The sequence below is a fragment of the Martes martes genome (assembly GCF_963455335.1).
Source record: "Martes martes genome assembly, chromosome: 18".
In the NCBI taxonomy this organism is placed as follows: Eukaryota; Metazoa; Chordata; class Mammalia; order Carnivora; family Mustelidae; genus Martes; species Martes martes.
Window position 1 is genome coordinate 22,258,388 of NC_137906.1, and position 141,736 is coordinate 22,400,123.

The 141,736-nt window shown below is 48.5% G+C and overlaps 2 protein-coding genes across 8 annotated transcripts in view; both read left to right on the plus strand.

The window, feature by feature from the left end:
- The first annotated feature begins 863 nt into the window (after positions 1–863).
- XPO6 (exportin 6) lies at positions 864–102,220 on the plus strand. Of its 3 annotated transcripts, none has more exons than XM_080829978.1 (24): positions 864–996; positions 31,535–31,625; positions 35,495–35,607; positions 36,359–36,556; positions 42,344–42,503; positions 44,367–44,444; positions 51,994–52,447; positions 55,744–55,870; positions 62,296–62,405; positions 71,017–71,125; positions 73,234–73,326; positions 74,463–74,532; positions 80,884–81,043; positions 84,586–84,678; positions 87,354–87,498; positions 88,859–89,005; positions 89,903–90,092; positions 94,389–94,544; positions 95,526–95,640; positions 95,817–95,988; positions 97,610–97,771; positions 98,533–98,631; positions 98,795–99,025; positions 101,516–102,220. In XM_080829978.1, the coding sequence occupies exons 1-24, from the start codon at positions 994–996 to the stop codon at positions 101,615–101,617; spliced, it is 3,378 nt and encodes a 1,125-aa protein (XP_080686104.1). In that variant the 5' UTR covers positions 864–993; the 3' UTR covers positions 101,618–102,220. The 3 variants fall into 3 exon arrangements, with proteins under 3 accessions (XP_080686104.1, XP_080686105.1, XP_080686106.1); XM_080829979.1 differs by having other exon boundaries at positions 73,237–73,326; positions 101,516–102,219; XM_080829980.1 differs by lacking the exons at positions 864–996; positions 31,535–31,625; positions 35,495–35,607; positions 36,359–36,556 and having other exon boundaries at positions 42,375–42,503; positions 44,367–44,449; positions 101,516–102,219.
- Positions 102,221–126,925: 24,705 nt separating this feature from the next.
- Positions 126,926–141,736, plus strand: part of GSG1L (GSG1 like) — a gene marked incomplete at both ends in the record, with an annotated part of 199,312 nt that continues 184,501 nt past the window's right edge. For all 5 annotated transcript variants that reach the window (XM_080830384.1, XM_080830385.1, XM_080830383.1 and 2 more), the window contains one exon: positions 126,926–127,268. In XM_080830384.1, the coding sequence (XP_080686510.1) occupies positions 126,926–127,268 (343 nt within the window). The remainder of the gene's footprint in view (positions 127,269–141,736) is intronic.

Sequence of the window (141,736 nt, forward strand, 5' to 3'; positions counted from 1 at the left end):
CGCCTGGGCCATAGCAGGGCTAAAGTGTGCGTGAACTGAAGGACTGTAGGCTCCACGAGGGCAGAGGCTGTGGGCCACGGACTTCCCGGCCCGGAGCCTGGCGCGTAGAAGACGCTCCCTAAAGACCTGCGGAATGAATGGGCTACCGAAGCGAAAGGGAAACCGCCCCTTTACTAAGATGGCAGACCCGGGCCCTTTACCAACATGGCCGCCGGCCCGCGTGGATGGGCGGCAGGGCGGGGCGGGGCCGGGAGGGGGCGGGGCCAGGAGGGAGCCGTCAGGTGCGGCCCCGCCCCGCCCCTCCATCCCCCCCTCCCCGCTCGATTCCGGATTGGTCCGGTTCCAGCGCCGCAGCCCGGCGGCCGCGCCGTGGGGCCGCGCCGGGCGCTCGCCACTTCCGGCGCGTTGGGGCTGTTGGTCGGGGGCGGCCGCGCGGCGCGAGCGGGTGGCTCCGGGGCGGGCGCGCGCAGGGATGCTCCGGGGGGCGGTGGCGACGGCCGTGTGGGCTGAGGCGGCGAGGACAGCGCGGGCCCCCGGGCCTCTTCCCTGAGCCGGCCGCCCGGGCTGCGCCGCCGAGGCCCCTTCAGCCTCCGCCCCTTCAGCCTCCGGGCCGGGCCCGCAGCCGCTTCTGAACGCGGAGGCCGGGAGCCCCTGCCTGGGCCTGGAGCCTCCCCTCGGGGGTCGGGCCCGGGCGGGGGGCCCCCCGAGCCGCTGCCCTCCTCACCGGCTTCCGAGCCCCATTTCCTGCTTTTTCAGTTTCCTTGGGGAGGGGCGGGTGGTTCTAGATGAATTGTTCAGGGGGTCTCCGATGAGGCGGGCCGGGGGGCTGCGCTCTTTTTAGAGGGTCCCCGCGGGGCCCGGGTGGGGCAGCGGTTGTCTTTGCATGGGCGGGGGACTTCCCGAGCCTGCCGGGACCATGACCTGAACTGTGCGAGCGGGACGTGTCCGAAGCTCGAGAGCCAGCTCACCTGAGCCGCCCCTCCCCCGGCCAGCATGGTAAGTGGGGTCCGAGCCCCTTTCCCTCCCCAGCGCCGGGTCTGAGGGGTGGAAGCGGGCCCCGGGACTGCTGAGCCATCGCTTCTCCCCGGGGCGGGGAGAGGCGCGTGCCGAGCCCAGCAGTGACACATGCGTGCAGGCTTTGCAGCCCGGGCTCGGCGCTCCCATCCCCCCAGGGACGTCTCAGGACTGGGAGGGACCTGGAAGCGCAGCAGGCACTACCCTGGCATCTGGGGTTTGCCTCCCTTATAATGTAGCCTATTTGACTGGAGCTATCGTGTATTTTGAGGGCTTACTATGTGCCTGGGCCTGTGCTGAGTAATTGACATGTGTTACTTGATGAGTTCAGTAGCTCTCTCCTGAAATGGGGAGACTGAGGCACTGAGCAACTAGTTACTTAGCTCAAGGTCACTCTTAAGTGACAGTGGCACAATTTGAACTTGGCCCTTTGACTTCAGAGCTTCTGTTAGCTGTAACACACAGGGTTGGATGGCGTTTTGCAGTGGGTTTATATAGAAGGAAACAGGGTTTGTGATTTGCAGAGGTAGCCTATCCAGGTAATAGCAAAGTCAGAATGGGGGTGTTCTTTTGACACCCAGCATGCTGTTGTTTCTGCTTCTGGCCCGGGCCTTTTTCCCTGGTAGTCCCTGGAAAGCTCTTCATTCTTCCAGATCCAGCTCAGAAGCCACCTCTTCTGAAGATCCTTTCCACGTTTTTCAGACCCAGAGACACTCTCAGCACTCCCTTCGATTTGTGTACTCACTGTCCTGTTATAATCGTTCCTGAGCCTTATCTCTCCACAGCAGTGGATTCAGTGCCCTCCAAGATGAAATTGTCTGAACCTTTATCTGCCCCGACTCCTGGTACATAGTAAGCCGGTGGGGGAGCGCTTGAGTGCTCAGGCTGTGTTTGAGCACCTCCAGTGAAGGAAGTGTTAAGGTTGTCCATTTTACTCCTGTTAGGGACTTAGTAGAGAAAGGGACATAATGACATCTGTGATGTAGATATTCAGGCCAGTGGGACTTTTTAAAACATTCAAGGGCCTGTGGGTGTTGTGTTGGGTTCTGGGCATAGAAAGAAGACCTCAGTCATGGCCCTTGTCTTCACGGGGCTTACAACCAGTGGGGTAAAATACACCATGAATGCTGAGCAGCCCTGTGTAGTAGATACTGTATGTAGTGTAGTGGCAGATAGGTTAAGCTCTCTGAGGCCCAGTTTTCTCATCTGTAAAATATGATGGTAGGAATTCCTTAATGAATAATCCGGAGGTATGAGATAGAACACTGAGTGAGCGATGAAGGTTGTGCTCAGTATTCCTTTCTTCATTGATTCTTTCAGTTAATTTTCTGGTTTTTCTTTTTAAGTTGTAAAATACATAGAACATAAAAAGTACCATTTTAACCATTTTTATGCTTTACAGTTCAGTAAGCATTAAGTACAGCTGACCCTTGAACAACGTGGGGGTCATGGCCGCTGCCCCCCATGATGTGGAAAGTCATCTATAATTTTGACTCCCCCAAAACTTTTATTGTTAGTCTCCTGTTGACCAGAAGCCTTACTGATAACGTTACCTGTCGATTAATATTTATTTTGTATGTTATATGTATTCTATACTGTATTTTTAACAAAGTAAGCTAGAGGAAATAATATCACTAAAAAATCACAGGAGAAAATGCATTCACAGTGCTGTGCTGTTTTTATTGGGAAAAAAAAAAATCCATGTGTAAGTGGCCCGTGTAGTTCAAAGCCATGTTGTTCAAGGGTCACACTGTACTTTTACATTGTGGTGAATGTACATCCCCACATCCCCAGAACTTTTTTCATCTTGTAAAACTGAAGCTGTACCCATGGAGCAGTAACTTCATTCCCTTGTTCCTCATCCCCTGCGACCACGCTCTGTTTTCTGTCTCTGGGAATTTCACTACTCTAGGTATCTCACAGAAGCGGAATCATACAGTATTGGGTCTTTTGTGACTGGCTTCACTCAGCATGATGTCCGGGAAGTTCACCCATGTTGTGGCATGTGTCAGATTTCCTTCATTTTAAACACTAAATAATGTTCTGTTGTGAGTACATACCACATTTATCCATTCACCTGTTGATGGACACCTGGGTTCCTTCCACCTTTTTGGCTGTTTTGAGTGATGCTGCCTAGAACAGGGGTGTAGAAATCTTTCCTTGAATTTTAAGTTGCCACTGGACACCAGGCTCTAGGGAATGTCTAGACAGGCAGACAAGCTCCTCCCTTCAGGGAGCTTGCCAGGAATGGTGGTTTAGGACCCCTGGGCAGAATCTTGCCAGCTCTTGACTAAGCTAGCCAGGCATCCTTGCATTCAGAATTCATTTTAATTGGCAATCAGAACATTGTGAAAATGGCCACTTCTGAGCAATTGTTGTAAAGTAGTTGACTTCATGATTACAATGTACATTTTTTCCTGGGGCTAAGTTTTGAGTCAAGGTTTTTGTAAGCTAGACCTCACATACTTAAGCAGGCAAGGGGTGGCCACAGTGGCTGTGACCAGATTAGGACCTTCTAATCACATCCTCTCTTCATCACTGACACCGGGGGTTCATATCCTGTAGGTATCCAAGGGTCAGGGGTGTGGGTGGGGCAGGCCTTGTCACCAGAATTCGAGGAAATCGTTGCCTGGTGTGTGTCTTACAGGAGGAGGAGCTTTTTCCCCTGGGATCACATCTCTTGCTTTATTCCAGGAACTTTTTTGCCTTTTTATTTCTTACTTAACATTTTTACTTTTAGGAGTAATAGTTGACACATGTTTGAGCCTCTCCCCCCGCTTTTTTTTTTTTTTTAAGATTTTATTTATTTACTTGACAGATCACAAGTAGGCAGAGAGGCAGGCAGAGAGAGAGAGAGGACGAAGCAGGCTCCCCACTGAGCAGAGAGCTCGATGCGGGACTTGATCCCAGGACCCTGGGATCGTGACCTGAGCCGAAGGCAGAGGCTTTAACCCACTGAGCCAACGAGGCGCCCCAACCCCCACTTTTTTTAAAAAGAGATTTTATTCATTTACTTGAGAGACATTCGTGTAAGAGCGCCTGTACAAGCAGGGTGGAGGGGTGAAGGGAGAGGGAGAAGCAGACTCCCCACTGAGCGGGGAGCCCGGTGCAGGGTTCTATCCCAGGACCCCCGAGAACCTGACCTGAGCCGAAGGCAGACGTTACCAACTGAGCCAGCCAGGCGCCCCTGTTTGAGCCTTTTTCATGTCTTTGTAAAACTTCAATCCTGATGAGATGAAAATAGTATAATACGATAAGAACACCATTTATTACGTATCTGCTGTAAGCTAGCTATCATTTTTCTTGTAGTCAGTCAGTCTGGTGTGGTTAATGAGACCACCCTGCTAGGTTACATTCTTGCCAGTTTTACCAGAGGGGCTGAGGACAAAGGAACTGTAGGATACCTGGGTGGAGCCGGCATCTGGACCAAGGCACTCTACTGCAAAGCCTGCGCTTTTTGGCAGGACAGATCTTCCTCCATTTACAGTGGGGTTATGTCCCGATAAACCCCTTGTAAGCTGAAAATACTGTACTGTCAGTCAAAATGCATTTACTACACCTGACCTGCCGAACATCAGAGCTTGGCCTCGCCTCCCTTCGATGTGTTTAGAACATGTAAGCATACAAGGGATGGCTTGTTGGGCAGAACCATCTAACACAAAGCCTGTTTTATATTAGAGTGTTGAATATCTCATGTCACTTATTGAATATGGTACTGAAGGCGAAGGACAGAATGGTTGTGGCTGTATCGGTTGTTGACCCTGGTGATCGTAGGCTGACTGCGAGCTGCAGCCAGCTGCCATTGCCCAGCATCTCGAGAGAATTTTGTACTGCATGTCACTGGCCCAGGGATAGATCCAAAGTCAAAATTCCAAGTATGGTTTCTACTGATTGTGAATTGCATTTGCAGCCTCCTAAAGTCGAACCATTTGTAACTTGGGGCCTGTCCGTCCGCACATGCGCGGGTCTCACACGGAAGATCATGGAAGATCATTGGAACGCCATCCGGATATATTTTGTTTGGTTCTGAGGTAGATGGTGATGGGGGCTGGTTAAGTGTCTGACTTAGGCTAGAGTCCTGATCTCAGGGTCCTGGGACTGAGCACTGCGTCTGGCTCCCTCCTCAGTGGGGAGTCTGCTTGTCCCTTTCCCTCTGCTCCTCCCCGCTGCTCGTTCTCTCTCTCAGCTAAATAAATAAAAATCGTAAGAACAAAAAAATTTGTAGTGTAGTCCAGAATTACTGTGACAACTATACTGTAAGTACATTTGATTAAGTCATTGGGTTTTGTTGAATTCCCATGAGTTCCTAAGTGATACAATATCTTAGAGGTTCCCACTACTTCTCTGAAAAGTTGTTACCTAATACCGAGTGAGTTGTTGGTTATTATGGAAATTGTGTGCAAAACCGAGTTCTTGCTTAAATTAGTGTTTCTCTAGTTGCTTAGAAAATTGCTTTAGTTACAAAGACTTAAGTTTGAATGTCCCCTTCCGTGGCATTCCCGTAACGAGTGGTGAGTGGTCCCTATAATGGAGGCAAAATCAGACTTTAGATTCGGCCACTCAGGTAGCGTGTCATCCACTTGCTCATCAGTGTTGTTCCATGGTCCCCCCATGCGCGGGAGGTATGAAGAAGCCGTGGTGGTGTGGGGAGATGCTAGGGAAAGGGTCCGCGGTCTTCCGAGGTTCTGTAGGCAGTTGCGTAATTAGAGCTAGGTTGGGAGGCAGGTTCGGTAATCAAGAAATGACTTTAATAGCTTTTGAGAAAATTAGACGTGACCTGGTTCAAATGATGGAATTACTTTACTGGTAAAGTAAATGAAAACACAGTCTGTAATGTACAGAGCTTTTTAATGCCTCAGTTTATTCATTCGTGAAATAATTGATTGATTTCCTATGTCAAGCTTATAATCTTAGGTACTCTGGATACAATATAATAATACAATAGTTAATAGTTATAGCGTTTAGAGTATGCCCTATATTTTACATACGTTAACTCCTTGACTCTTCCAGACAATGCCAGGAGGTAGAGGCTATTTTTATTTCTCATTTAATGGATGAGAATATCCAGGGCCCTTCCACACTGCAGCTGAGTGATGAAGTTGGGGTTCAAACCCAGGCAGTCTGGCTCAAGAGTCAGAGCACAGTGAGAGCTTTTCATTGTTACACTTTGACCCCAAGGGGGTTAGTAGCTCCTGGCCTCCAGGAGTCATTTTCGTGAGGCAGATGGGACTGTATTCCAGCCATTGCAAGAGGCCGTGGTGACGGTGAGAGTGGAAGAATGCGTGGGTACAAAGGTTGCCCATCTGAGGGGGACTCGCTGAGGAGAGGTGCCAGGGAAGCTCTCCCAGGAGGCATATTTGAGTCTTGAAGGGTTAGGAAAAGTTTGCAGGTAGTTGCACAGATCAGGTATGCACTGGTAAGATAACAAAATCGCAGGTGGCAAGGGAAAGTGAAGGAATTAACGTTTGTTGAGTGCTGAGGACTTTCTCAGGGGCTGGGTACTTGCAGGATCCAAACATGGCATGTCTTCTCATGGTAAATACCTTTCTTTACTCCTCCTACCCAGGTCAGCTATTGCCCCATTTCTTTGTTCCCCTTTGCAGTAGAACTCCAGGGGAGAGCGCTCCCTGACTGCGGCCTTCCATTCTCTCTAGCTTGCAGTCAAGGTCCCTCCCTCTGCGGGCGCTACAGCGGTAGTTCTCAGGTCCTCCCTGGAGCCTCTGCTCCCACTCCTTCACACCCTGCTTTACTTCTGTTTGTAGCATTGACCTTGCTTATTTATTTATTTCTAGTAAGCTTGATGTTCAGCGTGGGGCTTGAACCCATGACCTTGAGATCTAGAATTGCGTGCTCTACTGAATGAGCCAGCCAGGCGCCCTGTGTAACATTTACCATTTTATTTATTTTTTAAAAATATTTATTTGACAGAAAGAAATAGAGAGGGAACACAAGCAGGGGGAGTGGGAGAGAGAGAAGCAGTCTTCCCACAGAACAGGGAGCCCGATGCAGAGCTCGATCCCAGGCCTGGGATCATGACCTGAGCTGAAGGCAGACACTTAACAACTGAGCCACCCAGGCGCCCCATCTATTTTTATTTTTTAAAATTTATTATTAAATTACTTATCAAATTATTTATTTATTTATTTATTTATTAAGATTTTATTTACTTATTTGACAGACAGAGAACACAAGTAGGCAGAGAGGTAGGCAGAGAGAGAGGAGGAAGCAGGCTCCCCACTGAGCAGAGAACCCCATTTGGGGCTCCATCCCAGGACCCTGGGACCATGACCTGAGCCAAAGGCAGAGGCTTTAACTGACTGAACCACCCAGGCACCCCTATTTATTTTATTATTATTATTGTTTTAAATTTTTTTTTAAGATTTTATTTATTTGACAGAGATCACAAGTAGGCAGAGAGGCAGACACAGAGAGAGAGAGAGAGAGAGAGAGAGGGAAGCAGGCTCCCCGCTGAGCAGAGAGCCCGATGCGGGGCTCAATCCCAGGACCCTGAGATCATGACCCGAGCCGAAGGTAGCGGCTTAACCCACTGAGCCACCCAGGCGCCCCTATTTATTTTATTTTTAAAAAATATTTTATTTATTCACTTAAGAAAGCAGAGGCAGAGGGAGAAGCAGACTCCCCGCTGAGCTGCGAGCCCAATGTGGGGCTCCATCCCAGGGATCATGACCTGAGCCGTGCAGGCCCCCTCACAACAGACTCTGACCAGGCCATTTGGTTAGAAAGAATTTCTCAAAACGCAATACCCCAGAACCAACTGTGAAATTTTAAAAACCCAGTCACAAATTAGTTGCTGCAATTAGGGCCCTATGGCCAGATTTTCACGTGATTTGTCCGGTGCTGGCAGTGTCGCCGGGGCTGCCCATGTCTCACTGGACTAAGGCTACGTGGTGGTCCGGCAGGCCTCCGCCGTTCCTTGAAGAGGCAGCTTCGCCCTGTAGGACTTCTTTTTCGAGTACCCAGGTCATCACATCTTCACCCTGCACGCTGCCCTTCAGGCCTGGTTGCCAGCCCCACAGGCCCGCAGGCTCCTGCCACCCTCCTAAAATTTATTATTATTTTTTAAAGATTTTATTTATTTATTTGACAGAGAGAGAGCGCGAGAGGGAACACAAGCAGGGGGAGTGAGAGAGTGAGAAGTAGGCCTCCCGCCGAGCAGGGAGCCCGATGTGAGGCTTGATCCCAGGACCCTGGGATCATGGCTTGAGCCACAGGCAGCTGCCTAACAACTGAGCCACTCAGGTGCCCTGCATTTACCATTTTTAAACATTTTATAAACATTTTTAAACATTTTAACGTTATTTATGAGTTTTTTTTGTTACCTCCTCCTGCTAAAATATTGACTCCCTAGAGCTTGGGATCTTCACTTTGTTCATTGATGTGTCCCAAGAGCCTGGAACGGTTTCTGGCATGGGAGACAGTTACATTGGGGTGGGAATGCCAAGGAGGTCTTGAGTGCTCACGGGGCCTTTAGAGCATGGGAGTCAGTGAGGCTCCCTGTGATGAACAGAACTTGCAGAGACAGGGTATTTCAGAAGAGGAGGCTGTAACTAACTGTGTAGTGTTCAAACCATTGGATAGACTGGTTTGGCTGTGGTGGTTTTTGTCAAGTAGTAGTTGGAGAGAAGTTCCATAGAGGCGGTTTATGGCTAGATCATGGAGGGCTTTCGATACTACTCTCAGGAGTTTGGCTTTGTGTTTTCCGTGAAGGAGAAGGAATCCATCTGCCGTGCAGGGTTAGATCAGTGTGGGAAACCGGATATGATACCTTGCATGTCTGGATGTGACAAAGGTCGGTTCTTGGGTGTGGAATTAGGGTGAGGAGGACTTGGACAAGAGAGTTTTCACTGCTTGAAAAACTGATTCTAGCATCAAGGGATAAAGGAAAGGGAAAGGTCAAGCTGAGTTTGGCGGCCTCTAACCGGGTGGCTGGGGATAGTGGGGGTTTTACTTAATGGGTGATTTGGATTTGGTGGGAATGGAGATGACAGGTAAAGAAACTGACAAGAAGATGACAGGAGACTTGGCTCTGTGGGGAGATGGGCAGCTCCTGCTGTGTTGAGATGCAGGTGGTTGGCGTTGGGCAGGACAAGGGTCTCGACGATGTTACGAAAGTGGATTGTCGGTAAATGTGTCCAAGTCAAGGAAGATGTGACAGTACAGGCTGGGGTGAAGAGGGAGGGGGCTCCTGAGCTTGTAGCTGTTGCTCTCGGCCTGCACTTTTTACAGCCCATTGTATACTGACCTTCTGTCTTCACTTTTCCAGATCACCTCTAACTTCTGTGTGCTGAAGCCAATATAAAGGGCCTCTTTTCAGTCCTTATGCTGACTTTTCCTTTTGGCCCGTGGCAACCACTGGACTTTTTCTTGGCTCCCATGATATTACTGCCTTGGTTCAGTCTCCCTTGGTCTTTCTCATGGCTTCAGTTAGGACCTGTGTGTCCCGGAGAACTCAGCCTTACTCTCCTGCCATTGGTATCCACCTGTGTCCTGCAGTCATCAGATTAAACATGTCTAAAACCAAATCCATCATCTTTCCCTCAGGTTAGTGCCTGCCCCCCCCCCCCCCCCCCCGCCCATGCCCCAGTTCTGTTGATGACTTTATTCACGGACACTCAAGTGGTAAACCTGAGTCATCTTTAACTTCCTCTTCACTTTTAGTCCCCTTCTTGTAGACCTGTGGATGCTCTCCTGACTTGTGTTCTGACCCCAGCCTTTCTTTCCATTCCGTCCACTTTGGTCAGGCCACGTCTCTTTTTTTTTTTTCACTCGGAGTGTCTTGACAGCTTCCAGGTTCTCGCCCAGCAGTTCATCGTCTGTATTCCTGCCCGAGCCACCTTGTGGAGCTCAGATGGGAGCCTGCACTTTGACCCCAGATCATTCAGAGCAGAGGGCCCCCTTTGTTAGAGACCGAGTTTGTTTGTTTTGTTGTTGTTGTTCTGAGAGAGAATTGAATGAGAGGGAGGGAGGGAGGGTAGGGAGGAGGGGCAGAGGGAGAAGCAGAGAGAGAATCCTAAGCCCAGCGGGAAGATGGGCTTTATCTCCTGACCTGAGCTGAAATCAGGAGTCGGATGCTTAACCTACTGAGCTGCCCAGACTCCCCAAAGACCAAGTTTTTATCACTGCAGCATGATGGAAAGCACTTGGGCCTTGGATTTTTCAGTTTTACTTTTAGTCCTCTCATTACGGATTGAAGATGATTTATTAAATGCTTAAGGTGATTGATTTGGATGTCTTTGAAACACTTCCCAGATTGTACCTGTTCTCTAGCCACAACAAACCACCTGTCATTGCCAGAACACTGAGTACACTTCATACTTCTCTTTGCTCAGTGCTGTTCCCTCTGCTCTGCTGTCCTTTTCTGTTTTGCAGGTGAGACCTTCCCTACCATTTCAAGGTCACCCTAAACACCGTCTCTTTGAGGCCTTCCAGCTAGTAGTTTAACAGTTACCATCTTTTATTAGAGTTAGGTTTTTTCCTTTGGCTTTTATTATTTTGATGTATTTGTTATTGCTATATAGAAATTATAAGACTACATTCTTCTAGTAAGTGTCAAACAGTTCAGAAGTTTGAAGAGCACAGTATAAGACTCTTCAAATCCTCTGGTCGCTCTTTAGTCCCACTCCAAGCCTGCGGGTGGGGAGGATTAGTTCTTTGTCTTTAGGAGTCCATATCAGGGTGAGTCTTCGGCCTCTGCATTTCCAGTACCTCTTAAGCATTCTGCACCGAGTGAGGCAGTCAAAAGAGGCAGGGTTGAAAAAAAAAATCCTGGAAGGTCAAGGTGGGCCCTAGACTTTAGTAAATGACAATGGCAGTATTTGGAGAGTGTGGTAAGATTGAAATAGAGTATGAATATAGTGAGCACTGTCTTTTTCCAAAACCCATGCAGGCCAGCAAGCTCTGATAAGGGCATTTTTCTTCTGGGCAAGTAGACAGGATGGGGAGGGGTGGGGGGGGAATGAGGGTGGTGGTGATGGTGGTGGTTTATGGGGCTGGGGGCACTGGACAGGCAAACAGGGAAAGTTGTTACAAGAAATGCTGTGTAGATGTGTACTTAGGGGGAGGCTCCAGACAGTAATTGCTTCTGGGAGAACTGCTGGGGCACAGTTGGGGTGTGGTGTGGTGAGGGAAGGGGTTGTGGATACTGAGGAAACTCCCAGTGTAGAGAGAAGTGAGGGAGGTGCAGGAGGCTGATGGGAAAGGAAGGAAGCTGGGGGTCAGAGGGAGCAGAAGGTCTGCGTGTTTCATAATTACACTCAGCGCTAGTCATTGTTGAGGGGCCCTCGTGTACACTGTGCATGGTACCTCATTCAGTTTAATGGCAGCCCGGCAAGATAGGTCTTACCTGTCCCCATTGTACTTTTGGGAAGATGAGGACACTGAAGGTCAGGGAGGGCAATGTAAGTAACTTGACCAAAATTACACAGCAAGTTGGTAGAGATGGGATTCAGACTCAAGGTTCTAACTCCACAGCCCATGTTTTTTCTGTATGAGTAGGTTTCTCCTTAAGCCAGTGCACATTTACACAGGCATATTCACTTGAAATAGCCCAACTGGGTGTACTGTCCCAGGAAAAATAGTACATCTAGTCCTCTAACCGTAAAACCTGTAAAACTGCCTTCCTAACAGAAAGGGCAGGATGGTAGAAGTTTGCTGATAACAGAGAAGCTAGGTGTCTGCATATCTTCTAATGCGATAGGAATAGGAAAAGCATGATGGTTGAGGGCACGGTGGTAGCTGGACCACATTACAGGACGTCAGCAGTGAGGAGGGTGGCTTGACTTTCTGCAGTTGAGTTCAGCGAAGCCCATTAGGTCTAGCAGGTGCAGTAGCTCAGGTACCTCACAGAGCCTGTGGCTGTTTTATACAAACATCATGGTGAAAAAGATCTCTGGTCTCAGACTCCCTGGAAAGGTAAAGATATTTTGTGAGCTGAATGCAGCTGGGGGAAAAAAAAATCATTGGTTTCTAAATTGGCTTGTAAGCAGACCTGGGAAGATGCCTTTATTTATTTAGAAAAGAGTAATAACTGGATAATTTTTACAAAAACGACATGTGCTTATTAAAAACAAAGTAGTATTAAAAGGTGCCAAGAACGTTGGCAAAAAAAGAAGTTACCCCAAATCCTACCAGCCTGAACTACGATTAACCTTACATAAACATCCATATGTTTTTGTATGTATGTATCTATCTGGATAAATGAGATGGAGTCCTAAAATATGTACTTTCATTTAAAAAGTGATCATTCTAATTTTTGGGATCATGTTCGTTTTAAAGTGAATGAAAAATCAATTTACTATTACTTGCCTTTTTTAACAAAGTGTATACTTTTTGAAATACTTAAATACAGAAAGTTGCAAAAGGAGTATTATGAGTCCCCAGTGGTGACATCTTTAATAGCTGTGTCCAGTGTCAAAACCAGGAAATTGACGTTGGTCCGTGTCAGTTATTGACTCTAGACCCCATTTAGTTTTCATCTGTTTTAACCTACAGTCACTTGTATTATGATTCTGTGCAGTTTAGTCCATGTGTTGATTTGTGTAACTACCACCTCAGTCAAGGTACAGAGCAGTCCCATCAGCACAGAACTCCCTCAAGCCTAATGCTCTTTGTGTTCTAGCCCCACACCCTCTCTCCTAGCATCCACTTGTTTCTCTGTGTATAGTTTTGGCATTTTATGAATGGTGTATAACTGGAGTCAGTATGTAACCTTTTGAGATGGACTCTTTTTACTAAGCATAGTGCCTTTGAGGTCTCTTGAATTTAATAGCAAAAAAAGAAAACAAGTGAAACGAAGAAAGGAATTGTCAAATTTCAAATGAATCTTTGCTTCAGTAATCATTAGCTCTTGATAAATCCCCGTAGCTTAAGGAAAAAGATTATGAAAGTTATTAAGAAGATGGCATCATTTTTATTTTATTTACTTATTTTTAAGTAAGTTTTATGGCCAATGTGAGGCTTGAACTCATGACCCCAAGATCAAGAGTTGTGTTTTCTACTGACTGAATCAGCCCAGTGCTCCAAGAAGATGGCATCATTTTTAATAAATATATTCCATGTTTCAGTTCTAGGCAGTATCAGTGAACTTAATAACAGGAAAAATAAGAACATTTGGACTCCTTCTATTTCCCTCTTCTCATTCTTGGTTGTTATTTTACTTTGTCAGGGTCTTTAGAGCATTTATAGTATGTTCCATGACCATAACCAGTATTTAGTCTTTGTTTTATATTTTATTTTATTTTTTTTAAGATTTTATTTATTTACTTGACAGAGAGAGATCACAAGTAGGCAGAGAGGTGGACAGAGAGAGAGGGGGAAGCAGGCTCCCTGCTGAGCAGAGAACCTGTTGCCGGGCTTGATCCTAGGACCCTGGGATCATGACCTGAATTGAAGGCAGAGGCTGTAACCCACTGAGCCACCCAGGCTCCCCTTTGTTTTATATTTTAAAGGATTCAGTGTTCCCCATTGGTTCTTTTAACTGGGGTTCATATCTGAAGTCTTTAATTCATCTTCCTGCTGACTAGATTTTATTATCACTTATTTGGTGAATCAGGAATGCCTGCTTTTATGCTTGAAGGACATCTTGGCTAGGTATAAAATTCTGGGTTTGCATTCTCTCTTGCAGATCCTTGGACATTGTTCCACCATTTGGGATTGAGCATTTTGTTGACCCTTTTAATCTATTCAACATTGATTAGCTGATAATTTTGGGGGAAGATTTTATTTATTTATTTGTTTGTTTGTTTGTTTGTTGGTCAGAGAAAGGAGAGGGAGCACAAGCGGGGCGAACAGCAGGCAGAGGGAGAAGTAGGCCTCCTGCTGAGCAAGGAGCCCATTGCAGGGCTTGATCACAAAGGCAGATGCTTAACTGACTGCTCCACCCAGGCATCCCTAATAATGTTTTTCAGAAGAGTTTATGGTTGCTATATTCCTTGAGTTATTTCATGTTTGAGTATGCCTATCTGTTGTTCTCCATAAATGGTAATCCTCAGGGTTTGTGTATTCTTTTCGTAAGCATTTTGTTGATATTTCTCCATTGTTTTCTGCCATCAAATGGTGTTGTGTAGAAAGCATTGTTAGGGGTGCCTGGGTGGCTCAGTGGGTTAAGCGTCTGCCTTCGGCTCAGGTCATGATCTCAGCGTCCTGGGATCGAGCCCCGCATCAGGCTCTCTGCTCTGCAGGGAGCCTGCTTCCCCCCCCCCCCCCCCACCGCCCGCCTGCCTTTCTGCCTACTTGTGATCTCTGTCAAATAAATAAATAAAATCTTAAAAAAAAAAAAAAAAAGAAAAGCATTGTTAGCCTAATTCATATAGTCCCTTTACCCCAGTTAGAGATAGCTTGCCTTTTATATATGGTTGTTAGAAGAAATCTATGTTGCTGAAGTTCAGTAACTCAGTTAGGATATCTTTTAGTGTGGATTTTTTTATTTAGAGATTTATTTATATTTTATTTTATTTTAAACTTTTTTTTTTAAAGGTTTTATTTATTTACTTGGCAGGGAGAGATATCACAAGTACATAGAGAGGCAGGCAGAGGGAGGGGGAAAGCAGGCTTCCTGCTGAGCGGGGAGTCTGATGTGGGGCTCGATCCCAGGACCCTGGGATCATGACCTGAGCTGAAGGCAATGCTTTACCATCTGAGCCACCCAGGAGCCCCAAAAGATTTATTTATATTTTAGAGAGAGAGTGCAAGCAGGGGCAGAGGGAGAGAGAGAGAATCTCAAGCAGACACCCCACTGAGTGTGGAGCTTGACTTGGGGCTTAATCCCATGATCACGAGATCATGACCTGAACTGAAATCAAGAGTTGGATGCTCAACCGACTGAGTCACCTGGGCACCCCAAGTGTGGATTCTTTTTTTGTCATTTTGCCCTAGAACTTGGTATGCCTGCCTTAAGGTATTTAGCTAATTCCCTGATGTTGGCTCTTTTAGATTTCTAGTGTTTGCTGCTAATACTGTAGTAGACATGTTGAATATATCTTTATCCACTTTGTGAAATTGTAGGATAAATTTCTAGAAGAATTGTGGGGCAAACAGTAAGTGTATTTAAAAATTCTGATAGATAGTGCTAGTCCTGTGAAAAGATACCAGTTTCTATTCTCATTGATGCAGTAACTTCCTGTTTCCCTGCCTTCTGGCCGACCATTACAACTTTTTTTAATGTGAAGAGTGAAAATGGCACAACAGGCACATCATATGCAAGCCTTTCTTTAGCTGTCAGTGAAGTGGAACATCTTCTGATCTTTTATTGCCATATGTATTTTTCCCATGTCTATTGACCATTCCTGGTCTTCCGATCTTTGTACATTTTTCTTTTGGGTCAGCCAGCAATTTTTTTTTGTAATGTAATTTGGCTGAATTTTAGAATTGATAAGTTATGTTTGGAATGGCTTGCACATTTGGTTGGTGAATCTTATGCTGCTGATTTTATTCAGAATAAGAACACTAACATTTCCTGTATACTAAAATTTGGACTTGACTAATGTGTTTGTTTTAGTGATGGGACTGTATAACCTTACCATTTTCTAAACTTTTTTCCTGATGATCCATGTGGTTAAGGCTTACATTCTTCCCCACTTGGCTTTGTGTTTGTCATAACATACCATAAAAACAGTTTTAATTGTAAGAAAACGATTCCATTGCCAGAAAGCTGCGGAGCTCACCTTGGTGAAGTGATTTTTTGGTAATCGTCTGTTAACTGGGTTTATGAACCAGAATGTTATTTTAGAATGCTAAAGGATATATGAAGTAATTTCATAAGGGAGTTTACCAGTCATGCATAGTGTGTCTCTGATTTTATTTTCTCCTGAAACTCCCCTGATGGCTGAGAGCGCCTCCACCTGGTTAAAGGAAGGCACCTGTCCTGGGATATAGGTCAGAGCACCTCTGTAAATCTGACATTTCTTGAAACTCTTGGGTTGTACCTTAAACATTTATTGTTTAAAAATCATTATACTTTCTTCCTCTCTTCCGTCCTCCCTACCTGCCCTCCCCAATCTTCAGAAGTGAAATTAAAGACCCAAGCACATATGTTATCTTTGAGGAACACCAGGTGGCCTTCATCTCATTTTACTGTGGGGGTGACCAGTCCATGTTTCCAGACCTTTGTGGACAGACCTACTTGGCTGAGAAGTGCTGAAAAATCCCATCCTGGTGTAATCTTAAAGGAGAGTTCTTATGAAGAGAAGATACTTGAAGGCTTTCAAAGACCTCGAAGAAATATCAGAAAAGATTTTGAGAAAAAGAATACCTTGATAATGAACAGCTCGAAAGTGAAAGGACTTTGAGTGGACCACTTTTATCCGCACATACTCCTTGACATTTACCCCTTGTGGTTTTGGTGATTGCCAGTGACCTTCAAAGCCTTTGATAAATCATTTGTTATTTTAAAAAGGTATTTCTTGCAGTGTCTAGAACAAGTCACTTGGCTAGTGAGTGGGTCCAGCTGACCTCCTAGCTCAGGGCAACCTGGGGGTTTTTTACTCTTCTGGGTTGTGACTTGGGAGTTACAGGAGTCTTCATTACTTTATAGAAGATAATCCCCAAAGAAATTCAACTATTGGAACTGGTGATACAGATGAAAAGATGAGGAAGTTAAAGTTCTTAGTGAGGAAGTAGAAGTCCTGGATAAATTCAAGAATAGAATGTTAAGTTTGGTGTCTTGGATTCACCATGCACTAGGTGTAGAAGGAAAGGAGAGCAGTTCCTAATACTGGAGAAGTGCTGGGCTACTGCAAATATTGCTGATGATGGAGGGAAAGTTGAAAAGACTTTTTAACTTGTGAGGCTCCTGGGTGGCTCACTCAGTAGAGCGTCGGAGTCTTGGTTTTGGCTCAGGTCATGATCTTGTGGTTGTGGGATTAAGCCCTGCGTTGGGCTCTGCGCTCATGTGTAGTCTGCTTCAGGTTCCTTCTCTCTCCCTCTGTCCCTCCCCACTCATGTGCACACTCTCTCAAATGAATATCTTAAAAAAAAGAAAAAGGAAAGACTTGTGGTATGAAGTCTGTGTATGGATATGTGTGTGATTTTTTTTTTTTTTAAGATTTTGTTTATTAGAAAAAGAGCAGGAACAGTAGGGGAGAGGGAAATGTAGGAGAGGGAGAAGCAGACTCCCCACTGAGCAGGCAGCCCAGTGTGGGGCTGGATCCCAGGACTCTGAGATCATGACCTGAGCTGAAGGCAAGACACTTATCCCACTGAGCCACCCAGGCGTCCCTATGTGTGTGATTTGTAATTTGGTAATTCTTTTACCAAAATGGAAAGTTAGGAGGTGGAGGAAGCACTGTTGGTGGGTTTGAGGGCTTTCTTGTAATAGCGTTGCAAAATAATTGGGAAGAAGTCTGCTCTACAGTTCATGTGAGGATGGAAAGGGTCAAGAGAAGTTCTAGAATTTTTTAACTTCTGGAATTTTATAACTCTGGATGAGGAGGTACATGTCAGCAGATGATTACCGTGCTAGGGGATAAGTGCAGAAATAGAGCCTTGTAAGGGGTACAACTATATTAAAAAAAAAAAAAAAAAAGCCTGGCCAAATTGGAGAGCTGTATCAAGGAAGGCTTCCCAAAGGAGTTAACACCTGGGTTGGGTTTTAGAGCAGAAACGGGAAGTCATGAGGCAAAGATTTTGGGGCTTGAGGTGGAGAAGCAGAAGGGCCACTTTAGGGCAGATGGAGCCACAGATGTACATGGAAGAATGAATGGTCAATTCTTGAAAGCGAAAGCTTTGAAATGCTGCAGAGCGAGCTGTCTACCAGGCAGCCCCGAGGATTTCTGTGAAGGCATACGTTCCAGAAAAGGCTTTTATTTAATTCATGACAAAAGGAGCCCTGTGCTTTTATCCAGCCCAGGAAATTATTCATCTATATTCCACATTCTCTTTTGAGAGAGAGAGTAGTGATCTTCCAAGAATTTATTTATTTAACTTAAACATCTTATTTTGAAGTACTTTTAGACCTGCAGAGGAGTTGCGCAAATAGCACAGGGGGTTCCTGCTTCCTCTTCTCCCATGGGGATTTAGTTTTAAAAAAAGTAGTCAAGCCTTCCGAGACTTGTGACCAGTGAGTTAGCTGAGTTTCTGTGGCTATTTTGTTCTCGTACCGTTTGGTGACTGAAGTAGGTGCTGACGCTGTCACGGTCTTCTCTGCCACCTCTTGATTTTGCATAGTTATTTTTTCCCCTTATGGGAAAAAGTATTTTGAACTCTGTAGGTTATTGTTAAAAGTACAAAACAGACAGGAGCTCACTGTCCTCTGATTCAACTTCTTGCATTTTGTTTCCTTCTAGTCTTTTTTCCTGTTTACTTTTTAAATATGGCTGAGATCACACTGTAAATGCACTTTTTTCCTCCTGTTTTTTCCATGTAACATTATAGTATAAGTGGTTTTCCAGATCATCAAATACTTCATAAATATTTACAGTGGCTGTGTAATATTGCATTGCATGGATTCTTGGGCAGTTGGGTTGTTCCATTTTTTTTGCCATTGTAAATAATAATGTGATTAATGTTTTCGCAAAGAGCTTTTTCTGTATTTCAGAAAATTGCCTTAGGCTAGATTCCCAGAAGGACCCGAGGGTATGAAGATTTTTTTTTTTTTTTTAAAGATTTTATTTATTTATTTGTCAGAGAGAGAGGGAGAGAGAGCGAACGAGCACAGGCAGGCAGAGTGGCAGGTAGAGGCAGAGGGAGAGGGAGAAGCAGGCTCCCTGCTGAGCAAGGAGCCCGATGCGGGACTCGATCCCAGGACGCTGGGATCATGACCTGAGCCGAAGGCAGCTGCTTAACCAACTGAGCCACCCAGGCGTCCCGGTATGAAGATTTTTTAATAAACCTTTTATTTTAAAATAGTTTTAGATTTAGTATGAACATTTTTAAGGTACATCGTCAGATATTTTCTGGAAAGTTTATACCAGTTTATCCTTGCCACCAGCTGTAGATAATACAACCCTCAGCACTGGATAGTCTTAAGAAAATTGTTGCAAACTTAATAGGTTAAAAAAAATGGCTTTATTCCATAATATCTTTTTGGGGGTGGGGTAGGAAGAGTTATCACCAACTTAGATTTTATTTTTGTCTTTTTTTTTTTTTTTTGCTATCTGCATCCTCCCTGTTTTTGTCTCTTTGTAGGATTTATAGGTCACACTTGTAGGTTTATTTTATGTTTACTTAACTATTTACTTAAGCATCCTTTATACTTTAATGTATTAGAAATGGTGCCTTAACATATTTTTTTTCCCCACAGTGAAGGGTTTTTTTGTGTGTGTATTGTAAAATAAATATGAAATTTACCATTTTCAAATGTACAGTTCAGTAACAGTAGAGAGTGTACATTCACAGTGGTGCGCCTGTGTCCTCATTCCTGGCTTGGCACGCATTCGAGGCGTGGTCATCTGTACTCGGGGTGGGAACAGTACTGGAGCGCATTCCCCTGAGTGCTTTCTTCCCCTTCTCTATTCTTTCCTTCCCATAGGAAGGATGTAGCTCCTGATTTATTCATGAGGGTTGCATTGGGAAGAGCCCAACACCGCTGGCCCGTGTCTTCCAGGTGTGAGGTCTCTGTGTCAGAACTTTGCCTGGCTCTGTCCTTGGACTTCTCTCCCCTGCTTATCTTCAAAAGAAGCTGTCACCTGCCGTGTCCTGCCTTCCTATTGTTGCTAGGCCTGACCGGGCAGTTCAGGATGGGAAGGAGGAGGCATTGCAGCTTGGCCAGTCGTGAAGAGGACATTGGACTTTGATCTGCACTTGGTTGCTTGTGACTATGTAGCAGCTGGCTAGAACCTGGAAGGGAGAAAGGAAGTGATTATGCTCCTTCAAAACCCAACAGTCTGAAATGGCCTGCCGTTTTTTGCCAAAATGAAATAAATGTTATTTTAACTGGTATGTAAAATGCCAGTGCTGTCTGGGAATAATTCAGGATGGAGGTGGCATGGGTTTTTACAAACTTGCCCTTAAACAATTGCAGGTAGTAAGAGCAGCTGATGTGAAACCCTTTATGTATGAGCTGTAGCGTTGATTGGGGCTTTAGATTGGCAGCGTGTGTTTATCGTGCTCTGTCAGCTTCATACTCATTCATTCCCTGATTTCATGCCCTGCAAGGTAACGCCAGCTCACTTATCATCCCCATAGCCCTAGAACCCTGTGTCCTCCTTTAAGGGGTAGAGGAGCTGCTGCTGGGAGAGAGGGCTCTAGTGGCCGTGCTCAGGGCCTTCACTTCACCAGTAGCTGGTCGACTTTGGGCAGGATACTCTCTCTGAGCTTCGTTTTCCTTCTCTGAAAATGAGGTTGGACTTGCTGTTCTCTGCGGTTTGTGTTTCTCTCTTAAGATTCAGTGGTTCTGTTTTAGGATTTCTTGATAGCATGCCTTGTGTTAATGTGCTCGGTATCGCTTGCGTTTAATTGACTAGGCGTGCAGATATAAATATTCATCCTCCTGGGAGAAGTACCTGGGAAAACGCAGCAGATGGAATTGTGAAGAGAGAGCCTATTTGGGGCTCTGTTACTCACTTCTGTTAGACAGTTTCTTGCACAATAACTATTCTTATCATTTGCTTTTTCGGCTGTGTAATTAAAGCCTTCCACTGTAATCTAAATAAATAAGCATGTAACTTACATGTATTTGAGCTCCTAGTGGGATATGCTTGTTGCACAGCCAGCAGATGCAAAATTTTTCATGCCTAGGCTATGTACTATCTTACTCTTTAGAACACAGCGTGTGATAGTAAACCTGGCATCTGAGAGAACCGTCAGTCTCCTCTTGCCTGTTGGATCCTTGCTTCTCACTTTCCCTTTCCTCTTTACCCAGGCAGCTTGGAGCAGTGAGGAGCAAAGTCAGAGGTACCAATCTAACAGAAGTTTTAAAAAACTTCTTATTTTTTATTTTTACTTTTTTATTAACATGTACTGTATTATTTGTTTCAGGGGTACAGGTCTGTGATTCATCAGTCCTAATGCAATTCACAGCACTCACCATAGCACATACCCTCCCCAGTGTCCCATCAGCCAGCTACCCCATCCTTCCCACCCCCCTCCCCTCCAGCAACCCTCAGTTTGTTTCCCGAGATTAAGAGTCTCTTATGGTTTGTCTCTCTTCTCTGGTTTGTCTTGTTTTTTTTTTTTCCCCTCCCTTCCCCTGTGATCCTCTGCCTTGTTTCTCAAATTCCTCATATCAGTGAGATGATGTGATTGTCTTCCTCTGATTGAGTTTTTTGCTTAGTGTAATGTCCTCTAGTTCTATCCATGTCATTGCAGATGGCAAGATTTCATTTTTTTTGATGGCTACATTTAAAAAACTTTTTATTTGGAAATAATTTCAAGCTGACAGAGACTGCAAGGAATGAGTAGTACCGAGAACACTCTCATGCCCTTGACCCAGACTCCACTATTGCTAACATTTTGCCCTGTTTGCCCTATTACTTATGCCTTTTCTATGTATGTATATATGCACATATGTGTGTGTGTATGTATATGTATGCACGTGTAGTGGTTTTTTTCTGAACTCTTGGAGAGGAAGTCACCTCCGTCCTGGCCATTGACCCCGTGTAGTGTATTTTCTCACAGGGTGTTCTCTTACAAAGCCACAGTGCAGTAATCAACATCGGTTAATGTTAACATTGATTCAGGACTTTGATCTGATCTACTGTCCATATCCAGTGTTGTCCTTTGGCCCAGTTCTGGCCTTCATAGCATGTTTTCCCCTTAAGCACAGGATCTAGCCTTAGAGTGTAGCATTTACTTGTCATGATGCTGTAATCTTTAGATTTGTTCTAAATTTTTGAAACTGGTGCTCCTGTCCAGTGGTAGCTAATTGGTTCTTCTTGTTTTATGTATTGTCCCATATAGTACATGGATAGGTTTTCCCAGCATCAAACATACTGTCCTCTGTGTACAAGATGTTTCCTCTAATTAGTCCCTTGGGGGGGGGGCAGAAAAAGTTGCTTCGATTTTATCACCACCACAGGGGACCAGTTGCACCTTCTGGCCCAGATGCCTGGCAGTTATCCTGTTTCTACCTCCTGGTCCCCAGAAACAGACCCCTTTTGTTCATGGAAGGGTCTGACCCAAACCCAAGAAATACTTGGAGATATTTTTTTTACCATTGGTCAGCTTGATGCAGAAAAGTGCCTTTTAATGGTTAGAATTCTGTTCAGATGTGGCTAAAGTCCGTATTTTAATCAGATATTGATCTGATCATCCTGCATCAGTATCTGTGTGATGATTCTGTATAAAGTTATATCCGTGATTACTCCCAAAGGGCACATATTTTCAGGGTTACGCTGTAGGCAAGACAGTACGCAGCCCTTGTGAGGCAAATGCATAACTTAAGTAGTTAGTTCCAGACATCTGTTCACAGACTCATGGTAGGTGCATCGCCTCGGACCTGCTTTCCGGGAACATAGAGTGTCTCCCTTTCTTTCCTGCAGTAGAAAACATTTTTTTCCCGTAACTCCTGTACATAATTTTTGGAGTTAATTACTTCCCTGTACATCTGGAGCCCTGGATGACCCCTCTGTTTAGCCTTGCCTCTACTTCTCTATCACACTGACCAAGGGATACCTGGACAACGGGCGTGGCTTGACAGAGCCTTGTGTGAGCAAGGCACTGGGCTCACCGGGTTTCAGGGCCTGCCCTTCTGAGCGCTGGACTTCCAAGGTCTAATTGGTTTCGACACAGTTTGTTTTTAGAGAGGTTAAGTGAGACTTCTACTTAATCACGATGTGTGGTTTCTTTCTTTCTTTCTTTTTTAAAGGTTAGTATCTGCCCTTTCAGACACACAGAGCAGAGACAGGAAAGTGGGAAAAGACTGGTAAACGTTGCCCTCCTGACTGAGGCTTCCTCTCCAGGCTCTCCTGTCTTAGCATTCTGAGCCGGGTGACATCAGAGGGGCCAGGTAGATGTCACACTGATTCCCATCATGCCTTCTTTTAAGCTTTGTATTTCATCTCATATTCGTAGGCAGGCCTGAGGGTCGGAGGGACTTCTTTGCTCATCTGTTTTCTTTGCCATGAAGAGAGTAGGGGAGAAAGAATGGAGAGTTTGAACACCCACGATAATCCTGTTAGGTTCCCGGAAGTTTATAAGAGATTGAATGTCTCTGCCAATGGCATCTGTCGTAGCACATCAGGCATGCTTCGCACACTTCGCAGCCTTGCTCAGCGGCTAGTACAGAATCGCTTTTCTCAGATACCTTCTTTACACACAGGCAGGTGGAGTAGTAACATCGTTCTGGATAGGCCACGGGAATGTTGAATGGGGCTCTGGGATGCTAGTCCTCATTTTTTTAGGTTTGGTGTCGAGGAGGCCATGAACCTAAATATAGGAGGCTCATCTGATTCACCTCTAGGATATGTGAGATGTGGCTCCTGGAAAAGGTGCCCAAAAGCTTGATAAAAGCTTCTTTGAAAAAGAGTCATTTTTTCCCCCAGCATCGATTTTGTAAAAAGGTTATGCTTTATTTATTAATTTTTACTTCTTTAAAGTAGGCTCCATGCCCAGCATCGAGCCCAGCAATGTGAGGCTTGAATGTAGGACCCTGAGATCAAGACCTGAGCTGAAATCAAGAGTCAGATGCTTAACTGACTGAGCCCCCTAGGTGCCCCAAAGGTTATGCTTTAGAGGGGGTGTTATAGAGGCAATTGGATAAAACACAACAAATCTAAGCCAGCGTTTGAGAAACCTGTTACATAGGTGCCTTAAGGGACCATTCATCCACCTTCAGTCTCAGTGTTTTTTAAGATAAACTGTTAGCAGTCTCCTGTTTTGTTTTGTTTTGTTTTTAATGTTTATTGAGTGCTTGTGAGCAAAGGTCACTGTGTCAGAGGCCCTAAAGGGGGAAATTTAAATAGTCACATGTATCTTAAATCTGGAGGGATCACCAGTATTCCTGAGAAACTGAAAGTGATACTGTCTTCTTGTTCCTTTTTCTCTCCTGAATTCGGCCTAAAATGTCTGAGCAGCAGTCCATGCTGAATGTGGTAGAAAGTGCAGATGTGTTAGGCAGAATCTCTTTCCAGGCACTTCATGTTCTGGTTAAGGAGAGAGGCCCAGTACTGATGAAGTGTTAACTTACAGATGGGGCTTTTGGCCCTTTCTTTCTTCCTGGCACTGTGTTCACTGTGTGCTTTATACAGTTTACTTAATCCCTAGAATGATCCCATGTGTTGGGTTCTCTTATCCCCAGTTGGGCACAAAAGGGAAAAAACCCTGACAGATTAAATAACTAGGCCGAGGTTGAGGTGCATTTGGGAAACCAAAACCGAGGAGCCCAAGCCTAGAGCCTGTGCTATTCCGTCACGGCATGCGGAACTGACCAGAGAACAGCGCCATGGGCAAAACTGCAGTACTGGTTACATGACAGAAATTCAGGATACAAAGAAGGAAGCTGTGCTGTAAACTTCTGTTCTGTGAAAAATTTCATGATGGTAGAACTGTGAATTGCAGACCCAGCAGCAAATGCAGGATGGGAATCGTCATTTGCGTAGGAGACCATGAGGGTTCAGACTGGAGTGATGGCTGCTTGTGGTGAGTGATGGTGAATCAGGCATGCTTTCCTTCTCCATTCATCCTAGTAAACTTCTCTGCATTGTTTAAAACCCCAGATACGTTATCTCCTGCGAAGCTCTCCTTCTGTCCCTCAGACAGAGTTAATTCCCTTTGGGTTCCTGAACCTAGCCATACCTCTGTCACTGCTAGATGATGTAAACCATTGTATTCTCCTGTTTTGTATAGGCCTCCCTGTCTCTCCCCAGGCTTCCTCCAGTTCCTTGAAGTCAGGGACGGTCTTACCTTTACATCTCTGGGGCTTAACGCAGAGTCAGTTAGTGAGCATTGAGCTGATTTGTCGAATGAATGGCTGTCCAGATTCAAAGGCTCTTTAAAGCTAGATTTACAATAATTGGGGACAAAGAATCAGTGTTGAGAAGAATTTATCTGGTGTGAAGCACAGATTGGATTGGAATTGGGGAAGCTGACATCAAGGCGACCAAGCTAAGAGAAATTATAGTAACCCTGACAGGAGGGGATTAGGGCCTGGGAGAAGTTGTGGTGAGGGAAAAGGTGCAAATCTAAAAGACAGTGGAAAGCAGGAACGAGTCAGCCTGATGACCTTAGTTGCCGGCATAGATGATATAAGAAAGAGTCAAAAAAGATTTCAGATTACGTGATCCTTCCCCTTTCAGGTTTTCCTTGTAATTTATTAGGTGATTACCGGTGTTGGTTGACTTCATTGCTCCTTAATAAATGAGTCTGTAGTATATCCGTCTCTGAGCTGCTGAACTGTGAGCAGTGGTATAAAAGGAGCAGATGCAGTCAGAGCAGGCACAGCTGAAAGCTCCTCCACTTCCCAGATTTTAACTCTTTCTGGAACAAAAAACTTTGGTTTATTTTAGATACTCACATAGCTCTCCGAGAGTATCTTCTGACCCAGGTTTATTTTCGATTCCTGCCCCAGGGTTTTAATTTGCTGCTGCTGCGGTAAGCCAGGGAACTCTTGGGGAAGCACATACAGGTTTTTGGGATTGTAATCCTTTGTGTTTCGCCCTCAACAGCTCTGAAAACAAGTAGGTGAGGCCTCCCACTCACATGTGACCTGCAGGCCCCCAGTTGCTCTCAGTAGTTGTGTTCGTAGAAGAAAAAACACAACTTCTAAATTCGGCATCTGAAAATACCAACCTGAACGCTGAAAATAAGTATGACATGAGTTTTTTATTTTTATTTATTTTTAAAGATTTTTTAAATTTATTTGACAGACAGAGATCACAAGTAGGCAGAGAGGCAGGCAGAGAGAGAGAGGAGGAAGCAGGCTCCCCGCTGAGCAGAGAGCCCGATTCGGGGCTCGATCCCAGGACCCTGAGATCATGACCTGAGCCAAAGGCAGAGGCTTTAACCCACTGAGCCACCCAGGCGCCCCGACATTCGTTTTTTAAATGGTGCGTGTGTATTTACAGAGAAGTAATGTAAAGATCATGCTTGTGTGCCTAACACTGAGATCAAGGAGACAATGGTACCAGCATCTCGGAATCCCTCTTCCCCAGAGGTAACCACTATTGTGATTATAACACACCACAGGTGCATCGCGCTTGCTTTTACAATTAGCATGCAGTGGATAATGAAGGATGTGTTTTGGCTTGTTCCTCAACGTTGTGTTTGTGGGGTTCATCCATGTTGTTGCACGTAGCAATATTTATCCATTCTTGTTGTCTTACAATGTTCTTCTGGTGAATAAACTATTTATCCGTTCCACTGGTGATGGTCATTTGGGTTCTTTTGACTTTTTTGGATATTATGAATAATGGTGCTGTGTACATTTGTGTACCTTGTTTTTAATATATGTGTGAAGATTTCTGCTGGGGGTTATCAAGGAGTAGAATTGCAGGATCATAAGGTTTGCATGTGTTCAGCTGCCATTGGTTTTCTTTTTTCAAATTATTTATTCTAAATTCCAGTGTACTTAGCATATGGTGTTATATTGGCTTCGGGTTTACAATATAGTGATTCAACACTTCATACGTCACCCTGTGCTCATGACAGGTGCACTCCTTAATCCCCATCTCCTGTTTTACCCATCCCTTCATCCACCTGCCCTCTGGTAACCATGATTGTTTTCTGTAATTAAGGGTCTATTTCTTGGTTTGTCTCTTTTTCTCCCCTTTGCTCATTTTTGTTTGTTTCTTAATTCCACATATGAGTGAAATCATATGGTATTTGTCTTTCTCTCTCCAAGTTATGTCACTTAGCATTCTACTCTCTAGCTCTATCCATGTCGTTGCAAATGGCAAGATTCCATTCTTTTTTATGGCTGAATAATATTCTATTGTATATATATACCACATCTTCTTTATCCATTCATCTATCGATGGATGCTTGGGCTGTTTCCATAATTTGGCTATTGTAAATAATGCTGCTGTAAACATAGGGGTGCATGTATTCCTTTGAATCAGTGTTTTTATATGGGTTAATGCCCAGTAGTGTGATTACTGGAGATGGGTAGCTCTATTTTTAACTTCTTGAGGAACCTCCATACTGTTTTCCAAAGTGACTGCACCAGTTTGCATTCTGACCCAACAGTGAATGAGGGTTCCTTTTTCTCTGCATCCTCACCAACACATGTCATTCTTGTGTTGTTGGTTTTAGCCATTCTGACAGGTGTGAGGTGATATCTCATTGTAGTTTTGATTTGCATTTCCTGGTGATGAGTGATGATGAGCTTCTTTTCATGCGTCTCTTGGCCCTCTGGATGTCTTTGGAGAAATGACTGTTCATGTCTTCTGCCCATTTTTAAATTGCATTGTTTGCTTTTTGGGTGTCGAGTTGTATCAGTTCTTTATATGTTGTGGACACTAACCCTTTATCAGGTATGTCATTTGCAAATATCTTCTGTTCAGCCAAATGGTTTTCTGAAGTGGTTAACCCAGTGCACACTCCTACCAGCTGTACTCTATGCATGTTCCCGCTGTTCAACATCCTTACCAACACTTGTTATTGTCCTTTAAATTTAGCCATTTTGGTGAATGGGTAACACTGTTGTGTTTTTAATTTGCATTTTCCTGACAGCTGATGAGGTTGAGCACTTATGTTCTGTATAGGCTTTTGAATACCTTCTTACAATGAACTATTTGCCTGTCCAAAAAAAATGAGTCATTTGTTTTTCGTCTAAGTCCTCTGTTAGTTATTTATATTGGAAATCTCTTTCCCTGCTTTGTGGGTTTCTTTTGAACTCTCTTCATTGTGCCATTTGATGAATGTTCTGATTAGTTAATCTTTTCCTTTCCTTTATGTTTAGTGCATTTATGTGTCTTATTTAAGAAGTTTTTCCCTACCCCAACGTCATGAAGATGTTCTATATTATTTTCTAGAAGCTTTATTATTTTATCTCTCACGTTTTATACCTGTATTCCAACTGGAATTTTTCTCATGTGAATATATCTTACTTGGTTTTAATTTAATCTTCTCTTTCCTTTGTTCTTCAAGATCTGGATCTCCTATCCCAAGCACAAGCTGGAAAGCATTCGGGTGTATTTGAACCCTGAATGTGCTTCATAAATTAGTGCAGTGCTTGAATAGTCTTTGGGAATTGGAACCTTCTCTTCCTACCACATCATGGCACTTGGTTTTTGTTTTATGTTTTTGTCCCTTTATTGCTAGGAAGTTTAGTCTGCTGGAATATTACCACTTCCTTACTTGCTTTTAATTCTTAAACCCACAGCAATCTGGATTTTGGCTTTGCCACCTGTTTGAAACATCTGGCAAAGGTTCCAGTAGCTTTCTTGCCAGTTGGGGTGACTTTTCCAATATCCTGTGGCCATTTGCAGGTCTTGAGCCTATCTTTTATGTTTTAACATCTCTGTTCTAATTGTATGACATTGGCAAGGCTTCTTCAGCCTTTTTTTGGTCTCCTGTAAATTTACCTAGTTTCATTTTTGAAATCCAGTTGGAAAAGCCTCACTAGATATGTTTGGACAAAGCCTGTAAAGCCCGAGGACATGAATCTCCAGTTTCAAAGTAGGCCTGACCACTTCTCTCTCTCTCTCTTTTTTTGTTTTTTTGTTTTGGTCTGTTTTCATTTGGTATTTAAGACCAAATACAAATGATAGCAGCCATAAATGAAATAGATAATTCTTCAGAGTTTACATAGCAGCTTTACACGGGTCACTGTGAGGTAGGTATTAGTACTTACTACAGTATAGGGGTGATTGAAAATGCGAGCAGCCTGCTGTTTGTTCTTGTTGGGAAATACCTGGTGATACTACTGGGTTAGGTTTTAGAGTTTCTGTTTTCATGTGACCATCGTTTGGTGGACGGCATCCAGTCTGATCCTTCTGGATGTTTAAATCTTTTCTGCTGGAATGCTTCTCGTGTTTGAGCTGGAGAGGGGTAGATGGGACTGGGATGGAGTTAGAATTGCATTTTTTGGAGAGATTTCCCCGAACTTGCCCCAGTAGCATTTAATACATGGCTGGGAATTGTCGAGTTCACAAACTTCTGCCTCAAGAACCAGTACAAAATAGACCTTGACGGTTGAGTGCCTGAATGTGATGAGCTCAGGTGTTTACTAAGCTCAGCTCTGAAATGTTTCACTACAAGAAAAAGTTGTGGAGCAGGTGGGATTTGAAAATGTCTTGAGTTTTCAGGGACCCATTTTGGCTCCAGAAGACCAACTGACTTATTTTAACTAAATAACTGACTTAAGTTCAACAGATATCTTTTAATTTATGTTAATTTTAATTTTAATTTTTTGCCAGTAAGTTGCTTGTGAGATTTTCCTTTGATTCTTTCAGATCTTTCCAGAAACTTTTTTAAAAATAGTAAATCCTTTTTTCAAATGAAATGGGTCTCTCAAGTCGATTTATGAAACAGACCAAGGCACTCTTTTACTTACAGCAGTTCATTTTAGGAATTTGAATTTTCAACATTTACTGAGAAAGCAGGGACAGTGAGGATGTTTTGATCAACACAAAAACTTGAAACAAGTGAAAAAGATTTCAGGCTTCTTTTGGCCTAACACTTCAGTTATTTCACCATTTGAAAAAAATGTGTAGGTTTTTTTTTTAATGTGGGCTCCAAGCCCAACATGGGACTTGAACTCACGACTCCGAGATCAAGATCCCCCGAGATCAGCTGTACCAGCTGAACCAGCCAGGTGCCCCAAAATGTGTTGTTAAAATTAACCTGCGATCCAAGGATATTATTCAGTTGAGCTGATACATTGGTTTGAAAAAAGAGTAAGATTCGAGGGCTAATCTTTTTTTTCTTTTTTTTTTAAGATTTTATTTATTTATTTGACAGACAGAGATCACAAGTAGGCAGAGAGGCAGGCAGAGAGAGAAAGAGAGAGGGGGAAGCAGGCTCCGTGCTGAGCAGAGAACCTGATGCGGGGCTCGATCCCAGGCCCTGAGATCATGACCTGAGCCAAAGGCAGAGGCTTTAACCCACTGAGCCACCCACGTTCAAGGGCTAATCTTGATCATAAATACAAAATTCAGATAACTTTGAAGAGCTAAAACTATTATAGTAATTCATCACTCAGCATGTCATTGCGAGTTGTCATGGCACAGCCGTTCGTATGTGACCGCAGCATGGGAGGGACAGCCGTGTCTGGCACTGTTTGAATGGGGTCCCCGTGTGTTCTGTGGTGTGCGTGCTCTGCCAGTTGATGTCTGGGCTGGTGCAAGCCTGACCCCGCCTCTGTAATTAGTACCAGTCCTAAGAGACGATTTACCCACAGAGGTGGCCCAGTTCCTCAATGTCTTCAAAAGTCAGTTACCAAGTGGAGGCCTCCGGTAATATTACAGTTTGATATATACATTTGAGTGTGGACACGTTTTAAAATACAGTTTTCGGGGCGCCTGGGTGGCTCATTGGGTTAAAGCCTCTGCCTTTGGCTCAGGTCATGATCTCAGGGTCCTGGGATTGAGCCCCACATCGGGCTCTCTGCTCAGCAGGGAGCCTGCTTCCCTCTCTCTGTCTCTCTGCCTGCCTCTCTGCCTACTTGTGATCTCTGTCTGTCAAATAAATAAATAAAATCTTTTAAAATACAGTTTTCATAGTCTGCTCTCACTGCCGGGGGGGGGGGCAGTCAATGGAGAGGGTGTGGAGAAGGGAGGAGGGGGAAGGTGGGGAGACTGGAATTAAGAGATAATTAAGAAATTAGAACCGCCCTTGGTTCTTGATCATCTCTGGGTAGATGATGCCAGTGAGAATTCAGAAATGGTCTAGGAGCGCTCACCTTTCTGCAGATGGGTGAGTGGAATTTTGACTCCAACTCTCTGCTTCAGAGGATGTCACCTGCATGAGTGGGAGAAGAGTAAGAGGGTTGGGGGCTCCACATGGAGGAGGGAGAGGATGGGCATCAGGGTCGAGAGCCCCTCCTCTCCTTCTCCACCCGAGTGGCTCTGCTGAGAGTCTGGCTGTCAGTGGGTCCATGGTTGGGACATGCTCATTTTGAGTTCCCGCTCAGCTTGCCTCTTAGCTGTCCTACCCTTAGTCTCTGGTGGCTGCTCATTTGAAATCAAGACTTGTCAGAACATGTGCCCCTGGAGGTGCCTTCAGAACCCCTACGGATCCGTGCAGCAGCTTGAGTGCAGTTCTTCTCAGTCCAAATATGGCCAGTTATTTAGACGTGGGATAAATGCATCATCGACAGGCGGCCTCTAGGGAGCCCTGACCTTCTCCCCTAGTCTCTTCACTCCATCTGTTCAGTCAGGGCTGGGGGCTGTTAATTTGCTTTTAATATATTTCTGGAACGATATTTTGAGTTATTTTTGCCCTTTTTCCTTAGCATAAATACTTGAAAATCAATTGTACAGTAGCATGAATTTATAGGGTATACTCAAAATTTGGGTTTTGAGCCAGCTGGGAAATTCCCTTCAGTTTTTCTGAATCCCATGCATTTGAAGAATGTTGAGCCAAGATGTTTGAGGAAGTAAATTTATGAATGTGACCTGGAGGGAAGCGAGGAGAGTAGGAGACACAGTTACTGATCTTTTTCTTTTCTTTCAAATTCCATTGTTAGGCATCTGAAGAAGCCTCCCTCAGGGCACTGGAAAGTCTGATGACAGAATTTTTCCACGATTGTACAACCAATGAAAGAAAACGTGAGATAGGTAAGTGAAGTGTTGAGTCGACAAGAGTCACTTGAGAGGAAAAGGCCCTAGTGAGGAGGAAGGAGTTTGCGGCCTGCACTGATCAAGCCTGCTTGTTTCCCCTGGAATTCTTACTCTTTTTGCTCTCATTTTGCTGGTCGGTGGCATCTGCAAATCTAGCTGTGCAAGGGCTTTGGTCCACGGGGCCCACTGTCATCCAGAGTGATTGCTTTTCTTCCCTTTGGCCAAGTGTGGAAAAACCCTCCCGCTGCTTTGTTCTTAATTTCAGCAATGTTGAACTTATATAAAAGAAGCCTGCGACTATTAATTAAAAAAAAAAAAACAAAAAACCTCATGAAAGTGTCAAAATGACATGATTTTGGTGTGTGGAAGTCTCATCCAGACCTTACCTAGTGCCCACAGATCCTTTAACCGGTATTTCCTTTGGGGGCTTCTTGCATCTTTTTCCTTATCTCTGCCATTGTCTCTCCCATTCTATAGGTTTTGATGAATAAAGGCTTCAAACAGCACAGAGATGTAGATATAGTTACCTTAGGTCTTCTGGGAACCTCAGTGCTTTGTAGAATTTCCTTTTGAATTTCATATTCATTTATGTGAACAATATTCATTAAAGCATACTGTAAACTACAATGTGTATTCAAGAGTCCGATCTCTGCCTCGGAGACATGTTGCACTGTATTCCTGGAGTAATCTTTTTATTTCCCTCTGAGTCCACACTTAACCGCTGAACTTCAAAACGAGAAATGTTTCTTCTCTATCCCAACCTAAAGGCTTTTACCCTCAGATGTCTGACTGCTCTGTATGGACCTCATGTTCATTGCCTCTGGAGAGGGCTTTTTCTGTCTCTAGGACTCTTTGGTCCAGAGTTTGACTGGAGTCTGGGTTTCCAGGTGGCCAGACCTTGGCCTGTCGTCCATTTTCTCTTGCATTTTTCAAACACATCAGCTCCTGGTAGCTATAAATTTCGTACTCTTTTTTTTTAAATTTTTAAACTTGGCCGTCTCTTTTAGGCCTGCCCTGTGCATGTCTTTTCTGAGGGAGTATACTGTAGAGAACTAGAATATTTGTAAATAGAGGGATGCTGATGGAAGCTGAACCCAATAGATAATCAGGCATTTGGCCTAGAAGATCCACTCTGTTTGCTTCCCTAGACTCTCTCAGTACTCAGTTGGGCTGACCCTACTGCCTCCAGAGTGATCTATCTTCTCGCTAGTTTTATGCTACCAGAGTACCTTATACTTACAGTAAAAATACCACTGGTGATTTTTACCAAAGCGGTGAAGGATCTGCCCCTTACATCAGTCTGCTATATCCCAACACTAATATCTTTGAAGTCCTATTTTTAGCTTATTGAGATGCTTTTGGTTTTTCTCTTAATTTTTTGGTTTGCAAAGCAGCTATTGCTCACTTTCAGTGTTCATGAATTAAAAGTGAAACCTCTGAACTAAAATCGTATTCTCATCTGATTTAAAATAGCATTAAATAACCAGATACTACAGATGTCTAATTTAAATGCAGGCTAACGGGGATCCCTGGGTACTTGGCTCTATATGGTGGGTGTGCCTCAGTTCAGTTCTCTTTGTATGTAGTCTTTGGGGCTTTGTCTGAGTGTGTGGGCTGGAACCACTGGCTTCTTTTTTGATATCTTGGGTAAACTGAAGGCTTTCGTGGTGAGGTGGGAGAAAGGAAGGAGGCCTTTTATTACAGGGGCTCTACCCACCCTCCACCAAAGGCATGTTGTTAGTGCTCTAGAGATACAGCTGTTTGCAGGGAAACTCGGGGGATAGTCCGGTCGTTTTCACAGTGGACCAGGAAGCCGGAGCCTCCAAGAGGAGCGGTGATCACCTGGAATGAGACTTCGTGAACGAGCGGCAAAGTCTCTAGCCCAGAGTTCCTCATTTCTAGCCAGAGTCATTCTCTCTGGTTCGACTCCTGCTCTGGGAGTCTTACAGACTTTTACTTAGTTGAAAGAGTAGGCCATCGGCTTCCTTGTGTGGGATTTTCAGTGAGGCTGTAGAGTACTAGCAGGGCAGTGATTTTAGGGTTAGAATGGGCAGCTGTACTTCCTGCTTTTCCAGGCGCTTCCTAGAATCTGTTGGGGTTGACGGTTTGTTTTTTTTTTTGCTTTTTTTTTTTTTTGCAAGATTTTATTTATTTATTTGACAGACAGAGATCACAAGTAGGCAGAGAAGCAGGCACAGAGAGAGGAGAAAGCAGGCTCCCTGTTGAGCAGAGAGCCCAATGCGGAGCTTGATCCCAGGACCCTGGGATCATGACCTGAGCTGAAGGCAGAGGCTTTAACCCACTACGCCACCCAGGCGCCCTGGGGTTGTTGATGTTTTATCTTTTATTCTTTTACAAAGTTTTAAAAAATTTTTTAAATTAATTACTTTTTTATCCTCTTTATGTTTATTTTGATTTTTAAAATTTTTACCCCTTTTGTGTTGTATTCCATGACCAGAGCAGCAGGTCAAGGTGACTAAGGGGTAGTGTGTCCAGTGACGTGGTGACAGACTCTTGGTGCTTGCAATCTTGGGGTTCTGGCTGATGCTGTCAGCCGTCTAAGGAGGAGGAAATCATTTCTAACTGATTTGATGTGGACTGGGCTGCTCCTGGCAGCTTCCAAGCCCATGATTGCTACTGTGATTTACAGACTCTTTTTGGTGTGGTATTTTAAAATAAGACCAAATGAAGACCAAATAAAGAGAATTACCCATCTTTAATTCTCTTGCATTTTTCCTTGCCCTATACTAATAAGGTTATCCTTAATATTTTCTTGTCCTGCTTCCCTAGCCATCATTTTGTGTTTGTGTGAACAGTGTGAGTCCTAAAGAAATACATATAGCCGGTACTCCAGAGGAAATAAGTTAATAATTAGCCATCATTCATAAGGTGAAATGATTTTTTTTTGAAGTGGTATTTTATAACTGACCATACTTAGATTAAGTAAGAACTTTTTGTTTTTGAGGAGGTCGGGGCAGAGGGAGAGGGAGAGACAGAATCTTAAACAGGCTCCACTCCCAGCGCAGAGCCTGACATGGAGTTCCATCTCACAACCCTGAGATCATGATCTGAGCCAAAATCAAGAGCTGGATGCTTAACTGCCTGAGCCTCTCAGGCACCCCAGGTTAAGTAAGAACTTAAACAGTGAAAGTTTCTCTGCCTAAACAAGTGCCCGTAGGGTATTAGACTGTAGATGGCCAAACACATCATCCATGCTCGTGGTCACGTTAGAGTCAGAAAAATGTATGGTCTGTCCTTTCTACCTCGAATACATGGCTGGATTTTTCTAGTGGTTTTGATATGGAGAAATATGTGTTTAAAAACTAATGAGAGGGCACCTGGGTGGCTCAGTGGGTTAAAGCCTCTGCCTTCGGCTCAGGTCATGATCCCAGGTTCCTGGGATGGAGCCCCGCATCGGGCTCTCTGCTCGGCAGGGAGCCTGCTTCCCCCCACCCCCCACCCCCTGCCTGCCTCTCTGCCTACTTGTGATTTCTGTCTGTCAAATAAAAAAACAAAACAAAACTTAAAAAAAAACCTTAAAAAACACACACACACACACACACAAAAAACTAATGAGACAGGGGCGTCTGGGTGGCCCAGTGGGTTAAAGCCTCTGCCCTCGGCTCAGGTCATGATCCCAGGGTCCTGGGATTAAGCCCCACATTGGGCTCTCTGCTCAGCAGGGAGCCTGCTTCCTCCTCTCTCTCTGCCTGCATCTCTGCCTACTTGTGATCTCTGTCTGTCAAATAAATAAATAAAATCTTAAAAAAAAATCTTAAAAAAAAAAACAGCTGATGAGACAGCTTAGCCTTGTGTTGATTTCGTGTCCCTCATAGCCTTCTTTTGTTGCTATTTAACTTTTCTAGAGGAGCTTCTCGATAACTTTGCCCAGCAAATAGGAGCCTGGAGACTCTGCCTGTACTTCCTCTCCAGCACCAGGAATGACTATGTCATGATGTATAGTTTAACGGTGTTTGAGGTAAGTTGTCAAACGACTTTTGACTGTTTGGAAAAGTATTTTGTGGTCACAGTGCCAGGTTGTTGACATTGGACTTTAGCTTCAGTGTGCAGTTGGCTGGGAAAGAATAGTAGCTCAGCTCAGGGGCTTCCTCCCACACACGGCCTCTGTCAGGATATCTACTGTCCTGGGGCACCTTTCCATCTTCCAACCCTGGGTTGGTAGGTAGGTTGTTTGTGTTAACATGCAACCTTTCCTTCCATGTTGTCATTTAAAAGAGAAAGATAATGAAAGAAAAACACTTCAGGAGGAGAGATGGTACCCATAATACCATTATCCCAACCACGAACATTTTCATTTATTTCAACTGTCTTCCAGTTTTAGTCTTTCTGTGCACATTTTTTTAAACCAAGTTATAATCATATTGCTCATGCCACTAAGTGGTTATACCATTATTCACCAAGCCATTCTCCTGTTTTTGAATATTAGACTTGTTTTTGTCATTTTTGGTGGCCATTAGAGACCATGTATAATAGAAAGTTTTGCATGTGGAGCCCTTTGTTTCTGTGAAATTATTTAGCACATCTTTCCAGGAATGAGAGTGTTGTATTACAGGATTTAAATGTTCCTGGTACTCTTATCGCCAGTTTGCCCTAAACCTTTGTTTAAAAGCAGGGTTTTTTGTTTGAGATGATGTAGCTAACCATTGGATGAAAACCAGTTACTTTTGTGTAGAGATCGTTAACTTCAAAGATGTGTATTTGTGTTTCAGAATCTGATCAATAAAATGTGGCTTGGGGTCCCATCTCAAGATAAGATGGAAATCCGTAGCTGCCTGCCCAAACTCCTTTTGGCTCACCACAAAACCTTACCTTACTTTATCCGGAACAAGCTCTGCAAAGTTATTGTTGATATTGGCCGTCAAGATTGGCCCATGTTCTACCATGACTTTTTTACGAACATTTTACAGGTAAGGATAGACCTAAGGAAACCTCATCTCATAAACTGTTTGATTGTAGAGGTGGTTATTTCCTTCTCTTGAAGATGAGTTTTAAGATCAGCATTTTGGAACCTTGGTAGAGAGTTCTTTGTAGGATTCACGAACTCATTCGCTTAACTTTGCATTCTTGAGACATGTTGTACCTTTGTGCAGTGGCAAAAGAGGGGGGAGAACCCAATCCCTTTGTTAACTTCTTGTGAGATTTTGTTCAGCAAAATTTGAAAACCTGTTAGGTACTGCTCCAGGTGTGGGGGTACAGGGGTGAGCAATAGTTTTAATTTGGTGGGGGGCTAGCTGTGCAAGCAGTAATTATCCAGCACTGTGGCTAATGACGGTGTGGAGGTGTGTGTGGAGTGCAGTGATGGCAGAGCATTTGGCCTTTAGGAACTGACGTGTTTTCAGCGTCGGTGGGTGAGGTGTGAGGCGGTGGGGTGCTGGAGTAAGTGGCCAGGTTGATGGGCTGGAGCCAGGCCAGGAAGGCCTTGCTTTTGCAGGGGCCTTCAGTTTGTAATTCATAGCCCTTCCTTGGGAGCTCATGAAAGGTGTGTAGAGGGGAGAACACACAGCCACATTTTTGTGCTGGAAAGACAGCTCTGGAACTGTAGGGGTCTAGATTGCAGAGGGGCAAGGCTGGAGCCCTGAGTGTGAGTGAGACAGGGAGGATCTGGCCCTGAGGCCTTTCTGGAGGGTGGAGATGGGGCACTTAGGAGACCCAGTCAAGAGGCTTTGGTCAGTGCGGGGTGGTAGGGGTGAGGGAAGGGAGGTTTCTGGCTCAGGTAGCCAATTTTCCAGGTCAGGGGCAAAGGGAGAGGAAATGGAGTTGGGTAGCAGATGGGGAGTTCAGTTTGGCAGAAAACGCATTCAAGGTTTGTATGTTCTTCTGTGGATATCTAGTGAGACTTTGAGAACTGAGGAGCCGGGGCTCAGGAAAGAGGTCTGGCCATAGGTCAGGATTTGGAAGTCATCAGAGTAAGGGTGGGACCTAAAAGCCAGGCAGAAGATGCTGTTGTTCATTTGAATCCTGACTGAAGTTGGAAACAGTTTCATGTTATTGAGATAGTTGTGGGTATGCAGGAAATGGGTATTAGGTACAGTTTATAGGAATAAAATTCTCTGAAAATCAGTGTCTCAGTGACTATAGATAGGTTCAGCACATTTTCTAACATTCTGTCTGCTCTCTCTGCAAGGCATATGAGTGATGGGACAGCTAAGAAAAAATACAGCATTCTTATTCCTTCTCTCAGATTGCCTCAAAGTGGCATAAAAATTCTTCATTCAAAAAAATTATTTTTTGGTTCTGTATAGTGATCCATTTATCTGGAGATTTTTTGGGTTCATACTGCAAAGGAGATTCATTGATTCAGTAAGGTATTTGTTGAATACCAGCCATGTGCTAAATATCTGGTGGGGATAAAGTAATGAAACAAAAACAGTGTCCCTGCCTTCGTGGAACTTAGACCAGTGGGCAGGCATCCATAAACAATAAATAAGCTTATAGGTAGTTATAAGTAAGATGAAGAAAATTAAATCCAGAGTAAGGAGGAAGAGAGAATGCTAGGGGGTGTCATGTAGCTGGGATGATGATAGAAAGCTTTTTTGAGGAGCAGCCATTTGAGCAGAAACCTAGGTGGAAGCGATGGAGTGAGCCATGTGGGTATCTGGGGGAACAGCATTTGCGGCAGAGGGAATAGCAGTTGCAAAGACCCTGAGGAATGGCAAGGAGGCTAGCGAAGCTAGAGTGGTAGGACCTAAGGTGAGGGCTCGCTCTGATACACTTCCCTTTACTCCAGGATGAGGACAGTTGTGGTGACTCTCCATCACCCTCCTAGAGTGGGAGTGCATTCCTAGGTGGGCTAGTGGCATGTCTCCTGAGAAGAAGCAGTGGAATGTGAGCTGGAGATGCGTGGTCCTAGCAGCAGCTGGTGGGGAGGAGCCGTGTTTCCACCCACCTGGGGTCACTTCCTTTGATGGAGAATAGACATTTCCTGTCTGCCCTTGAAGTATAATTACTGGTAACAAATGACAATTTGGAAGAGCCTTTTTAGGTGAAGTGCTCATGGAGTTTAAAAGGGCTAGTTTTCTTCCTCTGTTCACCACTTCCCTCTTTCCACCCTTCATGCTTACCTCATGCAGCCTTTGTGACTTTGAAACACTCCATAGTGGAAAGAGCACTGGAGAGAGCATGTGTGTTTGGGGTCTGTGTCCATTTTTGTCACAAATCATCTTTGATTTTAGCAACTTCTGCCCCTTTGGGAGCCTCTGTTTCCTCCTTTGTGAAACAAGAGGATTGGACAAAGTGATCTCTAAAATCCTTTTTGTCATATTATTCCCTCCTCATTTATCCATGAGAACTGGTCAGCAACATAAAAGCCATGTCAAGAATAATGGTGCTCAGTTTCTGACATTAAAAAAAAAAAAAAAAGAATTTATTTATTTATTTTTGTATTTATTTGAGAGAGAGAGAGAGAGAGGGCAAGCAGGAGCCAGGGGGAATGGGCAAAGGGACAGGCAGACTCCTGACTGAGCAGGAAGCCTGATGCAGGCTCTATCCCAGGCCCTTGAGATCATGACCAGAGCTGAAGGCAGACACTTAACTGACCCCGCCACCCAGACACCTCCAGGTGATGACGTTTCTGATGATGATGATAAAGAAAACTTTTCTTTAGGTAGTGGCAAACAAAAGCAAACCAGTTCTGGAGTCAATTTCACCATTCTGCGTCTTTTTTTTTTTTTAATTTATTTAAAAAATTTTTTTTTAATTTTTTTTTAAAGATTTTATTTATTTATATGACAGAGAGATTACAAGTAGGCAGAGAGGCAGGCAGAGAGAGAGAGGGGGAAGAGGCTTTAACCCACTGAGCCACCCAGGCGCCTTCGCCCCCCACCCCCTTTGTTTAAGTAGACTCCATGGCCCTGTGGAGCTCATCATGGGGCTTGAACTCACAGCCTGAGATGAGCTGAGACCTGACCTGAGCTGAGACCAAGTGTCAGTCACTGAACCAGCTGAGCCTCCCAGGTGCCCCCATACAACAATCCTTTGAATAAACCATCTAGAAAGGTTTTTTCTGTCTCAGTTCCATCATGGTCTACTTGCTGTACAGATGCAGAGTTGTTTGTTTTTGTTTTTAACTCTGTGTTGGTTGGCTGGGCATCTGTGCAATTTATGCCATCATCGTGACCACATACCAGGCCGAGGGGAGTTGATTTTGGGCCCCAGAAAGACACTTGTAGTTCTGTGTGTTGGTTATACCCTTTGTAGCCACTGGAGCAGGAAGTAGTTGAAGTCAAAACTGACCTTTGCTTCCCCTTCCCCCCCAAAACAGAAGCCCAAATATCACACCTTTCTAGAGTCTGTCCAGATTCCTGAAATCTGCTGAGCTGGACCTGTGGTCACATTGTGCCTGGGACCAGATAATTAAAGGGCAAGCAGCATAGAAAGAATTGCCATTTCGTTTCTGATACGGTGGTGTAGTAAAAATCATTGAACCTTTTCGGAAGCTCACACTAAGAACCTGAACTTCAACCTAAAAGTGTTTATTCTCTGTTAAAATAAATTCCCAAGAATGACCTATGTTACGAGCATAAATTATACATGTGAAGATGGTAAAGGGAGACAGTATTTTACTAACAAGTCTTCTGGACACAAAGCTAGTGAGAAAAAAAATATTTGACCCAGTTGTTCTTTCAGGTAAAGAACAACTTTCATTTTCAGTTGGCTTTTTGCCTGGCTATCTCCCTTTCTTCCAAATGAGAGAAAGGGCTTTCGGCTGCATTTTCCACAATATAGGAATTTTTTACTTCCTACAGAGCACAGAACTTTTCCTATCTACAGGGAAACGTATTGCCAAATGGAATATGTGGCATTCCCAGCCGAGAGAGTAAGAATGAGGGCTTTGGGGAAAAATAGAGATGAAAGAGGTAGAGGAGAAAAACAGAAGTAGGGGGTGGTGGGGGAGGGAAGTAATGGAACTCTTTTATTTATTTGTTTATTTTATTATTTTTGTTTTATTTTGTTTTTTCAAATTTTTATTTAAATTCAAGTTAGTGAACATACTGTGCAGTATTGGTTTCAGGAGTCAAAATCAGTGGTTTATTCCTTCCGTACAAAGCCCAGCGCTCATCCCAACAGGTGCCCTCCTCCTTAACAGCCGTCACCCTAAAGTATGGATTGGTAACCCACAGGCCTCTGGAAGGAAGGAAAGAGATGTGTGTGAAGGGTCAGTTCTTTATTTGGTAAAGAAAAGTTGCTGCAGGGATTTCTTGTTCTTTCCGTCCTGCATCTTCTCATGTTAGAAGCAGCCCAGACTTGTAGAGGATGGCGAGAAAGCCCGTGGAGGCTGTGTCTACAGTTGTAGCCTTCAGGAGAGTTGATGCAGTAGACACCATTTTCAACACACCGCCCGTGGCCCCTGTTTTCACGTCATGCTGCTCCTGAGGGCAGTTGAATTTATCCTGAGTTCTGCCCGTGAAGGCATTTCCTGCTCTTGGGGATGAGCTCTGTTTGCAAAAGAAAGGCAAGTGCCCTGTGCTGCTGCAAGTGGAGGAGAGGTGTTCTGTTCCTCCGCAGTTCCTGTGCCCTCCGCCTCCCTCATTTTGTAGATTGAATAAACAAACAATTTATCGTTCTGGTTAAAGAAGTTGGTCAAGTGTTCCTTAGTCGTTTGCCCTTTTAAGATTTTATTGGGGCGCCTGGGTGGCTCAGTGGGTTAAAGCCGCTGCCTTCGGCTCAGGTCATGATCCCAGCGTCCTGGGATCGAGCCCCGCATCAGGCTCTCTGCTCAGCGGGGAGCCTGCTTCCTCCCTTCTCTCTCTGCCTGCCTCTATGCCTACTTGTGATCTGTCTGTCAAATAAATAAATAAAATCTTTAAAAAAAATAAATAAAAAGATTTTATTTATTTGACAGAGATCACAAGTAGGCAGAGAGGCTGGCAGAGAGAGAGAGAGGAGGAAGCAGGCTCCCCTCTGAGCAGAGAGCCCGATGCGGGGATCCCAGACCTTGAGATCATGACCTGAGCCAAAGGCAGAGGCTTTAACCCACTGAGCCACCCAGGCACCCCCGTGTGCCCTTTTTTAGAGTGTAGCCTGTAAGTCCACAGAATTTTAGTGGCAGCTTGCTTTTACCATTTCTGGAAACTGAAAATTGACTGGTGAGTAATGCTTTGAATTTTGTGAAGTTGATTAGAAAGATCTAAGTAGTGTTAACGCTGTTGAAGGGCTACCTTTTTCTGTCTCTTGCTTAAGGTAGCTGTTAGAGCACAGTGAATATTGCAGGTGATAGGAGGAGTAAAATGTGCGACATAGGTATTTGTAAAATTATAACCGTTGTCGATGACGAAGTCATGGGTGAGTGATGTGTAGGCATGTTTCTGCTCTACCACATGCTTAACCTCGAACTTCCATGAAGCAGGCAAAGCTTGGAAATGGAGATATCGCAAATTGGTTTACACATTTCTCTGTCACTATTACATCAATCTGGGCAGAGTGACCAAGGCTCTGTTGGGAAGGTAGACGTGTAAAAAAATTGTCATGTTAGGTGTAAAAGAGCATTGTGTTCATGGTTAGAACCTTAGTCCTTTGAGATGAGAAGACACTTTCAATGGCTACAGAAGGGACTGAAATGGACTGCAGAGCCTTGAGTGATGTGGCCCGTGCCGGCGAGGCTCTACCATGGAGGGGCTGCTAGGTTTACTGTTTCCCCTGTCCTCCTGTACCCTCGTCGGCCGGACAGCCTGCTCAGAACTTCCTTTTGCCTGCAGTTGATCCAGTCCCCCGTGACAACCCCCCTCGGGCTGATCATGTTGAAGACGACGTCAGAAGAGCTGGCTTGTCCCCGTGAGGACCTCAGCGTGGCTCGGAAGGAGGAGCTGCGGAAGCTGCTGCTGGACCAGGTGCAGGCCGTGCTCGGGCTGCTGACAGGTGAGCAGTGTGGCGCTGGCACTCTGCTTTCTCGAGCAGTCGCTCTAGTTGTGACTGTGGTGGAGCCGAAAAACAGAACACGGCGTGGGCTGCCCTTGCCGGGCGCGGTGTCCGGCCCGCGGTAGGACCTCTGAATGTGCTGGTGACCTTCCTTTACTGTCTTTATGGATTGGCCCGCCAGTCACATCAGGGATGCGATTGAAATGCCACGCGCTGCCTTCTCAGGAAGGTGGGTGGCAAGCACCTTATTAAAAAGGATTTGAATTTAAGATCAGAAGAAGCCAGAGGAGAGGAGGATGGGAAAGTTACAAATTTTGTGCCGTGAAGGAAGACCAGGTGTAGCATCAGCACGAGGTGTGCTAGGCTGTAGTTGTAAGTAGTGTTTTCTTCATCATCTTGTCTGTTTTATCAGAGCCTCGTGATGGCGTGTGGGGAGTAGGGTTAAACAGAAAGCAAAAGCAAACCACAGAAGGGGGCGGAAGGTGGGGTGAGGGTGGAGTGCGGTGGCCCTGCATGGCCGGGCTGCTCTTGAGGAGGCGCAGGTGCAGCCCGGGGCCCTTGAGTGCGGAAGAAGGCCTAGGCTTGCTGCTTGAAGGGGTGTTGTAGTGGAAAAAACCTTTTTATCTCTACTTCCTCTACCTGGCTTTCCTCTTGGATGTCTAGGAACTTTTTTCTTTTTTAGGGGTTACAGAAGCGCATGACATGCAGTGGGCACTTAAAATTGGTGAGGAAAGCTTGATCAAAAGTAAACTTGTCATTTGCCCCCTGTCCTTCCCCACATTCCTAGGGGGAGCCCATACCTCAGAGTATTTCATTCAGAGCACATTCTCTGATGCCCCAACTAGAGGTCATATTTCTGCACTCAAGGACCATGTCTGATACCTCTGTGTCCTACTGCGCAGACATTCAAATGTTTAAAATTGGGATTAGTTCACACAGCACAAAATCCACCTGTTTACAGTGTTACACTCAGTGGTTTTTAATATATTCATAAGGTTGCACAACAATCATACCATCTAATTCCAGAACATTTTCCTTACCACCCTTCCCCCCGCTCAAGCCCCTGGCAGCCACTTATCTTTCTGTCTCTATGGATATTCCTAATTGGCCTTTTCATTAAAAAAAAAATCATACAATATGTGGCCTTTTGTGTCTGGCTTCTTTTTCATAGTGTGATACTTCAAGGTTCACCTGTATTATAATACTAAATATTTTGAAAACACATTATTTTCAAAAGCATTTACGCTCCATCATCTTAGGTGGTAGGTTCTGTAAAAAGATACAGAGAGGAGTAAAATGCAGTCTCTGCCTCTAATATGGAGTACTAGAGAGCACTAGGGTACTAGGGGGGAAAGACAGACAGCTAAAACGGGTGTGTCAGGAGTTACATTAGAGGACAGGCAGAACTGAGCGGATAGAACTTTCTGGGAAAGATGACAGCTGGGTGTAACTCTGAGGGACAGATAGCAGCCATCAGTCTGGGGGGAAGGTCAGGTTTGGAGGGAAGGAGGAGAGCAGGGCAGAGGTTGGTGTGGAAGGAGTAGTGCACAGTTGAGCGTGTGCAGCTTGTGTGGAGGCAAGGCCGGATGGGCCAGCAGAGGCCTGAGGCCGAGTTCCTGTGGGATGGAGTCGTTGGCTGGGTGAGGAGCGTAACAGGAGTTGTGGCAGGTATTTGGGGCATGATAAATGGGGTTTGGACCATCCGAGCGGTGGTATCCAGGAATGTCCAGTTGGACATACGATGGAGAGAGGGGTGTTTAAATACTGATGTTTGATCAGAGATACAAGATCGTTCTTCTCAGTCTGATTTTCATAGGTTAGACTTCATTTCTCTCTTAAACTCCATTTCTCCTTTCTTGATAGGTATCTTGGAGACCGTATGGGACAAACACAGCGTCACTGCTGCCACCCCCCCGCCATCCCCGACCTCAGGAGAAAGTGGTATGGTCCGCCCACCACAGATGGTGTTCCTCTTTTTAAATGCAGTTTGGGGTCTCGATGGGGTAGTGATTGCTACCTATGCCAGATACAGATGCTGACTCTTCCTTGATCTATTTTTGGCCTTTCTGCCCGTGTGTTCTGAGGAGCTAGCTCTGCTTAGTTCTTTGTAAGTACCTGTGCTTTCTAAAACACTTTGAACACTCATGTTGTTTCTTCCTCACCTGTCAGAAAGATGACACCCCTGATCGTCTTCATCCACTCCATCCCCTTCAGTTTAGAGCTGGTGGCTGTCCCTTCTGGCTTGTTTTTTTCTCAGATTTCATGGTGTATTGCTCATGCTGGGGTTGGCATGTGCCCGTGGGCTTGACAGGTCTGCTGTGCAGGAGCTGGTTGGCTTCCTGAAGGAGGAGTGGGGAGGGGGAGGAAGAGAGGGTGTGGAGGGCCTTCTCCCCTATGGGACTCAGGGAAGATGAGATCAGCGTGCAGTAATCAGCATTGACTTTACATCAGTTCCGAATAATTTGGTCAAGCGTGGGCATGTTTGCAGGGTCACTAAGTCGTTTACTGGTGGCTCATTATCCACAATTACAGTAATACCTTTATCAAAAGTCAAAGTGCATTTTGCCTAAAAATGGCTACTTTCAAGGATAGATAGAAAGAAGAAATTGTGTCTGAGCAGACACTTTTAATTTCTGAATGCTTGTGTTTACACTGAATGATCACAGATGCTTTTTAAGTAGAGTATGTCCTGTGGGTTGTACACACTTCGTCCTTTCCTGTTAAGGTTGGTGGGGCTGATGAGAACGATTTCCCCATCTTTCTCCTTTACCCCAGGAAACGGGCTGTTGAAATCAGAAACCTCCAAGCCTGCGCTGTTTCATGTAGCCTGTTGTTGTTAACAAGCGGAAGTTCAGATTCTTGCAGAGCTGCTGTGGAGCTGAAAATACAGCGTGACGTTTTGAGGACAGCTCATAGTATACTAATTTATTCCGGGTTCCATTTATCGTACTTGGATTAAGAACTGTTAGAGAGTCATTTGTTAGACTTGTTAGATTCAACACTTTCAGTTTGAGAGTGTACTAAAAGCCGACAGGGATTTGAACTTTATTTGTACTTGGTAGCAGACTTTCATTTTCTACATGGATATTTGCGATGACTTAGCAGATCTACATTTTGCAATACCTGATGATTGAAGAAAAAAATTGCAGATGAGGCAGAGCTTTGATTTTTATGAGCTCACGCTCTGGAATCTCCTGCAGTCTGGCTGATCTTAAAATGTGTCATTTCATTTAAACACTAGTTTGCAAAGAGTAGTTCTGTTGGATTGGATTTGGTTTTAGGTGAGTGAATACTGGCTTAACGTCCAGTATGGAGTTACCGCAGTTTGCTCTAATAAAACTTGTTTCCCAGAGATCATTTTCCAGTGCCAAAGGCTGTGTGTTTTAGTTGGCTTCGTTCAGCTGCATGTGCTGAGCAAACTCCGTTTCTGCTTTGATGGAGGCCAGGTTGGGGAAGATCAGATAATACAAATCCAAAATAGATGTCTGCCTCTCTTCTGCGCTGCTCAGGTTTTGTTGGTGAGGTGGGGTGAAACACAGTGTGAACGGACTTGACATTTCCATACAAACAAAACCTGAAAGTGTGGTGTGTACTTCTTGAAAATTGCCTCTTAGGCACCATTAAAGCATTTTTGAAGTCCTGAATTCTAGTATTTGAGAAAAGGCAAAATAAATGGAGACTGTTGGGGGCCTGGGAAGTGAAGTAGGCTTTTAAGCTGGCGCACTTCTTAAAAAACAATAGGCTTACATGTTCACATGATACGCCTTTTTTCTCTTTCTGACAGTTGCAAGCAAAGCTGTCAGGTCCTGTTCCATTATTTAGACAGTGCTGATGATTTAATTAACATTTATTTTCGTGGTTTTGCTCAACTGCCTCTGCGCACTGAAGACGCCAAGTGAAGCAGGAGAGCTTGTAGGAGGTTGTTTAACTCTAGTGACCGTGAGCTCACTGTTGTGGACGAAGATCTTAGTGGGGACAGGAAACCCAGTGAGTAAACCAGATACTCAGTCCACTCCCTAACCCCGGTCAGCACTCTGCCCGCCTCTCTCCGCCCTGTCCGAGTCCCCATGCAGCTCTCTGGCAGCCCCGTGGCTTGTGGTGTTTTTTTCCTCATATGCTTTCTGGTAACATCGTTTTTGGTCTGATCTCTTTCAAAGAACAAAGCCCAGGAACTAGTCCCTGCAACGGCCACTCTAACATTCTGGATGTAGAAAAAGCTTTGAAGTGCGCTTGTGGTCTGCTTCTCAGAATACTTCCTCAAATTGTTGCCTTATCTTCTAAACTTGCCTCACTAGACCAGAATCCTGTGAAATAGATGATGGTTTTATCTTTCGTTTACAAACGAGGAAACTGGCTCATGGGGGGCGGAGTCCCAGTGCTGGTGTCAGAGCAGGGACGGAAACCCTTCTGAGCCTAGGTGCGTGACCTTTGCCCCAAGTTTGCTTTCTCCACCACTCTCCCTGCATCTGCCCGCCTCCTCCTGCCCCTGGTTTTGAGCCCGGGCTCTGCCACGTGTTCTCTCTGCCTTCCCTGACCGCTGGCCTCCTGGGCTGTGAAAGGAGAGGAGGGGTCCTCTGAGGACTGAATGGGGGAAGCCGTGGCCATGCCCTCTGCACGTTGGGGCTGTGGCTTCCTGCTGCACAGGGGCAGCTTTGGCCCTCTTCCTTCCTTAGACTCCTCTCGTCCTCACCTCTTTTTGCCTGGACGAGTGCGGGGGCAGGGAGGAAGCAGTGAACAAAACGAAATGGTGTAAATAACTGAGATTCTGAGTTTGCTCTTGTTCTGCGGTGGAACTCGAGATGCTGTCTTTCCTGTCTCCGTGGCACATTCTGTCGAGTTTGGGTCTGTATGTATCCTGGCACTGGCAGGTTTCCGGGGAGCTGATTGATGGAGAGTAGTTTATACCTTTCTGTTTTCTCCTGGACTTTGCAAATTGCAGATCTTTATGTGCTTGGCGAATCTTTTCACATTTCCCCTTATAAGCCATGAGTAGGAAAATGGGGCTGGGGAGGGCCACTCCACTCCCGTGAGCTCATTGTCTCCCTTAGACTACTTGAATGGAGTTTCTCCCCATTCTGCTGGACTGAGGCTACAGTGAGATCCCTGGTTGTCATTTGGGACAATTTTTGCCCTGTAGGGGCTATTTGGCGACACGGAGAAATAATTTGGCTAACGTAATGACAGGAGAAGGTACTACTGGCATCTCGTAAGTGGAAGCCATTGGTGCTGCTAAGTGTCCCACGAAGCGCAGGACAATGAAGAAGTCATTATCCTGGCCAGATGTCGGTTTGTAAATGTAGAACTGAATAGAAAACATGAAATTTTAATAATTGAAAAAGTCAAAAAGCCAAAGGGATCTTTGCACGAATGCTTAACCCGTCGGGGTGGCTTCCAGTTGAGTAAATGCACTGGAGTTGTCCGTGACCTCTTGGCAGGGCTTGCGTACTCTGCCGGAGCCTGGCCCAGTTCAGAGCAGCTGAAGTTGTCCTCGGGCTTTATAATCCAGGCGTGGCCTCCTGCAGAGGTAGCTTGTTCCAGCTTGCTCAGGTTTGCATTGGAAAGCTGCAGCGTGAAGCAGAGTTGCTCTGTTCTGTGGGAATTCCTTCCCACTTTGATTAAAATACAATTTGTGAAAAACTCTTTGTAACCTACTAAAAGACTGGAACATTTAAAGTTGAGTAAAATCATTTTCTTCGAGAACAGTCTTCAGAGATTCTTGTTTTGAGGGGAGAAAAATAATAGGTCATCTTATCCGCTTCAATAGTTTTTACGTTTGCGTCACCCCAGTCACCTTTTGTCCTTGTGCCCGTCTGTATCTTTGTGAAGTTGTGGTCATGGCCTACATGCTGTTTTACTCAGGACTTCGGACCATGCTTATTTTTCTGCATTTAAATATTAGCTCTCTTCCAGATCACTTTTCCTGGTTGCATGGTCTTTCTAGTTAACCTGCTTTCTGGAAAGAAGCGTAGGCTTAGGGGACAGACCTCAGTTTCCGTTTCAGCTCTACTTACTAGCTGAGGAACATGGGGGAAATGCTTAATGTGTGTGTGTGTCTGTATCTTAATTATTCTAACAATTTTTAAATGCGGGTAATAATACCTACCTCAGAGCGGTGAGCATGAAGTGAGAATATGTAAAGTGCTTAGTGTAGCACTGTGCGTGTAGTAATAGCACATTGGATGGGAGCTGTTCGCCACGTAATTATTATTGTTGTTTTGCTTCCCCCCTCTAACCCCCGCCCTAGCAATCCTACCCTGGAAAAATTCTTCTGAGCTAAAGAGTAGGGACAACTTTTTTGTTTTGTTTTCATTTCTAAAGCCACAATTTATTTCTACTTAAAAATGTTGAAGAGACTTTAAATAGGTATCGGGGCCCAGAAATGTCCAGGTTTAATAGAAGATCATACTGAGATGGTGTCTGTTCGTTTCTCCTTTGCTGAAGCCTCCATTTAATCCTGGTTAATTCTCTACCCCGATAATTCTTCTAGTTGGGTAGTGGTGAATTGTCTGATTCCATCATCTTCTGTAAGTGGTCCCCGGTTCATGAACAATGAGAAGAGCAATACCAGAAACTGTCACTTGCCGTTGAATGAGAGAATGTTGCATATGACTCCATATGACTCAGGTGGACAGCCACCACAGCCATTTGAAGATCACCTTATTGGGGTGCCCGGGTGGCTCAGTGGGTTAAAGCCTCTGCCTTCACTGCTCAGGTAGTGATCCCAGGGTCCTGGGATTGAGCCCCGCATTGGGCTCTCTGCTCAGCAGGGAACCTGCTTCCCTTCCTCTCTCTCTGCCTGCCTCTCTGCCTACTTGTGATCTCTGCCTATCAAATAAATAAATAAAATCTTAAAAAAAAATCACCTTATTAATCTTATAACAAATTGGATAAATATGTGCAGATTGTACTTGAACATCCTTTTTGCGTTATTCTTTGAAACCAGGTTCTCTGGTTATCAGCGTGGGCAGCTGAGATCATGATGAGTCTCATCCAGTATTAAATCAGCTCCTTCAGGGCACCTGGGGGCTCCGTCGGTTACGTGTCTGACTCGGCTCAGGTCATGATTTCATGGGCTGTGGGATTGAGCCCATGTGGGCTCTTCTGTGCTCAGTGGGGAGTCTGCTTGAAGATTCACCCTGTCTCTTCCTCTCAAATAAATAAATAAATAAATAAATAAAATCTTAAAAAAAAAAATGTAGCTCTTTCAGAACAGAAGCCAGGAAACACCTCATAAGATGCCACGGGACAGCTTTCTAATTTACTTTTAATGGTAGAAATTAAACCCCTTATTAATAAATCACAAATCCTCATTTTAATGGCCGAGGAGATGAAGCTGAGAAAGGTTAACTAATCTGTTCGTGTTCGTCATGTAAGGCAGGAGTTGGCAATAGATCTGGGGGCCCTGGAGGTCCTGCAAGCCCTTTCAGGGGTCCCAAAGTTCAAATACATGTCCATAAAAATACTAGGATGTTGTTTGTCATTTTTGCTCATTCTCTCATGAGCATGCTGAATAAAACTCATTCAGATCCCACATTGCAATTAACCTTTAAGAGATGACTACTAGTAGAATTTTTATATCATATTAAGGAACAGCTGCAGTCACCTAGGAAGGCCACAGAAGTGCTTCCGTCCTTGTCAGTTTCATATCTGCATGAAGCCGTTGTCTTCATATACTTCAGCGAAAACAGCATATTGCAACAGAATGAAGCAGATGAGAGAGTCTGTCTTCTTTTAAGCTAGACAGACATTACAGAGATTTCCAAAAATGTACAAACAGTGCTACTCTTCCCACTTATTTTTTTGGCGGCAAAATACATTTTCTTCATTTAAGAATATTTTATGCTACCATGTAATGTGTTTAAGTGAAAATTTAAAAATCTGAAGTATTCAAAAACTTCAGTTTTAATTTCTATGTGACGAATGTCAACAGAAATCACCTGCATAAAGAAGAGTTCTTTGGCAGCCTCAGTAAGTTTTAAGAGTATAAAGGGGTTCTAGGGCCAAAATGTTTGAGAACTGCCGCTGTAAAGCACAAAATACAGTGTATAAGTGTAGCCGGTATTCCCTCATCCAGAAATAACAGCATTCCAGTTGCCTCTTTATATGTAGTTACAGAGAGAGTAAGCTAAATAAAAAGACAAAGTGGCATCATATCCATTTTTATTTTTTCATTTTTAGTTTTTTTAGAGATTTTATTTTGAAGTAATCTCTATACCCAACATGTGGCTTGAACTCATGACCCTGAGACCAAGAGTCCCATACTCTTCTGACTGAGCCAGCCAGGTGCCCTCCGTTTTATTTTTTAATAAAAACAAATTGTAGTTTCACTTGAATTTAACGGGAAGTTTTAAAATGAAAGGAATAGCTTTTTCCACAAGGAATATTAGTTTGTAAAAGGTATTTCTAGGATTAAGAAAAAGAAGATGAAAACCCCAGTTTCTTACTACGTGTTTTAATTCTAGCCTATATATTTTGAGACTTCTTGCTTGTGAGAGAAGAGTCAGCCAGCACACCCTCTGAGATTTCCTCCATATGTTTAGTCTTTATTCTATATTTAATTCCGTGCTTGCTCTAGTCCCCTTGCCACAGCTGCTCCATTCCTTAATTCTTCGTTTTTATTTATTGCTTTATTTGTATGGTTTCACTCTTCACTCTCCTGCTTAAGAAGAGTTTGTGGGGTCGGGGTGGGGGGCCTGGGTGGCTCAGTTGGTTAAGTGTCTGCCTTTGGCTCAAATCCTGATCCCACTCCCTGCTCAGTGGGGATTCTGCTTCTTCCTCTGCTCCCCCCCACTCATGAGTAAGTAAAATCTTTAAAAAAGAAAGAAGAGTTTGTGGGCAATATATTATTTGAGTTTCTGTGTTTGAGAAGATTGTCTCTTCCTTTGTACTCAAAAGAGAATTTTGGGTTAAGTTATTCCTGCCCCAGCACTTGTGGACACAGTACCACTGTTGTCTGGCTTCTTGTGTGCTGTGGGGAAGTCTGAATGTGGGTTTTCTCCTTTGCGTATGTGGGGGTTTTTTGCCTACATTTCTTCTTTATTCCTTAATTAATTAATTAATTAATTAGACAGGGAGAGACTCAGCAAGAGGGAGAACACAAGCAGGGGGAGTGGGAGAGGGAGAAGCAGACTCCCCACTGATCAGGGAGCCTGATGTGGGACTCAGTCCCAGAACCCTGGGATCATGACTTGAGCTGAAGGCAGATGCTTAACTGACTGAGCCACTCAGGTGCCCTACACTGATAAATTAATAAAAAAGAACTGTGATGAATTCTGCTTATAAACAAATTATATGTTTTCGTGAAAAATACATTCTCCAAAGCAAAAATTCACTGAGCCCTGGGAAGTAAGAGTAGCTTTATTTTACATTTTTATGGATCTCTTTAATATGGAGCTTAACGAAAGATGGCTTTTGCTTTCTCTCTGTTGTAGGTAAATTGGTTTGTAAGAAACTCGATAGTGTGTGTGTTAAGAGCTCTTTGTATTTCCAGGTGACTTACTGAGTAACCTGTTGCAGAGTCCTAGTTCAGCCAAACTGTTGAATCAGCCAATCCCCATCCTTGATGTGGAGAGTGAGTATATCTGTTCCCTGGCCTTGGAGTGCCTGGCCCATCTCTTCAGTTGGATTCCTCTGTCTGCCAGCATCACCCCATCCCTCCTAACCACCATCTTCCACTTTGCGCGCTTTGGCTGTGACATCCGGGCCAGAAAGATGGCATCAGTTAACGGCAGCAGCCAGAACTGTGTGTTGGGTCAGGAACGCGGCCGGCTTGGGGTCCTGGCCATGTCCTGCATCAATGAACTCATGTCCAAGAACTGTGTGCCTATGGAATTCGAGGAGTATTTACTACGTATGTTCCAGCAGACTTTCTACCTCCTGCAGAAAATCACCAAGGATAACAATGCTCACACGGTGAAGAGCAGGCTGGAAGAACTCGATGAGAGGTAATGAAAACAAGTGTGGAGTCGGCAGTGTCCTCAGAAGGGCCGCGACTGTTTATCACGCTGTGCTGCATAGTGTCTGTAATCCTCTTTGGTTTCAGAGTGTGGGGCTCCTGACGAGGAACAGACAGGTAGGTGTCTGCCAGTAAGTCTGAGCTTAGCCGGAAGGGCTAGGGTGGCTAGGGGGATGAGACGAGCCGGGAAGGTGACTGTGAACTGTGTAGGTGTGTTGTCTTTTCCCCCTCTGCCTCCTGTCCTCCCTTCTGCACCCTCCGCCCCGCCCCATCCTCAAGATTCGCCTGCAGGTCTCAGGTGGCGCAGGAGCCAAGTCTGCTGCTCGTGCGTAGCCAGGAACGTGAGAGGAGGCCATGGAGGTACAGGAGCTCTAATCCTCCCTTTTCACTTGATGTTGCCCATCAGTTTTTACTATTTGACTTCTCCCAAGTGAAATCGTGCGGTGCAGAGAGGAATGGTGTTACTGGGAGCTTCCCGCAGGGGGCACACTTGCATCCATAGAGAGGGGTGTGAATAAGGGCATGTGTTAACTTAGCACACACTTGGGTTTCTTCGTTCCCTCCACTTGAGTGGAGCCGAAAACGACCTTGCTTTTCTTTCCTAAGTACTCCAAAAGATAACCCATCACGGTTCCCTGAGGCATCGTCCTCTGGATGATGTCATTTGTCTGTCCTACACCTTTCAGTGATGCGATGCTACCACTGTGTACCAGAAAGAGGGGAAATTGGGAATTTATATTAAAAGCATCATATTGACTGTTCAGAAACATCCAGGTGGATAAATCGTATTGAGTTAGAAAATATTTATAGATTGCCAGGCAGCAAATGTTCATATTTTAATCCATTTTCCTTGGCTTGTTTTTTGTTCTTAAGCTACACAGAGTTAAGGTATTTTCCTTTTTCTTAGAGTAAATAGCAGAATATAAAGTCAAGTGCTTAAAGACCACCTTAGTGCTTTTTAAATTTAGCAATTTTATTAAGGGTTTTCTAAAGTTAAAAATGTGGATTCATAAGATTCTTTTGGTTTGGTTCCCTGTAAACAAGCTTCGTGTGAAATTTTCTTTGTATAATCACAAAAAAGCTCATGATCCCATATGGTGATTCGTTGATTTTATTTCTCATTATTTCGTAATTGCTTTCTCTATGAATGCAAAGGCATCAGTATGCAAACACACAATTTTATATACTTTCTAGCTTTGGTTGAGAAAGGCTGTATTTTCATATGTTAACAGAAAGTCCAGCTGCCCACACCAGCCGTCAGGTATCCGATGCTTTGAGTTTTACTTGTAGCACAATGTTCTTGATGGCTTGCATCGGGCAGTAGAGAAACATAGCACGGGTTGTCAATGTCATGCTTTTGTTATGTGTAATTTCTGTGCTTTTGGTTTTATGTTTTAATCCTGTGCTTCCTCTTAACCCTGAGAAAGCTGAGAGGTGCCCGGAAGCAGAAAGGTGACCTGAACAGTACTGTGTGCTTGCTCCCCGGCTCTTGGGCCCCTCAGTGCTAGTTCTAAACAGCCACGTCCGTTCTCAGCTGTTTAGGAGCTTCCGACCCAAGGCCTCTGCTCCTCTTCTCCTCTGGTGTCTGTTTCTAACTTTCCACTGCTCATTAGCACCTGTACCAGAAGGTGGGCAAGGGGAGGAAAATGAGGTGAAGTAAATCTAGAGTGTTGGCTTCCGAACGGCCCTTGTCTGTACGCGTCAAAAATGGGGCTGGAGGTTAAAATCGAGGCAGTGCACCCTTTCCCCAAGACTTCCCTTTACTTGATGGGTAGCAGGGAATTGAGCGTCTTCTGGTAATGGCTCTGGACAGCCACGGCAGAAGACGGCGTGACAAGCAGAGCGAGGCAGGAGGCGCCGCCTCTGGAGAATGCATGGGCCAAGGCATGGAGAGAAGTCTCCTCGCACCTGACTCTCTCTGAAAACTGTTGATTTGGATGCCTGACTGTGCTTCAAGGCCTTGGTCCCATGATCCACAGAGACAGCCTTTCTCCTTATGAGCAAATGAATGGTTTTCATTTTTGTTTTTTTAAGCTGCAAAGAAGCTTACACATTACATGTTAGCTCCTAGTGGCGGTGCGGAGGTCAGATAGGCGGGCGGGCCGCCTGCAGGGTGCTGGGTCCCAGGAGCAGTACGGGAAAGGACGTTGGATTTATGGGCCGATTTGCTCTTCCGAGGAGTAGTCTTTTGCTCTCCCGCCTTTATTATTGCACAATCCTTGCTTTAAAAAAAAAAGAAAAAAAAGCTTTTTGCAGTGGCGAGTGTCAGAATTGCCTGTGGCCAATAATTAATCTTTGACTAAGGCCTGTAGTGAATCTTTATCTTTGTTTATTGGTCTCTGAAATATGGTTTATGGAGGTATGTCCATCTCATTTTCTAATCACCTTTTGGTATCGAGGGGCTTATAATGACAGTTTCTGAAATGTGAGAGTGATGGTGTGCTGTGCGTTCAGTAACAGCAGTCTCTTATCCTTGCAGCTGCGACCCACACTCCTCTGGGCAATGACACTGTGAATACACATGAATGGGGGAGTCCCTGTGCTGTGAAAGGAAAGAGCACTGGCGTGGGAGTGGATGGGGGTCCCACTCTGCCGTGAGCTGGCTCAGCAACCTCGGGCGGGTCACTGTATCTTCCTGGGCCTCATCTGCCCAATGAAGCACCAGACTCAGTTGTCCCCGAGGCCTGTCCAGCTCGGGCAGCCCGCCTCCCTTATTTTTGCTATCACTTTCAGAGTAGACTGGGATGGACTTGTGTTTAATTAGCCACTGGGAGCCGGAGGGTGGGGGGAAGAACAAGCATCAGGTTGTAAGCCTGAATATACGTTAATTGGGTGCCATGCCTTTGGTCTAGTCTTATTTTGTTTTTGTTCTTAGCTCATTCATTTTAATATTTTGGCCTCCTAGCAAAGCCAGCCAGCCTTCCAGACTTGCCACATTGAAATGATGCACACACTCTGTCCATCGACTTTTTAGCACCGTTTCCTTTTACTTGAATTGGGCCATAACCTGAAGGGTTAGAAACTGTGACAGCGCTAGTTTATAGGATGCCTTAATGGATAGTGTCTGAGGATTAAAGTTGCTTTTCTGCTATGTTTCAGGTGGTAATGGAATGAAGGGTTGCCTGACCTGTAGGTAATTGTTGCAGGCCTTTATATTTTTAACTGAAAATATATTTTAAATCTGTATAGTTTTGTACTGAAAGAAATTTGGATTGAATTTGAATTTTCTTCTGAGGGGGTGGCTGGGGTTCCAATTGTCACCGTTCGTCTTCCTGTCTTACATAGCTACGTTGAGAAGTTCACTGACTTCCTGAGGCTCTTTGTGAGTGTCCACCTGCGAAGAATCGAGTCCTACTCCCAGTTCCCCGTGGTGGAGTTCTTGACACTTCTGTTCAAGTACACGTTTCATCAGGTAAAACACCAGAACTGCTCATCCTGCCCCCCCCCCCCAAAGTCTACTCTCTTGCTTTCAGGAGAAAGAGCCTCTTTATTTCTCAAACATTTATATGATGCTTACCTTGTGAAGATTGACACGTGTATCCTTTTTAACAATGCTTTGAGGTGGGTATTACTAACTGTCTCCATTTTCCAGATAAAGAAACTGAGGCACAAAGAGTAACTTGCTCAGGGTCATACGATCAGTAAGTGGTGGGGTCAGGGTTTGAACTCATAGAGTCTGTGTTCTTAACCATGTTTTGCTGGGGAAGCAAAAGATGCAGATAGTCTGAAATTAGGGCCTTTAGTTCTGTAACTGTCACTAAAACTTTCTACAAGGAGATTACAAGTAGTGAAGCTCTTAAGAGTGAAGTTTTGGTGGATCTGATTTTTGCCCCCATTCAACAGGTACTTTTTGAGCTTGTCTTGTATATCAGGGGTCAGGCACATAACCCTCACAAGCGAAGTCTGTGCCTTCATTGAGTTTACATTTTGTAACCCAGTGTCTTTTTATATATATGTGTGCGTGTGTCTGTATTTTAAAAGCTTTATTGAAGTAAAATTTACATCTTAACGAAATTCACCCATTGTAATCGTACAGTTCAGAGATGTTCAGTCAGTTCACAGACTTGTGCAGCCAGTTGGGCTGCAGACATTTCTGTCATACCCTATCCTGCATGTGCACATGCGTGCGTGTGTGTGTATGTGATTTATTTCTTAATTCCAGTAGACTTAGTGCACAGCGTTAATTAGTTTCAAGTGTACAGTGTAGTGATTCAGCAGTTCTATACCGCACTCAGAGCTCATCCTTTTGTGTCTCTAGAATAAGGTTTTTTTCTCAAAGTGTCACACACAGAGAAGTGCACAGATCATACATGGACGGCTTGATGAATTTTCCCCAACAAACAAATCCATGTCACCACCACCTCAATCAGGAAATAGAACATTACTGCCAGCCAGCACCCCCCTCCCGCCCGTATCCCTTCCCAATCACTTCCCCTTCCCTTCTCCCTGTATGTTATCCAGCTCTGCCTTCATGTCCCATTTCGTTTTGCCTGTTCGAGCTCTTTTCTAAACGGAAGTATCCAGTATGTATTTGTTCTGTCTGGCCTTTACAGTCAGTGTCCGCTGGTGAGCTTCGCCTGTGTTGTGTGGGGCCGTAGTTTGCCCTCATTGCTTTATAGTAAGTCATTATCTGCAAGTCCATTCCACAGCTGATTTGGGCTGCATTTGGGTTTTTGGTGATCATGAGTGGTGTTGCTGTGGATGTTCTCATGCATGCTTTTGGATGTCCTTCTCCATGAAGCTCTTTCTGTTGGTGTATCCTGGTGATGACATTATTGGGTCAGTGAGGGCATGTGATTTTATAAGTAGATGGTTTGGGTAGTTTATTTTTTTATTTTATTTTTTAAGATTTTATTTATTTATTTGACAGAGAGAGACATGGTGAGAGAGAGAATATTAGCAGGGGGAGTAGGAGAGGGAGAAGCAGACTTCCCAATGAGCAGGGAGCCCGATGTGGGGCTCGATCCCAGGACCCTGGGATCATGACCTGAGCGGAAGGCAGACCCTTAATGACTGAGCCACTCAGGCACCCCTGTTTTGGTAGTTCAAACCACTAATGTTGTAGCTTAAATGAGGCTGGAATAGAGACACGGGCCTAGGCTGGGACGGGTGTGTGTATGTGGTTGAGGGTACAGTGGTGAGCTAGGTTTCCTTGGGGCACATAAAATTAAGCACCCCCAGTGGGTAAGGGTGACCTGTTCCTGGGAGCAGTGGGGAGGGTGCAGGTGGAGGAGGACCTGGGTTGAGGATGTGTCAAGATGTCTGGTAGAGGGGCTGGTGGGCGCAGAGCTAGAATGGCAGCACGCTGAGCTCACCAGGCCTGAGAAGGAATGGAGGAGGTGACGAGATGGGGGAGGGGTGAGGAGGTAGGCCAGAAGCACTCGAGGTGGGAACAATTTGAGACGGATCCAGAGAGATGCACCTGGGGGGCCAGGAAGAAAGGATTTGGTGGACACCTTAGAGTAAGTGTAGCAGATAAAAGACGCGAGGAGCCAGTGCAGAGGTCAGGAAGAAGGGGTTTATTTGGGAAAATCGAATAAAATGTTTTGCTCTTTTGCTCTGTGTGTGAAGTTTTCTATCTGCCTTTTAAGCTAAAAAGCTTAATTAATTAATTTAATTAATTAATTTAATATTTAGAAAGCTAAATAGAAGTGTGGTTTTGTTTTTTTTTTAAGATTTTTTTTATTTATTGGCAGAAAGAGAGAGAAAGTGTGTGTGCATGAGCAGGGGGAGGGGCAGAGGAAGAAGAAGCAGGCTCCCCGCTGAGCATGGAGCCCAACGTGGGGCTCAATCCCAGGACCTTGAGATCATGACCTGAGCCGAAGGCAGACGCTTAACCGACTGAGCCAGCCAGGCGCCCCTAATAGAAGTTTTAAAGTATGCAGCTCTTATACCTGCTTCTTTGGACCTGAACCCAACAAACAGTTCTGTGTTTGAGCTCTGGTTATTTCTATGAGGTCTGTGTCCTTGGACCAGTCTTCTTAATTTCCTTAGATTTAGTTTCCTCACCTAAGGAGATGGACTATGGTGGGCACCTTCACAGTCTGTCCCAGTGTTCATCACCTGTGGTCCCCTCTCTAGAATCCCATGTGTTCGTTTTCTGTTGAACTCCTAGTGGAATTATGTATTTATATGTGTTATATTTGTATACTGGGAAAAGAAATGGCTATGGTCATGAAGCAAACAATAGGCTTCTTTCTTCCTCCGTTAACTGAGGTCACTGTTCTCTCTCGGCCTCCTGTATGAGGACCTTCCTTTCTGGGCGCAGGCTCCTGGGCTGTGGGAGTCAGTGTCCTTTGGGGTCCAGGCAGAAGCAGATTTGAGCATTGGGCTGAAGAGCAAGAAGCTGGAAGGTGATCTGTGCTGTTCACTTCTGGCTGGGCTGCCCTTGCCTGCAGAGGCAGAGTGAAAAAAGATGGCAGAGTGCGCTCCAGGGTCAGGAGCTGGTGGGAGCAGGGGAGTTCTTTGGGGTAAGATTTCAGAGTAAGAAGTGACGTGCTCTCAAGAAAGAGCTTTAAGTTCTCATCTGTTCATTAAAAGTGTGATTTTAATTTATCATAATTATCTGTGGAGTGGGAACACATTCTTTCCTCTTGTCTAGAGGCTTATGAGTGTACTCAAGTGTTTTCTGCCTTTTGTTTCTAAAATTCCTAAGGGGTGCCTGGCCCGCTCAGCAGTAGAGCCTCCGAAGCTTCATCTCAGGGTCGTGAGTTCCGGGAGCCCCATGTTGGGTATAGAATCCGTACGAAATTTTAGTACTGGTTACCGTTTGCTGAAAGAATAATAATGAGACAAAGATGATACCATCTTTCGTTAACTCTTTCCTCTCTTTTGTTTCTTTTCCTCCATTTTTTTTCACCAAAGTGTCCTGCGTAGTGCCTCCAGCCCCTGCAGGCATTGACCTCCACCATTGCTCTCCTCGCTGTCCCTAGAAGTATCTGATTTCTGTCTTCCTGCTCCATCTCTTACCACATCGTCACCAGGTCCTTCTTGGTCTTGCATTTTCACCTGTCAGCCGTACCTGCCTGTCGTCCTTACAACAGTGCCTGGGGTAGTGTGGCACCGGGGACAGGGCTCGGGATCAGGAGGCTTAAGTTCCACATCCTAGTTCTCTTTCTGTTCCTTATCTTGTCACCTTGGGAAGAAGAAAAACATTTGTCCACTTTCCTGGGCTGTTGTGATCAGAAAGACCAATACACTGTGACGTGCTTGGAGAAGGGAGGCGTCGCTAAATTCTTGAAGGAACTTGTCAGGCTCTTTAGTGATCAGTCAGCCCTGGAGTGTGAAAAATAAATCTGAGTACAGATACTTTTTTTTTTTTTTAAAGATTTTATTTATTTATTTGACATAGAGAGAGAGAGATCACAAGTAGGCAGAGCAGCAGGCAGAAATAGAGGGGGAAGTAGGCTCCCTGCTGAGCAGAGAGCCTGGCTCGATCCCAGGGCCCTGGGGCCATGACCTGAGCCAAAGGCAGAGACTTAACCCTCTGAGCCACCCAGGCGCCCCTAGATAGATTTTTAAAATGGGTCTCTGAGGGTTCTGAAACGTTGGATGACTCCAAAAGTGCGGCCAGCCTGTCATCTTTATGAGCTTAATCATCTGTACCCACAGCAGTTGTCAAAGGTGAGATTATGCACAGCGCACAAGGGCCTCACAGTGGGGCCTGCAGGTGGGGACGTGTTTCAGGTCCTACTGAGGGTGTACCTGCCCACCTTACTTTCTGGTCTTGAGCCACATGGTAATTTCTCAATTCAGAGGCATGGGGAGGACGTGTATAATTGTAGTATATAATATATATATATAATATATTCTATATATATAATATATAATATACTAATTGACATGACCATAAACCTTGGGTTTGTGTGGTGACTTTTCCCAAAAGCACTTCCGTATGCATATGATCAGTTATGTTCTGTGGAGGGAGAGGTGGGTGTTTTCAGATCAAGGAGGGACAACTGTGTGCCACCTACAGGAAGCTCAGCGAGTCGCAGCTAGAAAAGATTCCATCTCCTGTCTACAAGCCGCCCATACTGTTTCCACCTGGCTTATTGTTTTCTCCCCTCATTCTTCTGGCTCCTTTGGTGTCGTGGACATCCTGGCTTTTGCAGAGGATGAAGTGGAGACAGGAAATAGTCATTTTGTCTTCTGAGGACGGCCCTGTCAGTGGTCCTTACTAAGCTGTGCATTCCAGTTCCAGGGAGACACTGGGTTGTGAGGTTGGACTCTGCCTGCGTCTGTGCCCAAAAAAGTTAGTTTTTCTGTCTTGGACTCAGCCTGGGTACAGAACTTCCATCTCATGCTACCACCCAATGCGTAAATCCCACTTACGCCCTTGTAAGCCTCTGGATTTCCTTGTAGATCTGAAATGGAAGGAAACTGATCCTAGAAGATGATGGTATTATTTCTTTTCCTGTCTGATCCTGCCAGCAAACATGGGGCTCAGTGAAGTAATCACAAATAAAACCAAAGAGCTCTTGGAGGTAGCAAGAATTTGAGTGGATATAGAAGGGATTGGGGGTCACAAGTTGAAATCGAGTATGTGTGAGAAGGACTAGGTTTTGGAGAACATAGTGGATTTTTGCATGAAGTAGAATCTCAAGGCTCTTAAGAAATTGGAGCATGAGGACCTTTGCAAAGACTCACGCTTTTCTTCCCTCCTCACTTTGTCTTTATCAACACCTGGTTAGAGATTGCTATGAGCCTGTTGGACACCGCTCCTTCTGCAGAGGAGATAACGCCTGAGGGTCAGAATGAAGCTCATTTTCAGTCTGTTCTGTAGGAAGACTGCAAATGTTACTTTCCTAACCTTCAGATGTATAAACTTGGCACCTTTGGAGCCACTGGGTTTTTGGTTTTTTTTTTTTAAATTATGTTAGTCATCATACAGTACTTCATTAGTTTTTGGTGTAGTGTTCCATGATTCACTGTTTGCATATAATATCCAGTGTTCCATGCAATACATGCCTGCCTTAATACCCATCACTGGGCTAACCCATTCCCCCACCCTCTTGCCCTCGGAAACCCTCAGTTTGTTTCCTGGAGTTCATAGTCTCATGTTCCGTCTCCCACTCCGATTTCCCCCCCTTCATTTCCCCTTCCTTCTCCTAATGTCCTCCATGCTATTATTTATGTTCTGCATATAAGTGAAGCCATATGATGATTGTCTTTCTCTGCTTGACTTGTTTGGTTTTGTAGTTATATATAGTAGAAAGAGCATTGGCTGGGGGTAAAGGGACCTGCTTCTACCCTTGACCACAATAAAATGTCTCTGGATTTCAGTTTCTTTTTCTCTAAAACAGATTTGAATTGGATGATCTGTGAGAGCCACCCCCACCCCAATCGATCTCACATTTAAAGATTGGCATCTGCTCAGCTTATTTTGTAATTCAGTTTGTCCTGCATAGTCTCTCCCTAATGATGTGTTCATGACACCCTTGTCTTGTTAGGATCACTAGGTCTCAGTCTTGAAGACCATCTAAAATATGCCAGTTGTGGGGCACCCTGGGTGGCTCAGTCATTAAGTGTCTGCCTTTGGCTCAGGTCATGATCCCAGGGTCCTGAGATTGAGCCTCATATGGGGCTCCCTGCTCAGTGGGAAGCCTGCTTCTCCCTCTCCCACTCCCCCTGCTTGTGTTCCCTCTCTTGCTGTGTCTGTCTCTGTCAAATAAATAAATAAAGTCATTAAATAAAATATACCAGTTGTGGTTACAAGGAAGTGGAGGGAAGCTAGGCTTATGGTCGCACCATTCTGGTGGAAATAAGCACCGGTGGGTGTGTTTCTAAGAAGCAGTTGCATTAAGTAATTTCATTGTCTGGATTTCTTTTGCATCATAGCCTACTCATGAAGGTTACTTCTCTTGCTTGGATATCTGGACGCTCTTTTTGGACTATCTGACAAGTAAAATTAAAAGCCGTGTGGGAGACAAGGAAGCGGTTCTCAACAGGTAAACCCCAGAGACACTAGTAACTAGAAATAGACAGTTTTACCAGTTTTTCTTGCGGCCTGCAGGGGCAGCCATGCAGCAAGACCTCTTCAGTGAGGCTGGGGCATGTAAACTGGTTAGGTAGTTATGTCATTGTGCATTTTATATTTTTTTTCCCTTTAAATATCTTATTTTCTTAAAACATTTTTTCTGATTAAAAAAGTAATTTGTATTATTTATGTTTTAGGTGTGACAGTGTTTTCATGGGTTTGTTTTTAAATGGCCCTTATTTTAGAGATGAAAAACTGAAATATTTATTGGATGAAATAAGACATCTGTGATTTGCTTTAAAGTAATCCACTGAGAATAGAGGGAAAAGTGGGTTGGCCATGTGTTGATAATTGATGTTGACCTTTATTAATGCTAACTTGGGGTTCATTATATTCGTGGTCATTTTGTATATGTTTGAAAATTTCCTAAGCAAAGTAATAAAGGCTTGTGAAAAATAGGTATTTTAAAAAACTAGGAAAAGATAGGAAAATATAAAGAAAAGTTATCCATAATCCCACAGTCCAGCGAAAATTACTTTTGTACTTTTTATTGTATTTTTTAAAAAGAGTAAATGGGGAAATGTTTTTCCCTTCAGGTGTTTCTCAAGATCATTTTTCTTTTTTTTATTAATTATTTTTATTAACATATGTATTATTTGCCCCAGGGGTACAGGTCTGTGAATCGTCAGGCTTACACACTTCTCAGCACTCACCATTTCACATACCCTCCCCAATGTCCATAACCCAGCCACCCCATCCCTATCCCCTTCCCCCTAGCAACCCTCAGTTTGTTTTGTGAGATTAAGAATTTCTTATGGTTTGTCTCCCTCCCGATCCCATCTTGTTTCATTTTTTCCTTCCCTACCCCCCACAACCCTCCGCCCTGCCTCTCAAGGTCCTCATATCAGGGAGATCATATGATAATTGTCTTTCTCTGATTGACTTATTTTGCTCAGCATAATACCTTCTAGTTCTATCCACATCATTGCAAATGGCAAGATTTCATCTTTTTGATGGCTGCATAGTATTCCATTATAGATATATACACCACATCTTCTTTATCTGTTCATCTGTTGATGGACATCTAGGTTCTTTCCATAGTTTGGCCATTGTGGACATTGCTGCTATAAACATTCGGGTGCACGTGCCCCTTTGGATCACTGCACATGTATCTTTCGGGTAAATACCTAGTAGTGCAATTGCAGGGTCATAGGGTAGCTCTATTTTTAGTTTCTTAAGGAATCTCCACACTGTTTTAGTTTCTTAAGGAATCTCCACTCTGCATACAGAGTGGCTGCACGAGCTTGCATTCCCTCCAGCAGTGTAGGAGGGTTCCCCTCTCGCATCAAGATAATTTTTCTTGCAGGCAGAAAGTATATTTCCTGTACACTATAGTTAACTTATTTCAGAAATGAAATAATGAGCTAGTGTATCGAGAACGCTTGGCTTGTTATGAACACTTGCTCAGTCCATGGCATCTGTGGTTGGTGGTGGGATAGTGAACAGCCTTTCCCCAGAAGTGTGCCCGACGGAGGTGGTGAGGCAAATCCCCACCTGGGAAGAGGTCAGACTGGCCCTCTAAAACCCTTTGTATTGCTGAGGTTTTATGAGTTTTTAAAAATTCTAAACAGAGTATTTATATTCCAAGTTTAAACATTTGTACTTTTGTTCCCAAACTGTTATTTTTGTGATTGCACAACAGCTTCCATGTTGCTGTGGTGTCAGGTCAGATGTGCTTTATGGGGAGCACACTCATGTATCTGAGACTTCGTTACACAACAGTAGATCCTGTTTTGGTGAATTTGCCAACTCTAAGTAATAGTGTTTTTGAATGAGATTCTCAAAGAAAAGGTACATCTGCTTTATTCTCTATTTTGTATGCTGAACGGTTGTACTCTTTGGTTCTGGGACTGTGCCTGATTTTGCTATATTTAGTGGTAGATATTTCTCATCTCTCAGGCTTGTTGGAAGAATAAACTGAGGAAATGATTAATATGCAGGTGCTTTTTAAAGCACAGTACAAGTGTGTTTTAGGTGTGGAGAATACGGTTTCATTGAAAAAATATGTGATGGCAGATTATTAGTATTAAATATACGCTTGTGCACATTTTTGTACCAACAGAAAGAGTGCTGGTATAGAATTTTAATTCCTTTTCTGCTTTGTGGGAGCAGTGTTACTTTTGGTCAGGTTATATGCTGATCACATTTCCTGTTGCAAAATGAACATACTGACGTCTCTTGCAGGATGGTTAGGATTCAAGGAAATCATCTATATATAAAGTGCCTGGCCCAGTAGTTAGCCTATTTTTGGCACTTAGTCATTGATCACAGTGATGACCACAACTGTGATAAGTAGCAGAAGACATTGCTGCCCTTTGACCGTGCTGGTGACCATGGAGTTAAGGGATAGAGTCCTCCACCTGCACAAGTTGACCTGCCTGCCCACGCATCTGTCTTCTGATGTCACAGTTGTCGGGGATGAAGCCTGACCGCTTTAAACATTAGGAGTTTTTCTCATTGATCATTTGATCGTCATCCTAAGTGAGGCTTTCTAATTTTTAATGATTTTTTTTTAAACATACACTTAGAACACTTTTATGCCCTTGAAAAAACAAACAAAAAAACCCCAACCCTTCAAAGCCGGTCTGTGGTTTGCGAATAGTATATTGAATAGTAATCATCTCCCAGGGAACGGTTTGTTGATCAGACACTGCCTAGTGATCTAGCTTGCGGCTCCAAAGGCGGTATATAAGGTAGTCCCCTGAGGGGCACAAAGAAAATAGTTGAATTTTAATGTCTGTATTTTCCCTGTCACCTCTTACACTATACATTTGTGCAGGTGTGTGCTCAGCGTCCTTAGATGAAGGTTTTGAAATGTGGCAACCACTGTTGTAGGTTCTAAGAGACCCTGATATGTCAGACATGTGCAGTTCTGCAGAAGGGCTGATGAAGAGCCTTGGCTCGTGGTAATGACCCACTCATTTTAAAAAAGCACATAAGTGCGATCAGATGTTTTTCAGCTGATAAAACTCATCTGAAAGAAGGTGAGGTGCTTTTGGAATCACATTTGTGGCTTGAACCGGAATTTCAGAAGTAACTGATCTTGCAGGAACTAGTCAAGAATGTTTTCTTGGTGTCTTAAATGGGAAACGTGGGTGTGGTTAAGTTAGAGACAGCGCTCAGTTCCTGTCCCTTGTGGTCTTTTGGTTTTGCATCATTCATCACAACAAAGTGTTGTAGGCTTTGTAGGCTCTCCATTTAGAAGCACAAATGTACATGGATTTATTTTTGGACCTAGGAGCTTGGGAATTGGAGTGCTGCATGTTCCTCACTCAGTGAGAATGCTCCTGAGTTTCTTGATCAGAGCTGCTGGGGCTCATGTCCCACTGTCGGAGGAGTGTGTTCTGTAACACAACCTGCCCAGCAGAGCTGCTGCTGGAGTGCATGGTCCACATTGGCCGTTTTCACGTGGTGGTTTGCGAAGGCCTGAGGCTCAGTCTCCTTTTCCTGTGCTGTACTCCGGGGAGCGTTGTGTCTGCTTACAAGCTGTTGAAAAAGGGAAGTGAACTGGAGCGTGTTCAGTGCCTTGGCTGCCGGCAGGGGATAAGTGCTGGTTCTCTTCGTTCTCTTTCCCGCTCTCCCTTCTCTTTGAGCTTGTCACGGTGGGAGCAGCCACCTGTGTAGAAACTTATTTTTACAGGAAGATGAGGAAACCTGAAGGGAGTTAAGCAACCTAGAGTTACTGAGTCATGTCCTGTGATCCCCTTTGTCGTGAGAGTACTGGCAAGTCTCGGCCACAGACCAGCCAGGGCTTCTGAGTGACACTGGGCTGCACTGTAAACAAACATGGGCAAGCATGAGAAAACCTGCTCCCCTCTCTTTCCGGGTGGGTTTTTCTGCTTAACGAAAAGGAAGTGCCTTTGTGGCACGTGGCATTTTGAGACAGTTAATAAAAGGTGATAACTAGGTTTGTATCAGGGCTCCAGGAGTTTTCTAGGTCCTGTGAGGAGGAATTCATGCTGTTGTTCATGCTGTTGACGGCCGCAGGGAGCAAGTGAATGGGGTCTCAGTTACTGCATTGAGTTAAGAAAGCGGTCTAGGGTCCTGCCCCAGGCTTTGTAGTCACCTGACTTGGACTTTTGTCCTTTACTTGCCTGTGCATTTATTCATTTTTTGTTCATTTGTACTTATACTCATCGTTTACTGAACACCTGTGCAGTTGCTGCCGTTTTATTTAACTCAGATGGTGGGATGCTCAGGAATCACATTTGTGTCTCCAGCCACACAGGTCCTGTAGGTTTATCTCCACTGCGTGTTCAAGCTTGTCGTGCTGCAGATTGCCCTCTGACTACTGCTTTAGCTGCGCCCATCAGATTGTCCTGTGTTCCCTTTTCTTGTTTGCCAAAGAGATTTTGTGATTTCTCTTGGGGTTTTCTCTTTGTTGTTTAACTTCCAAATATCTGGAGGTTTCCCATCTATCTTCTTGTTACTATCTTCTGGTTACTATGGTCTGCAGACATAGTTCGTGTGATTTCAGTTCTTTTCAATTTGCTAAGGTTTGTTTTATAACAGTCTTCTTGGTGATTGTTCAGAGTGTGGCTGACAAGAGCATGTTTTCTGCTGTTGTTGGATGGGGTGTTCGGTAGATGTCGGTTAGGTCAGGTTGGTGGTGGGGTTCTGTGTGTCCTCTGTCATACTCTGTCCGTGACCAGGAGAGAGGCGAGCTCTCTGTGTATAATTGTGGGTTTATCCATGTCTCCTTTCAGCCCTATCATTTTTGCTTCATTTATTTTGGGACTCTTGTTAGTTTCACACAAATTTAGTTTCCCTTTTCAGTGTATTTATTGTTTTACGATATCTCTTTGCGGTTTCTAGAGCTTGCTCTCATATTACAGTATATTTGCTTTTCACATTAGCATTTCACCACTGCAAGTGTATGTAGGAACCTTGCTGCCACATACATCATTTCCCCTCCCTTCTTTGATGGAGGTTGCCACATTTTACATTTATATCCATGGAAAACCCCATCAGATGTTTTATTATTGCTTTCATCCATCATTAACATTTTAAAGATCTTAGGGGGAGAGGAGTAGTCTGGAAAATACTAGAGAAATGGTATTTACCCAGACACTTGTCAGTTCTCTTTCTTTTGTCCTTCATTCTTTAAGTTCCAGGTTTCCTTCTCGTGATCATTTACCTACTGTGTTGATCAGCTCACATAACAGAATACCACTGGCTGTTTTACAGGCCTTACCTCCAAATATAGTTACATGGGTGTTAGGGCTTCAACATAATAATTTCAAGTGGACCCAATTCAGTCCCTAGCACCTTCTATCTGAAAAACCTTATAGAGGATATTTACAATAGCTGCCTTAAAAGTCTTTGGTAATTCCAGTGTGCTGGCATCTCTAGGTTGGCTTCTGTTGATTGTCTTTCCCTTGATAAATGGTCAGTGCCTTCTCATTCTTTATATGTTTACTTGTATTCTGAATCCTTTTACCTGTTCATTCTACCAGCCTCGGGCATGGCTTCCGTCTCCACAGTCACTTTGTGGTCGGAGATGGATGCTGCATTTACAGACATCACACCACGATTCACATAGCAAGAATGAGAAGGGGAGATGTTGGACAAAAGATGCTCTTCCAGAGGCTCTGCCCACTGACTTCTCTTAATATGTCCTCAACCACTGCCATCTGCAAGGGAGGCTGGGAAATGTAGTCTTCCAGTTGGCTTCAGTGCCCAGTTGTTTAACTGAGGGAGAAAAGAAGAATGGGTATTGGGTAGACAACCAGAGTCTACCACACCTGTATGCTCTCCCTACCCTCATCAGACACTTTGGGGAAGCAAGTACTACCTAAGTGTGCTTTAGCCTGGATTCTAGTCGAGTTTAGTTTTCTATGTGATAAGCTTTTTTTGTGCCAGCGTTGCTAACTGCCAGTAGGGTTTTAGGTCTAATTTAAGGTTATCCTATGCATACAAAGTCTTTAAATTCTCTTTTAGCTCAGCAAGACAATTTGTAGATGACAGGTTTCATCTGCCCTCTGGTCTGAAGTGGATTTTCTTTCCTAGCAAAATTGTGAAAATGTTTTGGTTCAGTATAGCAATTTATGGCATAAAATTTCTGTAATTAACTTTAGGAATTTTTGTCTGAGCAAATGGCAGATATAAGCTCCAGGCTTAAGTGTTTGATCTTACCTTTTTCTCTGAAGTCTACTGAAATGGGATTTTGAGTCTATTGGCAATTTTTCCCACAGATGCTGCCTACGTTATTAGTGATTTTCGCCACCAGCATTCATTTCTGGGCCATGTTCAGTTGCCTGTTTAGCCTAGGTTAAGTCATTTGCAAACACTGTGGGGAGGGGTGGTCATTGTTTTTGTCTTAATGAAAAAATGAGCTCTTGTGCCCACCAGACTCTGCAGTGTGACTGTTCAGGAGGGCTCTAGTGGAGTCCGCAGACCCTCTGTACAGAGGCTCAGTCCAGGGGTTGTGACTTAGACTGGATGGACTGTATTTGATCTTGGCACTGGATACCTTTTAGCTCTGGTTAGCTTGTGCTGGAACTCACCTGCATGGGCTTAGATGGTTTATTAGGTAGATACCTGTCAGGAAGATGGAAACCAGACTTAATTATTTTAAGAATTCAATGTAGGAAAGTTGGTGGTGAAACTGGTGTTGGAGGATTGGAAGAGCAAGAAGGAAACACCAAGATAAAGCAGATGAGAACTACAGGAAGCAGCCCCACTGCTAGGGCTGAGGGTCCAAGGGAACGAGGTGGAGTTACTGAAATTTAGATCAGAGGGCTGGACCCCATGCAGCTGGAGCTCAGGTCTCTGAGGAGAGGGTAACACCCAGCTGCCACAGGAGCTCAGAGGAGGGGCCCCATGGAGCTGGAGCTCACTCTGCAGAGGAGGGGGTGCAGGCTGGCTGTGCATGAGGCTGGTTCCAGGAATGGGGAAGCTGAAAGTGGAACCATTTATTACTTCCGGGTGATTGTTGGCCAGGGCAACACAGCCAGGATGGTGAGCCCACAGGAAAAATGGCGTCTTCCTGCAGAGCCCATGCCACGGAGGCTCCCCGAGGTGGAGGACCAGGGTGCTTTATGTGCTCACAGCCCCAGCAGCCTAGAGTGCGGGATAGAGTGGTGCTGAGTTCCTGGCCTGGATGCTCAGCTTTGTGAGGAGGGGGAGTCCCTGCCTATCTTTGAAACGTTCTGGGACAGACAGACATTTAGCAGCAGGTTTGTTCTTGAAAATTAGTGACTTGTTGGCCCTTTTGGTGTACCTGCTGCAGGTAACTTGGTGTCTTCTGAGGTAGGTTCTTGCCACGTATGGGAGATATCCAGGCCTGGAGCTTTAAATGTTTCTTCAAGAAGTTCTTAGATATAGGTCAAAGGAGCAGGGTTCCCCCAGGCTTTTTCCAGTTCTTCCTTTAGGTATTAAGTGTTCTTAAAAACTGACTAAAGATGAGGTTTTGGGGAGTGGTTGGAGCAGGCCCAAAGACTGTTGGTGGTTTATGGGGAGAGCATAGGATGTTGAGTTATGGAATCCCAGGTTCAAATCACCTAGCTTGGTGACCTTGGCTTATTTAACTTCTTTTTATTTATTTATTTTAATATTTATTTATTATTTAACTTCTTTTTTTAATTTATTTTAACTTCTTTTAACTCTGGCTTCCTCATCAGAAATAGACCAGTAATACCAGCCATCTCTCTTAGATGTTAAAAGGATTGAATTATTGAATCCTATATTAAATCAGTATAAATTGATATTTATATATAATTACTTATAATCCCTAGGGCAGCCATGAGAAAATGACTCACAAATGCATGGTGAAAGGTGTGACAAGGGAATGAAAATGGCACACTAGATGTCTGTAACACGAAAGAAGGTGGTCATGGAGGAGTTGAACGAAAGCCCTGACCTAGAGGGAAGAAGTAGCACAATGGCAGAAGTCCTTCCTTAGCAGTAATGAAGAAATGTGAAGAATTAACTTCTCTAGTTTAAGAAGCAGTGATTGGCAGAATGGATTAAAAAAACATGATCCAACTACATGTCTCTAAGAGACTCACTTCAGTTTCAGAGACAAATAGGTTGAAAGTAAAAGATTTTCCATGCAGGCAGTAACCAAAAGAGATTTGGGGTAGCACGGCAAATATCAGGCAGGATAGACTTTAAGAGTGGTTGTTGGGGGGTGCCTGGGTGGCTCAGTCGGTTAAGCGTCCGACTCTTGATCTCAACTTGAAACTTCATCTCAGGGCCATGAGATGGAGCCCTGCATGGAGCTCCACGCTGGGCATGGAGCTGACTTTAAAAAAAAAAGATCCTTCAGTCCATCAGTGCAGATGGACCCATCAGTCCATCAGGAAGATGCCTGGCACATGGCGAAATGAGGAAATACCCCTGCTGCCATTCCACTCTGACACACGCACATGTCAACCCATAAACTAAATCTAGTTCACATGCTGCTTGTATATGGTAATCCAGCAGGGACGTCGTTCTTTCTCAGAGTTTAGGAAGCCGTTTCAAAATCCTAGGCTAAAAGCCCGCTGTCACCTGATGTTGAATTTCTCTCTGCCACGTAGGTACGAAGACGCACTAGTCCTTTTGCTCACGGAGGTGTTGAATCGAATCCAGTTCAGATACAACCAGGCCCAGCTGGAGGAGCTGGATGACGAGACTCTGGATGACGATGTAAGCAGCGTGTCCTCATCGACTTTAGTTGTTGTTTTTGGTGTGAGTCCAGAGACAGGGACCCTGTAAGCTCTCTGCTCTGGAGCCAGAGTAGTCTTACAGTTTGAGTTGTGCATTTGAACTTTACAGCTGACCTTGAACAGTGCGGGGCTTAGGGGCACTGATCACCCGCACAGTCAGAAATCTGAGTATAACTTGTGACTCCCCCCAAACTTAAGTGCTGATAACCTAACTGTTCACTAAAGTCTTACAAACAAATGGTTGATTAACACGTGTTTTGTATTTTACTGTATTCTTACAATAAAGTAAGCTAGACCAAAGAAAATGTTACTAAGAAAATCATAAGAGAGGGGCACCTGGGGGGCTCAGTCATGAAGTGGCTGCCTTCGGCTCAGGTCATGATCTCAGGGTCCTGGGATCGAGCCCCGCATCAGGCTCCCTTCTCGGCGGGAAGCCTGCTTCTCCCTCCCCCTATTTGTATTTCCTCTCTTGTTGTCTCTCTCTGTTAAATAAATAAATAAAATCTAAAAAAAAAAAAAAGTCATAAGAGAAAATGAATTTCTAGTACCATACTGTGTTTATTGAAAAAAAATTCCACATAAGTGGACCCGCGCAGTTCAGACCCCTGTTGTTCAAGGATCAGCTGTATATCCTATTCGTTTTTTGGGGTTCCTTAATTGTAAAAGGAAGTTGACAGGCATTTTTATCTGTATGGACTAGAGATATAAGCAGAGAAGCCATATGCACAGTGAGGAGAGGTTTAGTAAGGGCTCTGTATTCCTCTCGTTCCCTTGCCTCACCTCTGCACCTCTGCTCCCCACTTTGGGCAACAAACAAAAGCGGCCGGATGCAGGTGGAAATAAAGCACGACTTAAATGGTAAGCCTAGTACGAAAGGAAGTCTCTTCCGAGTGTATTTTGTAAATCCGTGTCTTAAAGTCAGTCTTGACTTTATTGATGCTGGTGTGCCCATCCAAGAATATGTGTCGAAGGACACAATTCCCATGTTCCTTTTTCTTACCCGCCATGCACTTCAGAATTTTCAGGTCAGTGGTATGTCTTTCAAAGTAACAGTGACGGTGGCATGGTGAGACCTTGAGGGGTGGCCATGTTTGGTTTAGAAAGAGCCTTGTACTTGGAGCCCAAAGGCCTTGGACCCCAAGGAGTAGAAGTCTAGGCCTTTAATTTCTCTGAGCCTTAATTTCCTCCTTTCCCGAAAGGGGAGCAGTGTGTCTGACAGTTACATGAAGGTAGCTTGTGGAAGGACTGGCTACATCCCTGGCACGTTGTATGTGTGTGGTAAATGTGAGCTTCACTTTTGTTAACCGTATGATTTCGTACGGTGCTTCTCGTGGCTGAGCATGGGTGAGAATCACTGGGACAGCTTGGTAAGCAGACTTTGATTTGGGGCTGGGCCACAGAATTTGCATTCTCTACGAGCCTGCAAGAGATGCTGCCTTGCCTGTGGGCGATACTTTGAGTGGCACTGATGTGGTCTGTTCTACTGACAGGAAGGTAGTCAGGGACTGTCTCAGAAGGTGACAAATGCGTGAACACTTCTATAGCTGGGACGTCATAAGGGGGGGCTCGAGCACTTCACAAGTGGCTTTTTGAAATCTGTGTTCCTTTGACCGTAAGGGAAAAATTAGGCCATTCTCTGTGGGTCATGTGCTTTCTGAGGAAATAACTTTTTATGAAGTTAATTCATTGGATTAAAATACTCTAGGTTGATCTTTTTTATTTTTTTAATTTTTAAAAAAGATTATTTATTTATTTATTTGACAGAGAGATAGATTACAGGTAGGCAGAGAGGCAGGCAGAGAGAGGGAGAAGCAGACTCCCCACCCAGTAGAGAGCCTGATGCGGGGCTCCATCCCAGGACCCTGAGATCATGACCTGAGCTGAAGTCAGAGGCTTAATCCACTGAGCCACCCAGGCGCCCCTCTAGGTTGATCTTTTTTAAAGTACTGAGTAACCCAGTTCCATCATTTGCCATTTCTTCAAGATCTTCTGTGTGAGAGTGGACTTGAGGTTGCAGATGAAGGGGCAGGGGAGATGTCAAGACTCTGCCTTCCTGGAAGAGCTGATCCTTCTCTGTTTCCCCTGTAGCAGCAGACGGAGTGGCAGCGCTACCTGCGCCAGAGCTTGGAGGTGGTGGCCAAGGTGATGGAGCTCCTTCCCACGCACGCCTTCTCAACACTGGTAACTCACCTCTCGGAGGGGGATGAGGAGCCTAAGGTTTTTCCCTGCACATGTAGCATGAGTAGTAAGCTTTTTTGCTCACTGATACTTTTGTGTCTGTGTATATATATATATATTTTTTTTAAATTATATTTATTTATTTTTAAAGAACATAATAATTACCATAACCAACCCTCAAGTTTAACGAATGTTAACATTTCCCCCAAATATTTAAACCAACTTTCGGAAGTGCTGTTTTTCTTTCCTGAACTCTTGGATATAATAGGAATTTTCCTAATGCCTGCCTTCATGCCTGCATCAGTAACTCAGAAATGACCAGGTGCCGTAGAGGATTTACAAAGATTACATTGCTGGAAAGCGAGCCTTTGTAAAGCTCATCACTAGCACTCTGCCTGTATTTATCTGCTAGACTCTTGGGCATAAGGACTGCTTTCATTCACTAAGTGGTGCTTGTTATTTGGGGAGATTTCCCTAAGCCTTCAAGGGCAAGGTGATTTTGGGGGCTTGTGTTCTCTTGTAGAAAGTGCTGTTGTGTTTTCCAGCTGCCTTTCATAGGGACCTGTCACATTAAAGTCTGATCTTTATCTTAATGGTGAGTTAGCAGCTTTAGAAAGAAAAGATAGGGCTTTGGCTATGAAGGTCCTGTGTACTAAATGACTAAGGGAATCTGACTGCCAGAAAATTTGGCCTGTCTTTTCACTTTGTTATGCACTTTAATAAGGCATATCTGGTAGTTCTTTCCAGAACAGTTTCCCTTGGAATTGAAGGGAGATAGATAGGCCCTGTCTCTGAGCTCTAGAAGGTCAGACCATTTGGGGTTTGACGTCCTCTTTTAGGAACATGACAGTTCTGATAGTCCTACCCAGCATCCACTGCTTTGTTTAGAAAAAGAGTATCGAACTGATAATGTTTTCTTTCTTACTCCAACCGTTAGTTGGCGGTGTGAATTGTAGAAATTGTTGAGGGCAGGGCACTGAATGGAGACACTTCTGCTTAGCTGCCTGTAAAAGTTCCCAGAGAAGTTTCTTTTATCTGATGCCCACCGCCCCCCATAGATACTTATAATGTTTTAATGTTAAAAATGCTGTTAAAATATGCGTTTATGTTTTTTTTAATCTTTGTTTCTTTGTTTTCAGTTCCCAGTTCTTCAGGACAATTTAGAAGTTTATCTGGGGTTACAGCAGTTTATAGTTACTTCAGGGTCAGGTAAACTGGTTTTTATTTTCTCACTTTAACCAACATTAAAAAAATATCGGGCTGATATTTAATTATTGCCGCCTTTGCTGTTGGAACATGATTTCTCCACCGCCACCTCCCCGTGGCTCTCTCTCTCCCCACTTCCGCACAGGAAAAACTTTTCTAAAGAATCATGATCTAAAGGACCTGTGGGGAGGCAAAAGATGAGACTCTGACAGTGCATTCTGGAGAGCTGTTTCGGGGTGGGGCGCAGCTAATTGGAGCAAAGAGGGAGAACTTTGAAGAGAAAAAAACAAAAAAAACCCAAAAAGCCCAGCACTTAGAATATTTCCTTAGGTCTTTTCAGCCACAAGTGTGCTAGGGAAAATGGCCTTGGGCTTCCCTGCCATGTGCTCTTTGTTCCCGGGTGTTTGGAAGCAGGACACAGGAGCGGCTCCGGAGCAGGCGGACTCATGTGGAACACGCTGACAGCTAGCGATCAGCAGCTCTCCTCTTGTCGATGGCCCACGGGAGGCCTGGCCATAGCTGGGAGGAAAGACTTGGGGTGGCCCTTTGTTGGCTGTGCCTGCTTGGGGTTTCTTCTTGGCATTTTGGGGTTATTTTGTTGATGACAATAATAGCTTCCATTTGTCAAATGCGCATTACCTGCCTGGTCCTTTAGTATTTGTCTACGTTCCCCTTAACTCTCTCACCTGTCCTGCAGCTGGGAGGATTAGTACCAGTTGCTTCTGTTTCACGGAACGGGAAGTTAATGTCCGGAGATTTTTATTTGTCCCAAGATGGTGTCACAGGGAATGATTAAAAAGTTGAATTAAGTCCAACCTGACTTCTGTTTTGCTAGCCAAAAACATCAGAAACCCCAGCAACTTACCATTGTGCTTGCAGATGCACCTGTGCTCACCCCAGCCCCCCAGCCCCCCAGCCCTTCCTGTCTCTGGTGGTGGTTTTACACTGCTCTTCTTTAGTGTTTCCCCTCTGGGAGTTGTGCCCAGCCCTGGCCTCCAGTCCCTCTGTTGTGTAACTGTTGTCTCAGCCTGGCACAGAGCCGCCCAGGGTAGAGACCATCTCCTGGACGAGCTTGTTATTCATGGCAGGACCTCCACGAGAGGCTCTTTCTGAGGGTGCCCTTCTTGGTGGCCTGTGACGGTTTGTTTCCATGACTGTATTAGCTTCTAAATAATCCACTGGGCCCCAGGAGGTCGATGGGACTTGGCATGCCCCAAAGTTTGTAGATAGGCTAAGAACAACTTAGAACTTTAAAAAGACCACTTTTCAAAGCAAACATGCCTGTAGAATATGCTGTCAGCATTAACAAAAATCCTTTTGACCGTGTCCCAATGCTACCGATGTTTCTAGCATCCATTCTTGGGGAGAAATTGTGCCCCGGTGGTCTCTTCCTCAGGGCCACTCATCAAATTAGAATGTACTCGGCATCCTCAAGACATTATTCTTGATCTTTAAAAAGGTTGAGCAGGCACTCCCTCCCCTACTTCTCTGCATTGACCCCGTGTTCCTTTTCCAGGGTGTCGCTGCCTTCTTTATGTTGCATTGAGTCTGTCTTTGGACAAAAATCTGAGTGATTTTTAAGTCCTTTTTCTGAGACATACTGGTAACTTCTCATCCGAGAAGGATAATCAGTCTTGTTTTTTCCTACGTGCAATATCACGTACCTGTTCTCATCGAAAGCCCTTTGCTGGCAATTTCACAGTATGCTTGGCTTTTCCAGATTGTTTGTAAATCTCACCCCTCAGTGCACACTCCAGGGGCAAAAACCTCTCAGGCCAAAGAAATACTTACTTCCTGTTTTAAAACAAGTTCTCTTATTCACGCCGAAGCATTCCCCCACCCCTTGGTGGCTCCAAAGCCAAGTTTCCAATGCAAGGCCTGTTAAAAAAATGGAAACTCTGAATACATTTTGTTCCCTGGTCCCATGGCCATTCACCCTCTGACATAACCTCTGTGCTGTGTCAGCAGCCTTACCGCCTCTTCCCAGGGACCGTGGCGTCTTCTCTGACAGGGTGGGCCCGCCGCTCCTGTGTGCTGCTGCCCACCAGCCTTTCATTCTTCGGTCTCCTCTGGAGTCCGTGTCGATGGGAGTCTTCCTGTTGATTCTTGCTGGTCTTCTGCCCCCACGTCTGTGATCCGGTCCGAGGCAAGACTTGTTGCTGCTGTGGCACCTCAGTGGCTGTGCGCCCCTCTAGCCCCTGGGAGCTCCCCCTTTGCTTCTGTTGGTCGTTCCCGCCGTTTGTGGGTTGAGAGGTCCTGTCTTTGGTGGTTGTGTCTCTAAACGTTCTTTGCTCTGCTCGGGTTTCTTTACGACCTACTTCCTCTCTCAGAGTAGAATTCCTCAAATGATTTTCACACCCCTACCTCCCCAGCCCTCCAACAAAGAGAAGACGGAGTACTATTTAACATTAAGATGTGATTTGCCAGGAAGCTGTCCTTTGGACGTGGTGAAGAGTGCATCTCGACAGCTTCGGGGTAACTTGCTTTAGGGGAGAGGATTTTCTCTTTTGAAAACCTCTGTGTAGCAGGGGGTCCCCCTTCGTGGATGTTCTTTGCTGTCAGGAGGGCATGTAAGCCTTAGCCAAACGGAAGATGTGGGTAGTTGGGAACAGCTTTCTCGGTGGACACTCAGGCCTGCCCCTCGAGTTGAGGTTGGCTCCTTGCCACATTATGTGCTTCCGGTGGTATTGAGGGGTCTGGGTTTGGAGGTGGGGGCGACGACTTTGCTTTGGGGTACTTCCTGCCTGTGCACGTGTCTGCCTTGGCAGACAGTGGGAAGGAAGCAGCTACAGTTTGCATTAATGTGAACCTTACATGGCACATGTGTATTCAATTGAATTGTATGGAATTGCAGTGTTGGTCGGTCAGAAATGGTCAAATATCAGCAATTTCTTATGGTTCAGACTAATAGTTTAAAATCACGGCGGTCCCAATCTGTTTTCTATTCTAAGTACTGCTCTTTGACAGATTCGGGGTGGGTTAGAGAGGAACAGTCAGGATGGCAAGGATTCTCAGCAGGAGGGTGACACAGGAAATGAAGGGACCCAGGGCTGCATTTCAGCTGAGGGGAGAATCCTCACCTCTCCCGAAGACTGGCCTGGGTCAGCAGGCTTAGGCTGGTTTTGTGTTCTCCCCTCGGCGGGTGGGACCAGTGATGATCATAAGGAACTGGGGGGACTACTTCTTCCCTCAGTGTTTCTGACCAAGCTGACTGAAGAGGGGAGACTCCCTGGAGGGGCGTCAGGGAAGAGGCCCTGCCTCAGGTGTCTTCATGTGGGGGCGGGGGGTGGGGGCGGCAGGGGGCAGGCCCCTTAGGATGACTGCTGAGAACCCACTCCAGTGGAAACCCGATTTAGGGTGGTATTTTGGTTTGGTTTTTATTTTTATTTTATTTTTTTTTTTTTTAAAGATTTTATTTATTTATTTGACAGACAGATCACAAGTAGGCAGAGAGGCAGGCAGAGAGAGAAGGGAGGAAGCAGGCTCCCTGCTGAGCAGAGATCCCGATGCAGGGCTCGATCCCAGGACGCTGGGATCATGACCTGAGCCGAAGGCAGAGGCTTCAACCCACTGAGCCACCCAGGCGCCCCTTGGTTTGGTTTTTAAAAGGGAAACATTTTGTGTAACTGCTCTTCAAGCACCTAGTTCTTCGGTAAACCCAAGGGTACCTAACTGTAGGGTCAGGTGTGGTTACGTGGAGAAGCAGTGGGCAGGGTGGCCTGCTGGGCCCGGGCCCAGGGAGGGTGCAGACTCAGGCCAGCCGCCTTGCCCTGGGGAAGAAACGCCAGCCTCTCTTCAGCCCATATTACCACCACACCCAGTTCTGGGTAGAGTTTTCTTCAGACATTCTTCCCACAGCCCTAAAGCTTGCTTGGTGTCAGAGGAACAACAGGTTTTAGCTTATTACCTCTGGAGTCTGATGTGGAGCTGTAGCCCTGAAAATCCTTGATGTTCAGAAGGTGCATAATTGTGGTGTTTTTGTTAGCTGGGAGAGGAGGAGAGGCAGCGTTCTCTCCACAGGACCAAAAATACCTCCTGGTTCTGTCTGTTCCATGGGCTCATCTGGCTGGCACTGGCGTGTGGTCGTCCTCTTGTTCTGATGGGGGAGCTGGCTCCCTTCCTTGACACTCGCCCCCGGGGCCTGGGCAGGGCCGCCTGCGGGCTGAGAATCCCGCTTGGTGTTTATTCCCCGAGGCACTGCTCCCTATGCAGGGTGGAGAGTGGAGGAGCAGGCGACTGAGGGGCAGGCAAAAGCTGGCCTTTGTCACTGGCTGTGTCCCTGAAAGGTCCTTCCCTGCATCGCCCCTTCCTTTTGTCCTCCTGCTCCCCGGAATGTGACCCACACCCTTTTCCAGACTCCTGTCCATGCTCGGGGGCTGTCCCAGGCTGTGTTCCAAGCCTCAGCACTGGGAAGTCCGTGTAGGGTCTGAGGCCTCAGACTTGCCGCTTCCTGGCACCTTCTGAGGTGTTCAGGCTTGCTGTTTGCGGCTTCACAGTGCCTGTCCATAGTGGCCTTTGAATAACAAGGGAACATTCCTGAGGGCCGAGGGCTGTATGAGGAGGAACTCAAGCACCTGACACACCTGGTCCTTCTTGGTTTGGTCTGTGTTCTGTCGCATCTCATTCAGTCATTCATTGTGGTGCCTGTTCTTTACCTGGTGCCGTGCCAGCTCCTGGCCACATTCCTTCCCCTTATGGAAGTTTATGGTCCATGAGGAGACGTGTGGCTCCTTAGTGTATCTCCCTGTGTGCGCCGAAGTGCCCTGGCAGGGAACACAGGACGGGAGGGAAGCCTGTTCCTTCTGCTGGGCAGTGCAGAGGGCAGGCCTCCCAGAAGGGACTTGGGTGAGTCTGGAGAGTGGGGAGAACATGCAAGGCAGAAGGGACCAGGGATGCCGGGGGCAGTCCAGGCAGGGACCTCAGGCACCGGGGGTTCCCGGGGGGTCCACGTGGGAAATGGGAATGGCAGGAGGCAGTGAGAGCCCTGGAGTGGATGCTGGGGGTTCAGGTTCTCCCACAGAGCTGGGAGGGAGCCCCAGGAGGTTTGGCACCATGCTTACGGGGAGCTGTGTACTTAGGCCTGGGTTCTGGGAAGATGTTTGGGGAATGCCACAGGAGGGGGTCGCCTTTGGCCAGTTCCTGTCTCATCACAGAGAGGAAACTCCTGATATGGCAGCAGGAGGGGGCTGGTATTTTGGGAGCGGTGGCATTGCAGGTGCCCACCCTCCCTCCTGTGGCGTGAGGGCGCAGAACTTGATCCAGTGCAGAGTGAGCTCTCCCGGCCCAGCGATGCTCACTGTCTTTTGTGGACCTTTGTGAGGAGGAGTCTGCAGGGCAAGGAGGTGGCTGAATTGCAAGTATTTTTGTCCCTCACCTTTGTGCCTTTATCACTCAGCATGAAGAAATTATATTGAAAAGAAAGTTTCAGGTCTTAGAAAACCACATGCTCTTTGTTATATATAATGACACAAACACTGAGTGATGCTTTATACCTGACAGTTCACAGGGTTTCCTGTGCAGGCCATCTGACTTTGCCGGTACACTAGTGAATTCCATAGGAGCATTATTTTCCTTTTTAAAGACAGGGAATTGAGACTCAGAAGGGCTGGCTGAGGCCCAGAGCCAGCAGGTGTTTGGGCCGCTGTGTCTTCGGACTCCAGGCCCTGTGCCTTCATCCCAGACTGTGTTTCTTCGGACCTTCTGGGGTGTGGCGTGCTGACTCCACCCTGTTCTTGGCGGAGCAGTGGATCCTGCCTGTCTGCCCACGGAGGCTGCATTCTGTGGCCAGCCCAGGTGTGGAAAGTGGGCAGCTTTGCAGATGTAGGGGCCAGTCTAGACACCAGTTCTACCCCAGAAGTATGACCCGTATCGGCAAGTGACTGCGCCGCCCTGCCTGTTTCCTTGGGTGGTGTCGCTCCCTCTGGCCCAAGAGGAGTCACATCAGGTGCTCAGTCCATGTTTGCACACTGTGGGCTGTGTGCCCCTCTTGTTTGCTCTCTCTGGGCCTACAGTGCTTGTGGGTGCGGGTTTGGGTGGAGGCAGGGCCCGCTGTTCTGGCTTGTTACTGCAAGGTGTACGAGTTTACACATGTTTGGTCGGGGGAGGAACGGAGGGAGAGGGAGAGTGTCAAGCAGACTCCCCACTGACTGCAGACCCTGATGCGGGGCTCGATCTCATGATCCCGAGATCATGACCTGAGCTGAAATCAAGAGTCTGACGCTTAACTGACCGTGCTACCCAGGCGCCCCTCAGCAGTTGGTTTTGCTCACTCTAGTTGCCCAGACGAGTTGTTGCTGTAGTGGTAACTACAGCACCTTCTTCCCGCGGGAACCCATTGGCAGTGTTCTGTTGCAGGACACAGGTTGAACATCACAGCGGAGAACGACTGCCGGCGCCTGCACTGCTCCCTGAGAGACCTGAGCTCCCTCCTGCAGGCCGTGGGCCGGCTGGCCGAGTACTTCATCGGAGACGTGTTCGCTGCGCGGTTCAGCGATGCCCTCACGGTCGTGGAGAGGTAGGCGGCAGCTCCGTCGTGGTGCCCTCCCTGCCTCAGAGCCCAGTCGTTCTTTCTTGTGTGAGGGCAGTGTGTGGCCAGGTGTACGGTGCACACGGAGCACCACGTACCCTTTGAGAACTCCAGGCCCATCGTCTGTAACGTGGAAGGAACCTGCTGTCTTGCAGCTGACTGTGAGAATTAGTGAGAGGAAGCACTTAGCACAGTGCCTGGCACATAGCAGACAGGTCTATAGGTAAAAAGACAGGATTGGTCTCAGAAGAAACCAGGTGAGGTCAGTCGTACATTTCTGCCCACACGGTAAAGAGACAGTAGGAAAGGCCTGGTAGGCAAAGGACAGACAAGTAGGCACTCAGCCTCTTCCAACTGGGTAGCCGGATGCCAGAGGTGGGACTTCTCCCAGTCCTGGTAAGTCCTGAGGAGTCAAAGCTGACCCGAGAGATGGTTCCCTACCTCTCTACCAGCCTTCTCCATTACCCTCCCCTCAGGAGCCTCCCAGGTGTACAGCTGCATTTGCTCAGGACCACTTCCCACTGCCCAGGCCTCCAGCTTCCATCTCACAAACCCATGTGCTTAAATATTAAGTCAGATACTCGGCAGACGAATGGATAACGACGTGGTATACGTGTACACGCACATGCGCGCGTACACACACACACACACACACACACACACACACACACAGAGGAATATGACTCATCCATCATAAAGAATAAATCTTGCCATTTACAATGGTATAGATGGAACTAGAGAGTATTATGCTAAGTGATATAAGTCAGAGAAGGACAAATAATGTACAATCTCGTGTAGAATTTAAGAAACAAAACCGATGAACATGGTTGAAGTGAAGGAAAAATAAGATGAAAACAGAAGGGAGGCAAACCGTAAGAGACTCTCAACTCTAGGAAACAAACTGTGGGTTGCCGGAGGGGAGGGCGATGGGGGGGAGCAGTAACTGGGTGACAGGCGTTCAGGAGGAACATGGTGGAATGAGAGTGGGTGTCATGCAGCTATTCTACCCCAGAAACTAACGATAATACTATATGTTAACGGAATTGAATTTAAATAAGTTATTTTATTTTATTTATTTATTTTTAAAGATTTTATTTATTTATTTGACAGAGAGAGATCACAAGTAGGCAGAGAGGCAGGCAGAGAGAGAGGGGGAAGCAGGCTCTCTGCCAAGCAGAGAGCCCTACGTGGGGTTTGATCCCAGGACCCTGAGATCATGACCCAAGCCGAAGGCAGAGGCTTAATGCACTGAGCCACCCAGGCGCCCCTAAATAAATAATTTTAAAAAGGTGCTTCCAATGTGATAGGAGGCTCAGATTGTTTCAAGGTAGCTGGTGGACTGGTTAGATCAAAACTGGGTGGATGTGGGTCCAGCCTGAAGTCAGGTCACCGGGCTCTTTCATTGGCCCAGTAGCCGAATCATTGGTCACTCACTGAGCAAAACCGAGCCCCAAGCCTAGTGACTTGCACACCTGAGTTTTCTTTAACTGTTACTCTTAGCCTAAAAGCACAGATAACTAAGAGTTCTAAGTAAATCTTTAAAAGGCAGATTAATAATAGTAAAAGCACACAGTAATAGGAAATTTTCAAAAAGTGGTTTTGCACGTTTTATTTCATTCTGTACTTTGAGGGACGGGGGTGTTCATGTGATCTGTGAGCCAGCCATGGCCCGGAGATGGGGAGTGCCTTGTTGCTTCAGGTCACACGTTCACAAGAGGGAACAGTGGATTGTGACTAGCTTCCTGAGTCCACATGCTGTGCTCCTTCCCGACCACAGGGCTTCCGCCTCCAGCGCCCCTCCTCTCCTTCCTGGGCAAGGCCTGGGATGCGTCTTTCTTCCTGTCTGATACCACATTTTTTCAGACTTCGGAGTCCCTGCCTTGGTGTACCTCTTTGTGCACTGCTTGGGTTTGCAGGCCCAGTACTCAGAGATACTTGGCTGTTCTGTCCTCGTTTAGAATAGGGTGTGAGAGAAGGCTCCTCGTTCGGGCTGCGTGACCTTCATGGCCAGTGGGATGAGCTGGCTTCTCGCCTGCAGGCTGCACACGGCAGACCTACTGGCGAAGCTGCCAAGTGCAGCAGTGGTGGAAGACACGTTTAGCAGTTGTTTTTAGTGTGGGACGGCACTAAAGATGCTGTAGACCTGAAGCCGAACACGGTGTGATTCCACTCACAGGAGATACAGGCACTAGTCAGAACCAGAGAGCAAGGGCAGTGACGGGCCAGGCTTGGGGCAGGGGGGATGGAGTTGTTCTTCAGCAGGTGGATGTTGAGTTTTATAGGATGGAAAGGTAAAAGGGATGCATGGCGGTGCTGGCCCGCTGTGTGTATATTCAGCACTGCTGAAATGTACTCTGGACACAGAACGGAGAGCGGTTTGCAGAATTACATGCTGGGTGCACGTGGGTGTGTCGTGTTACCATGCCGGCCCCTTTCCAGAATTTCGATTGAGAGTCCTTGGCTCTTTGACTCCCATTGCTCCCCAGCCCTGCATGCTTTGGGACTCAAGCTTGGGGTTTTCTAGGCAGGTCCTGCTTTCCACTCCCTTCTGAAAGGAGTGGTTTTCAGAATGTGGTCCCCATGCATGGAGTGCCAGATGCAGACTTGCTGGCTGCTCCTCGCCGCCCTGGAGTCCGTCTGTGGGGTCGGACCAGGGAGCTGCACAGTAACAAGCTCCCCAGTGGGTTCTTAGGGTCGGTGAAGCTTGAGAAGCTATGCCCTGGGGCACTGCAGGAGGAGAATGCCCTCTGTCTTCCCTGGTGTCTGCCTCAGACCTGCTCCATTAGAGAGCTTCATTACACAGCAGGCACAGACGGAGCTGCCCTGGGCCTCTGGCTTCTTCCCTTTGCCCAGAAGGGAACGTTGGTCTCCAGTGAAAGAGGCGTTTCCATTTCCCCGAAATCTGGCTCTCAGTTACTGGACTGAAGGCTTGTTTGTACGCAGTGAGCCTGTGGGCAGCCAGTGGGCTCAGCAACTTGCTTCTGAAAGGATTGTGATTGAAGTTAAAAACCCTTCAATTTGTTCTAAAAAGTTTTGCTTCATGCCCTGCCCCCTCCCTCAAATATTTTAACAGGAACATTTTTTTAATCTTAAAAAAGTTGAAAAAATTGCAGCAAACACCCATATATACCCATCACTTAGATTCTACAGTGAACATTTTGCTCTATTTTCTTTATCATATGTCTATCCATGTGCAACATTTACTTTTTTCTTATTTTCGTCGTAAAATACACAACATAAAATACTTGGATTTTAGCTATTTTTATGGTGTATATTATACTGTATTTCCCTGTTAGATATTTGTTTTGTGTTCAGAATTTCTTGGCTCTGTAAATCATGCCTTAGTATCTTTGTATAAACCTTTATGCACATCTCAGATTAGATCTTTGGGATAAAATTGAAGATCTGGTCTTGATTCTTGTTTGGATGGAAAAATGTCTGTCCTTGGGACCTTTGTTGGTACCTTGTCCATTTTGTCTGTTTTAGTCCGTAAGCTGAGTGTCTCTTCCTGCCGATTTCTTTGCCAACAGGTTGGTCAAAGTCACTCTCTATGGATCTCAGATAAAATTGTACAACATTGAGACTGCTGTGCCGTCGGTCCTGAAACCTGATCTCATCGATGTGTAAGTACAGAGTGGGCTGCTGGTGCATTCTTGGGAAAGACCGAGTTTTCTAGTCCCAGTCCGTTTATAGATAAAAAAGAACAGCGGTGGTTGCTGTGAAGAAGAGAAAGACTCCAAACCTAGGAAGAGAGGGTTGTCTGGGGGCAGGGGTGGTTGGAGTAAGTGGAATGCAGCAAGCAGGTGACAGCCGAGAGCAGAGCGTGCATGGAGTGGGCATTTCAGGAGGAAGAGCGGCAGGAGCCCAGACACAGATGGGTTGCGGGGTCCCACTGTCAAGGAGGCGGTGAGCAGCTTGGGTGGTGGGAGAGGAGGCCGGATAGGCATGGGAGGACCACAGTGGAAGCAACTTCAGTGCCTCAAGTCTTATTCTGTAGGCCAGTGGCTGAAACGGTAGCATATGGAGAATGACTCGGAGAGTCTGACTACAGCAGGGTGGCCTGAGGCTCCTCGGGTGTTTGTGTGTTACACGGGAACTTGAGTGATTTTGAAGGACGTTCAGGGATCACACTCAGAGGAGCCTTTTGGACAGTGGAGAGCCATTAAGAAAGTGACTATGGGAGGGTTAGAGGAATGGGGACTGGAGGTGGGGCTATGTCCCTGAGATCACAGTGCCCAGACTTGCTCTAGAACAGAGCAAAGGTTGGCAGACTATGGCTTGTACCAAATCCGGCCCACTGCCAGCTTTTATAAATCAAGTTTTACTGGAACACAGCCACGCCCATTCATTTACACATCGTCTGTGACTGCTTTTGTGCCACAGCAGCAGAGTTGAGTAGCTGTGACGGAGAGAGTATGTATGGCCTGCAAAGCCCAAAATATTTATACTCTGGTGTTGGCAGAAAAAGTCTGCTAACCCCTGTTCTAGATAGTTCTTGAGCTGCAAATTAGGTAAATGATAGAGTCTTATTTACTAGAGTGGTTTAGGATTTTTTTTTTTTAAGAGTGTGTGTATATGCGTGTATATATATAGCTTTCCTTTTTGAGAATTTAGAGAAAGCTGTGAAGCTTCTGCCGAGAAAAATGCTAATTTGCTCATAAACACAACATCTTGCACACAGTTTCAGGAAGTTTCAGAGCCCCCTCCCTCCAGCTTTACGGAGCTCTGTGAATTGGTTAGATTGACTGAAATTCCTAGACCCCAAAGGGACACTGATGTCCTTTTTCTTAATTTTGGTACTCAAAGCTTGATGGGTAAAGCAATCAATGCATTCTAAATATAAAACACAAAGTAACTGCTTGGTCACTATGAATTACCTGTATTTTCATACTTTAAGGTACTTAATACCTTTTCTTACCTAACTTCTCATCTTGAAAAAGTTACTACCTGTAGTAAAGGGGAAAAATAGAATGAACACCCATACACACTCAAACTAGATTCATCAGTTATGAGTGTTTTGCCCCATTGGCTTTTGTTTCTTACGCTTTCTTTTTGTATTCACATGTGAACACATACTTTTTTATTTTTGTAGGTGAACTGTTGGAAAGTAAATTGCAGACAACATGTCAGTTCACCTATAAATCCTTTAGCATGTTTCTCTAGGAACAAAGTCATCCAATTTTATTTATTTGAGGTAGAGAGTGAGCACACGTGAGTGGAGGGAGAGGGAGAGAATCTTTTTTTCTTTTTTTAAAATTTTTTGAATAGTTTTTTATTATGTTAGTCACCATACAGTACATCATTAGTTTTTTTTGATACAGTGTTCTAAGATTCATTGTTTGCATATAACACCCAGTGCTCCATGCAATACATGCCCTCCTTAATACCCATTACTTGGCTTACCCATTCCCCCATCCCCCTTCCCTCAGAGGGAGAGAATCTTAAGCAGACTCTGCACTGTGCTGGGATGGATCTTACAACCTTGAGTTCATGACCTGAACCGAAACCAAGATTTGGGACGTTCAACTGACTGAGCCACCCAGGTGCCCCAATATGTAGCATTTTTAAGAGAGAGAGAGTGTGTGTGTGTATCTATATTATTTTTCCATACTCAGATTTTCCCAGTCATCTCAGAAATGTCCTTTATATCTTTTTTTTTGACCCAAGGTCTAACTAATCATGAATCACGTTACATTTACCTTCTGTGATCTAGACCAGCTCTCCAGATTGTGTATGTTGGTAGGGGACAGGGGAGAGGAAGAGAGAGGAAGAGAGGGAAAGAGAAACTGAATTTTTGGACATTTAGATCTTTATTTATTTATTTTAGAAAATCATAAAAATCTGAATTTGTCTAGTTGTTTTTGTACTGTATGAGGTTGGTGTTGAACATCTATGTGGCTGTGTGTTCTTCCTGCCTCGAGGTCAGCTTGCCCTCCTGAGTTGATGCTCAGTTTGATTTCCACGTGGTTTGCCTGAGTCCTAGCTCTGTCCCCCAAAAGTTCCTAGGAGCAGTGAGACCCCAGAAAGAACACTCCCCTGAGGACCCCGGCTCTTGGTTTCTAAAGTGCATTCTCCACTAAAGGAGCCACAGCTACTTAGAGGGCTGACTGCCTTCTGTGTTACAGGCAGTGGTGGCAAGGTTTAGATGGTGTTTTCATTTTTAGGTTCTACCTGAGCAAATAAATGATTTCTGTGCCATGTGTCTTCAAACAGTAAATGCACTGGGTGGGATTCTTCCTTTAATGCTAACATATTTCGACCTTGACCTTTAACATCACATCTTCTCTCCCCTTCACAGGCACGCTCAGTCGCTGGCTGCTCTGCAGGCTTACTCACACTGGCTAGCGCAGTACTGCAGCGAAGCCCATCGGCAGAACACCCAGCAGTTTGTTACGCTCATCTCCACCACCATGGATGCAGTCACACCTCTGATCAGCACCAAGGTCCTCAAACAGCAGGCGCTACACTTTGTAGCTGACTCCTTGCCCTTTAAATACCTACTTACTAGAGAATCCAGATCTTGCTTGGTATTAGACCCTTAATTCTCACTACTGTGGTAGAACAGTGTGTCATATCATGTTCCTTTTGAACTGTGGGCCACATAAATTCAAATATAACTTTATATTTTTAGCTAAGTCCCACATAAATATATGCTCATTGTGAGAATGTAAAATACCATTCAAATTTATAGACCAGAAAGTTGTGATACTCTTTAGTCCCCTCCTCCGAAACCCTGTTCTGTAGTGGGATGTTTTATAATTTTCCTGTTGATGGAAGCTAGTTCTTGGTGTGTATATCCCTGTAGGATGGATTCCGGGAAGTGGATTTGCTGTCAAAGGTGTATCCACGTAAATTTGATAGATTCCACTCAGTTGTTCTTCGAGAAGACCACCGATTTATATTATGTAACATATAGATGTTTGTTTGTCTTTTTATAGTTTTAACCACGGGTAGCATTCTGCCCTGCTCTTTACAGTGTATTGTTTTCCATAAATTTTTGTTGAGTTTGTAATCGTAATTTGTAAATGAGTTACAGTGTTCCATCGGCGGGGGGGGTGTTATATAATTTATAGCTTACCTAGCCATTGCTGGACTTTAAAGTTGCCTCCATTTGAAAAAAAGTTACCCTAGATAATTCTGAAATGTATATACTCCCGAGCTTAGCTTTATCCTTTTGGGTGATTTTTTTAGACTAAGTGGGATTAAAGGTTAGGGATAGTTTATGGTTCTAGGAAATTCTAATATTTCTTTCCAAAATAATTCTGCATGCCCATGACTCTTTGGTGTGCCTTTTTTCACCAGTCTTGCCAGCATTAGGTCCTATCTGTAGTTTTCTCTTTTGCTAATTTGAAAAGGACAGATGGTCCTGAACCAAGGTTTTGATTGGGACACCATGGGGAGGGAGCAGGAGAGCCTGGCATGACTGGTGGGGTACAGGAAGGCAGGTGGAGAGAGAGGTTGGCTTGGTTGGAATGAGATGAACCATTCCGAGTAGTTTGAATGGTATGCCAGGGGATTTGCCATGGGATTGTGGAGCTGACAAGTGACTGAGCCCAGAGGTTTCAGTGACTAAGGCCAAGAGGAACCAGAGAGGGTTGTTTCCATCTTGACGTCAGGAGCCGCGATGTGGCACAGAGGAGGGGGCCTCATTGCTGGCCATCATCCCTAGAAGCTTTGATACAGAGCCTAGGTGGTATAATGGCTCCCAGCGCCGTATTTGGCTTGCGGCTACCTCATTAAAGTTCTTCTAATAGCGGCCCCCCAGGAGAGCGAGTGAGCCGGTATGTCCTCTTCTGTCTCCAGGTCCAGGACAAGTTGCTGCTGTCTGCGTGCCACTTACTGGTGTCCCTGGCCACCACCGTGCGGCCTGTCTTTCTGATCAGCATCCCCGCGGTGCAGAAGGTGTTCAACAGAATCACTGATGCCTCTGCTCAGCGACTTGTCGATAAGGTGAGACCCCAGGGCCAACCCGCAGCGGCCCTGGAGCTGTGTGGCTCAGACTCAGGGAGGCTGAGGAGGAGGAGGCTGGCTTTTCTTTTGTACTCGGAGTTTACAGGCCACACGGACAGGAGTGGTTTCCTCCACAGGTGGCACTTGGGGCAGCCTCCGTGCTCTCCCGATGGGCCCTTCCCACGCGGCCGCACGGTGTGCAGAACACATGAACATTTCCTCCCGGGAGGCAGCCGGGGGTGCTGCCTTGAGAGCCGGCCATGTGTCTGGTGTTGTCAGAGTCCCCTTGCACTCCTTTTGGTTTACAGTCTGTTTCTGTTGTATTTTCTTGAGGTAGAGATACTCCATCCAGTCAACGATTTTCATAAAACCCTTCAGGAGGCTCAGGCTAGAAGTTTAAAAACAAAACAGGTGGTATCAGAGGGCAGTCAAAGCAGTTACTTGAGAGCACCTGGTGTGAACGTGCTGCCTCTGACCCAGCGCCGAGGGCACAGTGACCGTGAGAGCTGCTCTTGCGGCCTCGTGCTCTCAGCCCTGTTCTGAGCAGCATCTCAGAGGGTGTCGAAGGCCAGTGTCGACAGTGTCCGTGACTTCTCCCTCTGTAATGCTTCTTGTGCCGAGGGGAAGGGATGGCACCAGGAAAGATTAATAGGGCTGGCCCTGAAGTGTGCTGGACCCAGACTAGGTGTCACTGCTTCAATTTCCCTTCCCGGCATTACCTTAGACTTGGACCAAAGCCCCAGGCCAGCCTGTGAGAAAGGAGCCGGGAGGTCAGAACTGTGTGTGTGTGTGTGTGTGTGTGTGTGTGTGTGTGTGTGTGTGTGTCTCAGGTGCCTGGGTCGTGTCATGTGCACTTGCATGTTGCTCTTCACCCTTTGATGTGCGGGTCTCCTCCAGGCTCAGGTGTTGGTGTGCCGAGCCCTCTCCAATATCCTGCTGCTTCCGTGGCCAAACCTCCCTGAGAACGAGCAGCAGTGGCCTGTGCGTTCCATCAACCACGCCAGCCTCATCTCCGCACTCTCGCGGGACTATCGCAACCTGAAGCCCAGTGCTGTCGCCCCACAGAGGAAGATGCCACTGGATGACAGTAAGTGTCCCCAAGGCAGGGATGGCCAGGGAGATAGGGCAGGCGCTGTCTTCCTTTGTGGCTGATGAAGTATTCACCTGTCCGTTGTCGCACGGCTGCTGGCTGGGGAGAGCCAGCATTGGGTGATGGAGTCCTGGTTCTCTGTGGAGTTCTGTGCCTGTGTCAGCTGCACCTATTTCCTGTATGTAGGACACCCCTTTGCTTAGTGAAAATGTCAAAAATAAGCAAACCATCGATGATGCCTTCCGTGGATAAACAATCTTCAGTGACTAATTGATCCATTTCAGATACTTGTATAAGCAATCAAAGCACTTCACCTCTGCATGTTGGGAAAAATGGATTTAAGTACTGTCTTGAAATTATTTTTAACCTTTCTCTAAAAACATGTGTTTCAGAGGCTTTGAAAGAACTTGGTATCTTCACAAACGACACTTCAAGTCTGATTGTTTATATTCAAAAGAGAGGAAAAAGATAAGAAAACTCAGTTCAAGTAGAAGGCATCATATTTCTAGAAATCTTATAGAAATATTATAAAAATACAGTATTTTCACACTAAGACAATACTGAAACATTGGGAGACACTATTTATAGAATGTCAACAAAAACACTTTGTGAAATGTTAGAAATAGTGATAAGTACTCAGCATTCTTGTTAAGAACATTATTTTTATAATTGGGAACATTAATAAGTGCTCACTGTACAAAAATATTAGAATACTATGAAGACGGGAAAAACTAAATCTCTCGTTTCAGTATTTTAGGAAGTTACCATTTTAGCATCTTGTTGTTTCTTCCTTTTTCTCTGTTTCAGTGTCTTCTGTAGCTCTGTGGGTGCGTGAGAGTGGCAGAGTGAGCGAGGGCACCCTGTGTGCGGGCCCCTGCCTGGGCCATCTTCTCTCCATCTCTGCGTCTTGCTGTGCCGGCACCGCCCTTCACGGTCCGGTGTTTGTCTGGTCCTGGGTCTCAGTGTTTAGCGTTCTGTCATTCATTTAATTCTCACATGAGCCTATGAGTCAGTTGCTGTTACCTGATTTAGTCCCTGAGGAAACTAGTGTAAGACGATGTGATTTGCCCAGGGGTTACATATGGCTAGTGTGGAATCACACTTTAGAAAGTTCGATGGTCTTTTCTCCCTTTATCTTACACGTACGTATTATCAGTCAGCATAGGCTACGTGGTAACAGTCCCAAAATCTTAGTGGCTTAATCCAGGAAAGATGTATTTCTTGCTGCTACTACATGTTCACCTGGGGCTAAGGGGTTGGCGACATCCTGCTTGTTATTCTGGTCACTCGAGGCCTTGGGCTGCTGAGGGCCGCCCCACAGTCTGTGCTTACACTGGGACAGGGATTCAGGGGATGGTGCAGTGGCGCTCCCAGCGGCTCCAAGCACCGGCCTGCAGGTGACACGCGGCCTTTGTATGTTCACTCACAGTTCAGTGGCCAGAGCATAGGGGTATGTGGCCGTGGCTTCCCTGCAGAGCGGATGCCACCCCCTTGCCCCCCGGGCCGTGCTGGGGCCATCTGCTGAACAGGAGGAGCCATTTCCACAGGAAACAGACTTAATGGCAGAGCTCACATCTGTGGCATGTTCCCTGGGTGCTGCACTGGGCTGAGAACTTTCTGTACAGATGTTTTTTCAGTCTTCCCTGCAGCCTGGTGAGGTTTGTTTTCTCCTCTTTCTCCAAGTGATAACATGAAGGCCTGGAAAGTTTTTCCCATTGCAGCTTACTACTTTGACACATTTTGAAACCTACACCATAGTTGAAAGACTGAGCAAAGGAACAGCTGTGTATCTTAAGTGAGGATTTACCACTTGTTAGTATTTCGCCACACTTGTGTTCTTGCCCCGCCCCCCACTTTTTCATTTTAACAGCCATTTAAATAACGTAAGTTGCTGAAATTGACACTTTATCCCTGAATTCTTAACCTTTATCTCAGAGAACAAGATCCTGTCTTATAACTCAGACACCATGAAGACAACCAAGCTGTGCGGCCTCATAACAGTGACATCATGTAACACACAGACCACAGGCAGGTGCGCCCCAGGCGCTACCAGAGTGGCCTTTTTTGCTTCTTAAAAATCCAAGATACAGTCCGGGGTATTGTGTTCTTTTTGCTGGTTACATCTTTCTAATCCTTTAATACAGAAAAGCATTCCTGGTTCTTGTTTTACGTCTTGACGTTTTTGCAGAGTCCAAAACCATATTCTCGTAAAATGTCCCAGAAGCTCTTCTGATTGTTTACAGCCGTTGGGACAGGAATACCGCCCGGGCAGTGTTGTGTACTCTCCGTCGCATCGCTTCTGTGCGTCCCGTTCCTGGCATGCTCAGGGTGATCATCTGCTCTGGCAGCGCTGCTGGTCTCTCCACTGTCAAGTCCCCACCCACCCCCCCCCGCCCCCTGCTCAGCAGGTGGAGGTTGCTCAGAATCAGAGAGAAGGTGGTGGGGTCAGGAGTCAGAGCTGGGTCTGAATGGCTCCGGATCCTGATTCTTCACCACATTGCCCCTTTGCTCTTGAAAGTGTTGTTTTTAATGGTCTGGTAATGTCCTGTCCAGTGGGGGTACATGTGATAGACCTGTTCTCCTATTACGTATTTAATGGTGCTTTCAGTTTCCTCTTGTACATTTCTGTGAATGCATTTTGGTTCTTGTTTCAATTTTCCTTATACACCAGAGGTCAGATTTTGGTTTCTTTACCCTTTTTGCTTTCCCCCTAAACTGCTTTCCCTGCGCCTTGTGTATTCTTAGGGAAACCTCTGACCCAAGTGCGTTTTCCGGGCTCAGTTAAAGTCCCCGTGCTTGCAGTAGTGGGTGTGAGTGTCTCCTTCAGTGGGATGCATGTCTTTGGCTCATGTGCCAGTGTCCGTGTGACCAGCTGTTAGAAGACCAGCCTGTTGTGAGCCATTATTTTATTTTATTTTTAAAGATTTTATTTATTTATTTGACAGAGATCACAAGTAGGCAGAGAGGCAGGAAGAGAGAGAGGGGGAAGCAGGCTCCCTGCTGAGCAGAGACCCCCCCCCCCCAATGTGGGGCTTGATCCCAGGACCCTGAGACCATGACCTGAGCCAAAGGCAGAGGCTTTAACCCACTCAGCCACCCAGGTGCCCCTGTGAGCCATTATTTTAAAATCCTTTGAGTGAGGTGGGGTCATCTCTCTGTCCACATTTTCAGAAGAGGAACTGCAACTTAGAATGCAGTGGAGTCAGGAGTCAAACCTGATTGCATCCACCTCCAGAGACTCAATTCTTTCTGCCGTACCTTCCCTGTAAGCCGCTTCAGCCCCCCAGAGGCTGGGGAGTGTGGGGGGCCAGGGTGGCCCCAGAAGCACGGCCAGGTGGAGGCCAGCTCTTAGCCCAGCTCTGGTTCAGCCTCTGGTTCTACCTGTGGAGCTCCGCCAGGGCTGAGTGGCAAGCTCAGGCTGAGCCACGGGGGCCTGCTGGGGGCAAGCCCTGTGTCTGAGGGCGAGAGGCAGCTCCACCAGTGCTGGAGAAGGACGGCAGCTTCCCTGTGTGGAACTTTCTGATATCCCAGGCACTTTGCTGGAAACATTTTCAACCTTGTCTGTCCTCTTCCCAGCAGCCCTGCAAAGCTGAGGCTGTTGGCTGTCCCCGGTGCCCTGACAGGGGTCCTGCCCCACTTGTAGGGCCATCTAGTGCTCACCTGTCGTTCCTCTGCGGCTCGTCTGGGCTGGACCCTTTCTTTGTCGTCTTGAGCTCCTGCCCGTTGGCCAACCACTCCCTCTGCTTTCTTGGGGTGCTGCATGGGGCATCATCGGGGTCTCGTTAGGAGTAGATGTGGTTAATAACACAAAGTCATACGATAATCATCGTATGTATCATCAGGCCCCGGGTGCAGATGTCGTCTTTCCAAGCGCAGCCGCAGCTGTGCTGCCAGGTGCTGGTGTGAACTGCCCCGCTAGCTGTAGACCTAGAACTGATGGCAAGTCTGATGTGCACATGTCCACTCTCACCCGGGGTAGTCCCCTTGTGAGGCTTAGTTTCTGTACTTTCCTCTCTCTCTGGACTTTTTCTGGTGGACAGAAGCAGAAGAGAGGCAAAAAACTGAGTAGGCAGGCCACCAGAGTCCTGGCGGTAAAAAGGGGAAAAAGAAGAGAGAAAAGGATGTAGGAAAAGAGAGAGCGAGGACACTCCATCAAGAAAGACCATGTTCTTTTAGCAAGACTTCTGCAGCTGTCCCCTAAACACCTGTGCAAATGTCCCCTTCCCGTATGTTTCCCGTTATCCTGCTTTATCCTCAGACAAGTCCTAACACACGCTGAATCTTGATTTGCAGCCAAAGTGATTATCCACCAGACACTTAGTGTCTTAGAAGACATCGTGGAAAATATCTCCGGGGAGTCCACCAAGTCCCGGCAGATCTGCTACCAGTCACTGCAGGAATCCGTGCAGGTCTCCTTGGCCCTCTTTCCAGCTTTTATCCATCAGTCAGGTAGGAGCTGGCAGCAGGCCCCGTGCTGGTGGGTGCCCGCGAGACCCAGAGTGACTGCTGGGTTCTGTAGAGCACACCCAAGTGGGTAGCGCGGGCCTTGACGCTGAAGGCAGAGTGGGGGTCGGTTATGGGGAATCTGGGGCCAAGCTCCCCCCGCCCCCAACCCTGGGAGCCCTCACGTGGGCCTTGCGCCTGTGTTGTGTGGCCCAGAGTCACTTGGGGCATCTTGCCTCGTGCACTTCTAAGTCTTCGCCTTCTCCCAGTGCGAAATGTGAGAGGATGAGGCGATGGGGTCATGGTACAGGAGAGGAAAGAGAGCTTTTTCCCATGAGTGCTGCTCATTTCCTTAGAGGGCAGGGTGGCTTTTGCTGATACGGTTCCCGCCCTCCATCAGTGTCACCTACAGAGGCTCTCCCGGTGCATGTGGCCTGGCTCTCCTGAGAGCCCTTGCATGAGTCTTGTCAGTCAGCATGCGCTCCCTGATTGCCTCTTGTGAGCAGAGTGTGTGAGGTTAGAGCCAAAACACACTGCACAAGATGATGGTTTAGATCTGCAGCCAGTATTTTCTGCGATTAATCCCTTTCATGGGCCGGCGCCGTTCAGCCTGAATACACCCTCCTTATCCACCTTATCCACTTTCAGCCACTTAACCCCTGACCCAAGTGCCCAGATTAGTGGTCGGAGGGAGAAAAGTGACACTGGGTGCCGGCCGGTAAGGGCGGCTGCCCGGTGACCTTCGCTTCCTCTAGTGAGCTGTGGTCAGCCAGAGGTTCACGACTCCAGAGCTATTTTCCTGGCATGTCCCTGATGGTTTCCCACTTTCCATCATGGGCTCTGGGGGCGTTGGGGAAACTTCTTCAAGCAGGAAGGAAGCCTTCAGGCGAGACGGTAGTGCGGCTTGTCGAAGGAAGGCCATAGGCCGCGGGCTTCTGCTTACCCTGTGTGCCAGCTTCTGACCTTTCGCTTTGCGCCTTCATTTAGATGTGACCGATGAGATGCTGAGCTTCTTCCTCACTCTGTTTCGAGGCCTTAGAGTACAGATGGGCGTGCCTTTCACAGAGCAGATCATACAGACTTTCCTCAACATGTTTACCAGGTAACTGCACACCTGCTGTCCGTGGCTTGCAGACTCCCAAGGGAGAAGTAGTGGGGCCCCGGCTACAGAGCCTGGGGCTTTCTGCTCCTTCTCTTCACTTGCCACAAGCACTGGTGTTCATGCTGGTCCGCAGAGAAACGCTTCCTTGGCTACCACGCGTTTCCCCTTGTCCGCAGAGAACAGTTGGCCGACAGCATCCTCAACGAAGGCAGCACTGGCTGCCGGGTGGTGGAGAAGTTCCTGAAGATCCTGCAGGTGGTGGTCCAGGAGCCCGGCCAGGTGTTCAAGCCTTTCCTCCCCAGCATCATCTCCCTCTGCATGGAGCAGGTGTATCCCATCATTGCCGAGGTACGGGGGGCCCGGTTCCCGGTGCTGCCTCCAGTCTGCACCTGGGGAGGGAATGAAGTAGTGAAGAAAATGCATTGTGTTTTAAAGCTAATTTGTTATTTTTCTTGTAAAAATAATTTTTTCCAAGAAAGAATGCCTTTAGTCCAGTCTTTCTGTATTGGTTGGATTAATCCGAGCTGGTCTAGTGAAAGCACAGCAAGGCTGGTTGGTGAGGGAGATCAGTCTGCTGTGGCGAACGCTAACTTTAGGTGAATACGTGGTTTTCTCCAGCGAACACTGTAACACATGTACTTTCCAGTAAGAACGTCCATTGATCTCAAGACTCTAAGGCTGGTTCTTGGATCTGTCAAAGGTTTTATTGTTAAAGGGACACTCTTCCTCCGTAGAAAACAGGCATTCATGACAAGATCCAGAATAGGTGTGGATTTTTTTTTTTTTAAAGATTTTATTCATTTATTTGACAGACAGAGGTCACAAGCAGGCAGAGAGGCAGGCACGGGGGTGGGGGGGGGGTAGGAAGCAGGCTCCCTGCTGAGCAGAGAGCCCGATGCGGGGCTCGATCACAGGACCCTGAGATCATGACCTGAGCGGAAGGCAGAGGCTTAACCCACTGAGCCACCCAGGTGCCCCCAGAATAGGTGTGGATTTAACTACGTTTTATGTAATAGTTAAATAAGAGCTAACCGTTGTAATTGCCCCAACTAAGGCTTAAATAAGTCAGTTGCTTTGCATCATTAAGCACACTTGGGTCCTGTAAGGATTCCTGCCATGGGAGCTCGTGCCCTCTGGTCCCAATTTAATTTTAATCAAGAGTGAATTGAATATTATCTGGGCCTTACAGTTTTAATTCTACAGAGACATCTAGAATACTGTGACCTGGCCTGCCCTCCAATGACATGGAGATTTTCGGTTCAGTTAGAAAATACTGCTGAGCCTGCCTCCCTCCATCCCCTCCTCCCCGAATCCTGCTACCGGTGACCGCGGAGACAGGCCCAGGGAGCAGTCAGTCCCACCCGCTGCCTCCCACCAGAGTCCTCTGCCGCTGCTTTCCGTGGCTCTAGGTGCACTTTAAACTCCTGTTCCACAGAAAGCAGAACTGCTTTTAAAGCTTCTTACTTGTTTTGCATTAAGATCAACAGGTTAGCTCAGAACAGCATTCTTTGTTCTGGGAAAAGGAACTACATGATGAAGATGTGACAGGTCATACCAGCTGCTTTCTAAATAGGAAAGCCTATTCCTGATTGTTCTGCCAATAGGTAGCCTTTTTTTTCCTGGTTGGCTCAGTCGGTAGACTATGTGACTCGCGATCTCGGGGTTGTGAGTTTGAGCACCATGTTGGGGTAGAGATTACACAAAAATAAAATCTTTAAGAAAAAAAATTGTTAGAAAAAAGTAAAAGAACACACGGTCCCTCGGCCCCGACCTGGGCCTCGTGTCTTTGCTAGAGGATGCCTGGTTTGAACTGCCCGCCCGAGGGCGACCTGACCTGCTGAGCATGTGGGCGGGACACTGACTCTGCATGCTATGCCGTGCCGTGCTGGTGCCGGTCGCAGGCTCGCTTGGTCTGTGTTGCTTTGGAGCTGCAGGAAGGGCCGTTGTGAGGGTCTGTGTGTCCCCGCAGCGTCCCTCCCCCGACGTGAAGGCGGAGCTGTTCGAGCTGCTCTTCCGCACGCTCCATCACAACTGGAGGCACTTCTTTAAGTCCAGCGTCTTGGCCAGCGTTCAGCGGGGTGTCGCCGAGGAGCCGATGGAGAACGAGCCTCAATTCAGCGCCATCATGCAGGTGACACGCGGGAAGGGCGCGTGAGGCTGCCACCTGCTCCCTCGGCTGGCTGTCCCTCGATTTGCTGCCCAAACATACAGGGAAGCTCCATAGTCTCCGGTCAGAGCGTGGTGCTGCCGCTTAGCAGCTGGGCAGGTAGTTAAGTTCTTGGAGCTTCGGTCTCCATCTGTAGGGAGAAGCTGCCTGTTTTGTGGGCAGAGGGTGAGGGCGACCGAGTTCGCTTCTGCCCAGCAGCTGGCCTGTGGGGTGCTGGATGCGTGCCTGTCTGTCTGCCTTGTCCAGTGCTACAAGGGTGAGGGGGCTGCCTGCAGCACACTGAGGCCCCCTTGCCCAGAAGCTGAGTGGAGTCTCTTAGGGGAAGGGCCCAGGGGTCTGCTGACAGAGAGTGAGAGGCTGGCTCTAGGGAAGGCAGGAGGCAGGCTTCAGAGTCCGCTGGGATTGCTGAAGATTTGACTAGTCACTTGAGTAGCTTCTAGCTTCAAAGGTGGAATCCATGATGGGATCCAAATGTTTATTGCAAAAGGTCAAGGTGAGACTGATGTGTGAAGTAAGGCCCAGTGGGGAGGACTTTAGAGCTAAGATGACTCAGGAACATTCCAAGGTCTGATCAGAGGCATTAAGGCCCTGGGTACCCTTGTCCTGCCACTGGGCCCGAGGAACCAGCAGAGTGCTGGTTCTTTGGGTGTGGGGTGGGGGCTCCAGGAGGGCTGGGTCTGAGGTGCTTTGAATGCTGCCCCTAACACAGTGGTCTTACTCCCTAGGCTTTCGGACAGTCCTTTCTCCAGCCGGATATCCACCTATTTAAACAAAATCTCTTCTACTTGGAAACTCTCAACACCAAGCAGAAGCTATACCACAAGGTCAGTGCCCTCTCTCAGAAGGAGGGGGCAGTGGGGCGGGCGGAGTCCCAGCCTTCTGGGACAGCCGCAGGGGCTCAGGGTGGGCCACGGGATGGGATGTGGACAGGCTCAGGGGCGGAGTGAGCCCTTGGGCCATCGCTCAGCCCAGCCTCTCTGTCTGCAGAAGATCTTCCGGACCACCATGCTGTTCCAGTTTGTGAACGTGCTGCTGCAGGTCCTGGTGCACAAGTCGCACGACCTGCTGCAGGAGGAGATCGGCATTGCCATTTACAACATGGCCTCTGTGGACTTTGACGGCTTCTTTGCAGCCTTCCTCCCAGAGTTTCTGACCAGCTGTGACGGCGTGGATGCCAACCAGAAAAACGTGCTGGGGCGGAATTTCAAGATGGATCGGGTGAGGAGAGAGAGGCCAGGCTAAAGGGCGGGCAGGCGTGGGCTCTCACCCTGGCGCCCGCTCAGGGAGGAAGGGGCAGGCTACTTCCGTGTGTGGTCTGTGCCCACTGGTGGCTCCTGAATGACTTGGTGCTGTGGCTGGACGCTGGGCCGCACCTGCCCACGGTGTGGGCTTCTGCAGCAAGCGCATTCTTCGTCCCAGCCATCAGTCCCCAGCCCCGGCCCCAGCAGTCCATCTGATTGCCTCTGCTTCTTCGGGCTCCCTGCACTGCATCAAGCACACAGCCCCCCCGGCCACAGTCATTTCCTCCCGGGTCCTGAGCTGCTATAGCCCAGACTTGTAGATAGTCTGGGAAGACTGGTGCTCAGGAGCCACATCTCTGAGTCCCACCAGGGTTAGGAATGTGACCCTGGGCTCTTCCCAGGCCTCGTGGTTCAGCGGGGCCTGACATGGGAGGACCCTTGTCACCCCGTGCTGTCTGCCCAGGGAACGTGGCAGGGAAGGGGTAGGGGGTAGGGAGGAGGAGGCACAGGATGTACACAGAGCCATGGTTGCTAGTGGGTCTGAGTCCCACGGCGCCCAGCTTCTCCTGTCCCAGGGTGTTCTGTCTGGGCACTCACCCGCCCTCCTCAGCTGTTAGGTCTCTGCACTTGCCTGCTGGACTCTTCCTGGAACTCTTCCTGAGAAACGAGTCTGTTTCATCCTTCACCGCCTGACGTGCGGCAAAACGAAACCTTTCTCCCCCATCCTTGTGGCGTCCCCACCTTGCCTTCTGTGCTGCAGTGGCCGGACCGCAGCCCCACTTCGTGTGCAGACGGATATGCTGCTCCCGCTGGAACAGACTCCGCTGGCTCCTTATCTCGTCTGTGATATGCGTCAGCGTAGTTTTCTCTTAGACTCAGCGGCTCCTGTTTTCCTTTGTCTTGGAATCTTTCTTTCCCCAGGATCTGTCTTGATTTCTCCTAAGCTTCGGGAAGCTCGCTGTAGCTGCTTGGGTAGTTTTCCTTCCTGCTCCTTGAGGCCAAGTCCTGATGTGTCTAACTCTCACTTTCTAATGATGTCCTTATCAGTCAACTTCTTGATTTAAAGCAGTGGCTTCCAAGTCTAGTTCTGCATCAGCACACCAGGGGGCCTATTAAATGTACAGAGACATACTCTGTGTTCCCCCCAGGTCATTTGAAATTTGGCATTTGGGAGCCACTGATCTAAGAGATACTCCTTTGGTTTGTTTTCTGGAGGACAAAATAAGTAAAAGAACCTGCACCTTCATTCATCTGTTTACGGGTACCAGAAACTGGCTGGCTCTCCGGCCTGTGGGGGCGTTGGGGTTCCAGCCCCTCCCCGCCTTCAGAGGAGCTTTGCTGGGAAGACAGGCCACATGGCCCCCTGTGGATGACACTGGGCCAAGCACTTCACGTGCCCTGGCTCGTGGAAGCCTTCGGCAGCCTTCGGAGGGGAGGTCCTGTTACTAATTCCATTTCGCAGATGAGCGGAGGCTCAGCAAGCTCAGCTGGTAGTTGGCGGTTAGAGAACTTGGGAATTCTCGAGCCGGGAAGCGGGACTCCTGGCTGGGGGTTCTAGCTGCGAAGCCGGTGAGCACTGCCCACACGCAGGTGACCCAGGGCCCTTGGGGAACGAGGAGCAGAGGGGCTGGCCTCAGCCGTCTGGGGCCTCTTTGACAGAGGCTGGCTTTGAGATGAGTTTGAAGAGAGGAGGTTAGCCAGGGGAAGGATGCTAAGGGGCCCCGCCAGCGGCTTCCAGAAGGTACTCCCGTGGCACTGCCAGCCACATGGGGTCCCACAGGCCCCGTGGCAGTGGCAGGCACCATTGATGTTACTCTGCATTTGGACCTGCAGTCTGGCCCCCAGTGATCCCAGCCTAAGCATGAGGAGGCAGACCTGGGGTGGTCTTGCTGGATTGGGGGAGACTCGGGGGTTCCAGCTGCCAGGGTCCTTCTCCACTGGTGTCTGAGGCCTGTGGGCTCCTGCGGGGGTGTCCCTCCTGATCGGGAGCCCTGGGCGGGGAGGAGTCTGTGGACACGGCTTGGCCGGCTGTGGTGATGGAGAGGTGTGCGTTGGTGGACATACCCGTGTTCACGGGCGAGTCCAGTCTGGATTCCCTTCCGTTCTTACTGTGGAAACTAGGGCAAGTTTTGGAAGCTCTCTGTGCTTCACTTTCTTCAACCTTCACATGGTGACACTAACGAAACCTGCGTTGCAGGCTCTTGGGGAAGCTGAGTGGCTTAGCACCCAGATGGCCTGGGGCAGGGCCTGGCCTGTGGTGGGCACCCAGGGAGTGTTAGCTTCTGTTCTTTTGCCCCCATAGGGCCGTTGCTGACACAGGGTGAGTGAATGAGTAGCAGTTCTGACGTCTATAGAGCATTTGCAGACCTCTGAGGCCCACCCCGGGATCGAAGTAACTGGGGTGGGATTGCTGGGTGATTTGGGGTGTTGGGTGGGGCTGGGCTGCAGCTGTGCCCCTGCCTTCCAGGACCTGCCCTCGTTCACCCAGAACGTGCACAGGCTGGTCAACGATCTGCGTTACTACAGACTCTGCAATGACAGCCTGCCCCCCGGCACCGTGAAGCTCTAGGCACGGCCTGCTTGTCGCCAAGGGACACGAGCTCCCACTGCTGCCACCCGCCTCCCCTCCGCCTCTGCCACACATGGCTCCCGGACAGGCCTCGGCCACTCCTTGGATTCTCGCACCCTGAACAGCGCTGCCTGCCCCCCGTCCCTCTCCACGCTCCTGTCCTGCTGCCCACCCAGCTGAGCTGGCTTCAGGGTGCATCTTAGCACTGGTTGGAGTGCCCAGGGCATCGGGAGCGGGCAGAGGCTCGTGCGGCCAGGTGCCAGGGAGATCCCCCCAGGAATCCTGTGGGCTGGTCCGCGCCATGCCCGCGGATGTCAGCCATGAGGCCGAAACGCCAAGGACTGCTCATGACAGTGCCACCTTCTCACCATTCCACCCCCACCTCCGGCCCGGCCGGCCCCGGAGAGACTTGATGCTGGAACTGTTGGGCGCTTCTGTCAAGCCTCTCCCGCCCTCCCCTCCGATTGCCTTGAAGTCTCTGCTCTTCGTCAGAGATTTGCAGACTTGTGGGGTTTTTGTTCTTGTTTTCTCATCATTCCATTGTGATACTAAGAAACTAAGAAGCTTAATGAAAAAATAAAATGCTTATGTTGTTGTTATATAAACGCTGGTCGGGGAGCATCTTTCCGCTCAGCTTGCCGGGGCCAGTGTGCAGGTGGAGGGGCCGTCCTGGTGGGGAGCAGGGCTGCGAGCCACAAGGCCCACGGCAGGGCCCCGGGAGAGCCCAGCAGAGGAGGGCCAGTTCACGTAGGGACTCCTAGGCCGCCTCTCCATTAAGGGGCAGGAAGACACAGGGCCCCTGTTTCTTAGAGTCAGAGGGTAGGGGCTTGTCCATACGGTTCCCCTTGAGGTGTGGGTGGACTTGGAGCCAGGTAGGGTCCGCCACCCCTGCTGCTCAGGCCTGGGCTCACGCTCATCGTCCTCCTAGAGAACGGATGCTGCCCGAGACACCCAGCCAGGCATTGGCCATCGGTGGACCAAAGTTTTGCCGGAGGTCAGTGGCGGCGGGGAGGGCTGGGTGGCTGGCGTGCTCGGAAGAGGTCGGGGTCTGGGGAGAACTCAGGGCTCACGGGTGTGTCTGAGAGCCGGGCCTTTTCGGCCGTGTTAGTGTGTGGCAATGGTGCTTGTCCTGAAGTTGCTGGGATGCCACGTCGGCAGCTCCTCCTGCCTTAAGGTCCCGGTGACCGGACCGACAGGACTAGGCTAGATTCTTTTTTTTTTTTTTTTTTTTAAGATTTTATTAAGTGAGCTCTACACCCAACATGGAGCTCTAACCTACAACACTGAGATCAAGAGTTGCACACTCCACCGACTGAGCCAGCCAGGCGCCCCTGGACGAGGCTAGGTTGTCACGTGGACCCAGCCCTGGCGAGAAGAGGCTCGCTCACCTGCAGTGAGGGTGGCCCCTGGCTTGGTGGTAGAACTGGGGAGGAAGGGAGTTGGGGGCTGATGGCTTGTGCTTCTGAGGCCTTTGTTAGCATCACTGGGGGGAGGGGGTTGGGAACGGGCAGGGGGTACATGGGCGATGCGTGCGTGCGCGTTAGTCACAGCCTCCCAGCTGCAGCTAGCCCCGCTTCAGAGTTCGGAGAGGAGGAAATTGAAACTCCAGTCGCTCTTTTGCAGAAAGGAATTAGCATCCAATTATTCTTGGGCTATAAATACCACCTCACCTGCCTGTGCGGAAAGGCCTGGGTGTGGTCTATGCCTGAGCCAGTGAAAGGGCTTTTTGAATGCCCGAGGATGGAAGGGGCAAGGAGCTGCACCCTTGGATGGAACTCGAGGCAGGATTCGGGGTTGTAGGGGGAAGGCTGCGAGGAATAAGGTGGGCCCAGCGGTTCTGTTCCAAGACTGCTGGGCATGGCCCCAGCTGCGTGGGTTGTAGTGAGCTCCCAGTCCTTGGAGGTGTGCAAGCAGAGGCTGGGTGAGCTGCTCCCCTGGTGTTCCCCTGACTCATCCCTCTTTTCTGCAGTGCCCCCCGCCCCCCACCCTGCAGGCTTTAAGGAGTGTGGCTGGAATGGGGTATGTTCTCAGGCCTTTGACAAACCCAGAGACTGTCTGCATTTGAGGCAGGGGACAGGGAAGCCAGAGATGGATAGCAGGCAGGTTTTAGGTCAGTCCTGACAACACCGAAGTTTTCACTGAAGAGGCCACTCGCTCTGCCATCTTTGCGTGCGGGCAGGCCACTGCAATAGTCTGTCCCCATCAGTGGCATCCACCCGAGGCACAGCCGCTGGCTCTGGGAAGGGGTCTGATGAAACACTTCCAACTTCCAGCATTTTCCTCCACTTGCCTGCCATTGGTCTCACACCATGGAGGATCAACTTTCTTTTCCGTTGCCTTTTTCTCCCCTCCTAAAATATTGTCGTGAAGAATGCAGAAAGCTAAAAAAAAAGTCATCTAATTCTACTGCTCAGAGAAAACCACTGTTAATATTTTGGTGAATTTTCTTTCCCAAATACGTACAAATACATAATGGTTTTACTCTTCCTTTTCCTTTTTTCCTCTGTGAACTCGAGCTCGTGTTGTCTAGCAGCCTTTTTTATTCATTATCACGTTGTGACCATTTTTCTAAAACTTGATTTTTAATGGCGGGGGCCGCTCCAGGCGCTCGCTTTGTGTACAGTTTTTCGGATTCCCAGTGGTGCTGCAATGAGCATCTGTGCCCGTGAACGTCCGTGCTTGTGTTGTGGGTTTCTGCAGGTTCTCCTCCTCCATGCGAAGGTGACAGCACAAGTGTTCTCGAGGCTTCTGATGGATCCTGCTGGGCCTGATTCCTATTCTGAAGAAGCTAAGTCACAGACTTGAGAGTTGCAAAATGTCTGAGCTGATAAGGTCCACTGAGATCATTTGACCATATCAGCCCCTGCTTTTTGTGGATCTTGGGGACTCTCCTGCCCATTTCCGAGAGTCACCATTTATTCCAGAGCGACGTCTGCAGGGAGGATGGGACCAGGGAGAAGAAAGGTGCGGGTGGTTCTAGCTGACTCCTGGGCCCTTGACAGGAACCCTGATTGACAGCCCTGAATTTAACAAACGTTATTTACGGAATCCCTGCCTAAGCCAGGTGCTGGGTTGCAAGTGAAGGACTTGGAGGCTAATCAGGCAGCTGGTGCCCGCCAGGACTTTGCAGGCCCGTGAGGAGACAGACAGGTTGTTGCCGAGAGAGATGTGCTAAATGTGGTGATGGGGGTTGGGGACTGGGAAACAGACGGAGGACCGGGGGTCAGGGGGGCTTCACCGAGGATGGCGACCACCAAGCTGGTCCCTGGAGGGTGTGGAGGAGCTCCCCAGTGGGCAAGCCGGTGAGGACACAGCGAGTGATGGCCTCTGACGGCAGGCCAGCAGGCTGGAGCTGCCTGGAGACTTCGTAGATTGCCAAATTGCCGTGAAACTTTGATGGAGAAATGGTTGGGGAGACCAACAGTTTTGCTTTTCTTTGCATACAAGGATGTCTGGAGTGACAGCAGACACTATCAGCAGCCATCCTGGGCCAGCAGGGCAAACCGGGACTTATGCTCTCCCTCGTCCCGGAAGAGAAGGCATCTGGCCCTGTGGGGCTTGGCGTGCCAGCACAGATGGCCGGAGACGATGGCCCGCCGCGGTGACCAGCCCGGGGACACACAGGACGGGCAGCGTCCTGTTCTGTGCTGCGAGCACGCAGGAGGATGTGGTCTGGTGGCGCTGGGGCGTCTCCGGGACCCGCTCTGAGGGAAAGCAGAGGTCTTCCCTGACCGCAGCCTCGGGAGCTCTCCTGAGCCTGCCTTGACTGCCCCTGTGGTAGCCCCCAACTGAATGAAGGCAGGGGGTGGGGCTCAGCCCCCATCGGGCGCCCCAAAATGTCGAGCACGTGAGAGTTTTCCAGATTTACTGTCTTCTGGGTATTTGCTGTCTTCCGGGTGTGTGCTGCGAACACGCGGCGTTACTTTTCAGGGAAAAGCACTCAAGTAAACAGCTCTTAAGTGAAGGATTTTTTTAGTTCAAGGGCTTCCTTTTCTGCTCATCCCTGCGTGCATCATTGGAAACATCTTTAGAAATCCGTGTTAATTCATTGGTTCCAGCCTTGGAGTTGGTGGGGATGGTGTGGTTGAGGGCACGGGTCATGCGGCCTCCTGGGTTAGGCCCAAAGCCGGCTCAGAGCCCCAGGGGCCCTGAAGAGCACCGGACGCCCCTGCTGAGTCCAAGCCGGGTGCCTGCCCCGGGGTGGGCTGGGGGTGGGCTGAAAAATTACTTTAGTGAAACATAGGCCAGACATAGGTGGGCATTTTGGCAATGGGTAGATTTTCTTTTTAAAAATAAGCCTGCGTGGCTCAGTGGGTTGAGCGTCCGACTCTTGCTTTCAGCTCAGGTCATGATCTCATGGGTTGTGGGATCAAGCCCCGCCTCGGGTCCGAGCTCAGCGCGGAGTCTGCTTGGGGTTCTGGTTCTCTCCCTCTGCCCCTCCCCAGCTCACACTCAAGGCACTCTCTCTCAAATAAATAAATCTTTACAAAAGTAAAAATGAGCTTCGTTCACCCCCCCTTTATTACAGAAATAATACATGTTCCTTGGAGATAAACAACGTGAAGATCTACAAAGCCATTTAATAATGTCTCAGTGGGTGGCCTTCCAGAACTTTCCTTGTATTTACATACATATGCCCGTACATAACACCTCTTTCTCCCAGTGGGAATAAGATCATGTTACGTGTGTGGCAGCCTCATTGCACAAAAACACACACCCCTCTGGGTGAGTCATGTGGGGAGACCCCAGGTCTCCGTGGTTATTTCAGTCTAAGCCATGCCAGGGCGGTTAGGTGGAGGCGGCCGCTGGGACGCTGTGGGAGGTTCATCTGGGACCTCGTCTCTCAGACTCAGAGTCGTGTCTGGAGCCAGCGGGGGGCTGAGGCCAGAGACTCATCCAGATGTGAGTCTTCTCCCTGACGTCAAGAGAGAGGACTCCTGTCATTCTTGGAGCCACTGAGGAAGGCACAACCCCCATTTTACAGAGGTGGAGCCCGAGGCCCAGGGCCTCCGGGAGGTCCTTGTACTGCCTCCTCCCCATCCCCACCCGTGTTCCCATGCTGGAGCAGATGACTCCTGAGTTCCCCAGGAGTGGCAGCGACCTTGGTTCCAGCCTCCGAAGGGCACTCAAGAAGGACGAATTCAGACTCCAGAGAAAGATGTGCGGAGCATTTCAATCTTCCCTGCCGAGCCTGCCTGGGGAGCTGCCAGGAGCCCAGAGGAAGCTCTGGGGGCTTTTATTACGTTAATGATCTGTATTGTGGCATTTCCAAAAATGGTTCCCACCTCCTCCATGCTGGAAGAGACAGGAGGAGACAGGCCATCACCGCCTCCCAGACACAGCCAGCTTTGCCCTTTTGCAGGTGCTCCCCCCCAACCTAGGATTCCCTGCCTCCAGACCAAAAGCTTAAAAATGAGAATATCGAGGTTCAGAGAGGGCGGTGACTTGCCCAAGGCCACACAGCAAGTCACTGGCAAAGCTGGGGTCCGCTTTCAGGTCCATCGGGCTCCAGAGTCTGGAGAATTCCAAATCTTGCTTTGTTCCCTGCCAGAGACACTGTGACTGCTTTGCTCTGTTTTCCTCTTCGTGACAGACCTGAGTGGAGGCACTTCGTGGGTGGTGCCTGAGCTGTGGGAAGAACAGGGAGCCGAGAGGTCGGAGTCGGGGTCCCCGTGCGTCCTGGATTCACGGTGCCTGCCCGTCCCGTCCCCGTCCCTTTCTGGGCCCTGTTTGTCTGGAGGTGTGGTGGGGAGTCAAGCCAGTGGGCATGAGGAGGGGACCTGCTTCCTGGCGCACGGTACAGCGGGTCTCCATAGCCAGGGGTCCAGCTCCTCTGTCCTCCATGTCCTGGGGGCTTTGAGAGCTGTTTGCAGAATTAGGTTTGCCCGTGATCCAGATGGGGCTGCACATCCGGGAGGCCCTGGGTACTCTGGCCCCAGGAGGGCAAGGGTCCTTGGGGTTTCTACGTGGCTGGGGCTTGTGGACTCCAGGGCCGGCTGTGTAGGTCCCCCTTGCTGTGACCGTGCACCTCAACCCACCCTCAGTTCAAGGACGCGTGTCATTTATGGTCCGGTTTTGCTGATCACCGGACATTTGCGGATGGTCTTCACTGTGACGGGTGCCAGGTCAAGGGCTAGACGTGAAGCATGGATAACACAGGAGTCCCACGCTCCAGAAAGTGGGGGGGGGGGTCCTACTGTGTGCCCCATGGCTTTACGTGGATATGTGTGTGTGAGTGCACACGCATTCTGTCCACCACCTAGCACGCATGCTAGGCGGTGGACAGAATGTACTGTGTGTGCTCTGATTGGAGTCAGAGGGGCACAGAATGTACCTCCTTCTATAACTGATCTCCTTGTGCTCTGGAAAACGGGTGGCAGGAAAAATGTGTTTTGAAAAAATGTGCGGATTTAACAGAACCCGTTCTTTCCAGATTTAAAACAGGCTCTTCCGGATAAAATGTTCAGTTAAAGTTCAAACTCTAGATAGGCTTGGTGCGAATTCCAAAAGACGCTCTTCCTCCGAGCAGGTGCAGCGCTGTGCAAGGAGAGTGGAGGGTGGGCACGATTTCAGCTGGTACCTGTCCCCTCAGCCAGGCCTTCTTGGACAGTGAACAACTTGCACGGCTGTCCATGGCGAATTTGTCAAACTTCTCATCAAAACTGTCTTGTCTCAAAAGGTATCCCTTCCCCTTCATCCCTCCTCTTTCCAAGGTGGCTTTAGGGGGGCTGGTGCAGCTCATGTGTCTATGGGGTTGCAGGAGGGACCTCTGGCCCTTATTTTAGACTTTAGACCCTCAGTAGATAGGGCTGCTTGAATATCCAGAATGGACTCGATTCTGGATCCAAGTCTCCGTGAGTCTATAGGCCATGCTCCCATCTATAATATCTGGCCTTTCCCAGTCTCCCGCAGGATGCAGTAGGCGGATATTAGTGAAAGCTGTTGCTGGCCCCTGCAGCCCCCGCTGTTCCTGTCAGCAGACCAGAGGTTCAGAGCCAGCGGCCTTGAGGCCTCAGTGCTGTTTGTAGTGGGTGTGAGCAGCCCCCTGCCTTCCCAGCCCCCCAGTCTGGGCGTGGGTGCTGCAGCAGCTCTCCTCTGCCCAGGCGGCCTGTTGCTCTGGGCAGCACAGGGGTCCCCCCTACTCATGAGCCTCGGCTTTCCTCTCCCATCATGGGAACCGGCCCCCTCCCCATCCCCCCTGCTCTGGCTCTGGTGACTCAGCGGCCTCCCTCTGATCCTCCTGGGCCCCAGGGGTTTAGGGTTTTCCCTCCTGCTATCACCCGCCCCGTCCCATGTGGTCAGTCGTTGCCCTGGCAGCTTGGATGTGACAACAGGTGAAGGCCATGGGGGTGGTGGCCGCTGGTCCTCTCTCCATGTGGTCTGTCTGCCCGCTCTCCCTCCCATCCCCCAGTTTCCTTCAGCCTCCCAGGGGCTGAGTTTGGGGGTCAGGCCTGGACTCACACGCTTGAGGGGACAGGAGCTTCCTGGCCGGCCACTCACACTGGCGAGAACCAAGGGAATCCACTTCCATAGCGAAAGGTGCTTTGATGCCTTATGTCTGCGCTCACCCAGGCAACTTGATGAGGACATCCCGCTGCCCGGGGAGTCCTTAATCAGGCCTGGAGCTCTTCCGCTAGGGGCCACACTCCAACCGCCAGTCAGCCCTACCGCCTGCCTCTGAAGTCTTGATGTCCTTCCCCGCACACGCTCGGCCTCCTGCTCTGAGAAGCGGCTTGCCTCGCTCCCGGCTTGCACATCTGATAAAAGGGGGGCTGGGACGCAAGTATCGCCGTCTACGCTGGAGGTAGGGGGTGGGGATGGACTCCTGACTTGAGAATTTCCCCTAGACACAAAGCCTATTTAAAAGACGGTGGTTTGGGGCGCCTGGGTGGCTCAGTGGGTTAAGCCTCTGCCTTCGGCTCAGGTCATGATCTCAGGGTCCCGGGATCGAGCCCCCGCATCGGGCTCTCTGCTCGGCGGGGAGCCTGCTTCCTCCTCTCTCTCTGCCTACCTGTGAGCTCTGTCAAATAAATAAATGAAATCTTTAAAAAAATAAAATAAAATAGAAGATGGTGGGTGCCTGCCTGGTGACCTGTGCCCACTAGGAGGCCACACAGGTATTTCTGGAACCCTGGGCCTCCTCCAGCCAGACCCGCCTCCCAGACCCTCCCCTCAGTGAGGGGGGCCAGCAGGGCAAGGCTGAAGGCCTGGGCCTTCCAGGGGTGTGTAGGTGGGGGGGGTGGCCCCCTCCCTGTGTCTTCCTCTCCCCGTCCCGACCCCTCTGGAAGCAGCTGGAGAGGTAGGTGTCTGAGGGCTTGGCGGTGGGGGTCAGGGTCTCTTTGACCTCACTGAGGAGGCAAGAGTCAGATGCGGGCAGATCTGGGTTCAAGTTCCCATGTTTCTGCGTCCTCACTGCAGGGCCATGCCCTAAATGTTGGAAAAAGCGTAGTGCCAACTCCCACCCCTAAGTAATTCCAAATAGAAGCAGTTCTAAGTCAGTTAGACCAGTCAGCTAGTAAAACCGAGGTTGGGGTGGGGGAAGGGAAACAAAACCAAGACTAAAGTCCCAGAGTTAGATCTGCTATTTCTCAAGTGGAACTATTTCCCTTGTAGGCAGGCTGATCTCTTGGGCAGCTAAGCACACGTCCGTCGGCCCAGCTGTGTGACCTCGGACAAATCGCTTAGGCTCTCTGGTGCTGGGCCCTCATCTTCAGAGCAGCCTTAGGACGCGTTCCTCCCAGGGATCTTGAAGGGCCACGGGAGATGACAGAAGCATTCCGCTTCGAACTCGGGGCACAGTTGTTGCTCAATAAACAGGGGTCCTCTGGGCAGTCGGGGGCCTCGTGATGGCTGGTCAGCAGCAGATGGGGCAAAAGCAGGGGGTTAACATTTCTTGAGCACCTACTAAGTGCTGTGTTGGGGCATTTAACTCACTGGACTTTAATGAAATGGTTTCATTTCTTTAAAGCGGGAGGCAGCATAGCTATAGACTCAGAATTCCAGGCTTCTTGATTCTGTTGCATGGCCTCGGGCATGTTCCTGAGACAACTTCTGCCTATCCTCTGAGGACCATGGACAAAGAAAGGGGATTTCCCCTTGGTCCCTCCAGGTCAGTGCAAAGGTCCTGAGGCCTTCAGATTGAGATCAACGAGGGTCCTGGACCCCTGCAATGGACCTCCCACCTTCAAAAGTCACTGGGCCAGGAATGCCACTGATGTCCAGTTTCCGAAGGGCTCGCCCAAATTCCAGCAACCAAGCCCTGAGCCGTAGCTCACCATTGCCCTGGTTCTTCATCCCCTTTGTCTTGTGGTTTGCCACTCTTCCACTAAAGAGGAGGAATTTCTTTCCCACCCCTTGACTCTGGGTTTGGCCCTGTGACTTGGGCTTAGAGGGTAAGTGAAAGTGACGGTGGTCATTTCTGAGCCGGGACCTTCAGAGACTCCGTGTTTGTGTCCCCGTCTGCCATTGTCAGGAAGAGTCAGCGGGGACAGTCCCACTGGTCCCAGGAGAGGGTGGAGGACACGTGGAGAAGAGCCGAGGCCAGCCTAGCTCGCCAACACCAGCCAGCCGCAGAGCCCTGAGCTGGCCGGCTGAACCCAGCCCGGATCCACTCCAGACAGGCGAGCGGGTAGAGCTGAGAGCAGGACACCAGCCGCAACCCCGCCCCCGCACCCACCCCCACCCCCGCACACACGAGCGGGCCCAGGGGAGATGGCAGAGCTCTCCAGTCAGCTCATTCTAGATCAAACAGCCCCAGTGAGCTGCTTTTCCTGAACTAAATAAACACGTGTTGTTGTGGGTACTGACATTCCGGGGCTCCTTGTTAAACAGGATTATCCTGGCCCCAGGGAACCAAGACACACCTCCATCCTCTGCCCCACGCTGGGGGAGAGGGACTGAAAATAAAGATGCATTACTCACCTCCCCCGGCTCAGAGCAGGCTCCTGCCCCGGCTTCTCTCTGGCAGGGGCACTGGCGGGGGTCCACCCTCCAGCCTGCAAGCACGAGGCCAGAGTCCCCTCCCCAGCAGGCATCCCCCGGCTGTCTGTGCAATTCTCAGAGAGCCTCCTTCTCTGTAAGAGTGTGTGTGTGTGGGTGGGGGCGTACTTGACGGGACAGCTTTGGTCCTTGGTTTCGGCCCTTAGCTGCCAACCAGGGATAAAACCCTCCTTGGGCGGCCACCGAGCTATTATCTTAATGAGTCTCCACATCCTCTGTGAGACCACCCTGACTCTGCTGGTGAGGAAACTGAGTCAGCGGTGGTTAAGTGTCCTGCCCAAGGGCACAAGTGATGGGTCCGGGATCCCAACATGTGATGAGCCTGACACGGGAGCCTGTGTTCACGGTCACTGGGTCCTGCCGTGTCCTGAGGCAAAGCTCATCTCAGGCTGACAAGGGCTTGGGGCATCTGAAAGTGGCTCTTCATGGTTCCTCTTCTGTTTGCCTCCCCCTTGGGTCCTGCCCTCGGGTAGCTGGTGTTCCAGGGGAGGAGACAGAACAGCCGGGAAATGAAACAACTGAGGAACTACACATGGGCTATTTCAGTCGGTGCCGAGCGAAGACTGTGTTGGTGATGGGACGTACACAGTCACGGGAGAGGCCACCTTTGGATGGATGGTCAGCGGTGGGGGAGAGGCTCTCTGAGGTGGGGACGAATGGAGAGCTTGTCAGGCAGGAGGAACAGCCGTGCAAAGGTCCTGAGGCAGGATTCGGCTGGGCGTGGTTGAGAACCGAAGGAAGACCAGTGTGGCTAGAATTTAGAGGGCAAGGGAGGAGTATTATGAGGTATTATTTGTTGGTATTATTTTGACATGAATTTTAAACAATATTGGAAAGTCCGAAGTGTTTAACACAGGGTTCCCCGGCCCCCCAACACTGCCCAGGCAGGGGCTGACATCTTGCCACAGCTGCCTTGCTTGGCAGGAGCCTCAGCCCTTCCTTGGCAGCCCTTGCTGAGGCCTCCGTGCCTCCACCCCAAACTCAGGCAGCCGAAAAGCGGCCTAGACCCTTGGGCCCCTTAATTAAATGAAGGATCTTGAGATGAGACCATCCTGATTCGTCTGGTGGGCCCTAATTTCAATGACAAGTGTCCTTATAAGAGACCCACAGAGGAGCCCCCAGGAATGTCGCAGGCACAGAGGCTGGAAGAGGCAGGGAAGGACCCTCCCCTGGAGCCTCCTGGAGGCAGTGACGCCTCGACAACCCCTGATCTCAGACTTCCGGCTTCCAGAACTGGGAGAGCCCATCTTTGTCGTTTGAAGTGGCCTGGTTTGTAGTGATGGGTTGTGGCAGCCCTAGGGAATCAGACCAGCTCTGTGTCACCTGTACCCAGATCAGGGCCTGAAACTGCAGAAACGCCGCAGTGCAGGGAGCTTTTTCTGGAAAGGGCCAGAGAGCAAACATTGGAGGCTCAGTGGGCCCTTTGCCTCTGTCGCCACAGCCCAACTCTGCCGACGGAGCATGAAGGCAGCCAGAGTCGATACGGAATCCACAGGGCCGTGTTCCAATAAAACTTTATTCATGGAGGCCGAAATTTGAATTTCATAGAATTTTCCGGTGTCACAAAATATTATTTTGACTGTTTTTCCCAACTATTTAAAAATGTAAAAAGCACCTTCTCAGCAGGTGGGTCGACCAGGTGGTGGGCTGGATTTGGCGCCCAAATCCAGTTGGCTGCTTCCTGTACACGTGTTCACTGAGTGTTTGCTGATCGACTGAAGATACCTCCGGGGTGGTGGCTGGAGGCTCCCATCAGATGGTAGCCCAGGGACTGTGGTGAAGCTGCATGCACACTCCTGAGGCTTAAAATAGATTTGGATTCTGGAGGCGGGCAAACTGGGATGACCATCCGGGTACAGCTCTGAGGACAGTGGAGCTGAACCTCTAACCCAGGGGCTGCCAAGATTAGGTCGGGGTGTAAATGAGAAAAGTAGGTCTGATGTAAGACAACTGGGAGTGGTGGGGAGTGTGGCAAAGTGGGGAGACCATCTCCTGGTCCAGTGATTACTCAGCTTCATCTAATACTGCTAGCTGGGAATGCAGGCCCAGTGCTGGCAGAGTTCTAGAATGTTCCTGAGAAGGTGGAGAATCCAATTGTTTGTGTGAAATCTCCTGATTTCAAAACTTGGCTCAAGAGAAAAAAGAAAATCTTGGCTCAAATTAGAAAAAGAACTCATGCCAGGAATTTTCCATATGTCCAATGGATATGTATCCATCTTACGATGGTTCAGGGGGCCCTGACCAACAACACACAGCTCTGAGATGGCCAGTCTTTGTGTCCATGACCTCGCAGTTTTCTGAGGGAGGGGTCCCTGGGCCCCATTCACTGGGTGGAGGGCAAAGAGCTCAGAGGGCCTCTCTCCAGCTGGGACAGCGGGTCCCTCTCCAGTCAGAGTGGGCCAGAGACTGAAGTCCAGGTTCCTGGAGCCACAAGGTCACATGTGACTCTCCTCAGTTGATGGTGAGGTGGCCAGGCACACCCCCCATATCTGATGGAAGCTATTGTCACTCCCGTTCACTAAGTTTGTTAAAGAAACTTCGGGAAAGTAGATGTCCCTCTGCACCTGCATCTTCCAGTCCCGGGGAAGCACAGCGCATGAGCGTGGCGGGGGAGCCAGGCCTTCTGCAAACCCCTCGTGCCTGTGCCGTCTCATTTCACAATCCCATCAGACTCGGCACCTGCTCTGGTGGAGAAGGATTTGCTCTTAATGAGTCTGCCCAGAATTGCCTTGTTTTCTCGGCATTGACAAACTATATCCCTTAATAAAAGTTTCATGACTCCATTTAGTGAGGGAGACATGTAATCCCAGCCCCTCCTGCCCTGATCGCCGAGATTATCTCCGGGTGTCGGTCCAGGGAACGTTCCTGTGTTTAACACCAACCCTGTATTCAGGGCATCTGTGGACAGAGGGAGCCACCCACTCCCGCCTCTGCCCTAATCACTCGTCGCTGAGTGTCTGCACACCTACCAGTAACATGCCCCTCCCAGCAAGAGATTGGGTCTCTTTGCCCTCCCTCGAGGTCCGGGCTGAGGTGCTTTGACCAATGGAATGCACAGAAGGGACTCCTGTGAGTGCCTAGGACCGAGCTCCGGAAGTCTTGCAACTTTCACCCCAGGGGAAGGGCTCCCGAGGAGGAGAACTAAGATACCCCAACCAGCACAGTGACAACGGCCAGACGGGCCAGTGAGGTCATCGTTGACCACCCCCCCCCCACCAGCCCCGGTCAAGCCATCAGAAACCTGCAGGCCATGAATGACAGCAGGAGCAAGGAGCGGGGCAGTCCAGATTCCAACCCATAGCATCATGAGAAGTAATTGCTGCTTTACGCCGCTGAGTTTTGCAAGTTCGTTAAATGGCACTAGATCACAGCTGTAGCCACCTCTTAGTCTCAGCCGTGATGTTTGGGTGGGGGCTGAGCCACACACACAGCTCCGGGGGTGTTTCCTGACTGGCTTAAGCCAATCAGAACATCCCATTCTCCCGGTCCATGGTGAGCTGTCAGGAATCATGGGCTGGGGCTTCCTAGAGAGAGAAAACCTCCCCACTGTCCGAGAAAGAGCTGGCATGATATGAAAATGTAAGATCAGGAATCAAGGCATCCATTCTGGGGACTTCCGTATGGAGCCAAGGGCAGAAGGATGAAGCTAATGCCAAAGAAGAAAAACCAGAAGGCCGAAGAGGACCCGAGTCCTTGACATCTTTGAGCTGTTTGATCAAGCCACACCTGAAGCAAGACCTCCTCCTGGGCTTTTCGATTGTATGAACCAATGAGTGACTAGAAATAACCTAACTATCAAACAACAGAAGATTATTCTTGTAGTGGTGGGACATCCACACAGTGAGACACTCTGCAGCCATTAGAGTGCAGTTGGGGCCATCAGATCTGCACGGAAATCTTGATGGTGCCATTTATCTCCTGTGTGACCCCAGGGTAGTCATGTAACCCTTCTGAGCCTCAATTTCTTCCTCTATGAAATTGGCACAGTAATAATGCCCACCTGGAGGATTTTTGTGCTAATTAAATGAACCATGTGTAGAGCTCAATATAGTGTCTGCAACATTCCTAAACATTTAACTAATGACTATTACTATTAACAACATCTAATACCATTGAACAGTGATTGTGATATGATTTCAAATATAAAAAGCTTGATACAAAACTTATTGTGCAGTGTTATTAAGATTTTATAAAATGTACTTAAAATTTTGCATGAAAATTTTGCATGAAAACACCAAAATGAGTACCCAATCATTGTGAAATTATAGGCAACACGAACACTTTTTTGTATTCTCTGAAGTTTTTGCAACACACTATCTTTATAATCAGAAGAAAAGCTATTATAAGGGAAGGAGGGAGGCACGTGGTGGCTCAGTCCACTAAGCGCCTGCCTTCGGCTCAGGTCATGGTCATGGGGTCCCGGGATGGAGCCCCCCGTCGGGCTATCTGTGCAGCAGGGCATCTGTTTTCCTTCTCCCTCTGGCCCTCCCTCTGGCTAGTGCTTTCTTTCAAATAAATGATAAAATCTTAGAAAAATGAAAAGAAGAGAAGAAGGGAGAAAGGAAGAAAGGAAAGAATGGAGAAAGCAAGGAAGATGGCTCTCAAATGGTAAAACAATTCTGGGAAGATAAAGAACGTCTTCTGTGGGGTAGTGTTGGATGTCGAGCTGGTGGTCCACAGCCTCCAAGCTGGTCCCTCACTGATCCCTGCTTTCCGTTCACATCTCTGAGGAGTCCTCTCTCACACTGGCTGGTATTGACCTTTGTAACACCTTGAATATTATGGAAATTACACAGTGTGTCATCCGAAGCTAGATCATAAAGGACATTGCAGCTTTGCCTCATTCTCTCCAAGATCACTGGCTCTGAGGAAGCCAGCTGCCATCTTGTGAATGTGCTCAAGCCACACTGTAGACAGGTCAGCACGGCAGGGGGCGTCTGTTGCTTTCTGCCAACAGCCAGCATGAACTTTGGGGGCAGCCATCTTGGAAATCAAGCCTTCAGGGACTGTAGCCCCGTCCGACATCTTGATTGTGGTCCTGTGAGAGAACCTGAGCCAGAACCCCCCCTGACAAGCCAATCCCAAATTCCTGACTCAGAGATACTGAGAGCTAATAAAAGCATCTTGCTGTTTTAAGTGACTGTGTTTGGGGTCATTTGTTACACAGCAATGGCTGACTGGTACACCAAGAGGGAGGAGCCCACATCTATGAAACCCTCGCATTGTTCCAGGAACCCACAAATATTCTTATGATGAACCCCTCAACAGACTCGCAGGTAGAGTCAGTACGGCTTGAAGCATTTTCTGTATTACTCAGGCAATTCTCACAAGAAGTCTGAGGCAGAGGCTACTACTATTCTCACTTTACAGACAAAGAAACCAAGTCACGGAAAGACTTAATGGCCAAGGTGAAGTAGTGATTTGTGGGAGAGCTGGGATTCAAACTCACATGGCCTGGCTCCAGAGGTGCTACACTTCTGCCCATGATGCCACGTCATGCGAAGACACCAAGGGTCAATAGAGCCGCCGATGTCCTTGTGAGTCCCCTTTCTTCTCTCTTGTCCATCGCAAAGGAATGCTTTTGTGAAGGCATGTTTTACGAGCATCTCTGGGACATATGTTGGCCATTTCTGCTCTCCACTTTCTTTCCCAGTTCTGTCGATTCTATATACTTTGATTCTGGAGAAGCTTTGTGAGTTCTAATGGGGAGAAGTCTCCATTTGACCTCTTGCCATCTTCCTGGTGACCCAGACCTGCTGCCTGGATGCCTGGGGCCACCAGTGATTCCATCTGTGTCCTTCTTCTTTGAGGACATGCCTCGCACAGGTCACCAGGGACAGGGCTGGGAGCTGGAAATGTGAAAGAATGAGAATACAAATGTCCACTGTATCGGTTAGCTTTTGCTCCCAAAATGCTATGTAACAAATGAACCCCCCAAGTCAATGCCTTGAAGCAATACTTGCTTATTTGTGTGGACCTGTGGGTTAGTTGGTTGACTGATCTAGGCTGCTCCCAGCGAGGGAGTTTTGCTGGTCTTGGTTGGGCTCCGTCACCTATCTGGAAGTCAGCTGGGGGTGCTGTCAGTCAAGGTCCTCCTCCTGGGGCTAGCTAGCCTAGCTCAGCTGTGTTCTTATCCTGGCAACGACAGAGGGCATCTGGGAACATGCAACGTACCTTGAGGGCTAGCCTGGGCACTGGCCTAGCAATATTTCTACCTTATACTATTGGCAAAGCAAGTCACATGGCCAAATCCAAAGTCAAGAGCCAGGGCAATGCGCCCACAGTGGAAGGGTATCCAGAGTTACATGGCGAAAGCTATGACACAGAAATACACAGAATATGGTACAAAAATAAGTATCAGAGCCAGAACAGCAGCCCAGGCAGAAAGGCCACAGTAGCTTCCAAACACCACTGCATTTCTCCCAAACCACCAAGAAGGCAGGCTCCACCTTCTCCCAGGGTCCGGGCCCCCCTGCTGTGCAGCCAGACGACAGGTATACACGGGAGGGGCCTCACTAAGCCACACACACCTGGTCTGCTTCTTCCTCCCATTGATTATGACCCCTTGAGACCAGTAATATCCACATTCCTGAGCGTGAAGACTTACTACAACCCTTTTGATTTATAGCCCCAAGCCACCCACTTCTCATGCCCATCCTTGGTTCACTCTTCATGCTGGAGGGTGCTGGCCAGGGCTAGATTTTCTCTCAATAATACCCTTAACCCAAGAGGGGGCTCCATTCTTCCCTCCATGCTTCACTGACTCCACAATTTTTTTTTTTAAAGATTTTATTTATTTATTTATTTAACAGACAGAGATGACAAGTAGGCAGAGAAGCAGGCAGGGTGGGAGGAGGAAGCAGGCTCCCCACGGAGCAGAGAGCCCGATGTGGGGCTCGATCCCAGGACCCTGGGATCATGACCTGAGCCGAAGGCAGAGGCTTTAACCCACTGAGCCACCCAGGCGCCTGACTCCACAATTTCAATGAAACCCTCTTCTAATACAATAGATTGCTTTTCTGGTCCAAAACTTCCAACACACAGAATGGAGTTGACCTCTCAGAGGGCTCCCGAGGAGGCCCTTTCCAGGTCAAGGCATCCTGGGCCACCGGAGTTGGGAGTCACACGCCTGGGGTTGAACCTTAGCTCTGCCGTTGACCTTGGGGAGGTCACTCCTCTTCCAGTCTCAGTTTTCTTATCTATAAAATGGGGATATAAGGGCACCATCAAGGTCATGTGTGTAAAGCTCTAGGGACTCTGTGTGGCATTTAGTGGATGTCCTTTTACTTTTACTTGGGAGACTGAACCAACGAATGGAAGGTTAGACGGGTGGTGTGTGTGTGTGTGCGCACGCACACACACACTGGTTAACAGACTGTGTGGTAAAGATAAAAGGCTCCAAAAGATGTGTCTTGGTTATAAAGCTGAGGAAGATAAGGCAGCACTCAGCAACACAGGCAAGGTGCACTCTTTTCCAGAAAGTTCTCTGCCCCTCACCTTCCATGGGAGCGTGGGACTCGGGCATCCCTCATACAGTCCTGGACTTCAGCTTGCTAGAAACCCACAGTGTCTCCTGCGTCGTGGGGAAAGCTCTGGTCCCCAAGTTCAAGGGTCCCCATGTTCTCAGCCTGGGGACTTCCCCTTTGCCCTCCCAACAGTCTCCCTTTTGACAGTATCGTCTATCACAGCCACAGCTGTCATGTCCTAAGAAAGCTTTCTGGTCAACCCCTCCGAGTTCTGCCCAGTTCTGTGCCTCAGTTTCCCTCACTGTCAGAGAGGACTAGACCCGTGCCTGCCTCATTGTGTGGCTTGTGGGTATAATGAATTCATAGATTAGCTCCTGGCACAGGATCAATATTTTCTATTGTTGTATTCATCGCGTATATTATTACCGCTAAAACCAAGACCTTTCCACAGACGACATATCCATGATCCTTTGTTAGGAGATGGGGAGCGACCCTGAGGAGGACTTTCCACAGCTGCTGAGGCTGAATGCGAGGCTCGTGTTTTTCTCTCACGGAAAAGACAAGTGCCCACATTAGCTGGCCTCTTCTGGGGTGACACGTGACTGTCAGCTATTTGTCCCCCAAAAGACAATGCACCTAATCTGCTCCTTCAAGAAGAAGGTGACTTTTAAACAATGCACAAGACTCATTGCTTTTTGAGAGGAACTCAGGTGTTGGGAAGAACATTCTGGAAGCAGATGTTTGGAAACCCTTCCATTTTTATGAACTTTTGTTGCTGAAAAGCAATGAAAGTATGTTTCCTTCAAAAACTCTCCGGGTCGGCATGCTTTAAGGACTTGAAAACAGAAAATTTCCACCAATTGCAAAATCTTTCAAAAGAAAACTTTGAGGGGGATTTGAATCTGTTTGCTAAAAACACGCAAATACCAATTGGCTGATTTGTCTGCAAGACTAAGTGATGGACATCAAGGAACATGTGCTTAGCCAAATTTCATTGAAGATGATTCCCTATTTTGTGAATGGGACTCGAATGTGAGTATCGATACCCAGGAAGTGTAGCCCGCAAGCCACTTCTTCCATTTGGATTGATCAATCTTTGTGTAGATCAAAATTTCAACATCGCTTTCAGCTTTAAGAGCTGCTCAAATCATGTATGGAAAGAACCTTACATAAAACCAGACCATGACCCGCCACAACGTGGTGTTAACCCATGCTTTTCCAAAATCAACAAACAAAACACACCCAGTTTCATCGTAAGCGGTAAAAAACCCATTAAGAATGTCCAAGTGAAAACCGAAAGGTCTGTTATGCTGTTATCAAATAAAATAGAAACATTTAAAGGTCGTGTTTATCTAGTCCTTATGTCCCTTAAATTTTTCTGGTTTTTGTATATATGCTATATACTGTTCGTGATATATTTGTGCATCACTATGGAATTTATAAATATTGATACTCAGCTCCAGACTTCTGCTCTTAATCATTTATGGGGTCCCAGGTCCCCCCGCTCCGCCCAGATCTCTCCCCAGACAATGTTAGCTTCTTGGTGGTGGGTGGGGAGGCAGGGGTCTTCTTCCCCAGTCCCGGAAAGCAAGGTCAGCTGTGCTCCTCTTGGCCCCTAGGGGGCAGCAGAGGGAAGCAAACAAGCGCTTCCAAAGGTCTGCTCAGAGAAAAACAGCCCAAGAAGGGGCTGGTCCAGGAGACACCTGAAAACATCTTTTTTTCTCCCCAATTCTCCTGGCATCTCTCTCAAGACTGGAGTAAAACAGACCGTCTTCAGACTTCAGAGACTGAGGAAAATCCCACTGCGCGCTGAGAACAAGGAGAGGGGTCAGGGAGTGAGGAAGGAGGGTTCACTTTGGGTCATGGGGTCTGACCGTTGATTCACCCGAAGATGCCAGGAAGACAAGCCCTGGATTATTCTGACCCCTGCCCTGCTCCTTCCTGAGCTTCAGTTTCTCCGTAAGGGTCCCATAAGGGTTCAATGATATCTCTTTGGCCAAAGTGCCTGGCATACAGTTGGTGCCAAATAACGTTCACAGACTCTGACTCGAGGATCCTCAGAGCAGCCTTCAGTGTGGGCGTGAGCCTGGCATACCTTCAAGACGCTCACCTCCCATCCACCACTCCTCACCCCCTGCCAGCCACCCGGGCCACCTTCTGGAAACACTCCCCGGCTACCTCATTCTCCTGCTCCCAGCCATCACTGGCTCCCCATGCTCGGCACATGCTGGCGTTCCCATCCCCCACCCCTATTCCCAGATGAGAAAACCTGCTGAGAGATGGGTGCAGCCCAGATGTGGCAGAGCCCGGATGAAAATTCAGACCTTCCACCCTTAACCTAACACCTGACACTCTCCAGCTCTAATTCCCCTCCTTAGCGAGGCCCCTGGTTTCTCTCTCCCCCACCCTCTTTCATTCACTCCACTGTGTTGACTACTATGTACAATTATCGAGTTTATTAGCGGCGTCCTTGTTTATCATTGCCTCTCTCTCAAGAACACGAGCCCCGTGAAGTCACGGACCTGGTTTGTCATGTTCACTGCATGCCTGGCCCAGAGCAGGGACCTGATAAATTCTTCTCAAACAGTTGTCGGAAGAGCTAAGACAGTTTCAAAGAACAGGCTGATCTAATGAAGTTGGCTCCTTTCTCTTCGGCAGAACCCAGCCCCTGAGACTTCTTTGATTGCACGGAGCTCTAGGGTCCCTTCCTCTCCTGGGATCACTCGCCCCAAGCACCAAACAGCCTCTAAATACAGCAGCACCGGGATTGGGGGGTGTGCTTTCAAAGAAAGCCTGGAATGGCATCTTTACCAGGGGAATAAAGAGGATATTATGCTTAGATACCTTGAAAGTGAATGTTTTAAAAAACCTCCAATAATTGCTAATCGACTAATCCTTGTTATAATTAGGAGGGCCCAGAGGATAGGGATGCTCTGGTTTCCCAAGCTTTGTTTTGAAGGGTTAGGAAACAGGAAGGCACTTAGGAGGCCCAGAAGCTACCCAGTGCCTTTATATCAGCCGATTCCAAAGAAAAGTCAGAAGCAAAAGGCCTGTGGGCCATGCCCCTCAGTGCATATGCATATTTCCTGAAAAGTAGGAATTTTGTTATGAATAGCAGCATTTTTTTTTCTGGTCAAATTTGTGGAATATAAAAAAAGTGTGCAGTTCCCAACTGTATGGCTTGATGAGTTTTCATAAACTGAAGCCACCTTAGTGAGAGGTGGAGCACCAGAGCACCCCCACCCCCCCTCACTGGGGCTCTCCCGGCCACCAGGCCACCTCCCAGCATAACCCTCATGGACTGGTTTTATCAAAAACGTTTTGGGCTTTGATTCCAAGCTCTCAACTTCAAATGCGTGCCCCCGCCACCCCTCCTCCCCCACCAGTCCCAGGGTCCCAACAGGTGTCTGTGGCCCGGACGGACTGTGGCTCCTCGTGTCCCCCGCACAGGGACTTCTGCCGATGGTTACCAGGCAAAGATACAGGCCTGGTGTGGGCACAGAATCTGATATTGCGAAAGAATCTAGAAGTCTAGATTTTTGTATGAAATCTCCTGATTATGGAGCGTTGGTAACTCATGACAATTTAACACACTAGGGGGGCAAGCCCAAGCAGACCAAACAAGGCACACTCATGGGCCACACGTGGCCTTCAGACTGTCAGTGGGGGGGACATCGAGGGGCCCCCCAGGCCTGCTGGGGAGACAGGTGTGGACACAGGCCTCGCAGCTCTGAGAAGGACTGGGCAAGGCCAGGGAAGCCTCTGCAGCGGAGTGATGTTGAAACAGCCCTTGGAAGGACAGCCGAGAGAAGGAGAGCAAGGGTGCTCCGGCAGAGGGGGGCAAGGATCGAAGGTCATGGTCTGAGGACCGGATGGTCAGGCCAGCCAAGTGGTTTGGTGTCTGTGGCAGCGGGAGGAGCGGGCTAAGGGGCTGGAGATGCAGGCCGGAGCCCATCTCGAAGGATCTGGAACAGCGTTTAGGCTTTGTCCGGGGGCAGGCAATGGGGAAAGGAGGTTAAGGCGAGGGGCTGGGCTCATCGCTGTAGGAGCAAGTACAGGGGAGGGAGCTCGACGGGGCCGGCTGGGGGGCAGCAGGGAAACGGGAGGTCTTGGCCTATGGCAGTGGCTCAAGAGAGGGGAACCGGGGGCTTGGGCCCACATTTCGGGCCCCCTAAACAAATCCCACCCCCACTCACTCCTGACAAAGACTCTCCTTGACCAGAGCAGGGTCAGGCCCCTCCGAGACCTCTTCCTAACCTACCCTGACCTTGGGCTCCGTCCTTGGCCAGCTTAGTCTCATTTTAGCCAGAATCCCACTGGGTGGGCTCAGCAAGAATCCCTCACCCTTGAAGCCCACTCAGCTTCCTTATCCCCACCCTGGACATCTTCTCCCCCGGAGCTGCCAGTGAGAGTCCTGCCAACACCGTTCAGTGGGACTCCTTCCCGCTGCGATGTTTACTCTTTTTTTTTTTTTTTTTTTTTTTAAGATTTTACTTATTTATTTGACAGACAGGGATCACAAGTAGGCAGAGAGGCAGGCAGAGAGAGAGGGGGAAGGGAAGCAGGCTCCCTGCTGAGCAGAGAGCCCGATGCGGGGCTCGAACCCAGGACCCTGGGATCATGACCTGAGCCGAAGGCAGAGGCTTTAACCCACTGAGCCACCCAGGCGCCCCTCGATGTTTTCTCTTAATGATGTCCCCCCATCGTCCCCTGCCCTGCCCCTCCGCTATAGCTCCCCTCTTCTCCTTGTTGTGTTCAGACTTGAGCCCCATCTCTCTCCCCTCAGGCCAACTCCCCATTGCTGTTTTCCTTAGCCCTGGCCACCCCCGAGGTGATTTCACCTGCTAGTGACGATTTGGAAACACCCATCCTCTCCAAGGGGCAGCCCAAGGAGTTCGCCTTTGTTTCGAACTTCCCTGCAGCTTGAGTCCGAGGCCCTGTGTGGAATCAGCCAGAATTTCTGATCATCCCTGTGTGGCCCTGGATCTCCCAAGGCCTTCTGTCTCAGCCAATGGCAACTCTGTCCTCGGAGAAGCTCCAGCCAAACGCCCCAGGGTTGTCTTCACATCCTCTGTTCGATCCTGGAGCAACTCTTGCTGGACCTGCTTTCAAAACAGACCCAGAACCTCCACTGCTTTTGTCATCACCCTGGGCTGAGCTCCCAGCCTTACCTTGCCTGGAGTTACTCACTGGTCACTAGCTGGTCCCCTTCTTCACCCAGCAGCCGGAGAGGTCCTGTTATACCCTACGTCAAATCATGTCTCCCCTCTGCTCAGAGCCGCTTGAGGCTTCCACCTTACTTGGGGTAAATGCCACTGTCTTCGTAAGGGTCTACCCAGGCCTCGATCTCTCACCTTCTCCTCCTCACCTCTGCACCCTTGTTTTCTGCTATTCTCCTCGCTGCCCGCTCAGCTCCAGCCACACTGCTCTCAGAGTTATTGCCCTACCTCAGGGCCTTTGCACTGGCCACTCCCTCTTCCTGGAACCTCCTTTCTCCGGGATGTCCCTATGGCTTGCTTCCACCTTCCTTCAAGCCTTTGGTCCACTGTCATCTTCTCAGTGAGCTCTCCTCGAAATCCTGCTTTAAAATCCCAACCTGCTCCCCTCACTTCTATCCCCGCCCCCTGCTTTATTTCTGCCCTTGGCCTTTAACACTTGCACACCTTACATCATAGGTATTAACATTTGTGTTCTCTTTTCTCCCCGGTTCTGAGCATTCGGTGGGAGCTCAATGAGTGGAACGATGTATCAACCCCGCTCCATGCTTCCTCAGGGTATTTCTGAAGACGGTGTGATCCCTGAGTCATATTTTGGTTGGGATCTGCTGGCTTCGAATGCCCAGGGCAGAGTTCCCAGCCTGAAGGTCACAGAGTCCTGCCCACATGTCCATTGTCACAAGCCTCCATCGGAGGGATTGATTTTCAAAAGTGTACAGACACTCTGTGATGAATATCACACAGCTATTTAAAAATGATACTGAAGTCCTTGCAAGTTTTTGTCCATGATGTATTTTCTCTGTCCAGCCATCCCCTCAACTCCATGATTATCCCATAGGAGGTCCTCCTTCTCAAAATAGTTGGGAAGGCCTTACATAGGGCCAGAAAAGGTATCTAATGAACGAATCTGGAGACCCCAGCCATCCTTCATCAGAGATCTTGCCAGAGACACTGCCCACAATTATTGCCACCCACCAGCTGACCGTGAGCACAGGTTCACCCACCTGAATAAGGCAATTCATACTCTGTTAACCTTGAATTCTGCCAGCCCTGCCATTCCATAAGCTGGGGGTTGTTGGAGCAACTCTCAGCTTGGGCAGAATTCAAATGAGCGCTTGCAATCAACATAAAATTAATTGTCATAAGCCCTGGGCATCTGGGCTCCATGCACGGCTGGTGAGAAGGGAGTTCAGGTCATCTCAGGGCGAGGTGGGGTTGGAGGTGCTCCCTGTTGGGCAATACCGCTTTGCGCTAGAGATCCTGAAAAGGTCTGTGCAGATTTGGTCCACTGATCTTGGTTCAGATGTTAATCATAGTGGCTGGCATTTTACTGATCACCTACTATGCGCCAAATGCTTTTTTACAAGCAGGATCTCATGACAATGCCTCCTGATTACCCCCCCCCCCCTTATTATAGATAGACACTTGCGGCTCCCAGAGGTTAAGTGACACATTCAAAGCCCCCACCTGGTCAAACCCCAGAACTGCCTGACCCCAAAGTCGGTATTCTTGACCATTCTGTCCCCATCCCAACATGGAAGCATCTGGGCAGATGGTGTCTATAGGACACCCCTACCTAGCAGTGTTGTGGACAACGTTGTGTCCAGACCTCTTTGGGTGGTGTTGCCCCTGCCCAAGCGGGGATGGCCTGCAGGAGAAAGCTTTTTGTCATACACAACATCCTGTGTGGGGCGCTTCTTGCCACCTTTGCTGCTGTTCCGTGCCGGAATAGAGACCGCCCGGGACCGTAGCTTTCACCTGCCAGACAAGCCCTTCCTTTTGGTTTACACAGTCTAAGTCCCCCTGGGTGACTCCCAGAGAAAGCACAAACCCCAAAGATTCTACAACCCTGCATTCCTGGCGGGGGGACACCGCATCGGATGGGTACTGCGAGTCCACGTCCCGCAGAAGGCAACCCTTTCAGCCGAGCCTGAAGCTCCCTGGCTACGGGAAGCCCAGGAAACTTTGCAGTCCTGACCCTTTGGGACGCCTTCCTAGGGCTCCCTCCTGCCGGTCCTTGTTCCTCTTGGGGAGTCCAGTACTCTCTACTGAGTAGGATGCCCCCTCCTGGCCAGGTCTGTGGCCTCCCCCGCCCCCCCCTCCGCCGCCCCCCGCGGGGATCCTCTTTCTCCGAGAGGGCGCCTTGCCCGGCGTTCTCCACGATTCTCAGCCCCTCCAATCGGGTGCGGGGCTCCTCAGAGGCGTCCCTTCTCTCCAGGTCCCCCGCCCGCGCCCGGCGTGGGGCGCCCCCTCTCCCTGCTTAGGGCGGGCGCCGGAACAGTGTCGCCGGCCGCCTGCAGGTGTCTCCCCACGGAGGGGCGCGCGTCCCTGCGCCGTGGCCGCTGCCAGGCGCCAGCGGCTCCTCGCCGAGGTGCACTCGCGCTCCGGGCTCCGGGCGCGCCGGAGCCGCTCCGCCGCTGCCGCCCGCCCCCCGCGCCCCCCGCGCTCCCCGCGCCGCGCCCTCACCCCCCGGGGGGGGGGCATGGGCCCGCGCCGCGTCCGCCGCCGCCGAACGCAGGCGCCCGAGCCCCGGGGCGCGGCGGGCAGCGGCCGCTGACGCGGGGCGCCGGCTGCCAACTTCGCGCGCGGAGCTCCCCCGGCGGCGCGGTCCCGGCGGCGCGGGCGGCATGAAGACGAGCCGCCGCGGCCGAGCGCTCCTGGCCGTGGCCCTGAACCTGCTGGCGCTGCTCTTCGCCACCACCGCCTTCCTCACCACGCACTGGTGCCAGGGCACGCAGCGGGTCCCCAAGCCCGGCTGCGGCCAGGGCGGGCGCGCCAACTGCCCCAACTCGGGCGCCAACGCCACGACCAACGGCACCGCCGCCCCCGCCACGGCCGCCGCCGCCGCCGCGGGGAACGGCCCCCCTGGCGGCGCGCTCTACAGCTGGGAGACGGGCGACGACCGCTTCCTCTTCAGGAATTTCCACACCGGCATCTGGTACTCGTGCGAGGAGGAGCTCGGCGGGCTCGGTGAGTGAGCGGCGGCGCCGGCGGCTCGGCGCCCCGCTAACCTCCCCCCACTCCGCGCCAAGCCCCGGGCGGCGCGGCCCCCGCGGCCCGAGCCCGGGCCCCACGCTACCTCCCGGCGGCCGGCCGAGGAGCCCCGCGCTCCGCAGGGCTCGGCCGCACGCCCGGGGGCGGGGAGCGCGCGGGAGCCGGCCGGGGGAGAGTAGGGGGCGGCCGGGACGCGCCGCTGTGCCGGGGCTCCGGGCAGAGCTGCTTCCTTTCCCGAGCTCCCGGCGCCTTTGGGGACGTCGCCGCGCCCCGGGGAGGCGCGTCTCCCGGGCACCCAGCCCAGCGGCCGGTCGGCGGGGCGCGCGCTCCTTTCCGCGCCAGAACTCGTCTCTGGGCTCGCCCCCTCCCCCGCCTTCGTTCGCGGGGCACCCGCTCCCCCTTCCCGGCCGGTCCCGCCTGGGGGCGGGCGCACCGACTGCTGCTTCGAGTACCCCCCACCCCCCAACCCGCAGGTCCCCGGAGCCGGGGGTGGTTGTCGTTCTCCCTGTCGGGGCTGGGGCAGCACGAGAGTCGGGGTGGGGGGGGGAGACCGGTGGGTTCCCAGCGGGGAGCCCTTCGTGTCCTGGCCCCCACCCGGGAGAGGATGCAGCGGGCGGGGGGCGAGGCGGCGGGAAAGCGGGACGGCTCCGCTCAGCTCAGCTCGGCTCAAAATTGGTGGTGGCGATGATGGTGGCGGTGGGAGGGTGACTTTTCAGAAGGCAGATGAGACTGTTCCCATGGCCTCGCTCCTCTTCCCTGCCCGCCCCGGGGCAGGCAGTGAGGCCCTGGGGCGGGTGCTGGGCCACACCACCTCCCAGACTTTGTGGTGTTCTAGGTCGGGGCGCGGGGACCCTCTTGAGTGAACTGACCTCTCTCCCCAAGGTTAAAAGTCTGTGCGTGCCCAGCTCTCCCATGCGCTCCAACGGGGTTTATGTGTGTACTCCGATGTGGATGGGGGCGGGTGACAATGGAGTTTGTTTAGAATAAGCCATTGGCCTGACTTGTTTGTCTAAAGGACAGAGAGACAAGAAGGTGTAAAATTAACCCAAGGAGGCCGCTGTCTCTGCCTGGAATTCCCTTCCCCACATCTTCCCCGGGCTGGCTCCTCACCTCCCCCCTGGGGGTCCCCACCCGGTTTGCCAGGCAGGGTCTTCTGGAGTGAAGACCTCCCCATCCCCTGGGGAGTAGGGTCCCCTAACTTTGTCCCTTGTCACCACCTTTATCTCCACCATGCTTGGCACAACCTGAGATTTTCTGGAGCCTGCCTCTGGTCACTAGTTTCTTGTCCCCCATGTCCACAGGATGTCCCTGTGAGGGGCGGGCCTGGGGCCTCCTGGTCCATGGGCATCCCCAGCTGCTGGGTAACGTCTAGCGGATAGGAGGTCATCAGTACGTTTTTGTGGGATTCATGTTGGATGAGGGCCTGGGATGATAAACCAGGGTTTTCCTGGGGTCCTGTCCGCTCTGCCTTGCCCCTGGAGGTGCCCCACTGAACTTTTCTCTCCCCACCTGCATACTGCTAGCCGTTTCCCAGACACCTGCCGTTTGAATAGGGTTAAACCTCGGAACCCGTCTCGCCCCATCAGACTCCCTTCTGATGTGCACTCAGAACTCAAGTCTTTACTCTGGGATGCAGTTAAAAAAAAACAAAAAAAAAACCTCAAAAGGTATCTTGGCCAAAGTTTTCGATTTTCCACTCAGTCTGACCATGACCCTTTCTACAGAAACCTTGTAACGTCTTATCCTGGGGGACATCTGTACCTCTTGGGGTAGAGGTCCCCACACATCACCTACACTTGTCACCAAGTTTCTCCTTTGCGTAGAAGCGCAGCCTCCCTGTCCGTCCTTTACTCACAGACTTAAAGGCACGAGGCTGCGTCTCTGGAGTGGTGGGGTCCCTGCCTCCGGGGGTGTCCCTGCCCCCCGATGGCTGGCTGAGCGTCTTCCCTGAGGTCTCTGCTGGCTTCTCCCTGAAGGTCACGGCCCACCTCTTGCAGTGATTTCCCTGTGTGGAACACTCAGCCAGGGCTTGACACGGGATGTTTAAGCCCGAGAAGTTTTCATAAAAATTATTAATTGAAAAACATTTAAAGCGATGTTAGCTTCCATTTATGGAGACTTTAAGGCACACCAGGCGCTGTGAGAACGTCTCACCTGCCAGATCTGGCTGACTCTTTGCCAACACCTCCGTGCCCGGCACTCACTCCAAGGGTGCCTACTTTTCAGATGAGGAATTGGGGGTTCAGAGAGGTTTTTGTCCAGGCGTCCCAGCTGGTAAGAGGCCCCCGATTATCTTCAGTGACAGAAGGGGATCGGGGTGAAGTAAATGATGGATGCTATTGGGGGGATCCTGGACGGGCACCATTTTGGGGGGGGTGGCACTCTGCCACAGACCCTCCTCCCAAGTCCTCCGTATGTAAAAACACGGGTGGTTCGTTTGTTGGGTAAATAAAACAAACCCACGGTTTCCCCTTTTCTCTTCCTCGCTGTTGGCTAGAGATCGCCCCTCCCAGAAAATCACAATTTTCCTCCCCGAGCGCTTGGAAAATAGTTATCAGCCTGTCAGAGCCGGTGAGGAATTTGGGAGGTCTGAGCCAGCTTGGATGGTTTCCCTGGCTGATCCCGCGATGCCCAAATCCTGTCTCGCCCCCTCTGTGGTCCTGAAAGGATGTCAGAAGTACCTGGCCTCAAACTTTTGTTGCCATGGCAACCTTTCTTCTGCGTTCCGTGACCATTTTTTAATTTATTTTTTACTTGAAGAGGGGAGAAAAATGCCCCAGCGCCCCCCTGCCCCCTACAAATCCTGCGCTCTTCTCTCCCCACTCCCTGAGACCTCAAGGGCCATGTTCTGTCCCTCCCGGCCAAACTACAGGGAAGGCTTTCTCTGCTTCCCAGCATTTGACGTTCACCCCAGTGAAAACGCCGGCCACGAAACCCTGACCTCTTCGGGAGAAGCAGTGCTTGCTAACTGCTCCTTTCTCTCCAGCGCTTGTTCGGTAATTTCTTTCTGTGCCCAGAAGAGCCTCTCCCCACTCTGGGCAGCCTCGGGGAAATCTAATAAGCCCTTTTACCCACATGAAAAAATCTACAGCATTCACCAAGGAAAACTGCAGCTTGTCCTAAACAGACACAATTTCACCAGACCGGGCACAAAGAAAGCTTTTCTCTTTCCTCTAAGAAGGAGCATCAGCCTCCTTCAACAAACAGAAAGGGAACGTGGCCTTGACACAGAATTACCCCAAGCCCTTCACGCAAATTGGATTTCTCCCCTGGATTGGATGCTCAGAAGGGCTGGGTGGTCGTCTGTTGTTGGCATTCTGAGGGCGGGGGCAGCAGAGGAAAGGTCTGGAAAAGGAATAGTGAAGGTCTGGGGGTGGGGAGATGGGCTGGCGGGGCGTGGGGCGGTGCTAACTGGGAGCACAGGTGGGGTTGGACTTCATCTCGATTGTGTTTGAACCTGAGTAAGTCGGTGACTCGAGAAGACTGGAGGGGCGGCAGGGGAGGGTTGAGGAGGGCTTGCCAGGATGCCTGGACGGAGTTGGGACTTAGGCAGCCACAGAGAAGGGAGGGACGGTCACGGCAAGCGGGAGCACCGTTTCCCCTGGGATGGGTGGAGCGAGCCGTTTGTGAAGGATGGCAGCTCCTTGAGTCTCCTGCTGGCAGTGTGGTTTGGGCGAGATCCTCAGTTTGCTCCCCTGTAGAATGGGGGATCCGAGCTGGTGGCACCTGTCGGAGGTGGAAGATGGCCGCAGAGCTATTTCTGGAAACATCTTCAAGTCAGTGCTAAGCTCTCGCTGACCACCCAGTTCAGAATTGATCTCCCCACACATTTCCTGCTTGCTTTTCCTTCTAGCACTTGCTACGGACTTTACCTCAGCGTTGCTTGTCTGTTTTGTGTATGGCCCGCTGGCTCTGTGAAGGTGGCAGATGAGTTCACCCGCTCTGTTCCCTGCTGCTCCCTTAGTGCTCAGGACACTGGCACATGGTAGGTGCTCAGCAAACACTGGTGGGATGAATATTCGTTGTTGTTAAGAGTGCTGCTCTCTCTTGGGCTCCGAGTGTCTTATTACCCTGCAGGGAGGCCAACAAGGGACCTTTCACTGAGGTGCCCACCACACACAACCCCTCCTTTACACACCCCAGTGCTTGTGGGGTGAGGTCATTCTGACTCAGGAGGGAAAAGCCCCTAGCTGACCCCTGACCCTCGCCTTTCTTGCTTCCCTTTCTTTTCTACAGAAACCCCCAGATCTTCTGCTTGCTCCCTGAAATCATGCCGCGATCTTTTTCATGAGTATGAGGACAGACATGATGTCCCCACTGAGGAAGCTTCTAGTGCTGGGAGTGTGTTGGTGTAATATCAGACGGGCTTTGTGTTAGGATTGTCTTTCGGATGGGTGAAGACTGGGACTTCGAAAGGCGTGGCTCTAAGCCCAAGACCAGTGTTGTTTTCTTCCATTTCCAGAACAGCTTTCTGACAGCCTAGTGCCATGGTTCCAGCTCTTTTCTGGGGCACAGAGAGGTGAAGTGACTTGCCCAAGCACACACAGCTACCCAGTGGCAGAGCTGGGATGTGCACCCAAGCAGAAGTTTCCAGAACCTGGTCCTTGCCTGCTATGCGGCACCACACCCCCACCAACCCAATTCAGTCCAGCTCCCCAGGCTCCTCCAGCAGAGGAAGAGCTGTGCAAGGGAGTCATGAGCCCCAGGTTTGAGTCCGGGCTCCAGTGCCAACTTGCCGAGTGACTCTGGCTAAGTCCCATTCCCACTCTGGCCTTTTCTTTCCTCATGCGTGGAATGAAGGTTTTCTGTGTGTGTTTTTCTGTCTGGATGATGGAGGCAACAGAGAACCCCGCAAGGACAGGTTTTGGGGACAGACAGCCGGGGCCCCAGCCCCTACACCACTGCTCACCTGCTGTGTGGCTTTGGTTGGGGACTTGCCCTCTCTGGGCCTCAGTTTCCTTGGCTGGGACACAGGGACCATCAGAGCTGTCTAACCAATCTTGTTGGAGGTAAAGCTGATGGTGTGGGCACTCTGTCGGCACCCGGCAAACACCCAGTAAGAGCTGGGACTGACCCTGCGGCCTGCAGGTCCGCTTGGAACTTTCCATCTGTTTCCTTTAGCCCCGCAGTGTTTAGTCTTGGAATGAGTCGCCAGCATTTGAAAATGCAGACATTTTCACGGAAACATATGGATTTTTGGCAGGTCTGTGAACACAGAGTCTGGGATCCCACGGGAGTGGCTGGGGGCCCTCCCGGGAGGCCACAGGCTGCCCTCCACCCACCCGCCCCCTCACTGTGGACCCAACCCTCCCCCTTCCAGGGGCTCTGGCCTTGGGAGAGTCCTCCTTGGCGCCTCTGGTCCTCATGTCCCCATATCGTCTGCTGGCAAATCCTGCAGCACATCGTCCAGAATCCTGGCCCCTCCCCCCTGGCCCTGACCAGGCCCTGCAGATTTTCCCTGGGCTCCCTGCTTCTGCCCTCGGCCCCCATGGTCTGCTTTCTACCCAGCAGTGAAACCCAGGTCAGATCACCTCCCTCCGCTGTGCATAGCCCTCCTGTGCAGTCTGTCTCACTCAGGCTCAGAGCCAATGCCTTCCAGGGCCTGTGGCCCACTGTGATGCACCTGCGTAGACTCACTGACCCCACCGCCTTCACTCTGCCCAGCCCCAAGAGCCTCCTTGTTGGTTCCTGAACAGGCCCATGCCTTCCTGCCCCAGGGCCTTTGTACTTGCTGTTCGTGCCATCTGGGGACTCTTCTGGATGTCTGCAAGGCAGGCTGCCCTGGGCTCAAATGTCCTCTTTCCCAGGGGCCTTCCCTGACCACGCCCTCTCAATCAGCGACCTCCCCCCTCCCCCCAGCACTTCCCTCCCACCTTCTCCCCCCATGGCTGTGACTGTTGTGTTACCCGCTACATATCATCCTCGTTTATCTTCTTTATGATCTCTCTCCTCTGTTCCCCTGCCAGCTCCATGGCGACAGGACTTTGGTCCATGTCATGGTATGTCGCATTCCAGCACCTAGACAGGCTGGCACTTAGTAAGGGTGGAGTGACTGTGTGTTGAATGCATTTGGGATTCTAGAACTCAGGACTTCTGAGTACAGCCGGCGGCCCCGGCTCTGTGCTCCGTGCCCGTGGGGAGCTGGAGGGGTTCGGTGTGGTCATTGCCCTTGTTTAATCTGGGGTACCAGGCTTTTGCGGGTGTCATGACTTGGGGCCTCTTGGGTTGCCCGCAGGACCGTGGTGGTGAAGCTCTTTTGGTCCCAAGAAGGACAGAAGCAGATTCAAGCCCCAGTATGGAAAAAGGTGTGTTTTGTGGGGGCAGCTGCCCCCACACTGTCCAGGTGGAGACACAATCACCAGGCCTCGCAGGGCCCCATCCGGGTTCCTGGATGCCTGAGACGATGGGCCCTCCCGCAAACTCAAATCCTACAAGGGCCAGCCCAGGACCACAGGATAGGGCTCTAGAGGGAGAGGGGGGTTTGTGAGGACCCGGGGGCAGTGGCTGAGCCCCAGACACCCATTCTCATTGCTGGGTGGGGGCCCACATGGGACCCCCTTGTCCATTTTGTCAAAACTCCAGGTGTTTTTTGGGAAACCTCTTGACGGTTAAAATTTGGTAGCTGATTCGATTAAAAAATAAGAAGCCTGTCCTGTGAGCGCCTGGGTGGCTCCGTTGGTTAAGTGACTGCCTTCGGCTCAGGTCATGATCCTAGAGTCCTGGGATGTAGTCCTGCATCGGGCTCCCTGCTCGACGGAGAATCTGCTTCTCCCTCTGACCCTCCCCCTTCTCATGCTCTCTCTCTCTCTCTCTCTCTCTCTCTCATTCTCTCTCTCTTTCTCTCTCAAATAAATAAATAAAATCTTAAAAAAAAAAAAAAAAGGCCTGTCCTGCAGGCCAAAAGCTAACACTACCGAGGGGGCGAGCCAACCCTCCTTTTGCCAGTTTGCAATTCCTAGAGGCGAGCTCTGCTGGTAACAAGATTCGATTCCACATCTCTTGGTTCACGGTCTTGAGGCAGAATCTGATGGGACGGCGTGGTGCTGGGGGCCGCAGCTGGTCCTGTCCGCTGTGTTCTGGGAGGCGGGGGTAGGATTACACAACCGGTCCTGTGGGCAGAGGGGACCAGAACTGGGCGCCAGGGCAATGGGTAGCGCTTGGGCAGATGTTCCAGAAAGGAGTCAGCCCTATTGGCCAGGACTCTAGGAGTCACTGCAAGCAAGAGAAACTCATTTGAAATGGTCTTGAGCGGAAGGAAAAAAAAAAAAAAAGGAACTATGGTTTCTCTCTTTGTATAGATTCTGATTTTTTTCCCAAAGATTTTATTTATTGGGGCACCTGGGTGGCTCAGTGGGTTAAGCCTCTGCCTTCAGCTCAGGTCGTGATCTCAGGGTCCTGGGATCAATTCCCTCGTTGGGCTCTCTGCTCAGCAGGGAGGCTGCCTCCCCCCACTCTCTCTGCCCACCTCTCTGCCTACTTGTGACTCTCTCTCTGTCAAATAAATAAATAAAGTCTTTATAAAAAAATAAAGATTTTATTTATTTGTTTGAGAGAGAGCACACGCAAGTGGTGGGAGAAGCAGAGGTAGAGGGACCAGCAGACACTATGCTGAGCTTGGAGCCTGAGGTGGGGTTCGATCCCAGGACCCTGAGATCATGACCTGAGCCCAAATCGAGAGTCAGATGTTTAACCCACTGAGCCACCCAGGTGTCTCCCTCCAACCCCCCCAACTCTTTAAGTAATTTCTACACCCAGCCTAGGGCTCAGACTCACAACCCTGAGATCAAGAGTCTCACACTCTCCTGACTGAGCCAGCCAGGCGCCCCTGTCGCGTCTCTTAACAGAAAGTCTCGTGAGCAGATTCTGGGTGTGGGTCGTGTCTGGATCAAGCAGGGTTGTTGGGAATCTGTGTCTTTCCAGCACTTGGCTCTGCCTTCCTCTGAGTTAGCGTCATTCTCAGGTGCCTCCTGCCCCGCCTTGGCTGACAGCTTTGAGCTCACCTCCTGTCTTTCCAAGAATTTCGGTGGAAAAACGAGGTCTTCTTTCCCAACATCCCAACAAAAAAGTCCCAGAACTGGTTCTCAGAGGATCAACAGCCCTGAACCGATCAGTGTGGCCCAAGAGGGTAGCCAGGCCTTGGTCACTTGTGCCCTTGTTCCCATGGTCACACCCTGGGGGGTGGTGCGGGAGATGGAGACATCTCTGCCTGAGCCACATGGTTCTGAGAGTGGGAGGGGTGTAGCAGTGAGTTCTTGTTATGGAACGCTGCATAACAACAAAACCTCCTTGGCCTATGTTCCCCGATTCTTCTAGAGAACTTGTTAGAATGCACAGCCCCAGGGTCCTGCCCTTGGACTTTTTGCTTGGTGGGCCTGGGTGAGGCCCGGGAATATGTATTTCTAACTAGCTCCCCAGGGGTCTTGGGGACACGGGCAGGCGTGAGCATCAGCGTTGGGAGACAGCCCTGTCATTTTGCATCTGGGAATGAGGCAGTGTGCAGGCCTGGGGCTGGCTTCTGCCGAGTATGGGGTGGGGCTGGCCCCCTCATCCTCCCCCCACCCTGAGCCCCTGCCTGTGGGTTCCCCCTGCCTTCTGCTCTCTTGTCTCCCTGACCGCCTTCTACTCCCCCTGCCCTGCCCTCTGGCCTCCCTGCACTTCTGGGCGCTCCAAGCTGATTTCCCACTTTGGGGTGTTTGCTCTTGGCCGTTCCTGGCCCGGAATTCCATTCCCCTGTATCTGTAAGTCTCTGCTCTGCCTGCAGACCCTTGTCAACCCCCTAGCTCCTATCTCCTCCAGAGGCAGTTTGCTGAAATGACCTTTTTATTTGTTTCCATGCCTCTTTACGATTTGTAGCTCTCGTCCTAAAGTGAGCCCCTCCGAGCAGAAGGGAGACTGTATTCAGCTCACTGTGGTGGTGTCCCAGGGGCGGGACACGGCAGTCCTTAGGAAGTGGCAAAATCCCTTGGGATTGGAGAGTAGGTACCCAGTGTCTCCCCATCCTGGGAATGCTCAAACCCCAAGGAACCATGAAGGAGGGGTGGGGGGGCAGGCTGTGTGTGTGTCGGGGGAGAGATGGAGGAAAATGTGACTGGGCAGGGTCACACAGCACTCCCGGCCCATGGGGAGCCCCTGGGGATCCCCAGACTTGTCCCCCGGACCTCATGGATCCCAAGGAAGAAGTGGTAGTGGTTTGGGTGGGGACACTGATGGAGACCATGGTTTGGAACAGAGCAAGCATGAATTTTTCATCTTCTGAGTTTTCAGAGGAAACGTGGCCCTCAGTTTCTGTATCTCAAAAGTGGGGGTAATGGTACCAGGCTTTCTGGATAGGCTTTTTCCAGGGGTTCCTGGTTGATATCTACTCCAAATGGAAGGCCAGAATCCCTGCTTCCCCAAACAGTCCCTCAGCTGCAGGAATGAACAGGAGGGACCCGAACTCTGTAATTGGGTGGTGATGTAGGTGAGATGTGGAAGGGGGCCTGGCCTCATGCTGCCCAGGCCAGTGGTAGGGTGAGGGGCCTGGCCACTTCCCTGCTGGGGGGGATGGCCAGTGGCTCTGGGGGCCTTGTCCTGTGTGCCAGCCTCCCAGGGATCGGGTCCAAGGTGACGGCTGGGCCAGGGTGGGGAGAGGACAGAGTAGGGTGGAGAGAGGCAGATCGAGACGAAGGGACACAGAGGGAGAGAGACACAGACACAGGGATGCACACGGACATATACGCAAACACACACACACACACGTACACACACACACACAAGCACGCTCACACAGGCATGCTGAGGGAGCAGGCCCAGGGACCTGGAGGGGAGCAGCAGAGGGGAGCCTGAAGGAGCCCGGAAGGCCGGAGGGGGCCTATATGGCCCTTTCTCTGCTCTTTTCCAGGAGCACTGGGGTCTGCGACCCTTCCAGGCCTTCCTCCCTTGGCCCTGGGCATGTGGGGAAGGCAGGGCGCCCTCGCCCACTTTCCCTCCTCCCTCCACCCATGCCCTGTTGGGGGGCCCCTCTCCAGACTGTCCCAGGTTATTTTTACCAGTCATTCACGATCCAGGAAACTCGGTCTGTGGGAGGCAGCTTCCCAGCGAGCCAACTAGATCTTCACCCTATCGCCTTGGGGACACACTTGTAGATCCTCCACGCCCCTCTGTCTGTGTCCGTTTGTCCTCTCTTCTCTCCGCGCCTCCGTCCTGTATTCTCTGTCGGAGGGTCCAGTTCGGGAAAAGGGGAGGGAGAGGCTTAACTTTCTGCTTCTGTCTGCCCCGGCTGCTCTCTTGGCTGCCAGCCTTGTCACCCATCATCACACCCCTCCCCCAGCCTTGCCTTGGGAGAGCGCTTTTGGGTGGTCCTGGGAGAAGCAGAGAGGGGAGGGAGAGCGACCCTGGAGCACAGCTGGGGGTGGGGGGACACAAATCTTGAGTTGTTCCCTCTGCTTGGAGGTTCGAAGGGAATGAACAAAGCCCACACCAAGCCCCTGCTTTCCTGCCCTCCCCAGCTGGGGCAGGCTGCCTCCCACTACCGTAGCCCACCGCAAATCTGGGAAGGTCCAAGCAGCCGTGGGAACCGTGTATCATGCTGTCCTCACCAGGGTCCTAAAGAAGAGAGGCTCTGGGACGCCTGGGTGGCTCAGTTGGTTGAGTGGCTGCCTTCGGCTCAGGTCATGATCCCAGCGGCCTGGGATCGAGTCCCACATCGGGCTCCTTGCTCGGTGGGGAGCCTGCTTCTCCCTCTGCCTCTGCCTGCCACTCTGTCTGCCCGTGCTCGCTCCCTCTCTCTCTCTCTCTGACAAATAAATAAATAAAAAAAATATTAAAAAAAATTCCTTCTAAAGAAGAGAGGCTCCATCTCAGGCCTCCATGGCTGCTGAGGCCAGAGAGCGGGATGTGTTTCTGCCTGGAAGGGGCACCTGCCATTGGCCAGAACAAACCTCAAGGTCACATCTAACATCCTCAGGGGCTGGGGGATGGTCGTGCTACCGTGGGCCTAGGAAGCGCAGAGCTGGGACGATTGGGGACAGCGGGGATGGCTCCCACACCCACACCCTGCCCCTCTCAGCCCCGTCTCAACAAACGGCAAGAGACACACATGCACACACACGGCACTCAATCCATCAGCCAATCCTGCTGGCTTCTTTGAGAGACACATCCAGAGTCCAACGATTTGTCACCCTCTCTCTGCTACCGTGGCTGAGTCAGCACGGTCCCTTGCCTGGATGACTCCAGCATCCCCCTCACTGGCCTTTCTGCCTCCCCTTGTCCCCCATAGTCGGCTGAGGGTTCCTGTACACATTGGATGATGTCCCTCACGTGACCTCATCTCACTTGGGTAAAGCTAAAGTCCTCCTAGTGGCTGCAGAACCGGACCGGAGTTGTCCCTGTTGTCCCACTACATTGTTCCCTGCTTCTGCTGCTGGGTTTTGCACAACCTATCCCCCCTCCACGCTTCTGCCTCAGGGCCTTTGCACTTACTTTCCTCATCCCGAACACTCTTTCTCAGATTCCCACCCCCTCACTAATAAAATGTGTGGGGTCTTCTCTGGTCACCCATTTAAAACTGACTGCCCATGCCCAGCATACCGTCATCCACCACTCAGCCTGATCTGTTTTTTCTATAACGCTTTTCCTCCTGACATTCATGGACCTCAAATGCCCCAGTGACAGGCAGCCCATTCTCTGAAGATCATGATCTACACCAACTCTGTTTTATGGACAAGGACACTCTGTCTCTGAGGGGAGAGGACCTCCTTGCAGAGCTAGTGCTGGGACCCAGATGGCTTCCCCTAGGCCTTGCTTCTAGTTGCTGGTCTTTGGTTATTCCTTGAAGATCCACAGACCCTGACCTTCAGTTTCATGCCTTCTGCTCGATTTGTCAGAAGAATGGTTATTTAAAAATAGCTCTTCCCCACCCCCTCAAATAAACCACTTTTCCTGGGATAGGTAGGAAGCAAACAGTTGGAATTACTCTGATGGGAAGACTTGAGATTCCTTTTTTTTTTTTTTCAAGCTTTTACTGATTTATTAGAGAGAGAGAGAGAGAGAGAGAGAGAGAGAGAATGAACAGGATGGGGGTGGGCAGAGGGAGAGGGAGAAGCAGACTCCCCGCTGAGCAGGGAGCCCAACATGGGGCTCAGTTCCAGGACCCTGAGATCATGACCTGAGCCAAAGGGAGATGCTTAACCAACTGAGCCCCCGAGGTGTCCCTGAGATTAGAGTCTTTGATAGGGTGTCATCGAAACTTCCTTGAAGTGAGACCCGAATGAGCCAAGGAAGGCAGCCTTCTGGGGGTGAGGAGCACTCCAGGCAGAAGAAGTCCATCCCCAGTGGTGGGTCGCTTTGGTTTTCTACCCACGGAGTCAATTTTCTGTGAGTTGTGTTTCCTCGGAAAATAATTTATTCATCCAGAGTTTTGAACTGACTTGTGTAAAATTTAGCACAGTATTTTCTTAGGATTAAAAGGAAAAGTCTCTCTTTGAGTGGTTTCCTTTTTGTACTCCTTGTCCTGTGGATTTGAGTTTTCTTTCTCTTGTTTTTCTTGCTGGAGTCTGCCAAGTGTGATATGGGCCCTGGTGAATGTTGCTTTTCACACCCTCCAGAAAATGCACACTGGCTTGAAATCCTTACATAGGACCTGGGATGAGATGTCACATCCTCATTCTGGAGGCCCTAATCATTTGGTCCAGCTTCCCCTCCTTAGTTTTCAGCTCAGGTCTTGCCAGTCTGTTTTATGGTCTCCCCCCTCCCCCACCCCCACCCCCACCGCCTGTTTTTAAGAATCATTTTTCTGTATAAATTATTTGTTTAAATTTTCAAATATGGTCTATTTTCCTTTGGCTCAGTTTTTTGAGGTTTGTTTTATTAGTGTTTCCAAGTATTTGAATTGAAAACTTTGTTTCCGTAGTTTAAAAAAAAAAAAAAAAAGGAATGCATTTAATGCTATGAGTTTTCCTCTGAGCCTCACTTTGGCCCTGTCTTGTGAGTTTCAAAATGCACTGCTTTCTTCGAAATGTTTTTTTGATATTATAATTTTGTCTCTAGCAGTTCTTTTTTTTTTTTTTAAAGATTTTATTTATATGAGAGAGAAGATAGGAGAGAGAGAGAGAAAGCATTAGCAGAGGGAGGGGCAGAGGGAGAAGCAGATTCCCTACTGATCAGGGAGCCTGACTTGGGACTTAATCCCCAGACCCCGGGATCATGGCCTGAGTTGAAGGCAGGCACCCAGCCAACTGAGCCATGCAGGCCCCCTTTTCTCTTACGGTTCTGAAACTTCAGTTTCATTTCTCATTAATCCAAGAATAATTTAGTAGAGCACTAGAAACTTCCCAGTGGTTTGTCTCATTTGCTGAAATGTTTGGCATCGATTTCTAGTTTTGCTGAGTGACAAAGTGGCCTGTGAACTTTCTGTTTCATAATCTTTAAATATTTTTTGGGCAGTGTCTTGGTAAATGTCCCTGAAAAAGCAGGGACATTCCCTGTGCGTTGGGTAAAGCAGCTTTATAGCTAGTATTATCCAAGGACTTTCTTGTTTATTTCTCTGCTGTCTTGATATTCCAAAAGCTGAAGTAGGTCAAAGTCTTTCCCTTCCATAGAATTCTTTCTTTCCATTTTTACTTGTGTCTCTGCTAGTTTTAGTTTTTATGAAGTTTGATTCGATGTTATTCATCACAAAACGATTCATGACAGTTATATTTTCATTGTGAAATTGTGGATTTTATCTTTTGTCAAGATAAAATGACTATTTTCCCCTAGTGAATGCTTTTTGCTTTGGATTCTATTTTTTCATATTTTAATATTGCTATCCCAGCTTCGTTTTGTTTGTGTCCCCTTGATGTGTCTCTCTGTAGCCTTTTCATTTCAATGTTCCTGGTCTTTCTGCTAGGTGCCTATCTGGCAAGAGATTTGGTTTTCTGGGACAACCGGGGTATCTTAACCAAACAACATTTATAAATACATCCGATCTCATTTCTCCTTTTTTGTTGAAGGCTTCCAATTTTTTAGTCTTTTTTCTTTACACATTTTCTTTGTTTTATCTTTTACTCCATGAGTTAGGTTTCGTTTCTTTTTTCTTAGCTAATGATTTAAAAATATATACACACTACCATTAATTCTGTTTTTAATGCTCAGACTTCTATTTCTCTGTGACTATGCAGAGCAATACAACATATAATTCAAATTTTGAATTTTTGAATTCTGTTTTTTACTCGTATTGGTAATGACAATTGCAATTTTATTTATTTATTTATTTATTTATTTATTTATTTGCTTATCTTGTCTCAGGGTTAATTGCAAGTCCCTTTAGTTACTTTCCCTCTGCTTTTGTTCATATGTTGGCTGGGTTTGAGTGTGACATATGACGGCAACCAGTGTTGTGCTGGGTCCCATGCTAGATGCTGAGGTATAATCTTGAAGAGGATGACTAGGTAGGTCGCTGTCCTTATGGAACTTCTAGAGTGTAT

Bases quoted from the DNA above. Each gene is read 5' to 3' on its own strand.
- XPO6 (XM_080829978.1), top strand. The intron at 81,044-84,585 runs GTAGGCGGCAGC...CTTTGCCAACAG, and splicing joins GCCCTCACGGTCGTGGAGAG to GTTGGTCAAAGTCACTCTCT. The intron at 97,772-98,532 runs GTGACACGCGGG...CTTACTCCCTAG, and splicing joins AATTCAGCGCCATCATGCAG to GCTTTCGGACAGTCCTTTCT.